This window comes from Dipodomys merriami, unplaced genomic scaffold (assembly GCF_024711535.1).
Source record: "Dipodomys merriami isolate MVZ:Mamm:240054 unplaced genomic scaffold, mDipMer1.0.p SCAF_5, whole genome shotgun sequence".
Lineage (NCBI taxonomy): Eukaryota > Metazoa > Chordata > Mammalia > Rodentia > Heteromyidae > Dipodomys > Dipodomys merriami.
The window spans coordinates 60,767,167-60,910,783 of record NW_027206068.1 but is presented as its reverse complement, the minus strand read 5'-3'; the positions used below and the strand labels follow the sequence as shown (position 1 = coordinate 60,910,783).

Genomic DNA, 143,617 nt, shown 5'->3' with positions numbered 1-143,617 from the left:
GCTGGGAAGGTGGCTCAGTGGTAGAGCACTTGCCTTGCATGCATGAGGCCCTGGGTTCGATTCCTCAGCACCACATAAGCGGGGAAAAAAAGGTCGGAAGTGGCGCTGTGGCTCAAGTGGTAGAGCGCTAGCCTTGAGCTGAAGAGTTCAGGCCTCAGGACTGGACCCCCCCCCCCCAAAAAAAAAAAAAACAAGACTCTGATCTCCAATAAACCACTAGAAAACCGGAAGTGGTGCTGTAGCTCAAGCGGTAGAGTGCTCACCTTGAGCTGAATAGTGCAGGGAAAGCACCCAGGCCCAGAGTTCAAGCCCCACGACCGAAAAAAAAAAAAAAAAAAAAAAAGACAAGAGGAGTCTTCAGATTGCTCTGCTTGGCAGACAGCAGGGTGGGGGTGAGAGGGTGGGCCACAGAGGACCCTCTATTTTAAGTACTTACTTGTTTCTGTTGAGACTGTTCTCTCAGGATTTAAAATAGAGACTTCCTGGTGGCCAGAGCAAGCTAGCAAAGCTGACAGCAAAGCTGATAGAGGCCCAGCTAACACAGTACAACACAGTGCTGAATCTGGCAGCCTGCCTACTTGAGTGGCTTGTTTTGGGGTCAATTGGGAACTGCTTACATGTAGGAACTACTAGGGAAGTAGAGCTGAAGACAGAGGCACCTCAGAATCCTTGCCATTGCTGAGGAGCCTTGGGAACTCTATAATCAGCTAGCTTCTCCCTGGCTTGGTTCTATTTTTAGGCCCTGCGGTAGGTTGGATTATCTCTAATTCTGAACACACTTCAAAGTCACCAACAGAACTTTCAGCAACTTGAGTTATGTGTGTCTCCTCAGAACTGACTGAAAAACAGAAAACATAAAGGATAAGTAAAGGATAAGAGGGGGATGGGAAGGTGGCTCAGTGGTAGAGTGCTTGCCTTGCATGTATGAGGCCCTTGGTTCGATTCCTCAGCACCACATAAGCAGAAAAAGCCGGAAGTGGGGCTGAGGCTCAAGTGGTAGAGCGCTAGTCTACAGCTGAAGAGCTGAGGGACAGCGCCCAGGTCCAGAGTTCAGGCCCCATGACCGACAAACAAACAAACAAACAAAAAGGATAAGAGGGAGTCAGTTGGTCCTGCCTATAATCCTATGTACTCAGGAGGCTGAGAGCTAAGATCTGAAGTTCTCAGTTCTTTTTTTTTTTTTTTTTGGGTCCGGTCATGGGGCCTGAACTCTGGGCCTGGGCGCTGTCCCTCAGCTCTTCAGCTCAAGGCTAGCGCTCTACCACTTGAGCCACAGCGCCACTTCCGGCTTTTTTCTTTTTGCTTATGTGGTGCTGAGGAATCGAACCCAGGGCCTCAGGCATGCAAGGCAAGCGCTTTAACCACTGAGCCACCTTCTCAGCCCATGAAGTTCTCAGTTCTAAGCCAACCTGTGTAGGAAAATCTGTGAGAAGCTTCTTTCCAGTGAACCACCAAAAAGCCAGAAGTGAAGCTATGGCTCAAGTGGTAGAATACCAGCCTTGAACAAAAAAGCTAAGGGACAGTACCCAGGGCTTGCGTTCAAGCCCCACATACACACACACACACAATGGCAGGAGCCAACATCCAGGCCTGAGCCTGTGGTGGGTGCTGGCTCTTCATGCACGATCTGGCTCTACCACTGAGCCTGCACACAAAATTGCTAATCTTCCCAAGCTTCTGACCCTCCAGGGCAGGTTAAAGGCCTCCTCATAGCCCCAGGACTGATAATGCCTGCAAATTTCCCTTCCCCAGGTCAGACTCCTTTTCCAGCAGGCCCTAGTCCTGGGCTTAAGAAGCAAATGATTGTCGAAAATCAACTAGAGAGCTCATTAAAAACACAGGTGCCTGGGCCGCATTTTAAACCCATTAAATCAGAGACTCTAGGGTGGGGCCCAGCAACTGAGTTGTTTTTTTATTTAAACAAGATTCCAGGTGATTCTGATTCACAGCAAGCTCTGCGTTGTATCTTAGTCAGTCACAAGCTCTTGGATCCTTGTTTCCTGGTTTGATTGAAATGAAACTGCAAACCGAGGAGGATCAGATGGAAGCCAGTGTCGTTTGTGCCTCTCTATAAAACAAAGGTGCTGTCAAAACTATGCAGACACTAGTTTTCCAAAAGGATCTACTTATTTGCCTAGGGACTGGCTCTCTGGCTACTGAAGTCTGGTTTTATATTTTTATTTTATTTTTTGTTGGTCATGGGGCTTGAACTTGGGGCCTGGGTGTTGTCCCTGAGCAATTTTTGCTCAAGGTTAACTCTCTTATCAGTTTGAGCTACAGTGCCACGTCCAGTTTTCTAGTGGTTAACTGGAGATAAGTCTTATAGACTTACCTGCTTGAACGGTCTTTGAACTGTGGTCCTCAGATCGCAGCCTCCAGAGTAGCTGGGAATACAGGTATGAGCCACCAGCTGTTTGTTTGTTGTTGTTTCCACCAGCTGGTTTTAAATACAAAACATAGCAGGTTTAGCAAGAGTAACAGAGTCAGAAGTGGTGACTAGACATTGTTTATTTACCTAATGAGCATCTATTCTTAGACTCGGGCTAGAAGAGACCGAGCAAGGTACAAGCCAGTCCAGGTCCTTACCCTCGTGGACAGTCTGACAATCTGGTGATACAATCAGTAAATGAATCAGTAAGTAAATATTAAGATCACTTCAGAAAGTAATTGAGCCAGGATATTCTAATCACAAGTAACAAAAAAATCCCAATTTGGGGGCATGATGGTACATACCAGTAATTCTAGCATTTGGGAGACTTGAAGTAGGTGGATTACAAGTTTGAGGCCAGAATGGGTTATATAGCAAAAAGAAAGAAAAGAAAAGAAAAAAGGAAGGAAGCAAGGAAGGAAGCAAGGAAGGAAGGAAGGAAAACCAGTCGGACAGGGGTTGGTAGCTATTCAGGAGGCTGAGATCTGAGGATCACAGTGTAAAGCCAGCAAGGTCAGATGAATCCATGAAACTTACCTTTGATTAAACACTACAAAGCTGGAAATGGAGCTATGACTCAAATGGTAGAGCCCTAGACTTGAGCAAAAAAGCTCAGGAACAGTGCTCAGGGCTCTGAGTTCAAATCATAGGACTGGCACACACAAAAAAGAAAGGTTGGAGGTGTGGCTCTGGTCATAGAGCAGTAGCCAATAGGTGAAAGCAAGTGTCAAATATTGAGTTTGAGTCCCAGTCTCAGACAAACAAAGAAAAAAAAGAAATTCTAATTGAACTTGCTTAAGTTACAATTGTGTGTGTGTGTGTGTTCCAGTACTGTACTCTACCACTCGAGCAACATCTCTACTTTAGGCTTTTTGATGGTTTATTATATATGAGTCCTGATTTGTTTTTCTGAGCTGGCTTCGAACCTTGATCCTTAGAGCTCAGCCTCACCAGTAGCTAAGACTATATATACGCATGTGCCACTGGCATGATTTTGACCCACTGTTACAGACCAAATTGTATTCCCTCAATATTAGATATTTAAGTCTTAGCTGCTGCAACATAGCATGTGATTATACTTGAAGACAGACCCTATAAAGAAGGGAAAATGAGGTCTTAAGGGTAGGCCTAGTACAATACGACTGGTTTCCCTTTATTTATTTATTTTAATTTTAATTTTTTTTTTTTGTCGGTGGTGCGGCTTGAACTCTGGGCCTGAGCACTGTCCCTCAGCTCTTCAGCTCAAGGCGAGCGCTCTACCACTTGAGCTACAGTGCCACTTCCGGTATTCTAGTGGTTTATTGGAGATAAGAGTTTCACAGACTTTCCTGCCCGAAATGGCTTTGAACCATGATCCTCAGATTTCAGCCTCTTGAGTAGCTAGGATTACAGGCGTGAGCCACTAGCACTCGGCTTGGTTTCTTTTTAAAACAGATTAGGCAGGTGCAGTGCCTCACTCCTGTAATCCCAACTACTCAGGAGTTAGAAGGACCAGCACAAGATCCCATCTAAAAAATAAAGTGGCACTGTTGCTCAAGTGGTAAAACACTAGCCTTGTCAGGGACAGTGCCTTGAGTTCAAGCCCTGCCAACAACAACAACAACAACAAAAAACAGAAAGAAAAAAAACGCATGGTAGCATACACTCTCTCTCTCTCTCTCTCTCTCTCTCTCTCCCCCCCCAGCATTTGAGAGGCTGAGGCTGGAGGATCCCCAAGGATAAGGAAGTAAGGAAGCTTGGGCTATGTAACGACCCTGTTTCTTAAAGGTGTGTGTGTGTGTGTGTGTGTGTGTGTGTGTGTGTACATATGCATGTGCATCCACATGTATGAATGCATCCTGTAGGATTCATTCTGCAGAGTGGCAGTACTGTAAACATTAACCTAGGAGCTTGTGTATGTTGGCCAACTGTTATATTACTGAGCTACTCCAGACAGAGATAAAGTTTAATTTAATTTATAAATTAGGCACTCCAGGCACCTGTGGCTCACGCCCATAACCTAGTTACTCGAGAGGACAAAAGCTGTAATATTGAGGTTCGAAGCCAGCCCACGCATAAAAGTCTGTGAGACTCCATCTCTAATTAACCAACAAAATGCTCTACTGGTAGCCAGCCAGCCATGAGGTAGCAAGCCAAGCGAGAATAGAGGCCCTGAATTCCAGCTCCAATACTGGCATACAAAAAGAAAATAGACCCAGTGAGAGATTAATAACTAATAATAAAATAGACCATTATAGCAATATACCTCATAAAAAATATGTGCCTGGGGGCTGGGAAGGTGGCTCAGTGGTAGAGTGCTTGCCTTGCATGCCTGAGGCCCTGGGTTCGATTCCTCAGCACCACATAAGCAAAAAGAAAAAAGCCGGAAGTGGTGCTGTAACTCAAGTGGTAGAGCGCTAGTCCTGAGCTGAAGAGCTGAGGGACAGCGCCCAGACCCAGAGTTCAGGCCCCACGACCGGACCCAAAAAAAAAAAAAAAAAAAATGTGCCTGTAATCTCTCAGGGTACTGTTACCTTCTCTTTTTTTTAATTTTATTTTTGTTGGTCATGGGGCTTGAACTCAGGGTCTGGGCACTGTCCTTCAGCTCTTCAGCTCAAGGCTAGCGCTCCACCACTTGAGCCACAGCACCATTCCCAATTATTCTGGTGGTTTACTGGAGATAAGAGTCTCATGGCCTTTGAACCACAATCCTCAGCTCTCAGCCTCTTGAGTAATTAGAATCAGGTGTGAGCCACTGGCATCTGACTCTGTTCCCTTCTTTTTTTTTTTTTTTTTTTTGTCGGTCGTGGGGCTTGAACTCTGGGCCTGGGCGCTGTCCCTCAGCTCTTCAGCTCAAGGCGAGCGCTCTACCACTTGAGCTACAGCGCCACTTCCGGTTTTCTGGTGGTTTTTTATTGGAGATAGGAGTCTCATGGTCTCTCCTGCCCGGGCTGGCTTTGAACCGCGATCCTCAGATCTCAGCCTCCTGAGTAGCTAGGATTACCGGCGTGAGCCACCAGCGCCCGGCTAAAATTTTCCATTTTTGTCTTTGATTTTTTTTTTCTTCATACGGTTTGTTTTTTGGGTTGGTCTTGAGGCTTGAACTCTGGGTCCTGAGCACTGTCCCTGAGCTCTTCAGCACAGTACCACTTCTTGTTCCCTTCTTTTTTAAAGGAGTCTTTTTTCTTGCTTGTCCTGGGGCTTGAACTCTGGGCTTGGAAAGTATCCCTAAACTTCTTTTGCTCAAGGTTAGTCCTCCCTCTATCACTTGATAGTATCACTTGAGCCACAGCACAACTTCCAGCTTTTTCTTATCTCCAATGAGATAAAATCTCATGGACTTTCCTGCCTGTGGAACCGTGATCCTCAGATCTCAGTCTCCTGAGTAGCTAGAATTATTTATTTATCTATTTTTGGGTCTGGTCGTGGGGCCTGAACTCTGGGCCTGGGTGCTGTCCCTCAGCTCTTCAGCTCAAGGCTAGCGCTCTATCACTTGAGCCACTTCCAGCTTTTTTTTCTGCTTATGTGGTGCTGAGGAATCGAACCCAGGGCCTCAAGCATGCAAGGTGAGCGTTCTACTACTAAGCCACCTTCCCAGCCCCGAGTAGCTAGAAGTATAAGTGTGAGCACACAGCTATATCTTCTTTTTGGAATATCCAAATTGGCAGGATCACTATTCTTGTGCTTCAGAAAAATTATGAGGTAAAATAAGGAGAGGTAAAATGAGGAGATCTGATAGCTAGATGCCTGCTAAATGACCAGCAGTCAGGTAACATATACAGCATGGATACCCCAGGCAAAGGGAAGGTCCTCACCCTGGGCTGCGGGAAGCAGGATGGGGCAAGATTCCATCATTGAACTTGAATGGTACACAATTTAAAACGTGTTTGGAGATTTTCTGTTGAATTTTGTGCACGTATGCACCAGTCCTGGGGCTTGTCAGGACCAAGATGCTGTCCCTGAGCTTCTTTTGCTTAAAGCTAGTGCTCTACCACTTGAACAGCACCACTTCTAGCTTGTTGTGAGTAGTTCATTGGAGGTCAGAGTCTCATAGACTTTTATGCCCAGGCTGGCTTTGAACTATGATCTTCAGGTCTCAGCCTCCTGAGTAGCTAGGATTCCAGGTGTGAGCCAATCTGTTGAATATTTTTAGACCACAGTTGACCATAGGTAGGTAACTAAGACTGGCAAAAACAAATCGTGGAAGATGAATTTAGTCAAGCTGAACACATGTATATTTTGTAGCTCAACAATTCTAGTTCTACGTATGTATCAGTCATGGTGGTGTTGCTGTCAGGAACACAAAACTGGCAATGAATCAAATTCTATAAAAAACAATACCAATCAGGCACTGGTGTCTCATGCCTGTAATCCTAGTTTCTTAGGAGGCTGAGATCTGAGGATTGACATTCAATGCTGGCCCAGGCAGAAAAGTCTTCGTGAGACTTTTTTTTTTTTTTTTTGCTTATGTGGTGCTGAGGAATCGAACCCAGGGCCTCATGCATGCAAGGCAAGTACTCTACCACTGAGCCACCTTCCCAGCCCCTTGTCTCCAATTAACCACTGAAAAACTAGAAGTGATGCTGTGGCTCAATTGGTAGAATGCTAGTCTTGAGCACAAAGAGGCTCAGGGATGGCACCCAGGCCCTGAGTTTAAGCCCCACAACCAACAACAACAACAAAAAATAAACAGGCGCCGGGCGCTGGTGGCTCACGCCTGTAATCCTAGTTACTCAGGAGGCTGAGATCTGAGGATCGTGGTTCAAAGCCAGCCCGGGCAGGAGAGACCGTGAGACTCCTATCTCCAATAAACCACCAGAAAACCGGAAGTGGCGCTGTAGCTCAAATGGTAGAGCGCTCCCCTTGAGCTGAAGAGCTGAGGGACAGCGCTCAGGCCCAGAGTTCAAGCCCCACGACCGACAAAATAAATAAATAAATAAATAAATAAATAAATAAATAAATAAATAAATAAATAAATAAATAAACAGGGTGCCAGTGGCTCATGCCTGTAATCCTAGCTACTCAGGAGGCTGAGATCTGAAGATGGAGGTTCAAAGCCAACATGGGCAGGAAAGTCTGTGAGACTCTTTTTTTTTTTTTTTTCTGTCGGTCATGGGGCCTGAACTCTGGGCCTGAGCACTGTCCCTCAGCTCTTCAGCTCAAGGCTAGCGCCCTACCACTTGAGCCAAAGCCCACTTCTAGCTTTTTCTGCTTATGTGGTGCTGAGGAATTGAATCCAGGGCCTCATGCATGCAAGGCAAGCGCTCTACCACTGAGCCACCTTCCCAGCCCCATGTGAAACTCTTATCTCCAATAAACCACTAGAAAACTGGAAGTGGTACTGTGGCTCACGTGGTAGAGTGCTAGCCTTGAGCTGAAGAACTGAGGGACACAGCGCCCAGGCCCAGAGTTCAAGCCCATGACAATAACAATAATAAAAACCCAATAGACTATCTATATAACTTGTGCTATATTTATACAATGGGGTTACTCTGTATAAGTGAAACAGACAACTAATAGTTGTAGTTACCAGTATATTGTTGTCATTTTCATATAAAACTGGGGATTAAACTCTGAGCCCTATGCTTGCTAGACAAACACTCTTTCATTGAGCCTACTGTCTGGGTTGGTCGCCAACTCATCCACCTCCTGTTTCTATCTCCCAACTAGTTTGGATTACAGTTGTTCACCTCCACACTCTGCTCCCATCAGCATGATTGAACATTGAAAGATAATATTGAATAATTAAAAACTAGCCAGTCCCAGGAGCTGGTGGTCCATGCCTATAATCCTAGCTACTCAGGAGGCTGAGATCTGAAGATCACAATTCAAAGCCAGCTCAAGCAGAAGCCGGTGAGACACCCCCCGCCCCAACCTCTTTTTGCCAGTCTGGGGCTTGAATGCTTGAACTCAGGGCCTGGGCACTGTCCCTGAGCTTCTTTTGCTCAAGGCTAGCACCCTACTTGAGCCACAGTGCCACTCCCAGGCTTTTCTTTTTTTTTTTTTTTTGGGTCCGGTCATGGGGCCTGAACTCTGGGCCTGGGTGCTGTCCCTCAGCTCTTCAGCCAAGGCTAGCACTCTACCACTTGAGCCACAGCGCCACCTCCGGCTTTTTTCTTTTTTGCTTATGTGGTGCTGAGGAATCGAACCCAGGGCCTCATGCATGCAAGGCAAGCGCTCTACCACTGAGCCACCTTCCCAGCCCTCCCAGGCTTTTCTGTTTATGTGGTACTTGAGGAATTGAACCCAGGGCTTCGTGAATGCTAGGCAAGCACTCTACCACTAAGCCATGTTTTCTTTTTCTTTTTTTAAGTTTAAACTATTTAAGCCATCTCCTGCTATAAGCAAAGGGATGGAAAAGTTGTTTAGTTGTGATTTGACACAAGTAGGAAGGTGAGCTTAAAGTCCCATGTACTTTTCTGGTCCACGTGCAGAGGAATGGGCCAAACCAAAGCTGTGGTCCCGGGTGCCTGGGCGATGGTCCAGGTTCTCTTCACTCATCTTCGTAGCCAGTGGGAAGAGGATTTGTATGAGGGTTGCCATCTCCCCAGGGAAAGGGCTTGGTCCTGATGCGGAGATGGGGGTAGGCGATGAACTCCTGCCTGTCGTGCTCTTCGTGGCGAGATCTCAGGAAGACATTGAGCATGCTCACTCCCACCCGGGGCAGCGTGACGAAGTAGGTGAGGGCCTTCCACAGGCGAGCTGAGCCCTCCTTGCTGTGCGCGCCGCTCGACGTGGGCTGCCCAATCTGGGACGGGCCAAGCAGCCGAGAAGCTCGGGACACCAGCACCGCAGCCGACACCATGTTGGTTTTCCACCCACTTTTTCTTTCTTTCTTTCTTTCTTTCTTTCTTTCTTTCTTTCTTTCTTTCTTTCTTTCTTTCTTTCTTTCTTTCTTTCTTTCTTTCTTTCCTTTCTTTCTTTCCTTTTTTCTTTCTTTCTTTCCTTCTTTCTTTCCTTTCTCTTTCTTTCTTTCTTTCTTTCTTTCTTTCTTTCTTTCTTTCTTTCTTTCCTTTCTTTCTTTCTTTCCTTTCTTTCTTTCTTTCCTTTCTTTCTTTCTTTCTTTCTTTCTTTCTTTCTTTCTTTCTTTCTTTCTTTCTTTCTTTCCTTCTTTCTTTCTTTCTTTCCTTTCTTTCTTTCTTTCTTTTTTTTTTTTTTTTTTGCCTTGGCTTGAACTCAGGGCTTGGCTGTCCCTGAGCTCTTTTGTTAAAGGCTTACACTCTACTACTTCTACTTCGAGCCACAGCCCCACTTTTGGTTTTCTGGAGGTTAACTAGAGATGAGTCTCAAGGACTTTTCTGTCCAAACTGGCTTTGAACTGCAATCCTCAGATCTCAGCCTCCTGAGTAGCTAGGGTTACAGGTGTGAACCAACAGTGCTCAGCCTTCCTGGCTAGTTTTTGTTGTTGTTGTTGTTTTGGGGTTTTTTTTTTTTTTGGTCAGTCGTGGGGCCTGAACTCTGGGCCTGGACGCTGTCCCTCAGCTCTTCAGCTCAAGGCTAGAGCTCTACCACTTGAGCCACAGTGCCACTTCCAGCTTTTTCTGCTTATGTGGTGCTGAGGAATTGAACCCAGGGCCTCATGCATGGGAGGCAAGCACTTACCACTGAGCCACCTTCCCAGCCCCTCTGGCTAGTTTTTGTTTGTTTGTTTGCCAGTCCTGAGGCTTGAACTCAGGACCTGGGTGCTATCCTTGAGCTTCTTTCACTCAAGGCTAGGGCTCTACCACTTGAGACACAATGCCACTTCTGCCTTTTCTGTTGATGTGGTACTGAGGGATTAAACCCAGGGCATCAAACATGCTAGGCAAGCACTCTACCACTAAACCACATTCCCTGCCTTATATCACTTTTAAAATAAAAATTTTAAAGGTATTCTTAAAAAAAAAAAAACTAGCCAGGGGCTGGCTGGGAAGGTGGCTCAGTGGTAGAGCGCATGTCTTGCATGCCTGAGGCCCTGGGTTCGATTCCTCAGCACCACGTGAGCAAAAAGAAAAAAGCCGGAAGTGGCGCTGTGGCTCAAGTGGTAGAGCACTAGCCTTGAGCTGAAGAGCTGAGGGACAGCACCCAGGCCCAGAGTTCAGGCTCCATGACCGCACCCCCCCCTCCCCCCAAAAAAAACAACTAGCCAGAAAAATACAATATGTCTTCACTAAAGTTAAAAAAAGCAATCAAATGTTATTTAGAGAGACATGCATACGTAGGAAACTATAAAGTGGGGAATAGACATTCCCATGGAAGGGGATGGAAGAAGAAAAGGATGTACATAGCTGGGGATACCAGGGCTATCAAAGACCTCAGAATTGCGCCTCTCCAGCTGGGTAGAAGACGTATTGATGGTTGTCTTAGTTTGTTTTCTGCTGCTATAAGAAAATACCACAGGCTACCACACTCTGAGTAATTTCTAAGGAACAGACTTTATTTCCTACTGTTCTTAGAGGTCAGGGCTGGGGATGTAGCTCAAGTGACAGAGTGCTTGCTTAGCATCCGTGAGGTCCTAACTTCTGACATGAATAACCTGTTCTAGATAAAGTCAAATAACTTCCTACTCCTGGCCAGAAAGTCAGATGAAGATATATCTGGTGTCTGCTGAAAGCCTTGCTGCTGTATCATCACATGGTAGAAGGCAGAAGAGCAAAAGAGAGCTGACCTTCTTCCACAAGCCCTCTCCTTGCATCATGAATCCATTTATGAGTGTGGAGCCCTTGTGACCTTAATGCCCCTCAGCAAGCCCTCTATCTAATATATGTCCCTTGAAGATGAAGTTTCAACATGAATTTTGGAGGGAAGGGAAGCAGTCAAACCATAAAATTTATTCTTTAAAGAAATGCTTCTAAGGGGCTGGGAAGGTGGCTTAGTGGTAGAGCGCTTGCCTTGCATGCTCAAGGCCCTGGGTTCGATTCCTCAGCACCACATAAGCAAAAAAAAAAAAAAAAAGCCGGAAGTGGCGCTGTGGCTCAAGTGGTAGAGCGCTAGCCTTGAGCTGAAGACCTGAGGGACAGCGCCCAGGCCCAGACTTCAGGCCCCACGACCGGACCCAAAAAAAAAAAAAAAAAAAAGAAATGCTTCTAAGTCCAGCCTCCACTGGGAGAATGTTTTACCACATCTCCCTGGAGCACGAGATCCTGCTGCATCCGTGGTACTTCGGCCCTAACTTGCTCAACATGGTGAAGCAAAAGCTATTCACCGAGGTGGAGGGGATGTGCACCGAGAAATACGGCTTTGTAATTGCTGTCACCACCATCCACAATATGGGTGCAGGTGTGATCCAACCTGGGCGAGGCTTTGTCCTTTATCCAGTTAAATACAAAGCCATTGTTTTCCGGCCCTTTAAAGGTGAAGTTGTGGATGCCGTGGTCACTCAGGTGAACAAGGTTGGACTTTTCACTGAAATTGGGCCCATGTCTTCCTTTATCTCCCGTCATTCCATCCCATCAGAGATGGAGTTTGATCCGAACTCCACCCCACCTTGTTACAAGACAACGGATGAGGACATTGTGATTCAGCAGGATGATGAGATTCGCTTGAAAATTGTAGGGATCCATGTGGACAAGAATGACATTTTTGCTATTGGCTCCCTGATGGATGATTATTTGGGGCTTGTGAGCTGAGCATGGACTGCTATGACTTTTTTGGTCCTGACTGGGGAAGTGTGACCTTCATACTTGCTCCTTGGTCCAGAGGATGATTCTGGCTGTTTGCAGGAAAACAAAGAAAGTTCCTTGACTCCAGGAGACATCTGGCACTTGCCGCTCACTATGTGTTCTAATTATTAAAGGTCCTTGTTTCTGAAAAAAAAAGAAAGAAAGAAAGAAATGCTTCTAGCCAGGCACAGGTGGCTTATACCTAGCTACTCAGGAGGCTGAGATCTGAAGATTGTGGCTGGAAGCCAGCCCCTGTGAGACTCTTAGCTCCAATTAACCACTCCAAACCTGGAAGTGGTGCTGTTGTTCAAATGGTAGAGTGTTAGCCTTGAGCTCAAAGAGCCTCAGGGACAGCCCCCAGGGTCTGAGTTCAAGCCCCACAACTGATTTTTAAAAAATTAAGAAAATGCTTCTGGGGCTGGGAAGGTGGCTCAGTGGTAGAGTGCTTGCCTTGCATGCATGAGGCCCTGGCTTCAATTCCTCAGCACCACATAAGCAAAAAGAAAAAAGCCAGAAGTGGTGCTGTGGCTCAAGAGGTAGAGCGCTAGCCTTGAGCTGAAGAGCTGAGGGACAGCGCCCAGGCCCAGAGTTCAGGCTCCACGACTGGACCCCCCCTCCCCAAAAGAAAAAGAAAAAGAAAAAGAAAATGCTTCTGGCCAGGCACTAGCGGCTCATGCCTATAATCCTAGCTACTTAAGAGGCTGAGATCTTATGGTCATGGTTCAAAGCCAGATTAGGGAAGGAAAGTCTGTGAGACTCTTATCTCTGATTAACCACCAGAAAAACCCAAAAGTGGAGCTATAGCTCAAAGTGGTCTTGAGCAAAAATATGCCTAGGGACAGCACCCAGTCCCTGAGTTTAAGCCCTAAGACTGACAGAAAAAAATTTTAAAAAGCTGCTTTTAGCTCTGTGTAGTTGTTCTTGCCTATAATCCCAGCACTTGGGAATTAGAGGCTGGAGGATTAAGAGTTTGGGGTCAGCCCAGGCTACGTGGCAAGATCTTGAGTTAATAAACTTAATAAACCAAGCCAAACAAAACAAAACCCACTTCTGGGAAAATGCAGTAGACTTACTTTTCCCTATTCCCTGTTAATATAAATTAAAGCCTTGGGCATTTATATATGACAAAAATAAAATAAGAAGCTGGGTGCTAGTGGCTCACACCTGTAATCCTAGCTACTCTGGAGTCTGAGATCTGAGGATCATGGTTCAAAGACAGGCCAGGCAGGAAAGTCCATGAGACTAACTACTAAACTACTCAGGAAAAGCTCTGAGTACAAAGAGGCTCACAGATAGCAACCAGGCCCTGAGTGCAAGCTCCAGGACTGGCAAAAAAATTAAATAAAATAAGACGACTCTGAACCATGGAGAGAAGATGAGCCAGGTCAGGGCCCCAGTGTTGAGATCCCTGGATTTCCCTTTTCCTCTTTAATCCCAGAGCTAGAACTGAAGAAGCCAGCAACCAAAAACTAGACACAGGCCAAAAGATTCCTGGAAGCAGGAAAGCAATGGCCTTGCAAGACAAAATTTTTACATAATTGCTTTACTCTAGCAAAACACAGCCAAAGAAATTAAACTGCTTATAGTGAAGCAGGGAACCTGGCAAATATTCTTAGGCTCTATAGTTACAAGGGAGAGATCCCTTCAAGAGAAACAAAGAGGAAAAATGTTGCTAAAAGAGGAACCCAGGAGAGGCCAACAGGGCCTCAGGAAGACCAGAAGCTGAGCAAACCCTCTTCTTTCTCCCCTCAAATCTCCTGGTATTATATGACCTTGGAGTCAAGAAAATCCATAGAGGCACAGGCAAAGGTGACAAGGAGTTTTATTTGGCTGGCAGCAACTGCCTCGTCCAGGGAGGACCAAGAACAGCCCCAGCCTACAGTGGGACAGAGTTTATATCAGTCAGTCAGAACTACCTGCAGGTGGCCGTTTACAGATGCTCAAAGATCATAGAGGTGGGGATACTTTTCAGCTGTGGCCAGGACCAGGCGTACAGCATTCTTTCTGGAGGCCAGAGATTCAGGATTAGAAGTGAGGGTTATCAAGGAATAAAAAAAGCTGGTTACTACAATATCTCTGTCTCTTACAATCTATGCTTTCATCTTTAACCCTGGCCTAGTGCCTGTAGGTATTTTTTTGTTCCTCTGTCTAGAGCTTTTTCCACTGTCAGACTGGACCACTATCTTCCTATCTATGGCCTCCTGAATAGTTGAGATGACCAAGATGATCCACTATGCCCAGCAGGTTAGTTGAAATGGTGTCTCACTAAATTTTTTTGCCCTGACTGACTTCAAATCATCCTGATCTCTGTCTCATAAGTAATTGAGATGGCAGATGTAGGCAGATGACATTTTTTTTTGAGGTAGTAAGGAGAGTGGTTATTTTTTAAATGGAGTCTTGGACTTTTCTGTCCAAGCTGGCTTCCAACCATGATCCTCTGGATCTCAGCCTCCAAGTAGCTAGGATTATAGGTGTGAGTCACTGGTACCCAGTTTATGATGGTAATTCTTGAGGCATGAAAAAAAAAAATGAATGAGCAGACAATGGTACTACTAAGTCATCCTAGCCTAGGCCGGGGCCCACATTCTGCCCCTAGCTGTCCATTAACAGTTAGTTTCTGGTTTGGCCCTCAGACATTGTGTAGCAGAAACAAACCATTCCCACTAGGATCTGTCTGAACTCTTGACCCACGGAATCTATTGATATACACAATGTGGGAAGGAAGGAAATTAGTTCAATACGTGAGTCTGAAAGTCCAGGAAGAGGCTGAGTTAAAGATGTAAACTAGGAAGTTGAATAAGCTGGCCTGTACAGGGAGATAGCGCCATAGTAAGGCCCTTGGGAAGGAGGGAGGGATAACTTTTTGCCCAGGGTGACCTCAAAGCTCCCAATCTCCAATTCCCAAGTAACTGGGATTACAGGTGCCAGGCACCACAGCTATACTCACATTTCCCTTCTTTTTTGGTATTGAGTATTAAATTTAGTGCCACACACATACTAGGAAGGCACTCTACCACTTGAGCCATGCCTCAGCCATTGGTTGAGATGGTCTCTTGAACTTTTAGGCCCAGATGGCCTCATTTGTGATCCTCCAAGCTCCCTCCCAAGTAAACAGGGTTGAGCCAGTGATCAGTCTTATATTTCCCTCCTTTAAAACGAATGGGTTTTGGGTTCTTCTGGGTATTAACTCAGTACTTCTCACTTACTAGACAAATGCTGTACTGCTGAGCCAAACTTCTAGCCACATCCCTCCGTGTGTGTGTGTGTGTGTGTGTGTGTGTGTGTGTGTGTGTGTGTGTGTGTGTGTGTGTGTGTGTGTGTGTGTGTGTGTGTGTGTGTGTGTGTGTGTGTGTGTGTGTGTGTGTGGTGTGGTGCTGGTACTGGGGATTGAACTCAAGGCCTAGCTAGCACTGTCTCTTAGCATTTTTTCCTTTTCTCTTTTCTCCTTTCTTTCTTCCTTTCTTCCTTTCTTTCTTTCTTCCTTTCTTTCTTCCTTTCTTTCTTTCTTTCTTCCTTCCTTTCTTTCTTTCTTTCTTTCTTGCCAGTTCTGGGGCTTGAACTCAGGGCCTGGGCACTGTCCCTGAGCTTTTTTTGTCAAGGCTACCACTCTACCACTTGAGCCACAGTGCCACTTCCACCTTTTTCTGTTTATGTGGTACTGAAGAATGGAACCCGGGTCCTCATACATGCTAGGCAAGTACTCTACCACTAAACCACATTCCCAGCCCCTCCCCTTAGCTTTTTTACCCAAGGCTGGTGCTCTATCACTTGAGACACAACTCTATTTCTGGCCTTTTGGTGTTTAATTGGAGTTAAGAATTTCTGTATTTGTCTGCTCTGACTGAATTTGAGCCACAATCTTCAGATCTCTGCCTTCTGAATAGTTAGGATTATAGGCATAAGCCACAGTGATAGGCTACATTTCCCTTTTTATTTTTTTTTTCCAGTTCTGGGGCTTGAACTCAGAGCCTGGGCACTGTCCCTGAGCTTCTTTTGCTCAAGGCTAGCACTGTACCACTTGTGCCACAGTGCCACTTTTGGCTTTTTTCTGTGTATGTGGTAAGAGGAATTGAACCCAGGCCTTCATGCATGCTAGGCAAGTACTCTACCACTAAGCCACGTTCCCAGCCACATTTCCCCTTTTAGGGGAAAAAGATGACAGTGACTGATCACATCCAGTATGCTGTGCTCTCTCTAAGCACACTCAGGTCTCCACCCCATCCTCTGTGTGTGTGTGTGTGTATGTGTGTGTGTGTGTGTGTGCGTGCGCGTGTGTGCAGGGACTAGAACTCAGGGCTTGGCACTGTCCCCTTAGCTTTTTATCCAAGGCTGGTGCTCTTCCACTTGAGCCACAACTCTTTCCAGCTTTTTAGTGGTTAACTGGAGATAAGAGTCTCATAGACGTTCCCTGCGCTGGCTGGTTTCAAACTACAATCCTAGGATCTCAGCCTCCTGAGAAGCTAAGCTTACAGATGTGAGCCACTGGCACCCAGCTGTCCCTGTCCTTTAATTGTGCTGCTACTGCTTCCTCCTGAAATCATCTGTCCCTCTTCCCAACCAGCCTGGCTAACTTCTCTGTTTTCAGGTCTCAACCAAAAGTTTTCCAACTCTAGGAGATACCCCAAATTGCTCACACAGGAGTAGGTGTCTAATGTGAACAGCCCACACATACAGGAGATATGGAGGGTTCTTCAACAACAATGAGAGTTCAAATTGTTAACTGTTAAAACAATGACCTCAGTGTCATGAGAGCTGCCTCAAGCTCACTCACCGGAACTGCAGAGCAGTGCAGTCCTATGCTAATTAGTCCAGGGATGATTTCTATTCCCATGGATCATCATTCAAGCCCAGGCAACTAGTATTCCTCCATATTCCTAGTCCTCCAAGAGGAAAAGCCCCTGACCTTACCATCTCTTGAGCCATTGCTATACTCAGAGATCCTGCAGCCTCCTGATCTAGCTCCCTGCTCAGAGATTGAAGACTTCCTCCCCAGGAGGAAATCCACCCCATCCTCACATTACACACTCATACACTCACAGTGTGGACCCCAAGGCCTCCTCCAATCTAGTGTCCCACTTCTGGATCCTCCCCTGGAGTCAGGCTGCAATCTCCTTGCCAGTTGCCTGAGCACCTACCCACTGCTTTCGTAGATAATAAAATCCTGTCTCTCAGATAGATTATGCAAAAGACCCTAATCTCTTCTCTCACCATTATCACCTCCAAGAGGTGCAGACTTTCTAACAAGCAGAATAGAAGCCTGCTTACCATACTGGAAGGGAAGATGCCTTTCATTCCTCCTAAGGCGTCCACTGCAGCCAAAATAAGCACAAGTTGATTACTACAATACCTTGTACTCACACCTCATTTCAGCCAAAGCAGAAAGAGGACAGCTTACAGCTATGTTATAATTATGTCTCCCTGGTAGCCTTAGAAATAATTTAAGGACAGACACACCCAGCAGTGGCTCATTGTAATCCTAGATACTCTGGAGGAGATCAAAAGGAATGTGGTTCAAGGCCAGCCAGGGCAAAAAGTTCAGGAGACTCCATCTCAAGGAAAAACGTGGGTGTGGTGGCATGCAACTGTCATCCTAGTTGCATGGGGTATGTAAAGGAGGAGGAGGGCAGTCTAACCCAGCCCAGCCCCCCCCCAAAAAAAAGGGAGACTCTAATTGAAAAATAGCTAAAAGCAAAAAGGGTTAAGTGGCATGGTTCAAGTGGTAGAATATTTGCCTAGTAAATGTGAGATGCCCTGAGAGTTCAAACTCAGACTGCCCCCAAAATACACACACTCTCTCTCTCTCCCTCTCTCTCTCTCTCTCTCTCTCTCTCTTTTCCCAGGAGAGATCCTGATCTTCAGAACACAATAGTGGTTCCTTCTCCTAGATGTTTTTCTTTATTAGGATGGGCTCTCACTCTGTAGTCCAGGCTGGCCTTAGACACTCCCCCCAGCCCCCACCCTCTGCTCTCGGCTGGCGCTGTACCTCCTGAGCAACACTACCCCTAGCCTGGATTTTTGGTAGCTATTTTGGAATCTCAAGGACTTTTCATTCCAGACTGGCTTCCAACTGCAATACTCCATCTCTCAGCCTCCCCAGTAGCTAAGATTACAGGTGTGAACCACATTAGCATGAATTTGTAAAATTTGGGGAGGTGCTTCTATTGCAGTTTTCTATGGTTTGTGACCAAATCGTTGTCACTTGTGAAGATCAGTTTCATAATTAGTCGATAGACTTGACATTCCTAGTTCTAGGCAGTTAGTAGTTGAAGTTTTAATAATTTCGCAAATACAAATACAATGCTTGCCCAAGGAAAACAGAAGACTATTTGCATGATTAGGTAGGTATTTCATTTGATGGTTTGTTTGGGTTGGGGGTTTGCTTTATTTCATGTTTCCTTCATCATAACCTACACTTGACTAGACCTAAAAGACATACATATTAATGGACACATAAGCACACAGATATGTGAGCATGTATGTGTATATCCACGTACATAATTATTTATATGGCTAAATGTAGAACATGAATCAAACAGAGAATATTTGGGAGAAAGGAAAGGGGAAAGGAAAAAGGTAGAGGGTAAATAATTTTGTAATACATTTCAAATATATATGAAAACAGGGTAAAGAACCTGGCTGAAAGCTGCTGGTAATAGGGGAATGGAGTGAGGAAAGAAAAACAGACTCCCTCGGGAGTAGCCAATTGGCAGGAGAGGGTTGGGTTAAGAAGGAAGATGCAAGAGGTTGAATATGATCAAGAGATCATTTGCAACTATGAATATAGAACAATATTACCTATTGACATTGTTTGGGGAAGGGAGGGAAGAAGCAGCCAGGGAGAGTGATAGAGAGGGTGAGTTTGATTGGAATGTGTGGATTGATTATAAATGTGTGGAGATGAGCACCAGTGGCTCAAGTTAGTAATCCTAGCTATCAGGAAGCTGAGATCTGAGGATACACCTTCCCATGAGGCTTCAAGATGTTAATAAAATTGACCAAATTACAAGGCCCCTGTGGCTCATGCTTGTCATCCTAGCTACTCAGAAAGCTGAGATCTGAGTATCATGATTCAAAGCCAGCCCAGGCAGGCAAGTCCTTGAGATTCTTATCCCCAATAAACTACCAGAAAACCAGAAATGGCACCGAGGCTCAAGTGGTAGAGCACTAGCCTTGAGCTGAAGAGCTCAGGGACAGGGCCCAGGCCCAGAGTTCAAGTCCCACCACTGACAAAACAACAACAACAAAAAACCTGACCAAATAATAAACAACTGACTCAGCAATGTTTGTATTAAAAATGAGAATAGCACAGCTGACCACAGAATTAAAGATCACTCCATCCCTTAAGGGTACGTGCCCAAAGCAGGGCTCAAACCTGCACTCAAGACCCTCCTTCCGGACCTGGAAAGGTGGCTCAGTGGTACAGAGCTTGCCTTGCATGCATGAGGCCCTGGGTTCGATTCCTCAGCACCACATAAGCAGAAAAAAAAAAGCCGGAAGTGGCGCTGTGGCTCAAGTGGTAGAGCGCTAGCCTTGAGCTGAAGAGCTGAGGGACAGCGCCCAGGCCTGGAGTTCAGGCCCCACGACCAGAACCCCTCCCCCCAAAAGAAAAGAAAAGACCCTCCTTCCCTCCCCCAGAAACAGAGGAGTTCCTGGAAAGGCGCTCAGTTCTCTCAGTGATTGCAGTGATCCCTGGGCACCAGACACTTAATTCCAGTGATCTGTGTATGAGAGCTCAAGGGACACCAATCAAAACCCAGCAGGGTTTGAGAGAAAATATCTCATAACCAACACACATTCATTTCTACAAAACAAGTCAAACCAAACAAATTGATGGATTTTTTTTTCTCTCTCTCCTTGACTTAATTACTAAGTTGGTATGTAGCTGGAATGCAGTGGGAAGCAAACCCTTGGCCTGTATTCAGAAAATCTTCCCCTTTTCTTGCTAGACCAGCCACACAAAGACACAGCCACATGCAGGTTAGACTTAGGGTTGTCCCTCCTGGGTGAGTTGAGCGGGGATCAGCACCTAGCCAGAGGATTCCTCATCACAGATGGCTCCATGGAAAGGAAATCCATTCATCTGTCACAGAAGGAAAATCTAACAGAGAGAGCAGATGAGGGGGAATTTATATTCATGGATCGAATGCTTCAGCAGTGCAGGAATCCTCCAGGCTGCTTACAGGATGAGGAAGGCTAGAGAAAAATTCTCTACATAAAACAGACAGCAGTCACCTGAGCTAGAATTCTGAAAAGAGTGATTTCAGTAAAATAAGAAAGAAAGGAGGGACTCCATCTGAGCATTTATCAACAAATCATCATCGACTACTTTCTTTTTTTATATCTACCAGTAACCCTGCCTGGCTCTAAGAATAGATTATAGGAGATGCTGGTTTTTATCCATGGGGCTTCTGGCATTGTGAGAAAGGCAGACACTCATCAATTACAAGAGGAAAATGTGAACCTCAGCATCCACACATATCCATCTCTTCATTCTGGCCAGGGCTTTGGGTTACTCATTTTTCTGACTATGGTAAAAGATGCATTCAGCCCATAAAAGATATTCTAGAGGTCTCAGAGGATGTCCCCTTTCCTTCTTTAACTACCTACAGAGCAAAATCTGTTGTTAATGAGTAAAATTCGGTTACAAGTTAAGCCTATAGCTCAATAATAGAGCACTTGCTTAATAGGTAGGAGGCCCTTAGGTTCAATGTCAGCACTACCAAAAACAAGCTAACTCTCTTGGGAACATCTAGCTACTTTGGGGGCTTTCCTTGGACTTTCAAGTAAAGTTACTCTCTTTACCAAAAGAAGAATTAATTTGAGGTGGAATTCAATGATTTCTTTAAAAATATACTAGCCAGGCGCTGGTGGCTCACACCTGTAATCCCAGCTATTCAGGAGGCTGAGATCTGAGGATTGTGGTTCAAAGCCAGCCTGAGCAGAAAAGTCCATGAGACTCTGACCTCCAATTAACCACCAGAAAATCAGAAGTGGTACTGTGATTCAAGTGGTAGAGTGCTTGCCTTGAGCTATAGAGCTCAGGGACCACGCTCAGGCCAGAGTTCAAGTCCACGACCACCACCAACAAATATATATATATATATATATATATATATATATATATATATACAAATATATATGTATATATACATACATACATGCATGCATACATATATACACACATGCATACATATATACATACATACATACAAAAAACATATAATGGATGGTAACCCCTTAATAGTATATCACTATAAAAGTAATACTTTTTTAAAACCTTCAAAAAAATCTTCAGACAGCAGGCAGGGACACAAAAAGAAAAATAATGAGAAAAAAATAATTTCAGGGCTGAAATCAGATGTAGTTGGTGGGTATTTTGTTTTATAGTACTTGGGATTGGATATGGTAGACAACCACTCTACCACTTGAGCCATACCTCCAGTCCTTCTATTTGTATTTGTGAGCGTGTGTTCATGGAAGTGTGCAGCTACTGGGACTTGACTTAGGACCTGGGTGTTGTCCCTTAGCTCTTTTGTTCAAGGCTGGTACTCTACCACGTAAGCCACACCTCTATTTTTGGCTATTTTTTTGCCAGCCCTGGGTCTTGAACTCAGGGCCTGGGCTCCATCCTTGAACTTCTCTGTGCTCAAGGCTAGCCCTTGAGCCACAGTGCTACTTCTGGCTTTTTCTGCCTATGTTTTACTGAAGACTGGAACCCAAGGTTTCATGCATGCTAAGAAAGTATTCTACCATTAAGGTACATTCCCACCTGTAATCATAGCTACTCAGGAAGCTGAGATCTGAGGATCATGGTTCAAAGCCATCCCGGGCAGGAAAGTCCAGGAGACTCTTATCTACAATAAACCACTAGAAAACTGGACGTAGAGCTATGGCTCAAGCGGTAGAGTGCTTGAATAGCTGAGGGACAGCGCCCAGGCCCAGAGTTCAAGCCCCACTACCAATAAAAAAATAAAGAAAGAAAGAAAGAAAAAAAAAAAAAAGCTACATTCCCAGCTCCCTCCCCCACCTTTTCTTTGTAGTTAATTGGAAGCAAGAGTCTCACAGACTTTTCTTGCCCAGGGTGGTTTCCAATCACAATCTTCATATCTCAGCCTCAGAAGTAGCTAGCATCACAGGTGTGAGCCACTGGGTTTTGTTTTGTTTTATTTATTTATTTATTTATTTTTTGGTCTGGACCTGGGCCCTGTCCCTGAGCTCTTCAGCTCAAGACTAACACTCTACCATTTGAGCCACAAAGCCACTTCCAGTTTTTGAGTGGTTTATTGCAGCTAAGAGTCTCACAGGGACTTTCCCGCCCTGGCTGGCTTTGAACTGCGATCCTCAGCTATCAGCCTCCTGACTAGCTAAGATTACAGGAGTGAGCCACCAGCTCCGGCTACTGGTTTTTGTGTGTGTGTGTGTGTGTGTGTGTGTGTGTGTGTGTGTGTGTGTGTGTGTGTGTGTGTGTGTGTGTGTGTGTGTGTGTGTGTGTGTGTGTGTGTGTGTGTGTGTGTGTTTGTGTGTGTGTGTTTTGTCAGTCATGGGGCTTGAACTCTGGGCCTGGGCATTGTCCCTCAGCTCTTCAGCTCAAGGAGAGCGCTCTACACTTGAGCCACAGCGCCACTTCTGGTTTTCTAGTGGTTTATTGGAGATAAAAGTTTAACGGACTTTTCCTGCCCGGGCTGGCTTTGACCGTGATCCTCAGATCTCAGCCTCCTGAATAGCTAGGATTACAGGCGTGAGCCACCGGTGCCCGGCTTGGTTTTGTTTTTGAGACTAGGTCTCCCTAACTTTGTTAAGCATGCCTCAAACTTTCAATCCTCCTGCCCTCAGTGTAGCTGAGATTAGAGGCTTGTGCTCTGAATAGTGAGTTTTTCCTGGAAGTCCTCTTCCTGTCTTTGTTTCCAGTGAAGGAATAAAGAGCCTGTGCAGTAGGGATGTAAACTTGGAGGAGCATCCTGGCACTCTCTGAAAATAGTTTCTGCCCAAACCAAGCCACCTCCCTTTCCTTGGCCACCGTCCGAGGGCATGGCAGGCACACAGGTAACTGCACTTGCAACCCAGCCCCATCTGCAGAGGCCTGGCAGGAGGCATGCTTTTCCTGGGCCTCCAGAGGAAGCCTGAACTCTGGGACTAGTGAGGGACGCTAAGGCTGGAGAACTGACTGGCCCTGGGGATTCACCCTTGCTTTCCTGCCCTAAAGATGGGCATCCCCATGGGGATCAGAAGGAAAAACTAGTAGAGGGCATCCCCAACAGCTGCTGTGGAGAAGACATAGGAGAAATCAAAGTAACCTAGAAGTCAGGAGTTTGACAAGGGAACTATTAAGATGATAAACCCTGGCTGGGTCCTGGGTAAACAGGAGTATTGGGCCCCACTGGCAATCCTGGGGAACTCTACCAAGCTTAGGACTTAGGAGGAAGAAGCAGGGACCCTCAGTGTGTTTCCAAAGCTCCTTAGAGCCGCACACTAGTGGCTCACACCTGTAATCCTAGCAACTCAGGAGTCAGAGATCAGGAAATCTCAGTTTGAAGAAATCTATGAGACTCTTCCAGTTGATTAGCAAAAAAGCTGGATGGAGAGCTAGGATCAAGTGGCAGAGTGCCAGCCTTGAGTGAAAAAGCTAAATAATGGGCTGGGAATGTGGAATAGTGCTTGCCTAGCATGCATGAAACCCTGGGTTTGATTCCTCAGTAACACATAAACAGAAAAAAGCTGGAAGTGGCACTGTAGTCCAAGTGGTAGAGTGCTAGCCTTGAGTAAAAGAAGCTCAGGGACAGTGCCCAAAGCCCTGAGTTCAAGCCCCAGGACTGGCAAGAAAAAAAAAAAAAAGAAAGAAAAGAAAAGAAAGGAAGAACAAAAGAAGCTAAGTGAGCCAGGAGCCAGTGGCTCATGCCTGTAATCCTAGCAGTTCAAAGCCAACCCAATCAGGAAAGTCCACGAGCCTCTTATCTCTAATTAACCACCAGAAAATCAGAAGTGCTGCTGTGGCTCAAATGGTAGAGTGCTAACCTTGAACTGAAGGGCTTGGGGGCAGTACCCAGGCCTAGAGTTCAAGCTCTACGGACAAAAAAAGAAAAAGAAAAAAAGAAAAAGCTAAGTGAGAGTACAAAGCATGAGCTCAAGGCGCAGTACTGGCATAGGCAAAACAAAACAAAATAAAACAATAACCCCTGATGAAGATTAGAGGTGTATCTCTTTCTGGTACAAGGATCCAAAGGCCTGGGCTTCAATCAATAGTATTAGAAATTTTCTGTGCAGCTAGACTGTTTCCTTCAGAAATTCCAGAAAGTTTCCTTTCCAGGAGGTCAAAACTCCAGACTCAAAGAGGTGAAGAGATCAACAGACAAAGGCACCTACACCGGTGTGTGAATCAGACAGTGTCCAAGGGAGGAGGAGGTAAGTAAGGCCTGGGTGGGACCTCTGGCAGGAAAACCAGCTCTGTGTAGTTAAGGGTGGGAAGGAGAAGGGAAACAGCTGGAAAGGACCAGAAAGTCACCTACTAACTCCAGGAAGGACCACATCAACCTTCAGGTTACTTCTGAAGCAAATAAAACATAATATACAGTACAAATAAATACAAAATAAAATACAAATAATAAAGGGAAAAAGACAAATAATAAAGGAAAAGAGGGAAGGAAGCTTTAAATTTTATTTTTATTTCTTATTTAAAAAAATTTTTTTTTAAATTTATTTATTTATTTTCAGTTCTGGGTCTTGAACCCAGGGCTTCATGAATGTTAGGCAAGCACTCTTCCATTAAGGCACATTCCCAACCCTATTTTTTTTTTTTTTTTGGTCAGTCATGGGGTTGAACTTTTGGCCTAGGTGCTGTCTCTGAGCTCTTCAGCTCAAGGCTAGTGCTCTACCACTTGAACAACAGTGCCACTTCTGTTTTTCTGGTGGTTAATTGGAGATAAGAGTCTCACGGACTTTCCTGCTTGGGCTGGCTTTGAACCAGGATCCTCAGAGCTCAGCCTCCTAAGTAGCTAGGATTACAGGCATGAACCACTGGCACCAGGCTTAAATTTATTTATTTTTTATTTTTTTTATTTTTGGTCGTGGGGCTTGAACTCTGGGCTTGGGCGCTATCCCTCAGCTCTTCAGATCAAGGTGAGCACTCTACCGCTTGAGCCACAGCACCACTTCCAGTTTTCTAGTGGTTTATTGGAGATAAGAGTCTGGCTTTGAACCGTTATCCTCAGATCTCAGTCTCCTGAGTAGCTAGGATTACAAGCGTGAACCACCGATGCCCAGATTAAATTTATTTTTAATTGACACCTATGTGCCCACATTTATGGAGCATGGTATAGTAATTCTATACATGCCTACAAAGTCTAATGACCGAATTAGGGTAATTAGCATTTTGTATCCTCAAACACTGATCAGTTCTCCAGTTCTCTCTCTGTCTCTCTCTCTCTCTCTTCTTACTCCCCCTCCCCTTGCTCAGAACCTGGGTGCTATCCCTGAACTTTTGTGCTCAAGGCTAGCACTCTACCACTTGAACCACAGCTCCACTTCTAGCTTTTTGGTAGTTAATTGAAGATAAGAATCTTTTTCCTGTCCTGGCAGGCTTTGAACCACAATCCTCAGATCTCAGTCTCTAGAGTAAGCTAGGATTACAGGTGTGAGCCACCAGCACCTAGCCTGTTTTGGGCACTTTGCAAACCCCTTAAAGACATAAAGTCTGCACTTGGTTTTCTAGAAAACAGAGCTTGAGGCAAAAGTCTCAGCGTTAATACTTCCCTGGGGCAGCTGCAAGCCAAGGGCTGCAAGGGTGAGTAAAGAAGATAGAAGAGGAGGAAGGAGAGGGAGGGGAGGAGAGGGAGGGGCAGGAATGTGATACCGAGGTAGGCAGCCAGTGCCTGCTGGCTTACTCATTGGGACTTCTCTAAATGTGGAAGCAACTCCAACTCCAAATATTGGTCCATGTTTTGACTTGAAGAGTGTTAGCTATGCCCGCCCCCATGTCTGGGTTCTATTTCTAGGCCCATCTGAGCAGCTGCTAGGAAGCCAAAAGATCTCAAGTCCAGTTTGGGTTGCTCTTCCACCCTGAGGCTGCTGCCTTTGGCCCTCAACCCTGGAAGAAGTTGAGGGGTTAGCGTTGTGAGGCGGTGACAGCCAGGGCTGTCACAGAAGACTCTAAGCCGGGAGTGTGTCCTCTGGAAGCAAGACAAGACTGAGGCCTAGGAAGGAGTGGGGCTTAGCAAAAGTGAGAAGGTGAAAAGCTGGGTCTAGAGACTGACTTGGAAAAACACTGTCTTCATTCTGAATTTTCTTGGGCTCCTGATGCTCTGAATGATGGTCAGCTATATTGAGATTGCAGTTTTCACAAGCTCCATTAGGAAAAGAAAAAAAAAAAAAGACTAGGTGGCTCATGCCTGCAATATAGCTACTCAAGAAGCTGATCTCTGAAATTTGCAGTTCAAAGCCAGCTTGGGCAAGAAAGTCTGTGGGACTCTTACCTCTAGTTAACCACCACCACCAAAAATAAAAACAGACATGGAGCTAAGGTTCAAGTGGTAGAGTACCAGTTTGGAGTGAAAAATTTTGAGGAGTGTGCCTAGCCCCTGAGTTCAAGCCCCAGGACCAGCACACACAGAAAGAACCCACCCTGAGTTCACCCCACTACTGCCACACACACACACACACAAATTAAAAATAAAGTAAAATTTTAATAAAAGGATATGAATTGAGAGTTCTTGCACTCCTTTCTCATGATATGACACAACTGTCTGCAAGCACCTAGAAGGCTGATAAGCCTGAGCTGGGTCTATAACTATGTACACGTCACTAGCCAACAATACTAGATTGGCAACATTTTCTTTTTTGGTGCATAGGGCCTCTCACTTGATTGACTCACAGTTGGTGGTCTACTACTTGAACCATACTTCCAGTTCTGGCTTTTTGCTGGCTTATTGGAGATGAGTCCTGTAGGGCTGGGAATGTGGCTTAGTGGCAGAGTGCTTGCCTAGCATGTCTGAGGTCCTGAGTTCAATTCCTCAGTACCAAAAAGAAAAAAGAAATTTAAAGAAGAAAACCCATTAAAAAAAAGAGTCCTGTAGACTTTTCTGCCCTAAGTAGCTTCAAACCATGACTGGACTCTCAGATCTCAGTCTCCTGAATAGCTAGGTAGGATTACAGGCATGAGCCACCAGCACCAGCAACATTTTTAAACATGCAGAATGCAATAGGAATTCATCCAGCCATCATTCAGCTTGCAATAATCACAGCCCTTCTTGTTCCCCACTTCATCATGGACTGTCATCTAGAAACAGGTTTGGATCCTTTTCTCTGTCTCCACAGGAATGAGGCCAAAGGTTTCATAGACCAAGGCTGCCAGAGCACACTGAGGAATCCTGGTGGGCTGTGGAGATTGGGAGAAAGTCAGGCTTCAACATTCTTGTTCAACTAAGCAGATTTATACATCTTATTTTCCCTAAATAGAATCTAATTTCTCCCCCACCACAATATTGCCAGTTCTGGCTGGCTGAGATTTAACATGCACACACACACACACACACACACACACACACACGTAAATTATAATGTTTGTGTTAACATGTTAAGATATAATATATATTTTTAATAAAGTTAGGATTAATTGTGGACTATCATATGTGTAACCTTTCTGGTATTTACCTGATTGTCCCCGTTCCCCCCCCCCCCCCTCCCCTGTGTATGTAGGAAGTACTGGGATAGAGTTGGGTTGGAATTTGGAATTTTCACCTCTTGAGGCCTAGTCTTTCATGGCCTCATTCAAAGAGCCAGGGCCAGACTGGATAGCTAGATGTGATAGCCCTGACTATACCTATTCTACCTTTTAGGAGATAATTGTTTTAGACACAGAAAAGAAGCCACTCTGAGGACAAGACCCTGTAAACTAGAAGTACTACATACACATGGAAATCCAGCAAGGTGCCCTTGACCTTGGAGGAAGGTCTAGGTTTGTACCCTTAGGGGACCTTGACCTGCAACAGTCTCATAGACTGAGAGAAGAGCTAGCTGCACATTTAGAGGGACAAAACAGGATACCCCAGAGAGGGCAAATAGTACGCTCATCTAAAAGAAAAGCTAGAGACTGGGTGTTGGTAGCTCATACCTGTAATTCTAGGTACTCATGAAGTTGAGATCTAAAGATCATAGGTCAAAGTCATCCTGAGAGAAAAATCTCTGGCCTCTTATCTCCAATTAGTCAGTAAAAGGCTGGTCTGGAGGCTTGGCTCACTGGTAGAGTAAAGGGCTGTGAGCAACCAAGCCAAGAGAGAGCCTGAGACCCTAAATTCAAGTCCCTTTACTGACCATAAGGAAAAAAAAAAAAGACCAGCCCTTCACAAAAACAGGCCCTCTGAAAAGCCTCCTCCCACAGGTGTGTGTAGCTAAAAGGAGGGGAGGAGGGTTGAAGAGAGAATATTTTGTCAATATTTTGTCAATATTCTGTTGAAGAGAAAGAATATTCTGTTAGCATTTAGCACTTTTTCCTGTTGAAACTTGGAGCAACAAGGAGAAGGAAGGAAAGTAAGTATGTGTGTGTCGGGGCAGGGGAGGGGGGGCCACAGGGTATGTGTGATACATGCTAGGCAAATAGTTTACCATTGAGCTCAAGTCAAGTATGGTGGTATGTCCCTGCATTGCCAACTGTTCGGGATGCTGAAGCAACATGATCGCTTGAGCCCAGGGAATCTGAGACCAACCTGGGCAACATAATGGGGGCTAGGAATGTGGCCTAGTGGTAGAGTGCTTGCCTAGCACACATGAAGCTGTGGGTTCAATTCCTCAGTACCACATAACCAGAAAAAGCCAGAAGAGGCATTATAGCTCAAGTGATAGAGTGCTAGCCTTGAGCGAAAAAAGCTCAGGGACAGTGCTCAGGCCGAGTTCAAGTCCCAGGACTGGCACAAAATAAAAATAAAACCAAGCAAAGAAAAATGAAACCAATACCTGTACTGTTCAGCCATGACCTTCAGCACTAGGCAACTACCAGTCTGCTTCATGTCTCTAGATTGGGCACTATTGTGGACATTTCATGGAAATGGAATCATACAATATGTAGGTCAGTTATGAATGATTGGTTTCTTTCATGCGGCACACTGTTTCCAATGATTAGCCATGTTGCAGCACATTTTTCTTTTCTTTTCTTTTCTTTTCTTTTTTTTTTTTTTTTTTTGGTCAGTCATGGGGCTTGAACTCTGGGCTTAGGCCCTGTCCCTGTGCTCTTCAGCTTAAGGGGAGTGCTCTACTGCTTGAGCCACAGGGCCACTTCCAGTTTTCTAGTGGTTTATTGGAGATAAGAGTCTCACAGACTTTCCTGCCTGTGCTGGCTTTGAACCACAGTCCTCAGATCTCAGCCTCCTGAGTAGCTAGAATTACAGGCATGAACCACTGGCACCCTGCTGTAGCACACTTTTCTTATTGAATAATATTCCATGTGTGGACATACCACATTTTATTTCCTACTCATCAATCATGAACATTTGGGTTATTTCCATTTCTTGGCTATTGCCCACCTGCTGCTTTATAAACGTGTATGCAAGTTTGTGCTTGGAAGAGTAGAACTTTTCAGTTAATCATTAATAAGCGTTTATGAACTGTCTACTGTGCAACACCCAGGGGTAGAAAGGGATAAAGGAGGAGATAAAGGAAAAGAAAGACCCAAAAGAACTATAAACATATGCCAGGTACTGGTGACTCACACCTGTAATCCTAGGATCACAATTCAAAACCAGCCAGGGCAGAAAAGTCCATGATTCTCTTATCTCCAATTAACTACCAAAAAGCCAGAAGTGGAACTGTGGCTCAACTGGTAGAGCACTAGTCTTGAGCAGAAAAAGCACCCAAGATCTGAATTCAAGAACCAGGACACATACTCACATACATACACACATTTAAATAAGTAGGGATTTAGACCAGTGATAGAGTGCTTGCCTAGTATATATTATACCCTCCATTTAATTCTCAGCATCAATGAATAAATAAACCTCTAACTAATAATCACTTACATTTGGATGCTTACTAATCCCTTTTTTCCTCCCTGTCCATTGTGAGTATTGAGTTCAGGGCGTGGGCACTGATCCTTAGCTCTTTTTGCTTCAAGGTTGCACTTTTTTTTCTTTTTCTTTTTTTTATATTTTTTATTGTAAAAACACTGTACAGAGGGGTTACAGTTATATGAGTAAAGTAATGAGTACATTTCCTATCAAGCATTGTTACCTCCTCCTTTGTTTTTCCCCTACCAGGGTAACACTTCTTTGAGACACAGCTCCACTTCTGGTTTTTGAGTGGTTAATTAGAGATAAGAGACTCATGGGGACTTTTCTAAAGCCCAGGGTGGCTTTGAACCACCTTCCTCAGATACTTAGCTTCCTGAGTAGCTAGGATTACAGATGTGAGCCACTAGCGCCCTGCTTGAGTGCTTACTAATTCTGAACAGGCCACAGTAGGTCAGAAAAGTGAGAGGGATTGAACAGCTAGTTAGGAGCTAAAGCAGGATTCAAACTAACATTATCTGTTCCAGAGCCTGATTCTTGTAATTTTTTTTTTTTTTTTTTTTTTGTCAGTCATGGGGCTTGAACTCTGGGCCTGGGCACTGTCCCTGAGCTTTTCAGCTCAAGGCTAGAGCTCTACTACTTTGAGCCCCAGTGTTACTTCTGGTTCTCAGGTGTTTACTTGGAGATAGGAGTCTCATAGACTTTCCTGCCCAGGCTGGCTTTGAACCACGATCCTCAGATAGATCTCAGCTTCCTGAGTAGCTAAGATTACAGGTGTGAGCCAATGATGCCCTGCTCTTTGTTTTGAACAGGATCTTCATAAGTAATTCATGTTGGCTTGGAATTTACTATGTAACTCAAGTTGTCTTGAACTTGCTATTTTCCTGCCTTAGCTTATAGAATGCTAAGATTAGGCATGTGCCACCTGTCCAGCTTGTATCTCATTTTTTGTTGTTGTTTTTGTTTATGGGACTTGAACTCTGGGCCTGAGTGCTGTCCCTCAGCTCTTCAGCTCAAGGCAAGCGCTCTACCACTTGAGCCACAGCGTCACTTCCGGTTTTCTGGTGGTTTATTGGAGATGAGAGTTGCAGGGACGTTCTTGTCCCAGCTGGCTTTGAACCGTGATCCTCAGATCTCAGCCTCCTGAGTAGCTAGGATTACAAGTATGAGCTACCAGTGCCCGGCATTCTTTTCTTTTTTAATGTAATGGTCCCAGTCATGGTGGAGCATGTCTGTAATCCCAGAATTACAGAAGCTTAATCAGTAGTTCAAGGCCAGACTGGGCTATGTAATAAGATGCTGTTTCAAAATTTAAAAAAATTAAACATACACAAAATTAACTCTGTATACGTCCTGCAGCTTCAATAATTATTACCAAATGACCAATGAGAAGCTATCAAAACCATAATTCAGAATTGCCCTCTGTAAATAACCAAATGCCAAAATGATGATATCAGATAAAGTTCTGATTGGTTAGGAACCAACTCTCTACAAGGCACACTCTTCTAAGTACTGTGAATTCAGCAGTACAGTAAAAGAAGCAAATCTGGGCTGGGAATGTGGTTCAGTGGTAGATTGCTTGCCTAGCATGCGTGAAGCCTTGGGTTCAATTTCTCATACCACATAAACAGAAAAAGCAGGAAGTGGCACTGTGGCTCAAGTGGAGAGTGCTAGCCTTGAGCAAAAGAAGCTCAGGGACAGTGTCCAGGCCCTAAGTTGAAGCCCCAGGACTGGCAAAAATGAATTAAATAAATAAATAAATGAAGCACATCTCAACCTCTGTATATGTGTGTTAGACATACACACACATATGTATATGTGCTAAGACAAGAACTAAATTCAGCTGAACACTTGTGGCACATATTGTAATCCTAGCTACTCAGGAGGCTATCTGAGGATTGAGGTTAGAAACTATCCCAGGCAGACAAATCTAAGATCCTCCAAATAATCAACAAAATACTGGACTAGAGGTGTCTCAACTGAAAGAGCTAAAAGGTGAAGTGAGAGTTTTGTTTCATTTTGTTTTTAAAGGAAAAAACCTCACTGGGCACTAGTGGCTCATACCAGTAATCCTAGCTACTTAAGAGGCTTAGATCTAAGGATCACAGTTCAAAGCCATCCTGGGCAGGAAAGTCCAGGAGACTAACCTCCAATAAACCACCAGAAAACCGAAAGTGGCTCTGTGGCTCAAGTGCCAGAGCACTAGCCTTGAGCTGAAGAACTGAGGGATAGCACCCAGGCCCAGAGTTCAAGCCCCATGACCAACAACAAAAACAGAAAAAAGGAAAAAACCTCTTGCTGGGTGCTGGTGGCTCATGCCTGTAATCCTAGCTGTTCAGGAGGCTGAGATCTGAAGATCATGGTTCAAAGACAGCCTGAGCAAGGAAGTCTGTGAGTCTCTTATCTCCAATTAACCACCTAAAAACCAGAAGTGGTGTTGTGGCTCCAAGAGGTAGAGAGTGCTAGCCTCCTGAGTTCGAGTCTCATGACCAAGAAAATAAAACAAAACAAAAAAACTCTTGTTTCCATTTCCTGGAGCTCGTTTCAATAAATATTACTTTATATGATCAGAGGCACATGATATTGTGACTTTCTGTTCCTCCCCTAAGAGTATGGAATGATAGTTTAAGGTCCTAAATTCATTCCTCTCCTGTACCAGTACACATACACATACCTAAATGCAAAAGGGGAAGAGATACTTTGCATTGCTACAGAGGTCTAACAAGTTGGTCACCACTATAACCAGGAGACTGACATTAAGCATCACTTCTAGAAGAACAACCTGACATTATTTGTCTCCCTGTGGTAAAATACCACCAGTTTTTTGTTTGTTTGTTTTGTTTTTTGTTTTTGTACTATTACTAGGGCTTAAATTCAGGAACTTGTGTTTTTGCTTCTTTTTTTTTCCCTCAAGGCTGGCACTCTACCACTTGAACCAAATTTATACCACCAGCAAAATTCTGGTTAACTAGTGGTAAAAGATTCTCACATTTGTCTACTTGAGCTGGCTTGAACCAAGACCCTCAGAACTCAGCCTCCTGAGCAGTTAAGATGATAGGCCTGAGCCGCTAGCACCTAACTATGTTTTTTGTCTTGTTTTTGGTTTTCTGATGCTGGGGATGGAACTGAGGGACTTGTGCATATTAGGCAAGTACTCTAACATGGAGCTGTCCCTTAGCTTTTAGGCTCACAGATGGTACTCTACTACTTGAGCCATACCTCTACTTCCAGCTTTTTGCTGGTTAATTGGACATAAGAGTCTCATGGATTTTTCTGCCTGAGTTGGCTTTGAACAATGATCTTCAGATCTCAGCTTCCTGAATAGCAAAGATTATGGGTATGAGCCACTTTTTTTCATTTGCATTAACCAAATGGCAGAGCAGATTGCCAGTGGTGTAGGCTTGGAAGTTGGGGACCTGGAATTCCAAATCTTCCTTTGGCCATCTGTGACCTTGAACAAGTTATCTGACTTGCTTGAACCTAAGGTTCTTCATATGTCCTGCAGGCTATTAGGTTGTAAACAAAGCATACGGGCATGGTGCCTGCACTGAGCAGGTGCTCAATGTATAAAGCTTCCCACCACTCTGCAGGGAGCCTTGGGAAGGACTGTGGGAGCTCCAAATGACTCCTGAGACTATTATCTCCAATTAACTACCAGCCCCTGGAATTGGGACACAAGTAGTAGAGTGCCAGACTTCACCAAAAAAGCAGAGTATGAAACCCTGAGTTCAAGCCCCAATATAGGCAAAAAAAAAACATGGAATGTAACAATAATCATTAGCTTTCAGTCTAAGCACATCAGGAAGCATAAGCTCCTCCAGAGCTTCAGAAACTTATTTCCATATTCTCAGCAAACTACAATGTGGTCAAAGAGGCTCAAATTGAGATACTGAGATGGGACATAACTTTGTTGTTGTTGTTGTTATTGGTTGTGGGGCTTGAACTCTGGGCCTGGGCCCTGTCCCTGAGCTCTTCCAGCTCAAGGAGAGCGCTCTACCACTTGAGCCACAGTGCCATTCCAGTTTTCAGGTGGTTAATTAGAGATAAGAGTCTCATGGACTTTTCTGCCAGGGCTGGCTTTGAACTGTGATCCTCAGATCCCAATCTCCTGAGTAGCTAGGATTACAGGTGTGAGCCACTGGTGCCCAGCTGGGACATATCTTTAATCCTATACTCAGGAGGTGGAGGTAGGAACAGTAGGTAGACCAGTCTGGGCTATAGAACAAGACCTTGTCTCAAGAATTCAAAAAGAACATTAAAGACTGTAAAAGAAAAAGAAAGAGGAAAAAAAGAAACAAGATTGAACATCTCAGTTCAAGTTCCCAGGGTCGAGGTCTCATGCATAGATGACAGGCCTGCTAGCTATTCCCACACATATAACTCTGAATAAACTAGGATTTAAAAAAATCTTTAAGTAGTTGTACAAAGGGGATTCATCTCAACATGTCAATTTATGCGTACAATACATCTTGATCACTGTCACCTCCTCTGAAGCCTGAGATTTTGACTGAAGTTTACGCCTGAATATTCTAGGTTGCTGACTTCTCCCTTTATTTATTGGCAATTTTAGAAGCTGGAATAATGTTTGTAAATCCATAAAATAAGATATACAATTACAAAGGAAAAAAATGACTCCTGAAAGCCCTTCAGTTGCCTTTTTAGCCAGTCTTCCCTTCTTACTTTTTTTTTTTTTTTGGGTCCGGTTGGTGGGGCCTGAACTCTGGGCCTGGGCGCTGTCCCTCAACTCTTCAGCTCAAGGCTAGTGCTCTACCACTTGAGCCACAGCGCCACTTCCGGCTTTTTTCTTATGTGGTGCTGAGGAATCGAACCCAGGGCCTCAAGTATGCAAGGCAAGTGCTCTACCACTGAGCCACCTTCCCAGCCCTTCCCTTCTTACTTTTATTCATCCGTTTTATTATTTTTTGCACCAGCACCAGGGCTTGAACTCTGGACCTCGAGCTCTTATCTTTCACTCACAACTGCTACTGTTTCACTTGAGCCACACCTCTACTTCTGGCTTTTATTTTGCTGGTTAATTGTGGATATGTCTACCCAGGCTGGCTTTGAACCTTGATTCTCAGATCTCAGCCTCCTGAGTAGCTAGGATTATAAGAGTAAGCCACTGGTGCTTAGCTATTCATTCAACTTTTCAGTGCACTATGTGCCCCATGTTGATCTAGGCACTGGATGTCTAGCAGCAAGTGCAACATAATCTGTCTTTGTGGTGTTTGTGTTCTGCTGCAGGAAGAAGACAGTCAAGAAAAGTATAGTAAGCCAGGTGCCAGTGGCTCGCACCTGTAATCCTAGCTACTCAGGAGGCTGAGATCTGAAGATAGTTGGTCAAGGCCAGCCCAGGCAAGGAAAGTCCACGAGACTCTCATCTCCAATTAACCACCAGAAAACTGGAAGTGATGCTGTGGCTCAAATGGTAGAGCACTCACCTTGAGCTGAAGTGTTCAGGGACAGTGCCCAAGCCTAGAGTTCAAGCCCCATGGCTGACAAAAAAGACAAAAGAAAAACATAGTAGATGGTGGTAAGTCCTAGGGAGGAAAGAAAGAAAGAAAGAAGGAAAGAAAAAAGAGAAAGAAAGAAGGAAAGAAAAAGAGAAAGAAAGAAGGAGAGAAAGATAGAAAGAAGGAGAGAAAGAAAGAAGGAAGGAGAGAAAGAAAGAAAGAAAAAAAGAAAGAGAAAGCAAGCAAGCAAGCAAGGAAGGGAGGAAGGAAGAAAGAGAGGGAGGGAGGGAGGGAGGGAGGTACTGAATGCTGCAATATAAAATAAAGTGCCCAGAAAAGGCTCTACTATCAGCAAAGCCTTAAAAGAGACTAGAGAGTTAGACATGTGTTTATTATCCTGAGGAAGAGTATTTCAAGCTGAGAGAGTTGCAAGTGCAAAGGCCCTGGGGACAGGAACATGCTTAGCAGAACAGCAAGTAGCTAGAAAGGACTAAATGAGGGGAAAGGGTAGGGTGATTTTTATCAAGTTGTCCTACTCTCACAAGAAGCTTGTGATAGCTTTGGCTGAATGTAGGGTTTATTTTATTTTATTTTATTTTGGGGGGTCCGGTCGTGGGGCCTGAACTCTGGGCCTGGGCGCTGTCCCTCAGCTCTTCAGCTCAAGGCTAGCTCTCTACCACTTGAGCCACAGCGCCACTTCCGGCTTTTTTCTTTTTGCTTATGTGGTGCTGAGGAATCGAACCCAGGGCCTCAGGCATGCAAGGCAAGTGCTCTACCACTGAGCCACCTTCCCAGCCCTGAATGTAAGGTTTATTGAGCAGTGGAAAGAGGTATTAGAACCAAATAAAATTGCCAATCGGTGACTGTTCTTAACCTTAAGCAGCAATTTCATGTATTTCTATTTACTACTTGCCATTGTAAGGGATACTCTGGATGTGTTTTGGGGGCCCCAAATAGATGGTATTCTCTACAGAGGTATTGGAGGTATTTGGAATGAGAGCTCAGATCAAAGATATCCACTAGGAAGACAACAGTGATGGCAGTTAAAACACTGAGTCTGGAAGAATTCATCTAGGGTTAAGCAGAGATAAGTGCAGAGGCCTGAGGTGGCCAGCATCTCATGTCAGGGAGGTGAGAGCGGCAAAGAGAGGCAGGAAGCCTCACCTCTCAAGAAGGGTTTCAACTAGGGCAACTGGCCTAGGTGTGAGATCCCTAGAGGTGGCAGTGGGTCATTGCCAAGCTTCCTTGCATGCGTGCATGATGAGATTTCATACATGAGGTTGCAGCATTTCCTATTGAACAAAGGAAGGAAGAAAGCAATCCTCCTGTTTACAAGTGAGGAAAGTAAGCATAAAAGGCTCAGCCATGTGGCCTAAGGTTCTATCAGTAATAGGTAGGCCTGAGGCTGAAAGGAGTCTTTGTCTCCAAGCTTTCCCTGAATCATGCTGCACATCAATCAGTTTTTACTCCTTCTCTGAGAACATACAGTGGCAAGATGGAAATAACTTTTTTTCATTTTCTTTTTCTTTTTTAGTGCTGGTACTGGTACTTGAACTCAGGGCCTGGGTACTAGGTTTGTTCTAGAAAGAAAGACAGAAAGGAAGAAAGACAGAAAGAAAGACAGAAAGACAGATAAGACAGGAAGGAAGGAAGGAAGGAAGGAAGGAAGGAAGGAAGAAAGAAAGAAAGAAAGAAAGAAAGAAAGAAAGAAAGAAAGAAAGAAAGAAAGAAAGAAAAAAAGAAAGAAAGAAAGAAAGAAAAGAGGGCTAGGAATGTGGCTTAGTAGTAGAGTGCTTGCCTAGCATATAAGAAGCTCTGGGTTCAATTCCTCAGTACCATATAAACAAGAAAACCCAGAAGTACCACTGTGGCTCAAGTGGTCAAGTGCTAGCCTTAAACAAAAGAAGCTCAGAGACAGTGCCTAGGCCTGAGTTCAAGCCCCAGGACTGGCAAAACAAAAACAAAAACAAAAAAAAGAAGGAAGGAAGGGAGGGAAGGAGGGAGGGGAAAGAGAGAGGGAAAAAGAAGAAAAGAAAGAAAGAAAGAAAGAAAGAAAGAAAGAAGGAGAAAGAAAGAGGGAGAGAAAGAGAGAGGGAGGGAAGGAGGGAGGGAGGAAGAAAGGAAGGAAGGAAAGAAGGAAGGAAGAATACTGGCTCTCGACAACTTCAACTACAGATCTATTTTGAGCTTTTTGGTGGTTAATTGGAAATAAAGAGCCTTATGGACTTTCCTGCCCAGGCTGGCTTTGAACCCAGATAATCAGATCTCAGGCTCCTGGAGTAGCTAGGATTATACGTTTGAGCTGCCAATGTTCAGCTACATGGAAATAGGTTGAAATGAGTTTAAGCTTTTACTTCCACAGCAGCGAAAACATTGCTGATATGATTACAAATTTCTTGAGGCATCTGAACCTGTGATCCCTGATTGCATATATTGGCTCCAAATGAACTGCTTTCTCTATGGGAAGTCATCAAATGGATTTGGGAGGGATTTTCCCTCTGGGTAGGGAGAGAGATCAATTCACTTTGGTTCTTGAGCCACAGGGGTTAACAGGTAACTTCAGAGACTGAGCAGTTTCTAGGCTTTTTTTTTTTTTTTGCCTTGGAGAAGCTGCTTTGGAGACCAGAGGCTTGACCGTCAAGCTTGGCCCTGCCCTGGGCGGAGATAAACAGGCCCGGAATCCATTTCCCAGATTGCAACACTCATGAGTCAGGCTGGGTCGGACAGCTGCACCCTCACAGGCGCCCCTTGGCTGCACCTGATAAGGAGGAACACCAACTCATTCCAGACCACTGTCTTGTGAGCACACACGTAAACAGACACTCCCAGGCCCCATACTGTATTAGAGTAAATTATTGACATTCTGGTTGTCTGAAACACAGAGAAAAGAAACAAGAGCAAACCTATATTTACTCAAGAGGAACTCGTTTTCTGGCCAAACCGTGGAAAATTAGGGAAGTTCTTTGATTCTCCACTGGGGCCACCTTTTAAATTTATTTGATTGAGTCAGGATCAGTTTTCTGTAGCTGTGGAAAGAGGAAAGGATCGAAGTGAGGGAAAGAAGAGGTCAAACTAGGGGTCTTGGATTTGTGAGAGAAAAATGGCAAAATGCCCAGAGAGAAAAGATGTAGCTTAAAAATGTGAATGTACATTTACTACATCTCCATTACTTTCTTTGTCAAACAATACAATAGGGCACACATCTCACAAAGTGACACTTTTCTTTTCTTTTTTTGTCAGTCGTGGGGCTTGAACTCTGGCTTGGGCGCTGTCCCTCAGCTCTTCAGCTCAAGGCGAGCGCTCTACCGCTTGAGCCACAGCGCTACTTCCGGCTTTTTTTCTTTTTGCTTTTGTAGTGCTGAGGAATCGAACCCAGGGCCTCATGCATGCAAGGCAAGCACTCTACTACTGAGCCACCTTCCCTCTTTTTTTTTTTCTTGGTCGTGGGGCTTGAACTCTGGGCTTGGGCACTATCCTACTTTTCTTTTCTTCTTCCTCCTCCTCTTCCTCCTCCTCTTCTTCTTCTTCCTCCTCCTCCTTCTCCTTCTTCTTTTTTTTTTTTTTTTGTGAGTCCTGTATGTGGTACTGAAGAATCAAACCCAGGGCTTCATGTAAGCACTTGGCAAGCACTCCACCACTTCCCAGTCCCCTTCTGCTTCTTCTGCTTGTGTTTTTTCTTCTGGTTCTTCCTCTTCCTTTTCCTCTTTGTCTTCCTCTTTTTTTTTTTTTTTTTTTTTTTTCAGTACTGGGGCTTGAACTAAGTACCAGGGCACTGTCCCTTAGCTTTTTCACTAAAGGTGGCACTTGACCACTTGAGCCACAACTCCACTTCTGGCTTTTTGGTGGTTAATTGTAGATAAGAGAATCATAGACTTTCCTGCCCAGGCTGGCTCAGATCCTAGCCTCTTGAGTAACTAGGATTCCAGGCATGAGCCACAGGAGTCCAGCTTCAAAGTGATGACCTTCTAAACAATACGTACTGTATTTACAAGCAGTGGGGCAAATTAGATGTTGGTACTATAGTAATAGTTACACAATAATACCAGAACCAATACACCTTATAATCAACACTACAAACTGCCTTTATGAAAGCAGTTTATAGTTTACAAGGGGCTTTTCCCATTGACTCCCTCAACCCACTCGAGTGGGTAGGGCATTGGAGGCACATTTTATAGAGAAGAAGACTGAGGCTCAAGGAGGATATATGCAATTAATTGAGACATAATTAGGAGAAGGGAGGGGCCTGTTGGTCCTAAGGAACCCAAAGCTAAAAATACTTCCTAAAGACATAGGATGATTCCTTGGCCCTGACTGCTTAGTAGGCTCCTCCCTCATTGCACTTCTAGGCAGAGCAGCCCTACCTTCTCATAGAGTTCCTGCTTTCGAGCATAAATCCTTTGCTTAGACCTTGGATCACAGCAGATCTAGAGGAAGGTATCAGCGGAAAATTCCTATGTCCCTACTCCAGGCACTTCCTTTACCTCTTCTATCTGTCTGTTCTAGACACTACACTGTGGTTCTAGAGACAATAACTATAGGTCCTCAGGCCCTCAACTTTATTAGTTTATGATGGTTATGGGTGTACTCAACCAACTGGCTTGGTTAGACAGGTGTTCTGAGAGATGCCCATTGGAATCTTGAAGGTAATGGTTCTCAAACCCTGGCCTGCATCTCCCAGCATGGGGTGGGAGAAACTTTCTAAAGAGGAGGATGTCCAGGGCCTTACCCAGAACTTCTGAATCAGAACCACTAGGAGAGTTACCTAAACATTCTGTGAGTCTGTGCCAGGTGCCAGTGGATCATATCTGTAACCTTAGCTATTTAGTTGGCTGAGATCTGAGGATCGTGGTTAAATGCCAATCTGAGCAGGAAAGTCTGTGAGACTCTTATCTCCAATAAACTACTCAGAAAAAGCTGGAAATTTCAGGGCGCCAGTGGCTTACGTCTGTAATCCTAGCTACTCAGGAGGCTTAGATTTGAGGATCGTGGTTCAAAGCCAGCCCAGGCAGAAAAGTCTGTGAGACTCTTATCTCCAATTAACCACCATAAAACCAGAAAGTGGTGTTCTGGCTGAAGTGGTAGAGTGCTAGCCTTAAGCTGAAAAGCTAGGGACAGTGCCCAGGCCCAAAGTTCAAGCCCCATGACCAACAACAAAAAAAAAAGAAAAGCTGGAAGTGGTGCAGCTGTGGCCAGGCCCAGAGTTCAAGCCCCAGGACTGGAAAAATAAATAAATAAATAAATTTGTAAGTTTAACAAGCTGCCCAGGAGATTTAAGTACTACATCAAATTGGAGAACCACTGGGTTTTGTTGTTGTTTGTTTGTTTGTTTGTCATTCATGAGGCTTGAACTCTGGGCTAGTGCTCTACCACTTGAGCCACAGCACCACTTCCAATTTTCTGGTGGGTAATTGGAGCTAAGAGTCTCATGGACTTTCTTGCCCAGGCTGGCTTTGAACAATGATCCTCAGATCTCAGCCTCCTGAGTAGCTAGGATTACAGGTGTGAGCCACTGGCGCCTGCTAGAACCACTGTTTTAAGCAGGAAGGAAAAAGTTAATCAGACCAAGGAGAGTGGGAATCAGCAAGAAAGATAAATCTGATTTCCATCTTTCCCTTTAACAAAGTGGTCAGGGCTGGTAATGTGGCTTAGTGATAGAATTCTTGCCTAGCATTCATGAAGCCCTGGATTCAATCCCCTAGTACCACATAAACAGAGAAAGCTGGAAGTGGAGCTGTGGCTCAAGTGATAGAGTGCTAGCCTCGAGCAAAAGAAGCTCAGGGACAGTGCCTAGGCCCTGAGTTCAAAATTCAGGATTGCCACCCCCCCAAAAAAAAAATATAAATCGTCAAAGAGGGTTAGAAGTCTCTTCATTAGGACATTTCTTACTTTTGACAGATTTGCTATATACAATAAGAAAGAACAATAAACTTCTTTTAGACACAGTTAAAACAACTCATCTTTTTCAGAACATGGGAAGCAGGTTACCAAGAACTGGGGAACACGGGAATTACTGTTTAGTGGGTAGAGATCTTACTTGGATTAATGAAAATGTTCTAGAAATGCATAGTGATGATGGCTGCACGATATTGAATGTATTTAATGCTGTTGCATACTACTTCTTTTTTTTGGGTCCGGTCATGGGGCCTGAACTCTGGGCCTGGGCGCTGTCCCTCAGCTCTTCAGCTCAAGGCTAGCGCTCTACCACTTGAGCCACAGTGCCACTTCCAGCTTTTTTCTTTTTGCTTATGTGGTGCTGAGGAATCGAACCCAGGGCCTCAGGCATGCAAGGCAAGCGCTCTACCACTGAGCCACCTTCCCAGCCCTGCATACTACATTTAAATATAGTCAAAATGGTAAGTTTCATGTTATACTTATGTTACAATACCTGGTCTGTATTAGGGATGGAAGGATAGGAGCAAACTTCTCAAACTTTACTGGGGCATAGGAACCACATGGGGAACTTGTTCAGTAACTCATATGCTAATTGATTAGGACTGAGGCAAGCTCTAGTCTTCATTTCTGACAAGTTTCCAGGTGATATTGACAATGTAGATTCATTTTGAAAGGGCTGTGTAAATTACATCTTCATTTATAATATGTCCTCATTACCCACAAAAGTGTGAGCACACAGGAAGTACTTCACAAATATTTACTGAAGGAATGAATGAATGAAGAGGAATGAAGGAATGAAGCAAGGAAGAGGTTGGAGTTTGGAGGGCAGTTTTTGTCCAGAACGATAACATATGGCGGGGGGGGATGTTTCTAACAATCACTCACGTTGTGAGTTTCAAATTCCTTTGAACTCTGTAGAATGGGGAAGTTAGTACTAAACTATTTCAGTCCTTGCCATCTGGCTGCCTGAATCCAGTCCTCTAGTCTAGCTTTTTATGTGTGTGGAGGGTAATGAACCCTAGTTTGCAAGCTCTGAGTAAGCCTTGCAATTCCTGCAAACAAATTCTTTCCATCCAAGGAGGTTAACAGAGCCCGGGAACCTGTTGATGCGGGAATTTCCAGATTTTGATTCCTGTCAAAATTGTTATTGCCACTTTGGCCTCCTCTAAATCTCCAACAGCTTTTCTTAAAAGTGTGCGGGAAGGAGGTACCTAAAACGCACAAACGTAATAGCACTGCCATTATTTACTACCATCGTTTATGGTGATAGTAACGACATTGGCAGTTGGGCGATAAAGTGTGAGGAGGAGGTTGGGGGAGGGGGCGGAGGGCCGTGACAGGGCTGGAGAAAGAGGAACTACATCTCCCAGAACCCCCCGGGGGAAAAAAGCCCAGGCCGCGGCGGCGCTCCACCTCTTTCGCCGGCGATCCCGCCTCTCCGATGACGTCACAGAGGTGACGTCACGGCGCCTAGAGCGAGGCTAGGGTAGAGAGGCCGACCGTAGCAGGAGTCGTCCGCTTGTCGTGGAGGCTGCTCGGAGCCGGTGAGAGAGGGTGAGCGGGCGAGCAGACGAGCGAGCGAGAGTCAGGCAAGGAGGGGCGTCGCGCGGCGCATAGGAGCGCCGGGCCCCGGCCGCGGCGGAAGCACAGCCGGAGCTGGGCGCCGCGGATCCCCACCCCCACTCAGCCGGACGGTGCCCGGTGTTCCCCCGTGCGGGGGGCGGCGGCGGCTGACCAGACCGGACAGGACTTCGGAGGTGTTGCCACCTCCGCCGAGGAGCCGGCGCGGCCGCGGGCCCCTTAGAGCCGGGCCCGGGGCCCGTGACAGACGGGTCCAGGAAGGAAGAGAGGCGGCGGCGGCGGCGGCGGCGCAGGCGACGGGGCGGCAGCGGCGACACCATGTCATCCCCCAGTCCGGGCAAGAGGCGGATGGACACGGACGTGGTCAAGCTGTATCCTTCGCGGAGGGGGAGTTGGGGACGCGCGTAGGGGTGGGGTTGCACTGAAAAGCCCCCGAAATCAGGCGAGGGCCCTGGGGCGCTCCAGGCCACTGGCCGACCGACGCTCCCGTCAGTGCCAACGGAGGCTCCTTGGCACCTCCCAGGAGCCAGGGGCCTTTCTCGGCTCCCCTTTATCTGAAGCACCCCAAAATATGCGTGGCTTTGCTCCTCCTGTGCCCCCAGAGCCCGTGACTTTCTGCACGACGTTTGGACTCCCAAGACGGCCTATTTATGTATTTATTCATTTTTTGGTCAGGACGAGTCGGCTCTCGGTGCCCTCACCGAGCCTATCTTCAGAGGCTCCGTTTCCTGTTTGCTAGCTCTGGATTTAGGGGCGCAAGGTGGAAATTTCCGAGAGGGAAGCCTTTCTCCCCTTCCGGAGACCGTCCCCATTGGCTCCACTCGCAGTGCTGCTTGAACTGGGGTAACTCAAGCGACCTCCTTTATCCCTAATTCCTTTCTATATTAGGAAGAGAGTCCTCTGCTCAGGGCCCCTCTTCTAATAAAGAGCTCTGTGTGCTTTAACGCGGAGACTCTTGCTCAGCGTTCTGGTTCCTCCGAGAGCCTTCTTCTTTTCCTTTGCACTGACAAAGCGTAGCCCACCCGTAGTTGTAAGCAGTGAGGACCCCAGGCCCCTCCAGCCAGCCCACCCTCCATATTGTGGATCTGACAGCTGGGAGGAAGGAGAGAAAGACGAGCACCCGGACAAAATAGCCCTTGTGCGAGCCAGTTAAGCAAAACTCCCTCTGTGAGGGTAAGGTTCTTGGGGATTGTTTGCTCAGATCTTGCCAAGTGACACCCTTTATTTTCTACCCTCCTTTCTCCCCAACTTAGATACCGAGGTTGCAGTGGAAAAGCTATTACTGATAAGAGTCGTTTCAAGGCAGTGGTTTTGGTTGCAGTCCAGACTGATTATTTCATGACTAGCTAGAGAAATTCGCGAAGGTTCCTGAGACAAATCGAGGATTTTTTTTTTTGAGGGCTAATTTAGAGGGGGGTGGGAGGATCTCGGTATTCTGAATAGCTAATCCCTGGAGAGTCGGGGTAGTGGGGGTAAGAGGGGTGAAGTGTGTGAAAGGCTGTTTAAAAAAAGTCCTGTCTCCTGTTTCTTTTTCTGCTTCACCCCCATCCCCCAACCATTTCCCCCTGTTGCAGGGTTTTGTTTATATAACTCAAGTTGTTTGGCTAGATTCTTCAGGTGAATTCCTTCTTTCTTTTATTTGTTACCTACCGGTTTTGATTGACTGTTGTAGCTTTTTGTAGAGATCAAAGATGATTGTCAGATATTCCGAATTTACTGAAGTTTTTAAAAAGTAGTTTTTGCATACAGTTTGAAAAATGGGGGATGGGAGGGAAGTTGCCTGGGCAAGAGATTTTTTTTTCCCATAATCTTTTCAGGAATAATAAAGTGTTTTCCTACTCAGGGAAAACTTGGCTAGAAATTAAGAATAGTAGAAAAGCTTGTAAGTTTAGGATTGTGTGTGTGTGTGAGGGGGAGTGGGGGGGAATAGGAATCAGTGAGAAGCAAGTTACTTATCTAGGCACAAGTGAAATCAAGTCTTATGAGCTGTTTGTGGCTGTGATTGTTTTATAAATGGGTGAATGATGCCAGTAATGTGGGCTTTTCATGAGGTTGCAGGAAAACTTGTAACTGTACATTTTAGACAAAGCAGTTTGGGGATTTATTTTTGTTTAGAAACTAGTAAATGACATGGTGGCAGACTTGTGAGTTATTTTTACCTTGAATTGAGAGTTACTTCACACCTAATGCAAATTTCTACTTAATGTATAATTGGGATGGAGGGAGGGGAGAGAATTCCAGCTGTTTTTGATTGATGTCAGATCTTCAAATTACATACATACATAAATTTCTAAGCGATCGAGGATAAAGAGTGAGGCCTAACTTGACCTGATGCCTTTTCCATACAGTGCCTTTTGTTCATTTAGTAGTTGTGGCATCTAGAATGATTACTGCTTTAGGACTCAGGGTGTGGGGTGTGTGTGTGTGGAGAAGGAGAGGAAAACAGACAAAGAACAGCAGGATGTCTTTTTTTCCCTCCCCCTGAGTGGCTTATTTCATAGCTTATTTTTAGTAGAAGATGAAGAAAGGCAAAGATGCATTGGCCTTCTGTTCTTTCCCCACCTTCCTTCGTGCTGACAAAAGAAAGCAGAGGCGCTTTAAAAATTGGAGATCTCTGAGACAGGAGAATAACAGTCGGGTTTTGAAAGCAAGAGGTTATCTTTTTGTTTAGTGTTTGTTATTTTCTGGTCTAGGGTAGTTTAGAAGTTAAAAATTTCAGATTCCCTTTTGTGTGTGTGTATCTATTGTGAGACAGATTTTGTGGCCTCATTTCTCAGTTGAATTCACATCAGCACGCCCAAATGGAGCTCACAGTTTTTGAGTAAGGTATACTTAATTAAAAATTTAAGGGAAAATCCCCCAACCTACTACTGAAATGAGTACAATTGTATGACAGGGCTGAGGGTTAAGAATGAAATATGGTGGAGAAAAAGTGGGAAGGAAAGGTCTGAAGGAATGTACTGTACTTCTTGCCCCTCATTGCCCCTTGATGATTTCCTTGGTGTGGAGGCTGATAGCTGCCTTCATTGCAATCTCCTGTTTCAGCCCATTTTTGCCTGTCTCCTGGGCGTAATTATACCACCACGATTTACAGCCTTGGCAGGGAATCTGTATAGTAGGAAAGTAGCGGTATGGGGGTAGGGAGAGAAGAGGATGTGTAACTAATTGGCTGCTGCCTTACACCACCTTGCTAGGTTCTTTCCAGACACTGGTTGTTGTCTGTGATAGTTCTTTTGTGATGGGTTGGTAGGAAGAGAGCTGACTCCCAAGTTAGGCAGGGAGTGAGTGTTTTGCACTGATGCACTTAATAATCTGCTGGGCGATTATGCTCTGAAACTCTGACTCATTCATTGTTTCTCTTCTGTTCCTTAGCTAAGGGTTGTGCAAACCTCACCAGAAGCCTAGAAACTGATTTACATGACTTTTGGACACTGAAGGAATGTGTCCCAATCAGAAATCTGAACTGGTAGCCCAAATCCTGTGGCAGATAGTGCAGCCATTTGTTTTGCAAAGTCAGATAGATTGCTAGTCTGCAATAACAGGATAACCAACCTCTGAGGCTTCCATCTCCTACCCCCTGATTATTTAGATTGTCTGAGAATTGGGACTCTGGTGACCTTAAAGCGTGATTTGCCCTAAAGGAATATCAGTTTAAGTTCTCCCTAGTGGAGGAACAAACAGCTCAGATTACACAGGCTTCCTTGTTGGTGGGGGTTACTCGTCTCACCCTGTTGCACAGTTCTGGTGATCCTTTTATCTGAGAACCAGTGGCCTCAGCTGAAGGCTAGAGCTGCTTGTTTTGGAAAAGCGTATGCAGGCAAAAGGCCGCAGGCACAGCTCCTCGCAGTTCATTGGCCGCTCTGTTACTACCCGGAAAAGGAGGAGGGGTGGAGCTACCAAACAGCTGATGGAGTGTGTGTGTGACTAGAGTGTGTTTACATACAAAAGAGGTGGGGGTTGGGGAGGCCTTCTGAGAAGCTCTACTGACCAAGTGTATTTTCAAAGTGTAAAAAAGAAAACCCCGATCTGTTAGACTCAAGAACTGTTCAGAAAAACCAGAGAAGTGGGTCTGATCATAATGGAGATTTGGCATATATCATATTTGTTTTTGGTGGAGATTTGAAACAACCTATCCCAAATATGTTCCAAGATTGTCTTTCATGGGGAGTCCAGTAACAAAGCAAGACCTACCTCTTTAAATGTATTTCAGCTGAGTTCAAAGGTATAGAAATATAAGCTCTCAGAGAAGATTCAACTGTGGTGGAAAGGGAGGGGCATTTACAGTCTACTCATTAACAGCAGGAGTGAATTTTACAGAAATGCTGGTAGCTGCTTTAGGGTTGGAGAGGTTTATGTAAAATGTTCAAATGCTTCAATTTTTGTGCACCTGCTTGGTATTGTGGTTTAGTAGTAAAAAAAAAACAGTGTGGGTGGTCATGGTGGTTATGAAATTGATTTTTTTTTTCTTTTTAATCAGAAAGGACAATCTTTATGGGTCAGCACTGTATGGATCACCTGGCCTTTTTTTTGTTGTTGTTGGTCATGGGGCTTGAACTCTGGGCCTGGGCGTTGTCCCTGAGCTCTTCAGCTCAAGGCTAGCTCTCTACCACTTGAGCCCCAGAGCCACTTCTGGTTTTCTGGTGGTTAATTGGAGATAAGAGTCTCTCCGCCTTTCCTGCCCATGCTGGCTTTGAACCGAGATCCTTAGATCTCAGCCTCCTGAGTAGTTAGGATTACAGGCCTGAACCACCGGCGCCCAGCTCACCTTGCTTTTTGAATAACTAGTGTTTACTTTCAGAATTAAATTTACGAAATAGAAGCCGGGCGCCAGTGGCTCAGCGGCTCAGCCCTGTAATCCTAACTACTCTGGAGGCTGAGATCTAAGGATCTCGGTTCAAAGCCAGCACGGGCAGGACAGGAGGAGAGACTCTTATCTCCAATTAACCACCAGAAAACCAGAAGTGGCTCTGTGGCTCAAGTGGTAGAGAGCTAGCCTTGAGCTGAAGAGCTCAGGGACAATGCCCAGGCCCAGAGTTCAAGCCCCATGAGCAAAAAAGGAAAAAAAAAAGAGAGAGAAAGAGAGAAGTTTAATAGTAAATTTATGTGGGGGATACATATAGTGAATCTGAACTTCCTTAAAAAATTAAAAACAACAAAAAATGAAATGTGTAGCCATTTGTCTTTGATTTCAACTTTAGCATGTTGCAGTTAATCAGTAGTTATTATATCCCCAAGTTAGTCTTTGTTACTCTTTAATTTGTGCTGAAAATGTAGGCAATCTCTTTTTTTAACTGGCTCCAATGTAGATTGGAAACCTGTGGTTTGCTTTTTATTTCCTGTGGCTTCTCTTAGTGAGTTGGTGAGATGAAAGTTGGAACAGTTTTTATGGTCTTTAAGCAAAAGCTAAAGATTTTCAGAATACCCAGTATTCTGTTAATTTTTTTTGGGGGGGGGGTCCGGTCATGGGGCCTGAACTCTGGGCCTGGGCGCTGTCCCTCAGCTCTTCAGCTCATGGCTAGCGCTCTACCACTTGAGCCACAGTGCCACTTCCGGCTTTTTTCTTTTTGCGTATGTGGTGCTGAGGAATCGAACCCAGGGCCTCAGGCATGCAAGGCAAGCGATCTACCACTGAGCCACCTTCCCAGCCCCAGAATACCCAGTATTCTGAATTTGTCTTCTTCCCTGCCTAGATTTTGGTGACAGATACAACAAACTGGTACTTACTTTTGGTTAAGCAGGAACTTACATGGGTAAGCATTCACAGCTTTAGAACATCCGAATCCTGTAATGCAGTTCTAGTAAATTACATAACAGTCTAAAGATTCAGCTTTTAAGGGAAACAAATCTTTAACAGTTGTGACCCATAAAGGTCCCTTTTCCTATTTGAGTATATGTGTTAAACCAACCTATGTTTGTTGGTTTTGCTAATGTTGCAGTTTGCCCTAGCACCTTGATTGGTGTTTTATACATACATACAATACAAACATGTATTTAAATTTGGTATCATGGTAAGTGTTAACAAATTTAATAGTTTCACAGACCATTAATTTTTTTAAATTATGAATTAAAAATTTTAAAAATTATTATGAAGGTGATGTACAAAGGGGTTTACAGTTACATAAGTCAGGTAAAGAGTACATTTTTTATAAGTACCGTGCGCTAACCGATTGTGCAATTGGAGCTCCTAAAGAGTACATTTCATTGTGAACTTTCCCTCAGTCTCCCAGTGTTTCCGTCCCATCTTTCCTGGGCCATTGAATTTTTTAGATGTACAATCAGACTTCACATTACAGTGCTTGTTTACAGTGTAACAGCTTTTTACCTGTACATCTACAGTTTGTCCTTATAAACTATTTAATGAAAAGAGTTCGATTATGAAAGTAATAAGATAATTAAGGAAAATATAGGTTGCAAAAATGGGGGGAGTCACTCATAACCCTGTCTTTTAAATAATAGCTAGGAATGTGGCTTAGTGGTAGAGTGCTTGCCTAGCATGCATGAAGCCCTGGGTTCCACTCCTCAGTACCACATAAACAGAAAAAACAGCAAGTGGCACTGTGGCTCAGGGACCGTGCCTAGGCCATGAGTTCAAGCCTCAAGACTGCCAAAAACAAAACAAACCCCTCAAATTTTAGTATGATCTTAATCCCCTGGATGTACTGTCTTCCACCCCTGGAGTTTTCTTTCCTTCCTTTTCTTTCCCTCTCTCTCTCACCTTCCTTACTTTTTTTTTTTTTTTTTGATGGTTTTGGGATTTTTTGTTTGTTTGTTTTGTTTTTTTTGTTGGTCGTGGGGCTTGAACTCTGGGCTTGGGCCCTGTCCCTGTGCTCTTCAGCTCAAGGCAAGCGCTCTATCGCTTGAGCCACAGCACCACTTCCAGTTTTCTGAGTGGTTTATTGGAGATAAGAGTCTCACAGACTTTCCTTCTCGGGCTGCCTTTGAACCATGATCCTCATATCTCAGCCTCCTGAGTAGCTAGGATTACAGGCATGAGCCACCGGCGCCACTGGCACCGCGCCCGGCTTGTGGTTCTGGGATTTGAACTCAGGGTCTCAAGCTTGCTAGGCAGATGCAGTGCCTTTTGATCCACACCCACAATTCTCTAATATATTAGGTCTAGAGTGGGATCTGAAGAGGGCATTTCTAAGAAATTTTAAGGTGATACTAATGCTCCTGATTCAGGGACCACAGTTAAAAATTTTTTGTTCTGGTCCTGTGGCATCCAACAATAATCATTAGTCTTAATTAAGTTCTGTCATATCAGTGTGTTTCCTGTTAGTCTATTAGTCTTTTCTCCCCAGAATACATTGTTTTCATAATGTTGGCCATTCTATATGTGCCTGCACTATTTTTGCTTAATTACATTTTTTTTTGGGGGGGTCTGGTTGTGGGGCTTGAACTCTGGGCCTGGGCGCTGTCCCTCAGCTCTTCAGATCAAGGCTAACGCTCTACCACTTGAGCCACAGTGCCACTTCTGGCTTTTTTCTTTTTGTTTATGTAGTGCTGAGGAATCGAACCCAGGGCCTCATGCATGCAAGGCAAGCACTCTACCACTGAGCCACCTTCCCAGCCCCTAATTACATTTTTATTGTTACTATAAAAGTGATGTACAGAGGGGTTACAGTTACATAAGTCAGGTATGGATTTTTTTTTCCGGTCAGTTGTGGGACTTGAACTTGGGCCAAGATTTTCTGTTCAAAGTCTCTACCACTCAAGGAGTCTACCACTTTGAGCCACAGCACCACTTCTGGTTTTCTGGAAGTTAATTGGAGATAAGATTCTCATGGACTTAGCTGCCCAGCTTGGCTTTGAACTGTGATCCTTAGATCTCAGCCTCCTGAGTAGCTAGGATATAGGCATGAGCCACCAGCACCTGGTTAAGAGTACATTTCTTTTTAGACAATGATACCCCTTCCCTCACTTTATCCCAGTTTTTCCCTCCTGTCCCTACCCACAAGTTAATTTTCAGCATAATGTCTAGTGAGTCTCACTGTTGAATTTTTCACTCTTCATCCCTCCATATCTGTCCCCCTTATCCTCCCAAAGACAGATATACAAGGCAAAACAACAACAACAAAAAACCCCCAAAAAACCAGCAACAAAGAAAAAAACCTCTTGTTTTCATTTCCTGAAGTTCATTTCAATAAGTATTGTTTTATATGATCAGATGCATATAGGCATTGTACCTTTGTGTTCTTCTCCTGAGAATATCCTTTGGGGCTGGGAATGTGGCTTAGTGGTATAGGGCTTGTCCAGCATGCATGAAGCCCTGGGTTCAGTTCCTCAGTACCACATAAACAGAGGCTCAAGGACAGCCCAGGCCCTGAGTTCAAGCCCCAGGACTGGCCCCCCCCCCCAAAAAAAAAAAGTCCTCTTTTGGTCTCACTGTGTGTGAATGTCTAGAGTGCTTTATTTATTTATTTATTATTTGTTTATTTTTGTCGGTCATGGGGCTTGAACTCTGGGCTTGGGCGCTGTCCTTGCGCTCTTCAGCTCAAGGCGACTGCTCTATTGCTTGGGCCACAGCACCACTTCCGGTTTTCTAGTGGTTTATTAGAGATAAGAGTTTTATGGGCTTTCCTGTCCAGGCTGGCTTTGAACCGTGATTCTCAGGTGTCAGCCTCCCGAGTAGCTAGGATTATAGACGTGAACTACCAGTGCCCAGCATAGAGTGTTTAATATTTTGCAACTGTTTTTCCTAGTTAAAAAGTTCCAACAATGCTAGATACTGTTGGCTCTGTAATCCTAGCTACTCAGGAGGCTGAGATCTGAGGATTGCAGTTCTAAGGCAGGCAAGCAAGAAAGTCTATGAGATTTATCTCTAACCACCAAAAACCTAGAAGTGGAGCTCAAGTGTTACAGCACTAGCCTTGAGCAAAAAGCTTGGGGACAGTGCCTAGACCCTGACTTTAAGCCCCAGGTCTGGAACACACATATACACACAAAAACTCAAGACGAAATTGGTTGTGGTGCTTCACACCTACAATTTCAGCACTTGAGAGGTAGAGACAGAATGATCACACAAGTTTGAGGCCAGTCTGTGCTATATTAAGAGGTATATCAAAAAACTAATGTCTCAGAGTCAGGTGTGCATGCCTGTGATCCTAACTACCTAGGCTGAGATGGGAAGGATTGCAGTTTGAGACCAGTCAGGGTAAAACGATCGTGGAATCTCACCTCACTCACTCAATGAAAAGCTGGGTATTGTTGCATGCACTATCATCCCAGCTAAGTAGGAAGTGTAAGTAGGGTTGTGGTCCAGACTTTGAAAGTAAAAAAATCAAATAGGCTAGAATGCCTACTTAGCAAGCATAAGACCCTGAGTTTACCTCTTTTTCCTCCCAAAAATTCAATAAACAAGAAAACAACAAAAACCTCAAAATAAAAATCACTGACTGGGCTGGGAATAAAGCTTAGTAGTAAAATGCTTACCTAGCAAGCATGAAGCCTGGGTTCCATTCCTTAGTACCACATAAACAGAAAAGGCCAGAAGTGGTACTGTGGCTCAAGTGGTAGAGTGCTAGCCTTCTAGCAAGAGAAGCTCAGGGACAGTGCCCAGGTCCTGAGTTTAAGACCCCACTGGCTGCAGCTCAGTGGTAGAGTGCTTTGTCTAGTATGCACAATGCCATAGCTCCTATAATATGCCATCCTACATTGTTTTTTTTTTTTTTTTTTACCATTTTTCTCTAATGAATAAAATTGAAATTAAAATCTTCTACAGAGCTGAGCACCGGTGGCTCATGCCTGTAATCCTAAATCTGGAGGCAAGGTCTGAGGATTGCAGTTTGGAGCCAGCCTGAGCAGGAAAGTCCGTGAGACTCTTTTTTTTTTTTGTTTGGTTGTGGGGCCTGAACTCTGGGCCTGGGCGCTGTCCCTCAGCTCTTTAGCTCAAGGATAGCACTCTACCACTTGAGCCACAGCGCCACTTCCAGATTTTTTTCTGCTTATGTGGTGCTGAGGAATTGAACCCAGGGCCTCATGCATGCAAGCCAAGCACTCTACCACTGAGCTACCTTCCCAGCCCCTCCGTGAGACTCTTATCTCCAATTAACTACCAGAAAACTGGAAGTGGCGCTGTGGCTCAAGTGGTAGAGAACTAGCCTTGAGCTGAAGAGCTGAGGAACAGTACCCAGGCTGAGTTCAAGCCCAGGACTGACACACAGAAAAACTTGTCCTGGGACCAGTACAAAAAAAAAATTTAATAAAAAAATACATATATGGGGTATGTGCAGATTACAAGGACTAGTCATTGAATGAATCCTTACAGCATGTTCCAAAACTCTGTGTTAGATCCCTAGCACTGGAAAAAAAGATGTTATGGTATACTTAACTGTCATTTTGTATTGTTGTGCTGTCATTGTGTTAGGCTGTATTGTGTTTTAGTATCATTTTGACCCTGAAACAGTCTGGCGTAGTGGTTAAAAAATGCTCTCGAGGGGCTGGGAAAGTGGCTCAGTGGTAGAGCACTTGCCTTGCATGCATGAGGCCCTGGGTTCGATTCCTCAGCACCATATAAGCAAAAAGAAAAAAGCCAGAAGTGGTGCTGTGGGTCAAGTGGTAGAGTGCTAGCCTTGAGCTGAAGAGCTGAGGGTCAGCATTCAGGCCCAAAGTTCAGGCCCCACGACTGGACCCAAAAAAAAAAAAAAATTTAAAAAATGCTCTCGGGTTGGGAAGGTGGCTCAGTGGTAGAGTGCTTGCCTTGCATGCCTGAGGCCCTGGGTTCGATTCCTCAGCACCAAGTAAGCAAAAAGAAAAAAGCTGGAAGTGGTTCTGTGGCTCAAGTGGTAAAGAGCTAGACTTGAGCTGAAGAGCTGAGGGACAGCGCCCAGGCCCAGAGTTCAGTCCCCACGACTGGACCCCCCCCCCAAAAAAATGAGCTCTGATTTTTAAAAAAATATTCATGCATTTTTGTTTGATAATGGTGGGCCTCAAATTAGGCATACTTTTGTACTTGTCAGAGAGCCCACTATTAGTTGGTAGGTGAAATATGTCACATTTGTAAGTCCGTAGATGTGACTGACTGCAAAATACCATAGAATTAGTATTTTGAATCCTTCCCTCACTCCTGCCCTTGTCTTCCCTCCCCTCCCCTTCCCTTCCCTCCCCTCCCTCTTCTTCTTTTGCTCAAGGCAAGCACTCTACTACTTGAGTAACAGTGCCATTTCTGGCTTTTTCTGTTTATGTGGTACTGAGGAATGGAACCCAGGGCTTCATGCATGCTAGGCAAGCACTCTACCACTAAGCCACCTTCCCAGCCCTACATTTGTAAGTTCTAATGTTACTGCACAATCATGCATGAAGTCTGCCACCATTATCAAGATACAGAACACATTCATATTCCCCAAAAGCTGGTTTTATGTGTGTATGCGCGTGTGTCTGTGTGTATGTGTATTAGTACTGGGATACTGGGGCTTGAACGCAGGGTTGGGGCACTGACCCTTAAATTTTTTTGCTCTACCACTTGAGCCTCAACCCTACTTACAGCTTTTTCTGCTTATGGTATTTATGTGGTACTGAGGTATAGAACCTAGGGCCTCATGCATGCAAGGCAAGCACTCTACCCCTGAGCCACCTTCCCAGCCCCATAAAGAAGAGGAAATATTATTATTATTATTATTATTATTTTGTTGGTCATGGGGCTTGAACTCTGGGCCTGGGCACTGTCTCTGCACTCTTCAGCTCAAGGCGAGCACTCTTCAGCTCAAGGCAAGCGCTCCACCTCTTGAACCACAATACCACTTCGGCTTATTTTTTGAAATAGTATCTTGTAAACTTTTTGCTCAGGTTGGCCTTAAACTTCAATTGTCTGGATCTCTCCCAAGTGGCAGAAAGTATAAGTGTGAATCACTGTACCCAGTTATGAATTAGTCTCTAGATATTGATGATGTTTGAGTTAAGCTGAAATAACTGGGTAAAGAGAAATAATTGGATCATATGTTAAATATATGTTTATTTTTTTGTTTTGAGACAGGCCTTGAAATCTTGCCTATCTCAGCTTCCCAAGTGTTGGTTTTACAGATGTAGGCTACCATCCCCAGTCTTAAGTTTAATATATAGCTTGAATGTAACTTATTGATGATAGTCTTATTTGATACCCAAGTACAACTAACATTAAGCTGTTATTGCAGTTTTAAAGAAATCCCATTGAAAATATGCTCCTAAAGCCCTGATTCCTAGTTTAACTTTGTTAAAGCTGGTTTTATATTCTCTCTTTCCCTTTTGAAATTTGCAAAATAAAATTTTACTTTATAATACTTTGACGTGGCCTTTTAGGAATTCATAAATAACTTATCTTCTAATTTGCCAATAAGACTTTTTGTGTGTGTGCCAGTCTTTTTTTTTTGGGTCGGTCGTGGGATTTGAACTCTGGGCCTGGGCGCTGTCCCTCAGCTCTTCAGCTCAAGGCGAGCGCTCTACCACTTGAGCTACAGTGCCACTTCCGGTTTTCTGGTGGTTTATTGGAGATAGGAGTCTCACGGTCTCTCCTGCCCGGGCTGGCTTTGAACCGTGATCCTCAGATCTCAGCCTCCTGAGTAGCTAGGATTACAGGCATGAGCCACCAGCGCCCGGCATGTGTGTGCCAGTCTTAGAGCTTGAACTCAGGTCTTGGACGCAGTCCCTGAGTTTTGTTGTTGTTGTTGTTTTTTTTTTTCCCTCAGGGCTAGTGCTCTACTACTTGAGCAACAGCTTCACTTCTGGCTTTTTGTGATTAATTGGAGGTAATAGTCTCATGGAGTTACTGGTCTGGGTTAGCTTCAAACTGAGACTGTGAGATCAGATCTCAACCTCCTGAGTAGGATTACCTGTGGGAGCCACTGTTGCCCAGCTAAGACTTTTCTTTAAAGGTTTTTTGTTAAAAAATTGATATTTTTCTTTTAGCGTGTTTTTTTTTAGTACTTCTTTTTGTTTTTCTTTTCTTTTTTTGGTGCTGTTCCTGTGGTTTGAACTCTGGGTTGGGGTGCTGTCCTTGAGCTTCTTTTGCTCAAGGCTAGTGCTCTGTCATTTTGTTATTTTTTTTTTTTTTGTCAGTTGTGGATTCTGGATTCTGAGTATGGATTATAGGTGTAAGTCATTGGCTCCTGGCTCTCTAATACTTCTAGTGAGGTTTTATTACACTTTGCAAGTATTTGCACAGGACTTCGCTTTTCACAGAAATTTAAGTCAGGTAAAAGAAATCAACAGCAGGGAAAAAACGAAGGAGTAACAGTGTTCCACAAGAAATGTATTCATGCCGGGCGCTGGTGGCTCACGCCTGTAATCCTAGCTACTCAGGAGGCTGAGATCTGAGGATCTCGGTTCAAAGCCAGCCCGGGCAGGAGAGACCGTGAGACTCCTATCTCCAATAAACCACCAGAAAACCGGAAGTGGCACTGTATCTCAAGTGGTAGAGTGCTCGCCTTGAGCTGAAGAGCTGAGGGACAGCGCCCAGGCCCAGAGTTCAAGCCCCACGACCGACAAAAAAAAAAATGTACTCATTACCTTACTCATGTAACTGTAACCCCTCTGTATAGCATCTTTACAATAAAATAAAATTAAAAAATAAAGAAACCAAAAATTTTATTTTTCAAAAATAAAAAATAAACCAAAAGTTTTATTTTTTTTTTGGGTCCGGTCATGGGGCCTGAACTCTGGGCCTGGGCGCTGTCCCTCAACTCTTCAGCTCAAGGCTAGCACTCTACCACTTGAGCCACAGTGCCACTTCCAGCTTTTTTCTTTTTGCTTATGTGGTGCTGAGGAATGGAACCCAGGGCCTCATGCATGCAAGGCAAGCGCTCTACCACTGAGCCACCTTTCCAGCCCCCCAAAAGTTTTATTAAAAAAAAAAGAGGGGCTGGGAAGGTAGCTCAGCGGTAGAGTGCATGACTTGTAAGCATGAGGCCCTGGGTTCGATTCCTCAGCACCACATAAACAGAAAAAGCCGGAAGTGGTGCTGTGGCTCCAGTGGTAGAGCGCTAGCCTTGAGCTGAAGAGCTGAGGGACAGCGCCCAGGCCCAGAGTTCAGGCCCCATGACTGGCAAAAAAAAAAAAAAAAAACAACTTGGCAGAAGTATTAGAGTGCTAGCCTTGAGCAAAAGCTCAGAGACATTGTCTAGGCCCTGAGATCAAGCCCTAGGACTGGCAACAAAAACCAACAGTAGCTCAGCAGAACTGGATTTTAAAAATTAAGCTATCCTTTTCTGAAGCTGAAAAAAGTTTTTGGTAATAAGTATTTGAATATTTGTTTCTCTAGATGTGGTAGCACATACTTGTAATCCCAGAACTCAGGAGGTAAAGGCACAGTTCTAAGCCAATCTCAACTATATAGTAAGAACTTCTCTCTCTCTGTTTCTATGTATGTCTCTCTGTCTCTGTTTCTCTCTCTCTGTCTCTCTCTGTCTCTGTCTCTCTGTCTCTGTCTCTCTCTCTCTCACACATACACACAAATAGGAAGCTGTGGCTGGGAATGTGGCTTAGTGGTAGAGTGTTTGCCTAGCATGCATGAGGCCCCAATTTCGATTCCTTAGTATACTGCATAAACAGAAAAGACTGTAAGTTGCGCTGTGGCTCAAGTGGTAGAGCACTGGCCTTGAGCAAAAGAAGTTCAGAGACAGTGCCTAGTCTCTGAGTTCAAGCCCCAGGCTGTTAAAAAAAAAATCTGGCTTTTTGTTTTTCCTGGTCCTGGGGCTTGAACTTGGGGTCTGGGTACTGTCCCAGTTCAAGGCTAGTGCTCTCCCACTTGAGTCAGCTCTAATTCTCCCTCTTTTTATCTCCCTCTTTTTAGTAGTTCATTAGAGATAAGAGTCAAGGACTTTCCTGCCCAGACTGGCTACAAACTATGATCCTCAGGTATCAGTCTCTTGAGTATAGGTGTAAGCCACTGGCACCTGGCTTTTTTTTTTTTTTTTTGGGTCCAGTAGTGGGGCCTGAACTCTGGGCCTGGGCACTGTCCCTCAGCTCTTCAGCTCAAGGCTAACACTCTAGCTCATGAGCCACAGCGCCACTTCCAGCTTTTTTCTTTTTGCTTATGTGGTGCTGAGGAATCGAACCCAGGGCCTCATGCTTGCAAGGCAAGCACTCTACCACTGAGCCACCTTCCCAGCCCTGGCTTTTTTTTTTAAGTGTGTATTTGTAGTATGTGTAGTCTAAGCCGACCTTAAACTCATAACCCACCTGCTCCTCAGCTACTTGGGTGTAATCATATCTTTCTCTCTCTGAGTAATTAATGTGATTTTTCTCCTATTTGAGATTTACTTACATTTGTACCTATCATGCTGTATTAGGAGTACTGTACTGGTAGTTCATACATACTGATTTCATTTCCTTCCTTTCCTTGCTTTTTCCTCGCTTCTTTCCTCACTCGATTTCTTTCTTTTCTTTTTTCGTTTCTTTTCTTTCTAATGGGGCTTGAACTCAGAGCCTGGGCACTGTCCCTAAATTCTTTTGTTCAAGGCTAGTGCTCTACCACTTTGAGCCACAGCTCTACTTCTGATTTTCTGGTTTGAAGATAAGAGTCTCAGGGACTTCCCTGCCTGGGCTGACCTTGAACATCAATCCCTAGATCTCAGCCTTCTAAGTAGCTAGGATTAAAGGTGTAAGCTACCAGTACCCTGTCTAATTTCATTTTCATACATGTAAGTCTGTATACTTGAAAACATATATGGGTTCTAACCCAGAGCCTTGAATATACCAAGCCTTTGCTCTACTACTGAACTATACCCTCAGCACCTTTATCTGCCACTTTGATTCCTAGGAGTTAAGCAAGACAGTCAAATTCACTGACAGACAAGTACTTCTAATCATACATACAAATAAATCTTTGGAGAGAAGTTATTTCCATATACTTTATATTATCTTATATTCAAGTTTAATTAAAAGTAATCACAAAGCCAAATCTTTTTCTCTAAGAGTTTGAAAAATATACTTGGTCCATTTTACTTTGTGCTGTTTAGCTGTTACATATAAAACTTGAACTTACGCTGAAAATATATAGCAGCTTACAACTTTGATATGTATACTCTGAATGGAAAAACAGCAAGCATGACCTAACTTTACCATAACTGTGTCAATGAATCAGACACAGTAGAACTTGGCACATAGTTTAGTTTTGTACATTCACTGTTTTTTGTTTTGAAAGTGTAGACTAAAATTTTATATTCTCAAGAGAACTCAGGGAAGAAACTCTAGGACTCTCCATCATCCAGTATCCCACAGTGTTCCCTTCAATAAGGTAAAAGGGAGTGCCCCTATCTAGGAGAGCTTACTCCTTTTGCTCCTTTTGCACCTTGTAACTGAAAGAATGACTAATGATGAAATGCCATGTCTAAGCTGGGGATGCAGCTCAGTGGTAGAGTGTTTGTGAGATTCCTAGCGCCTAAACAAAAACTGTGTGTGTGTGTGTGTGTGTGTGTGTGTGTGTGTGTGTGTGTGTGTGTGTGTGTGTGTGTGTGTGTGTGTGTGTGTGTGTGTGTGTGTGTGTGTGTGTGTGTGTGTGTGTGTGTGTGTGTGTGTGTGTGTGTGTGTGTGTGTGTGTGTGTGTGTGTGTGTGTGTGTGTGTGTGTGTGTGTGTCTTGTGACCTTAGTGGTGCTTAAACACAGGGCCTTAAGCTCTTGGTCAGCTTTCTTTGCTCAGAGCTGCATACATTCCAGTCTCCCCCCACCCCCTTTTTTTTTTTGTCAGTTGTGGGGCCTGAACTCTGGGCTTGGGCGCTGTCCCTCAGCTCTTCAGCTCAAGGCTAGCACTCTATCACTTGAGCCACAGCACCACTTCCAGCTCTTTCTTCTTATGTGGTGCTGAGGAATCGAACCCAGGCCTCATGCGTACAAGGCAAGCACTCTACCACTAAGCCACATTCCCAGCCCTTACAGTAAGTCTTTTTGTTTGTTTGTTTGTTTTTGGGTCCGGTCGTGGGGCCTGAACTCTGGGCCTGGGCGCTGTCCCTCAGCTCTTCAGCTTAAGGCTAGCACTCTACCACTTGAGCCACAGCGCCACTTCCGGCTTTTTTCTTTTTGCTTATGTGGTGCTGAGGAATCGAACCCAGGGCCTCAGGCATGCAAGGCAAGCGCTCCACCACTGTGCCATCTTCCCAGCCCCTTACAGTAAGTCTTAATCGACAGAAATATATGATATTCTGTTTGCTTAATTGAATTTAGAATTTGGAATTGTCTTTTAAATAGAACTAGAAAATATATATGATTTGTATGCTTTTTTTGCAGTGGGGCGGGGTGGAGCCTGTGGGGAGGTCATTTGTGGGGCTTGAACTGAGCTCTTTGCTCAAGGCTAGCACTCTATCACTTAGAGCCATAGTGCCTCTTCTGGTTTTCTGATGATTAATTGGTGATTAATTAGATTTTCCTTCTGCATGGGGGGGGGTTGGTTTTGAATGGTGATCCTCAGATCTCAGCCTCCTAAGTAGCTAGGATTGTAGGCTTGAGTCACCAGCACCCGCTGGAAACTTTATTTATATTATTATTAGAAAGAACAAGAAACCACGGCTAAAATAAGGAAACCGTTTTTCATCTGTTACTTATAAAATCAGTTTTAGTATTAGTAGTCAGTTTGTTGTTTGAGAACTAGACTTAAAACATAGCCTAATGTCTCAGTTAATTTAGGTATTTTTATGACTAGAAGCGTTACAGTAAGCAGGGAACTGGAAGCTCATGCCTGTAATCCTAGCTACTCAGGAGGCTGAGGTCTGAGGATCATGGGTCCAAGCCAGCCTGGACAGGAAAGTCTGTGAGACTTTTTTTTACTTTTTTTTTTTGCTTATGTGGTGCTGAGGAACCGAACCCAGGGCCTCATGCATACAAGGCAAGCTACTCTTCCACTTAGCCACCTTCCCAGCCCTGAGACTTTTTTTTTTTTTTAAGTTTATTGTAAAGATGCTGTACAGAGGGGTTACAGTTACATGAGTAAGGGAATGAGGACATATCTTGTCGGGCATTGTTACCCCTTCCCTTGTTGTTCTCCCACTATCCCTTCCCTCCCCCACCTCCCTTACTCTCCCCTCATCCCCACAAAGTTGTAAAGTTGAATTCTAGTATACTGTCTTGTGGGTATCATTGTTGCAATGGGTCATCCTGTGTCCTTATTTCAGAGTTTTGTTATTCCCCTTACCCTCCACAAATAGACAAATATATACAAGATGCAGGGTACCAAAATCAAGTACAGTGACAGCAGGAGATATACCATAGGGGGAAGAACATAGAAAGGAAACAAAAAAAAGTCACATAGTACATTTAAAACAACAACAACAAGGAAAGGCCTCTTATGTTCATATCTTGGGGTTCTTTCACTTAGCATCTTCTTTTTTTTTTTTTGTCGGTCATGGGGCTTGAACTCTGGGCGTGGGCGCTGTCCCTCAGCTCTTCAGCTCAAGGCGAGCGCTCTACCACTTGAGCTACAGCGCCACTTCCGGTTTTCTAGTGGTTTATTGGAGATAGGAGTCTCACGGTCTTTCCTGCCCTGGCTGGCTTTGAACCACGATTCTCAGATCTCAGCCTCCTGAGTAGCTAGGATTACAGGCGTGAGCCACTGGCGCCCGGCTCACTTAGCATCTTCTTATATGGTCATATGTACATAGCTTTTGAGCTTTTTCTGCTCATCTGATAAAATTATCCTGGATGTATACATACTAGTTATTGCAAATGAGGGAAACCATGGGTCTTTGGGTCTGGCTTACTTCACTTAATATGATTTTTTTCTTTTTTTGCCGGTCATGGGGCCTGAACTCTGGGTCTGGGCACTGTCCCTCAGCTCTTCAGCTCAAGGTTAGTGCTTACCACTTGAGCCACAGCGCCACTTCCAGCTTTTTCTGCTTATGTGGTGCTGAGGAATCAAACCCAGGGCCTCATGCATGCAAGGCAAGCACTCTACTACTGAGCTACCTTCCTAGCCCATGATTTCAGTTTGAAACATCAGAATAAGCCATACATCAATGGCTCATATCAGTAATACTAGCTACTCAAGAAGAGCTAGAGGATCGAGGTTGGACGTCAACCTGGGCAGAAAAGTCTTACCTCCAATTAGCCAGGCATAATGCCTCCGATCATTTAAAATACAAATTTCAGGATATAGAAACATGGGTTTTTGTTGTTGATGTTTGTGGTGGTGGTGGTAGTTGTGTTTTTTTTTTTTTTTTTTTGCCGGTTCTGGGGCTTGAACTTAGGGCCTGGGCACTGTCCCTGAGCTACTTTTTGCTCAAGGCTAGCACTCTACCATTTAACCCACAGCACTACTTCCAGCTTTGTGCCATTTGAGCCACATCTCCATTTCCAGCTTTTTAGTAGAGATATAAGTCTCACAGACTTTCTGCCTAGGCTGGCTTCTAACCACTATTCTTAGATCTCAGCCTTTTGAGTAGCTTGGATTATAGTTTGAACCATTAGTGCTTGTCATACTTAGTAGTTTTTTGTTTTTTTTATTTTTTATTTTTTATTGTGAAAATACTGTACAGAGGGGTTACAATTACATGGGCAAGATAATGAGTACTTTTTTTTTTTTTTTTTTTTTTTTTTGGGTCCGGTCGTGGGGCCTGAACTCCGGGCCTGGGCGCTGTCCCTCAGCTCTTCAGCTCAAGCTAGCGCTCTACCACTGGAGCCACAGGGCCACTTCCGGCTTTTTTCTTTTTGCTTATGTGGTGCTGAGGAATCGAACCCAGGGCCTCCTCATGCATACAAGGCAAGCGCTCTACCACTGGGCCACCTTCCCAGCCCCAATGAGTACATTTCTTATCAAGCATTGTAGCCTCCTCCTTTGTTTCCCCTTCCCATCCCTTCCCAGCCTCCCCCTACCCCCCGTACTTAGTAGTTTGATATTAGTTTGTTATCTCTTTACAATGTATTTTTGATAATGTGTTGCATCTCATATTCTTGAGGTGTTTGAATTGTATGAGCCCTGTCATTTTTTTTCAGTTCCTGTCAATAATTTTTAAAATGAAATAAGCCCTGTATATTTGTGAGAACTTTTGTCAAGGTAGAATGGCAACATGCTATTCCTTACAGAATTTTATGTATTTGATAACTGAAATTTGTATTTTGCTTTTCAGAAGGTAAACTAAGGTATTCCCAAAATAGCAGGATAGTATCTTTTTGTTGTTGTTGGTCACGGGGCTTGAACTCTGGGCTTGGGCGCTGTCCCTGCGCTCTTCAGCTTAAGGTGAGCGCTCTACTACTTGAGTCACAGTGCCACTTCCGGTTTTCTAGTCATTTATTGGAGCTAAGAGTCTCATGGACTTTCCTGCCGGGCGGGCTAGCTTTGAGCCGTGATCCTCAGATCTCAGCCTCTAGCTAGGATTACGGCATGAGCTACCAGTGCCCAGCATGGATAGTATCTTGTTAAACATTTAAAACAGTTTAATATTTGAGCATTTAAATATTTTACCCTGTATCTTTGAGTCCTCTCCTGACTTTTTTTGGGGAGCGGGCTACTGGTTCTGGGGCTTGTGCTCAGTCAGGGCCAGTCATTCTTCCTACTGGCTTTTTTGGGGGGTAGCTAAATGGAGATAAGAGTATCATGGACTTTCTTGTTTTAAATGTCTCTGAACTTAGTCCTTTAGGCTCAGCTTCCTAAGTAGCTAAGATCACTGGCATGAGCCACTGATGCCCTACTCTCCAGAGATATATAATTTTATTAAGTAGTTGTACAAAGAGGTTACAATTTCATAAGTCAGATTATAAATACAGTACATTTTGATCACTGTCATCCCTTCCATTGTTCTCCTCATTCCCTCTCCTAGCCCTACCCTTAAGTTATGTAGTTCATTTTTTACAGAATGTACGTTGAATACAATGACTGCATTTTACTCACTCTTCCTCCATTCATGTGCCCATTGTCCCTCCACCCGCGCGTGCGTGTGTGCATGTGCACACATACTGGTTCTGGGGCTTGAATTTAAGACCTTGGTCACTGGGCTTAAGGATAGCACTCTACCACTTGGCCACAGCTACGCTTTAAGCTCTTGGGTAGTTAATTGGAGATAGTCTCACCGACTTTCCTGCCCAAGCTGACTTCAGATCTGAATAGCTAGGATTACAGGTGTGAGCCATCAGTGCCCAGCTCCTGGTATTCATTTTGATGAACAGTTCATTATATAGTTCAGAGGAAGTATATACACTTTTGGATTCCTCTTCTAAGAATATGATCCTCAGCAGTGTGTGTGTATATGCATAAAGCCCACTATTATAATGTATGTTTGTATTTTAGATCTAGCTTCCACATGAGAAAACACACGAACCATTTGTCTTTAGGAGCCTGACTTCAGTTAACATTTTCTTCTATGTTCATTCCCCTGCACATGACATAGTTTTCTTCCAATAGATGAGTAAAATTCCATGTCTGATTATAACAGAGCTTTAATCTTATCAGAGGGTTTATTTTTAAGACACTGGCCTTGAACTCATGATCCTCCTCCTGCCTTAGCCTGTCAGGTGCTGGGATTATAGGTATGAACTACCATGCCCAATCCTATTTGTGACTTTTGTGTGAAACCTATGTTTGATTGTGACTAAAGAGCACATTGTTTCTGCTTTTTTAGAAACAAGATGGGGTATAAGGCCTCTTGATGTTTACCATAGGCTGTTTTCTTACACTGATTGTATAGAAAGGCAGAGTATACCTACCATGTACACTTCATCCCAGGCTGTGTGCATTGTCTGTATTGTGAATGGGAAGACATGAGAGGAAAAAGTGTATAAATAAGGTGTCAGCTAGGAGCACAAATTTTGGGGATTAATTTAGCTATTTTCTTGACAGATTTACTTTTCACATTTGGCTGATTTTTTTTTATATATAGTAATAGTTTAAAGATGATATGTGGAATGAATTGCAAAAGTAGGCGTTAAGAACCTCATAACAGAGCTGTAATCCTAACTACGCAGAAGGCTGAGCTCTGAGGATCATGGTTCAAAGCCAGTCCAGGCAGAAAAGTCTGGGAGACTCTTTTTTTTTTTGGGTCCGGTCGTGGGGCCTGAACTCTGGGCCTGGGCGCTGTCCCTCAGCTCTTCAGCTCAAGGCTAGCGTTCTACCACTTGAGCCATAGCGCCACTTCCGGCTTTTTTCATTTTGCTTATGTGGTGCTGAGGAATCGAACCCAGGGCCTCAGGCATGCAAGGCAAGCTCTCTACCACTGAGCCACCTTCCCAGCCCTCTGGGAGACTCTTTATCTCCAATAAACAACTAGAAAACTGGAAGTGGCTCAGTGGCTCAAGTCGTAGAGCGCTTGCTTTGATCTGAAGAGCTCAGGGACAGAGCCCAGGCCCAGAGTTAAAGTCCCACAACTGACCAAAAAAAAAAAGTTGGAAGAAAAAAAAAAGCTAAAGTTAAACTACCTTTTCAGGGTTGTTAAAAAAGGGTAGAAATTGGTAATGCAAATACTTGACTAGTTATGGATATAATAGCAATAAGCTCTCTTAAGACTTTAGAGGACAATTCTGAATTCCTGGGATTTTGTGCAGTTTATAAGTCAAAAATATGTGTAATGACGCTTATAATCCTAGCTACCCAGGAGGCTGAAATCTGAGGATCATGGTTCAAAGCCACCAAGGGCAAGAAAGTCCATGAGACTCATCAGAAAACCGGAAGTGGCACTGTGGCTCAAGTGGTGGAGCACTAGCCTTGAGCTGAAGAGCTTAGGGACAGCGCCCAGGTCTAGAGTTCAAGCCCCACGACCAACAACAACAACAACAAAAGTATGTGTAACAAGCTATTTATTGACTTTGTAATCTTAGTGGTGAATTTTTAGATCTTTGACTTTTAAAATGCCAGCATGTTTGTTACTTAGATGCTAACTCTCAGGCTTATGGCATTTAAGGCCATCATATTGGCCTAAGGAATCTTGTCAAAAATTCAGCTAGTTCTGGTTCTTTTGTACCTTTGCTTCCTTTGTTCACCTTACATTTGAGTGCCACTTTCAGTGAACAATACTCCTAAAAAAAAAAAAAAAAATCACGCAAGTGACTCATACCTGTAACTCTTAACTGTTTGGGAGCTTAAGATCCAGATGATGGTGGTTTGCGGCCAGGCAGAAAGGCCCATAAGACTCTACTTCCAAAATAACCTGCAAAAAGCCAGATTGGAGGCATGGCTGAAATGGTAACAACTGTAGTGCAATAAGCAAAGCTGAGCAAGCATAAGGCTCAATTTAAATCCTAGTACCCAAAAAAGGTACTAAAAATATATATATATGATATATATATAAAATATATATACTAATATATATATATATATATACATAAAAAATATATATATATATATATTTTTTTTTTTTTGCCAGTCATGGGGCTTGAACTCTGGTCCTGGGCACTCTTCAGCTCAAGGATAGCACGTTACCACTTGAACCACAGTGCCACTTCTGGCCTTTTCTGTTTATGTGGTGCTGAGGAATCGAACCAAGGGCCTCCTGCATGTGGGGCAAGCACTCTACCACTGACCTACCTTCCCAGCCCTAAAAAAAAAATTTTTTTTTTTTTTGGTCCGGTCGTGGGGCCTGAACTCTGGGCCTGGGCGCTGTCCCTCAGCTCTTCAGCTCAAGGCTAGTGCTCTACCATTTGAGCCACAGTACCACTTCCCGCTTTTTTCTTTTTGCTTATGTGGTGCTGTGGAATGGAACCCAGGACCTCAGGCATGCAAGGCAAGCGCTCTACCACTGAGCCACCTTCCCAGCCCCACCTAAAAATATTTTTATATATTAAACATTTTTTTTGGCTAGGAATGTAGCTCAGCAGTAGAGTGGTTACCTAATAAAACCCAGGTTTCATTGTTTTGTTTTCAAACATACAATTAAATTACTTCTCCATTGCCCCTCTACTCCTGTTCTATTTTCTACCCAACACAACATGTTTTATTTTCATGTCATGCTTTTTTTTTTTTTTTTTCTTTTTTTGTCAGTCATGGGGCTTGAATTCTGGGCTTGGACGCTGACCCTCAGCTCTTCAGCTTAAGGCAAGCACTCTACCACTTGAACCACAAGGTCACTTCTTTTTTTTTTTCTGGTGGTTAATTGGAGATAAGAGTCTCATGGGCTTTCCTGCTCTGGCTGGCTTTGGCTACTCAGCCTCCTGAGTAGCTAGGATTACAGGCATGAGTCACCAGCACCTGGCCATCTTTTTTTTTTTTTTTTTTTTGGTCTATCATGGGGCTTGAACTCAGGGCTTGGGCACTGTCCCTAAGCTTTTCACTGAAGGCTAGCACTCTGCCACTTTGAGCCACGACTTCACATTTGGTTTTCTTAGAGATAAGAATCTTCCTGCCAGGGCTAGATTTGACCTGTGATCCTCAGATCACAGCCTTAAATGCCATTTTCCAGTGGCTTGTTTTTTTTTTTTTTTTTTTTTTTTTTTGTCAGTCATGCTTGAACTCTGGGCTTGGGTGCTGTCCCTCAGCTCTTCAGCTCAAGGCGAGCGCTCTACCCACTTGAGCCACAGCCCCACTTCCGGTATTCTTGTGGGTTTTTTTTGGAGATAAGAGTCTCATGGACTTTCATGCCCGGGCTGGTTTTGAACCGAGATCCTCAGATCTCAGCCTCCTCAGTAGCTAGGATTTTAGGCATGAGCCACTGGCGCCGGCTTAGTGACTTCTGTTTTAAGATTGATTACTAGATTTTTTGTTTGATTTGGTTTTAGTGCTAGGAACTAAAGGTCTGTGCATGTGAACTAAGTATTTGCTTTACTATTGAGGTACATCTTCAGTCTGTCAGTATAGCTATTCTTGTTCGTGTGTGTGGTGTACATATATGCACTCATATGATTAAGGAGAATAATCAATTGAATCTTCTGACACAGGTTCTACCATAGGTGTTGTCTTCAGTCCTTTGAGGATACAGAATACATTTTCAGAACTTTTTTTTTTTGCTGTTGTGCATCTGGGCCTGCGCACTGTCCCTCAGCTCTTCAGCTCAAGGCTAGCGCTCTACCACTTGAACCACAGCGCCGCTTCCAGCTTTTTCTGCTTATGTGATGCTGAGGAATGGAACCCAGGGTCTCAGGCATGCATGAGCCACCTTCCCAGCCCGAGAACTTGTTTTATAGAAATATTAATTCCTGGGCTGGGAAGGTGGCTCAGTGGTAGAGTGCTTGCCTAGCATGCACTTCAATTCCTCAGCACCACATAAGCAGAAAAAGCTGGAAGTGGTGCTGTGGCTCAAGTGGTAGAGCGCTAGCCTTGAGCTGAAGAGCTGAGGGACAGTTCCCAGGCTCAGAGTTCAGGCCCCATGACCGACAAGGACAAAAAAATAAATAAAAAAAAAGAAATATTCCTTATTTGCCTTTTTTTTTTTTTTTTTTTGGCCATCTGTGGTAGCTAAATTCTTAGCACACCAGAACCAGTTAATAGTCACTTGGCTTTCTACCACCACATGCTGTCAGTTTACAAAATGTGATTGTCATCAGGAAGGTAGTGGCAGGAGTATCTTGAGGTTGAAGCTAGCCCCTGGTTGTGACATAACTCAAGTAATAGAGTACTTACTAGGCATAAGGCTGTGGATTTAATCTTTAGTATGGGGTTGCATTGTAGAGCAGGAACTCCACTGAAGCATGTCTTGGATAAAGGAGCAATGACAATGACTCTTGGGATTTTTTTTTTTTATTCTGTATGATGAAATGGGAAACACTTTGCTGTACATTGAAAGTATGGTGATGGTTTTTTAAAAAAGCTTTGTGGGAGATAGCCGGGCGCTGGTGGCTCACGCCTGTAATCCTAGCTACTCAGGAGGCTGAGATCTGAGGATCGCGGTTCAAAGCCAGCCCAGGCAGGAGAGACCGTGAGACTCCTATCTCCAATAAACCACCAGAAAACCGGAAGTGGCGCTGTAGCTCAAGTGGTAGAGCGCTCGCCTTGAGCTGAAGAGCTGAGGGACAGCGCCCAGGCCCATAGTTCAAGCCCCACGACCGACAAAAAAAAAAAAAAAAAAAAAAGCTTTGTGGGATTTTGAGTTGCCATCTAAACTGTCTGGTTTGTTTTAACTAATTGTATTTGAAAGTATGACTGAAAGATTGGTTATTCAGACGTGTATTTGTCAATATTTTTTCAAAATTGAATTAACTGAGCTTGTCACTTCTAGGAAAACTAGTAGTTGATATTGCCAGTGAAGAACTAGAGCTTTTAAGCAAAAATTAGACTTCTAGAAAATTGTATCTGCCATCATGTGCTTGACATTTCCTAATTCTTATTGACATTTCTGGCATGATTTTTTGATGTTGTGTGATGAAATGTGTCAACATTGGGAAGATCTGTGTGAGCTAGTGAAATAGTATTTTCCAAATGATCTCTGCATTATAGCAAGTCATGCTTGGGAAAAAGACCACTCAAAGTGCAAAGTGGACTAGTGGATTTTAGTGTATAATCATGAAAAACTCATTTTAGATTCTATATTGAATTTCGGTATAATATCAGTGAAGAATATACAGAATTATCTGCATATTATTGATTTTGTTTTCTGACTATATTCAAAACATTTTGTCTGATCAATTGCAGATGCACATATGAGAATCCAGTTTTCTTCTGTAAGTCATACATTAAAGAAGTTTTCAAAAGTCATTTTTTAATGTTAGTCTTACTAAATAGTTTTTGTTTTGGATATTATAGTATTTTCTCATTTTTCTTTTTTTGGCAGCTTGATCTCAAAATGGTTTTACATTTACTGGATAAAGTGATCTGATTGAGCCTTTTTTGTTCTTTTGTTGTGGTTGTTGTTCTTTTTGTTTTTAAGACAGGGTTTTTTTGCCCTGGAGAGTCTGTAATATGATCTTCCTATTTTAGACTTCTCACCATGTCTATATCTAGGATGACACACATGTGACACCACACTCAGCTTTTCTATTAAGATGAAGCTGGGGAAGGTGGCTCAGTGGTAGAGCGCTCGCCTTGAGCTGAAGAGCTGAGGGACAGCGCCCAGGCCCAGAGTTCAAGCCCCACAACCGACAAAAAAAAGAAAAAGAAAAAAAAAAACCCAAATGGTAAATATATATATATATATATATATATATATATATATATATATATATATATATATATATATTTTTTTTTTTTTTTTTTTTGGCGGTTGTGGGGCTTGAACTCTGGGCCTGGGCGCTGTCCCTCAGCTCTTCAGCTCAAGGCGAGCGCTCTACCACTTGAGCAACAGCGCCACTTCTGGTTTTCTAATGGTTTATTGGAGATAGGAGTCTCACGGTCTCTCCTGCCTGGGCTGGCTTTGAACCGAGATCCTCAGATCTCAGCCTCCTGAGTAGCTAGGATTACAGGGGTGAGCCACTGGCGCCTGGCTTCCAAATGGTAAATATTGATAATAACCCACACAGTAAAAAGATTCTTTGAAGTCCTTTTTTTTTTTTTTTGTCTTTTCTTTTTTGGTACTGGGGATTGAACTCAGGACGTTGCACTTGCTAGGCAAGCGCTTTGCCACTGAGCTACATCCCAGCCCTGAAGTCCTTACTTTTAAAGCATATAAAGAATGCTGAAACTAATTATTTTCATTATTTTTGCTTTTTTGCTTGCCAGTCCTGGGGCTTGAACTCAGGGCCTGAGCATTGTTCTTGAGCTTCTTTTGTTCATTTCTGGCCTTTTCTGTTTATGTGGTACTGAGGAGTCAAACCCAGGGCTTCATGCATGCTAGGCAAGCACTTTACCACTAACACATATACATTGAAAGAAAACTATTAGGTGCTGGTGGCTCATACCTGTCTAGTTACTCATAATGCTGAGACCTGAGGATTGCAGTACGAAGCCAACTCAGGCAGGAAAGTCCATGAGATTCTTATCTCCAATTAGCCACCAGAACACTGGAAGTAGAGCTTTGGCTCAAATTAGTAGAGCACTAGCCTCAGCAAAGAGTCCAGGGACTGTGTCCAGGCCCTGAGTTCAAGCCCTACAACCAACAGAAAAAAGAAAAGGAAAATTGTCACATTCTGATAAAAGTCTAGGATATGCTTTAATTGTTCCCAGCACAGTGTCTGGCAGATTAGTAAGTTCTTTAATAAAGTATATGAATCACATTGAATCTAATTATATAATAGGTTATGAAAATATACATTGAGCCTAGAAGAAAAATTGGTGTGAAGATGGCAAGCATATTTATGTTAGTAAACAATGCCAGGTTTACATCCTATTTTCTAAATTCTAAGACAAGGCTTTTCCATGTTTTAACATCTTTGAACTGGAGATGTCTTAAAATTGGTGGTGAGTCACTTTAATGTGACTTTTTTCTTCCTTGGTGTGTCATAAAATAATGATGTGTTGTACACATCATATAAAATAGGGTAGTGTCACTTTTTGTGTGGAGAGAAACATTGGATTCCAGTTTGGTCCCTTAGCTACAGGGGATGCTGCATTAACTGTTTTGCTTACCAGGCACAAAAGACCTTGGGCAGTTTACAATGAGCCTATTCTTTGACTGTTCCATTTATTCCAAGCTAGGATATTAGACTTAAATACTAGAATATAGGTTTTTAAAATAAAACATAGGAACCTGGTATGGTGAGGCAGGAAGATCAAGAGTTTGAGACCAGCATGGGGATTAATCCGTCTCAAAAACAAAAGTAAATAGATTCAACCAATACTGTATAAATAAATAGCTTTGTGTGTGTGTGTGCATATACTTTGGGCTTTTGGGGTGCTTAATTGGAGATGAGAGTTCTTGGTTTTTCCTGCTGGCCAGACTTCAAACCATGATTCTCAGATCTTATTCTCCTGAGAAGCTAGGACTACAGGCATGAGTCTGGCAGCATATTCTTTAATCATAGATTTAAAACAGAAATCAGGCATTGGAAAAATAGGGAAGTGTGTGTGTGCTTGGGTGCTGGGGTTTGAACTCAGGGTCTTGTGCTATCTTTTTTGCTTTTTTGCTCAAGGCTAACACTGCAACTTTGCTGGTTAGTTGGATAGAAGATCTTTCATCTTTGTCAGAGCTGGCTTCAAACTTCAGTTCCCAGATCTCAACCTCCTGAGTAGTTAGGATTATAGGCATGAGCCACCAGCATCCAGCAGATTAAATCTTTTTTGAAGTACTAGGATTAAACTCAAGGCTGTAAGCTTGCTAGGCAGAAGCTCTACCACATGAGCCACAAATGCTGAAGTTGACTGTCTTTCAAGGGAAGGCTTCCTGGAAGAAACTGTCATAAAAACAGGAGGTAAATAAGCAAGAGTGGGAGGTAGTAGGTGACTTTGCTTGACTAAAGTAGTCAAGTAAATGAGTCACTGCAAGTAGATTGCAATATGTGACCAAGATTGTGTGAGGTGCTGTTAAAGTTATTAAGCAGATGGGCTGGGAAGATGGCTCAGTGGTAGAGCGCTTGCCTTGCATGCCTGAGGCCCTGGGTTCGATTCCTCAGCACCACAAAAGAAAAAAGCCGGAAGTGGCGCTGTGGCTCAAGTGGTAGAGTGCTAGCCTTGAGCTGAAGAGCTGAGGGACAGCACCCAGGCCCAGAGTTCAGGCCCCATGACCGGACCCAAAAAAAAAAAAAAAAAAAGTTATTAAGCAGAGCTTCCTCACCCCCCTCCCCCTGCCCCATTTGGAGATATTTGGGACCTGAAAGGCCACATTCAACAGAGGAGGACTCTTGGAGAATGTACCCACAAAACTTGATTATGGGTTGGCAGGGTTTTGGTGGGTAGAAGAGAATAAATGGATTATGGTCTCTTTCTCAGGTGATGACAATGATTAGGCTAATATTTTGAAATGAGTACTCTTTTTCGAATAGTGCTCCTTTTGAGGGTGTGGGGCGTGTGCCCATCATGGGGCTTGAATCCAGGGCCTGGGCATGGTTCCTGAGCTTTTGTACTCAAGGCTAGAGTTCTACTACTTGAGCCACAGTACCACTTGAGCCACAGTTCTACTCTGGATTTTGGTGATTAAGAGTCTAATGGACTTTACTGTCCTAGCTGGCTTTAAACCTCTATCCTCAGTCAGCTTCCTGAATAGTTAGGATTACAGGTGTGAGCAGCACCCAGCAGATAGTGCTGCATTTGAAGAAGTACAATATAGTAGAATGACCATAGGTTTTAGTCATAAGTTTGTATCTGTTCTTCTTTGGTTTCCTCATCAAAAGCACCTAAAAAATAGCAAACACACACAGACACAGACACACACACACACACAGAAAATAACCTACAATTTGCTTTGATGTTTGTGTGGGATAATATGTATGAATGCATTTAGCATGCAAGTATTCAGTGAACAGCTCAGTTAGTGCTGCTAATAGTTCAGAAATAAGGTTTATCCTTATGGACCAGATTCCTTCTGTCTAATTAGTTAGATATTGTATATACATTAAAGGGTTTCTGTCCTGCCATCACATTAGTATTAAGCAAGCCAAAGAGATAAAATCATTAGTTGGGGCTGGGAAGGTGGCTCAGTGGTAGAGTGTTTGCCTTGCATGCATGAGGCCCTGGGTTCTACTCCTCGGCACCACATAAGCAGAAAAAACTGGAAATGGCTCTGTGGCTCAAGTGATAGATTGCTAGCCTTGAGCTGAAGAGCTGAGGGACAGCGCCCAGGCCCAGAGTTCAGGCCCCACGACCGGATCAAAAAGAAAAGAAATGTTGCAACAGAGGCTTAATCTCCTTTGCCGTGTGTGTGTGTGTGTGTGTGTGTGTGTGTGTGTGTGTGTGTGTGTGTGTGTGTGTGTGTGTGTGTGTGTGTGTGTGTGTGTGTGTGTGTGTGTGTGTGTGTGTGTGTGTGTGTGTGTGTGTGTGTGTGTGTGTGTGTGTTGAGCATTCTACTACTTGAGCCACAAGCACCACTTCAGGTGGTTAATTGAAGATAAGAGTCTCACAGAGTTTCCTGCCCAGGCTGGCTTTGAACCAAGATCCTCAGATCTCAGTCTACTGAATAGCTAGGATTAATAGATATGAGCTACCGGTGCTGGGCACCTTTGAACTTTATTCGTAAAATGTACATGTTACCTTTATTCCAGACATACTAGGTTCTGCTGTGCTGAGGGACTGAAACTTTTTTTCATTTCCATAAATGTTGTTTTATATGATTAGATGTACATAGGTGTGATGCCTTTTGTGTTCCTCTCCTCTAATTTTTTTTTTTTGATGGTTCTGAGGTTTGAATTCAGGGCCTCATGCTTGCTCAGCTGTTGCCCTACTATTTCAGCCATGACTCTAGTTCTCCTAATTATTTTGTTAGTCATGGGGCTTGAACTCTGGGCCTGGGCACTGTCCCTCAGCTCTTCTGCTCCAGGCAAGTACTCTACCAGCCCCGCCACTTCCAGTTTTTTCTGGTGGTTAATTGGAGATAAGAGTCTCACAGGCTTTCCTGCTGGGCCTGGTTTTGAACCTCAATCCTCAGATCTCAGCCTGCTGAATAGCTAGTATTACAGGTGTAAGCCACCAGCACCCAGTCCTCCTAATTTTTAAAAAAATAAAATTATGTACTCTCAAAGCCAGGTACTAGTGGCTCATGCCTGTAATTCTACCTACTGAGATCCGGAGATCTGAGGATTGTGGTTTGAAGCCAGCCTATGCAGGAAAACTGTAAGACTGACCTCTAATTAAAAAACACAGGGAGGGCTTGGAAAGTAGCTCAGTGGTAGAGTGCTTGCCTGGCATGAATGAGGCCCTGGGTTCCATTCCTCAGCACTACATAAGCAGAAAAAGCCAGAAGTGGAGCTGTGGCTCAAGTGGTAGAGTGCTAGCCTTGAGCTGAAGAGCTGAGGGACAGTGCCCAGGCCCAAAGTTCAAGCCCCACTAATGACAAAAACAAACAAAAACACAGGGAGAGCACCCATGCCTGAATTCATGGATCCACCCAAAAAATTAAATACTTTTTTTTTTGGGGGGGGGTCATAAAGCTTGAACTCAGAGCCTGGCAGCTGTGTCTGAGCTTTTATACTCAATGGTTATACTCTACCACTTTGGGCCAGAGGGTCACTTGTGGTCTTCTTTTTTTTTTTTTTTTTTTGGTAGGTCGTGGGACTTGAACTCTGGGCCTGGGCGCTGTCCCTCAGCTCTTCAGCTCAAGGCAAGCGCTCTGCCACTTGAGCTACAGCGCCACTTCCGGTTTTCTGGTGGTTTATTGGAGATAGGAGTCTCACGGTCTCTCCTGCCCGGGCTGGCTTTGAACCGCGATCCTCAGATCTCAGCCTCCTGAGTAGCTAGGATTACAGGCGTGAGCCACCTGCGCCCGGCTTACTTGTGGTCTTCTGATGGTAACTGGAGTCTCATGGATTTTCCTGCCCCAGTTTGCTTTGAACTGTGATTCTCATATCTCAGCCTCCTGAGTAGCGCTAGGATTATAGGCTTCAGCCACAAGCACCTGGTTGAAATACATAATGTTGAGCATTAAAGAAGAGGAGGCTAATACGCTTTTTCATTTTTAGTTTGTTTTAATTTGTATCTTTACACATGGATTCAGAGCATCTAATTTGAGAGTTTGGTTGTGGTTGGAGGTAGATAGAGGAGAGGCTCAGTGGTGCCTAGGAAGATGGCCTGCCTGGGAGACTAGCATGCTCTCTGCTCAAGGACCTGGAGACCTGGGCTTTTCTTCCTTCTTGGGTGTCAGTCCTTACCTGTCAGATAAGATAAGATTGTAAGATTTGCGGGGCACCGGTGGCTCATGCTTGTAATCCTAGCTACTCAGGAGGCTGAGATCTGAAGATCACGGTTCAAAGCCAGCCCAGGCAGGAAAGTCCATGAAGACTCTTATCTCCAATAAACCACTAGAAAACTGGAAATAGTGCCGTGGCTCAAGTGGTAGAGCACTAGCCTTGAGCTGAAGAGTGCACAGACAGTGCTCAACCCCAGAGTTCAAGCCCCATGACTGACAAAAAAAAAAAAAAGATTTTAAGATTTTTCCAACCTGAATATTTTTACCTGCAGACATTTTTCATAAAACTTTTACTTTATGTATGTATAAAGTAAAAGATTGTGATAGCCATGTGGGTATCTAGTATTACCTTTTAGGGAATAGAGAACTGGAAATTTTATCCTCACAGGTAAATATTGTCAGTAAAAATAAATTCTACAGTGTATTACTTTCTTGGTGTGAATTTTTACCAGGACTTTAGAAATCCAAAGTATAAAACTCTTGATTGTCTTCATTTCTGATTTTAAACCATGGCAATAAAATGTTGCTACATATGTACAAACTTGTGTTAATGTTATGTTTGAATAGTTAAAACCTCTTTCGCCAGCAATAAAGAGATGCTAGAAATAGATTCCTGGAAATAAGATGAAGTATTGAGTCAGTATATTAGGAGATGCCAGCAATGTTGACTGATCACTTGCTTAAGAATTTAAATGTACCTGTAATCCTCAGGAGGCTGAGATTTGAGGATCGCAGTTCAAATCCAGCCTGGGCAAGCAAGTCTGTGAGACTCTTATCTCCAGTTAACCACCAAAGAACCAGAAGTGGTACTGGGGCTCAAGTGGTAGAGTTCTAACCTTGAGCTGAAGAGCTGAGGGACAGCACCCAGGCCCAGAGTTCAAACCCCATGACCTAACAAAAAAAAAAAGAAGAAGAATTTAAATGCTAGTTGTATGCTGGTGGCTCACACCTGTAATTCCAGCTACTCAGGAGGCTGAGATCTGAGGCTCATGGTTTAAAGCCAGCCCAGGCAGTAAAGTTTGTGAGACTCTTATCTCAGAAAAAGCTGAAAGTGGCGCTGTGGCTTAATTAGGTAGAGTGCTAGCCTTGAGCGCAGAGAGACTCAGGAATAGAACCCAGGCTCTGAATTCAAGCCCCGAAACTTGGGGCTGTTGGGAGAGGGGAGAGAGAAGGGAAGAATTTAAATGCTTCAATTTTTTAAAAAATAACTTTGGCCTAACCTGAATAAAGAAGTTGCCAACGCTTGGAATGTGGCTTAGTGCTTAGCATGCATGAAGCCCTGGGTCCAATTCCTCAGTACCACATAAACACAAAAGGCCAGAAGTGATGCTGTGGTTCAAGTGGTAGAGGCCCTGGACTGGCAGGAAAAAAAAAAAAGTTGCCAGTAGTATATGGGTTGGAACTGAGGGAAAATACTTGTGATCCTCACTTCATGGGGACTAGCCTGGTGAAAAATGACTTCTGATTCTATTCTGTGCCATGAGCAAGTCTATGTCCCAGGTGAAGGAGATTGGTGGGCTCTTCACGTATTCAGTTTTGATTTTCACATAGAATACATCTAAAAAGCAGTGTGGTTTGTAGATGGGATGTAGCCCTTGTTAGAATTCTTTGAAATAGTTGTATAACTTTTTCTTTCTCATTTTGGTTCTGTGATCTCTTAGCATTATATGAACAATAGATTTTAGAATGCTTCTGTGTTTGAGAATCAACAGGGTTACAGGTGTAAGTGAGCCACCAGTGCCCTGCTCTATTACACTCTTACCTCCAATTTACTAGGAAAAAGCTGGAAATGGAGGTGTGGCTCATGTGGTAGAGCACCAGCCATGAGTGAGAAAGCCTGCAGCATCAACTTCTTCCAGCCTGCCTGTGTCTGGAAGCTATCCTTTGTGTTTATACCTTTACACTGTCTCATGCTACTTCTTAGATTTAGTTGTGCAGCTGATGGTCTTCATAGGAATACCTGTGTATAGGGGTGGTAATTTTAAATTTTTATGAGTTTTAAGATTGTTTTCCATGAGACTAGAATGGATAGTTGGCCAGCTGTGTGTGTGGCAGGGGTGGGGTGGGGTAATGTTTGTAGATCATAATATGAGAGAATTCTTTGGGCTCCTTTCCATTACTAGCATTCTTGAGCTGCTAGTCCTTTTTAATAGCATTTGTCTTGCTTGAAGGCATGAACATTAAGACCTGCCAGCTCCTGATTTACTAGAAGCAGTTTTAGGAGACAAAGTTGGAAAGAGTTGTTTTGAATTCTAGTGTTTTAAAACAATAAATGTTAATCATACAGTACAGAATGGTAAACACTTGGTGTGAGTGTGTGTTTGACATCAGCCATTGGTAAGAAGTGTCAAATTTGTGTTGGTTTTAAGGAGTATATTCAGGGGCTCGGAAGGTGGCTCAGTGGTAGAGCACTTGCCTTGCATGCCTGAGGCCCTGGGTTCGATTCCTTAGCACCACATAAGCAAAAAGAAAAAAGCCGGAAGTGGCGCTGTGGCTCAAGTGGTAGAGTGCTAGCCTTGAGTTGAAGAGCTGAGGGACAGCGCCCAGGCCCAGAGTTCAGGCCCCACGACCGGACCCCAAAAAAAAAAAAAAGTATACTCAAAGGTTCATTTGACATACTATCCAAAGGTACATTGGTTTGTTTAATAAGTTATTGTGGCTAGAATTGAATCCAGGGTCTCACTTTAAGCAAGTGCGGTACCACCAAGCTATATCTGGGAGCTATGCTTTTTCTTTTTTCTTTTTGGCCTAATATTGGTTCATGGACAGCTTAGTTTAGAAATTTAAATTGTACCTGGATAACCGTATCTCTTTTTTTGTTGGCTCTACTGGCTTTGAGCTGTTTCTCTCATATCTTAACTTCCCAAATAGCTAGGATTATAAACTTAAATAGCCAGTGCCGAGCCTGGGCACCCCCGCCCCTTTTTTAAAATTTGTGCCAGTACTGGTGTTTGAACTCAGAGCTTGGGCACTATCCCTAAGCTTTTTCTGCTCAAAGGCAGCACTCTTTACCATTTGAGAAACAGTTTCACTTGCTTGCTGGTGCCTACTTGCTACTCGCTACTTAAAAATGCATAGCTGATAGCCAGGCACCTGTGGCTCAAGTGGTAGAGCTCTAGCCTTGAGCAGAAAAGCTCAGGGACAGTGCCTAGGACCTGAGTTTAAGACCCAGGACTGGTACATATGTGTGTATTCCCACGTGCATGCATGTGCATGCACGCACGCACGCACCCACACACCCCCCCACACACAACATATGCATAGTTCCAGAAGTGTGTGTTACACAGTGTCTTTGCCAGGGTCCTTTCTTAGAAACTCCCTGGGGTTGTAGATTCTCAGCCTTATCCTTCTGTCATCTACCTCAGCTCCATCATTTAGCTCTAGCTTGCACACACTGGTGCACAAATATACACACAGCTTTCATAGGACTAGAGATGTGAGGGTATGTCCTTACATTAAAAAAAAAAAAGGACTCTCTTATTATTCCCTGTCTTTAGCAAATACAGTGCATGTTAACATCTTGGCAGCAAAGTGGGATTGGATCAATTGGATACCAGGTGACTGTTATGAAATAAAGTGAAGTTGCATGAACTTGAAGGCATGTTATAAGACTGGGCAAATGGAGCTTTGCAGGTGGTTTGGCCATTAGCTATGAGCATGCTCAGTGTATTTAGGCAAGTGGACAGGATGTTCTCTGTGTGTACTGTGTAATCTTGAAGCCTTGTTTTTACTTCCATTTGCAGAATTGAAATCTGAAGTAGAAAAGCTACTTTCCTTCCTCTTAGCTTTACAAAATAGGATTTATAAATCTGAAGTAGACATTGCAAAATGCTGGAGAGAATGGCCCTGGTCCTGGATCTGTTTTTTGTTTTGTTTTTTATGGGGATATATGAAATTCAGTTATAACTTGAAAATAGATCATTTTTTAAGTGGGAAGTAAATACAAGAACATCAAGCACTTATACATGTTTTATTTAAATAGCTAAGAAATGTAAATCAGATTTATTAAGGTCTATAGAACCTGAATATGTTATTTTCAGTAGTGGATAAAAGCTGATGCTCAGTCTGGACATTTGTTTTCCTGTTTTTTTTTTTCCTAGATTTTTTTTTGGGGGGGGGGGTGTCTGGTTGTGGGGCCTGAACTCTGGGCCTGGCCGCTGTCCCTCAGCTCTTTAGCTCAAGGCTAGTGCTCTACCACTTGAGCTACAGTGCCACTTCTGGCTTTTTTTCTTTTCTGCTTATGTGGTGGTGAGGAATAGAATCCAGGGCTTCATGCATGCAAGGCAAGGGCTCTACCACTGAGCCACGTTCCCAGCCCCCTCCTAGATATTTTTTAAATCTTTGATGGCAAAGGACTTCTGTGTTAAACCAATTGTATTGCTGAAATATTGTTTTTAAGATATTAAGAGTCGGGCTGGGAAGGTGGCTCAGTGGTAGAGCACTTGCCTTGCATGCATGAGGCCCTGGGTTCTATTCCTCAGCACCACATAAGCAGAAAAGGCCAGAAGTGGTGCTGTGGTTCAAGTGGTAGAGTGCTAGCCTTGAGCTGAAGAGCCGAGGGACAGTGCCCAGGCCTAGAGTTCAGGTCCCACCACCGATCAAAAAAAAAGTCACCTGGCACTGGTGGCTCATGCCTGTAATCCTAGCTACTCAGGAGGCTGAGATCTGAGCATCGCGGATCAAAGCCAACCCAGGCAGGAAAGACCATGAGACTCATTTCCAATAAACCAACAGAAAATCAGAAGTGGCGCTGTGGCTCAAGTGGTGGAGCACTAGCCTTGAGCTGAAGAGCTGATGGACAGTGCCCAGGCCCAGAGTCCTAGAATAGGTGTAATTACTTGTCGGTGAGAGAACTGGTCATTAGCTGGGCACTGGTGGCTCATGCCTATAATCCTAGCCCTGAAAGCCCTACAACCAACAAAAAGTAAAGTTGTGTGTGACGAATAGTTTGAATATTAAGTCCCTTATATAAACTTTTCTTTTTTTGAGGGGGGATGTCAGTCCTGGGGCTTGAACTCAGGGCCTGGTAGCTGTCTCTGAGCTTTTTTGCTCAAGGGTGGTACTCTAATTCCCGTTTTCTGGTGGTTTAATTGGAGATATGAGCCTGTGCTGACTTTGAACCATGATCCTCAGATCTCAGCCTGCTGAGTAACTAGGATTACAGTTGTGAGCTGTTGGCACCCGGTCCCTTTAAGTTCTTGTTGAACTGAATACTTTTTGTTTCTTAGGGAAATTGAGATGGAATATAAAGATAGGCTTTCCCTATAGACTGTTGACTAACATAGGACAGGTGAATTTTTTTGTAAAGGACCAAATAGCAAATGTTCAACTCTGCTATTGCAGCACAGAAACATGCCTTGACAGTTTAATCATGTTTAGACATGACATGTTTCAATAAAACATTTGTTTACAAAAACAAAGTGAGCAATAGTTTGTGGACCCCCTTACTGGAGGGATATTCTCAATTATACCTCATCATGAAGTCCTACTTTAGTCCTGCATCTAGACACATTTATTTATGGTTAATTACTTTCATATAACTTACCCTTTTCTAGAAAGCAGTTCATGTGTATGTATGTGTATGTGTGTATATATGTGTATGCACACATATACATGCATATATATATATATACATACATACACATCTCCATTTGAGTTGTTTGTCAAATTAGTATAGCTTCCTATTTCCCAAACATGTCCAAGCACACCTGAACAGATCCCTAAAACTTTTTACATATATAATGATTTCAGTTCTATATCCTGCAAACTCAAGGTTTTTTGTTTTTTGAGACAAGATCTCACTTGGCTCTGGCCTCAAATGCTTCATGTGGTACACAGGCTGGGCCTTAACCCTTAATCCTCATCCTCTCAGCTGCTGGAATATAGACATACACCATTAGGCGCTGATTGCCTGCTTTGTTTTTTCTTTTCTCTTTCCCTTTCCTTTATCTTTTCACTTTTTCTTTCCTTTCCCTCTACTTACATACTTATGTATTTTCCTTTTACTTTTAAATATTTATTCCATTAGAGGCAGATCTCATTATTACATTGCCACGTTTATAGTCTCACCTCTCATTACTTTTTTTTATTTTTTCGATTAAACCCAGTATCTCACACATACTAGGTTCTGTGTGTGTGTGTGTGTGTGTGTACACGTGTATGTATATGTGAGGAAGCCTATGTGCCCTAACTTTTCCCTCATCCTGTTTATTCTTCCCTTGTATTCCTTCTCTCCTCTCTCAATCTTCAGTGCCATTGTTTGGCACATTAATGCCCATGAAAGCCTAACTTTGGTATAAAAGTCAGTTTGATGAAAGTCAGTTTGATGAAGAGGCTGATGAAGCGATAAACCTTGGTATAAAAATCAGTTCCAGCTGGGTGTAATGGTGCATGCCTGTAATACCAGCACTTTAAAAGCTGAAGTAGGAGAATTTCAAGTTCAAAGTCAGCCTCAGCTACATAGCTAGGTCAGTCACCAAAGAAATACAAATATCCTTTTATAGAGATGTATTGTCTCTTAGCTATAGGTCCAAGATACAGTACTGCTAAGCTGTTTAGACAAAAGTACACTGATGGCTCAGGGTACAGTTTAATCCCCTTTCACTTCTTCAAAGTCTTCCTTAATACACTCCATATCTGGCCTACTTTTCTTGTCTTCTGTAAGCTTTAGTAGTGCAGTGGTGTTTTCCCTATAGAAAAGCAATTACCCCTTTATGTAATCAAATGTTTGTGTAGCTGCAACTCCAACCTTTTTCAGTCTGCTCTTCAGAGGATTGGTTCTGTATCTTACTCTACAACTGAACATAATACATCTAAGCTTGGCCATTTTGAAGAATGGGTTCAGGAAGGAAAAAATAATAAATGTGCATTGTTTTTTACTTATTGAAAGTTCTCTTCAAAGGAATTTAGAAGCCTAAGGAAAAGAGCAAAAGGAAAATATTCTGAGACCAAGATCTATGGTACAAAAAGAATATTTGGTAGGCAGGCCAAGGCTCAGAATGTTTCCTCGTATACGTTTATTTCTGTATGTATGTCAGTCCTGGGGCTTGAACTCTGGACCTGGGTACTACCTCTGTGCTTTTGTGCTCATCGCTAGCACTCTAACACCTAAACTTTGAGCCACAGCAACATTTTGGCTTTTTGGTGGTAAATTGGAGATAAGAGTCTCATAGACTTTCCTTCTGGGTTGGCTTCAAACCAGGAATCCTTAGTAGTTAGGATTGCAGGCATGAGCCCTCAACACATGGCCCCTTCTATACTCTTCCTGGCCTGGCAGCAGTCCCTAGAGCCAGTAGCTATTTGGGCATGTAAATCAGAAACTCACAGAGTACTCCATCCAAGTATACCTATCTGGTAAGTACCTTCTTCCCTCCCCACTGCCTCCTGTCAGTGGGAAAGGAATATCATTACTCTGGTGAAAGTTGTATGTACATACGGTCTTCTTATTTCCAATCATTTTTGCCCACCTGGCATTTTCTCCCTGCTCCTTGTATTACAAAATTCTTCAAGTTCTTCCTTTGTCATCCTTTTTTTCTGAGAAAGAAGACTCAGTCACAATGAAGTTCAAATGACAATTTAATTTTCTTTTTTTTTTTTTTTTGGTCCAGTCGTGGGGCCTGAACTCTGGGCCTGGGCGCTGTCCCTCAGCTCTTCAGCTCAAGACTAGCACTCTACCACTTGAGCCACAGCGCCATTTCCGGCTTTTTCTTTTTGCTTATGTAGTGCTGAGGAATCGAACCCTGGGCCTCATGCATGCAAGGCAAGCACTCTACCACTGAGCCACCTTCCCAGCCACAATTTAATTTTCTTTAGATGTTTAGGCTGGGAATGTGGTTTAGGGGTAGAGTGCTTGCCTAGCATGCATGAAGCCCTGGGTTTGATTCCTCAGTACCATATAAACAGAAAAGGCCAGAAGTGAGTTGTGGCTCAAGTCTTAGAGTGCTAGCCTCAGGGACAGTGCTTAAGGCCCTGAATTCAAGCCTCAGGACTGGTTTTTTTTTTTTTTTTTAAGTTAGTAATAGCAAATCAAGTTATCTAATTATGAGATGAATATTCCATACATATATTTATTCACTTGTAGTGTGTTTTACTTGTTCCCAATATTGATTGAAGGCAGGTAATGTGTATATAAAAACATATGTAGGACTGGGAATGTGGCTTAGAGGTAGAGTGCTTGCCTAGCCTGCATGAAGCCCTGGGTTCAACTCCTCAGTACCACATAAACAGAAAAAGCCAGAAATGGCGCTGTGGCTCAAGTGGTAGAGTGCTAGCCTTGAACAAAAAGAAGTTCAGGGACAGAAAAAAGAAAACAAAAGTGTGTCTGTGTCTGTCTGTCTGTCTGTCTATATCTGTCTATCTCCATATCCGAATAACTAATTATGTAAGTAATGTTACTTCCTATGGAGAAAGAGCTTTTTGGAAATGTGACTTGAGAGACAGATTAAAGACAGATTATCCTGGATTACTGGAAGTGGATGCTCAGTACAATTGTATGTTTATTAGATAAAAGAGACACAGGAAGAATGGTGCACTGACCTAGGACCTCGAAGGGGTGTTGACTAATCAGACTGGCCTAGGACCTCGAAGGGGTGTTGACTAATCAGAGATGCTTTGGGTTTTGTGGACAGTTTTAATTTTATATGCTAAAGTGCATTTACATTTTTTTTTAGCAGAAGCATTGGTATAAATACAGGTTAATGTTCTAAAATTGTACTCTGAATATAGATGTTAAATTCACTCCTATTCCTAAGAAACTACATTCTTAGTGTTCATGGAAAGCCTACCTGCTGCAGGCTTTCATTCTGCATATCTTGCCATACTCCTTTCCCTTACCCTACATTTTCCCTCATAGCTAGAATCTCAGGAGCTCTTTAAAGACAGCTTTTCTTAGGAGGCACCCTAGATTGGCCCCTGAAAGTGGGTTGCAAAGTGGGAAGGAGGTGCCCATTTGTTCTGTGCAGCTGAATCACAAGCATTGGAAATAATCCTTTGCTGTCATATCTGGGAATACTTGCTGATTTGAGCTTGAGCCTATGCATATAGTTAGCTAAACTTCTAAAGAAGAAACCTCTTTATTCTTAAGTGACTAGTTAGTAATCTACATAACAAATGAACCATTTTGGTTCAGAGATGTGAAATAGGCATCTACAAATGAGTAGGTTCTGAAACTGAAGTTGTTAAGACAGAGTTCATCTTTTCACAGTAGGGTTTCTCTAGAAAACTTTTTTTTTTACTCTATTGAAATGCATCTAGTTTGAACTAGGAAAGCAAATTCCAATAATAGACCCATGCAATTAGCCTTTACTATAATGGAATGAATGCTGAAATTTTGTACATTATCATCATCAATTGGTGTTAGTTCCAGGCAAACCACATAATAGCTAGAAATCTTGATTGAGAGACACAAAGGTTTCTGTCTTATTCATAGACATGCTTTAGTTCTTGAAACTAATAAAACATCAGGCTCTTACATTGTCTGCTTTTTTGATAACCATCTGCTGATGATAAGATTAAGAAATGGTGCTTCAGAACTGTGTCATTATTTTGAGTAGAAGAAAATGTCAAGGGACACTTCATTTAGTGCCATATGCAGGCTAGACCTTGTATAGAAATAATGCTGGGTGTGCTGGTGAATAATGAACAACCACTCTTAAGGAAATAAAGCCCTGATTTGTACTGTTTGCTGATTTCTGAGGTATAAGTACTCCACCCTGGCTGCTTATCTACTCATATGATGTCATCGAGTTTGAAGTTAGGAAGAGATAAGTATATTCAGCTGAATTAGTTGAATTAGCCTCAGCTGTCAAATAATCAAGATTTTTTTACAGCTTATTTTTAAGCCTTTCTTTCTTTTTATTTCTTTGTTGTTTTGTTTTGAGATTTGGTCTTGTGATATTGCCCAGGATGACCTCAAAGTATGATCCTTCTGATTCAGTCAACTAAGTGGCTAGGATAATAGGGTATATCACTGTGCCCCAGAATAAAGCTTTTATTATTTTTTGGGGGTAGGGGAGAGTATTAGAATTGAATTCAGGACCTTGTGCATGCTAATATTCTTTCTTCCTTTTTTTTTTCTGGTCCTGGGGCTTGAACTCTGGGCCTGGGCGCTGGCCCTCAGTTCTTCAGCTCAAGGCTAGTGCTCTACCACTTGAGCCACAGTGCCACTTCTGGCTTTTTTCTTTTTACTTATGTGGTGCTGGGGAATCGAACCCTGGGCCTCAGGCATGCAAGGCAAGTGCTCTACCACTGAGCCACCTTCCCAGCCCCCCCCCTTTTCTTTTTAAATACACTCTGGGCCTGTGCACAGTCCCTGAGCTCCTTTTTGCTCAAGGGTAGCACTCTATCACTTGAATCACAGCACCACTTATGCTTTTTTCTGGTGGTTAATTGGAGATAAGCAGCTCAAGACCTTCCTGCCCAGGCTGGCTTGGAACCCTGATCCTCATATCTCAGCCTCCTGAGTAGTTAGGATTATAGGAGTTAACCACCCGGCACCAGCTTAAAGCAAGGTATTTAATAGAGAAAAATATTTACTGCTTGCCATTCAGGAAATGGGAGTTAAAGACTCAAAACATTTTTCTTAAATCCTTTTCCCTGTCTGAGTTCATACTAATCTTATCATTTAATGCCCTTATTGCTTGCCTTCCCAAGTGTTTATTTATTTATTTATTTTGGTCGGTTGTGGGGCTTGAACTCTGGACCTGGGCACTGTACCTGAGTTCTTCAGTTCAAGGCTAGTGCTCTTACCACTTGAGCCACAGTACCACTTATGGTTTTCAGGTGGATAATTAGAAGAGTCTCATATTCCTGCCCTGGCTGGCCTTGAACCACAATCCTCAGATCTCAGCCTCCTAAGTAGCTAGGATACAGGCATGAGCCACCATCCATCCCAAGTGTTTACTTTATAAACAAAGAGCATGTACATTTCTCTTCAGAGAATTCAGAGTACATTTGGCTTCCGATTAACCAAGTTATAAATCTGAAAGGGAAAACTGGAGAAAGCCAGCGTATAATTGTCAGTGTGAACTGTTGTTTCCCTATCATTGGATATTTCTAGGATCATAATTCGAAGGATATTTGAGAAAGAATCAGAGCAGATGCAGCAAGATGAATCAAATGTATAATGACCTCACATAATTTGATGGATGATGGCACAGTTGCATGGTGGAGAGATGTACTGTGACTAGCACTCATGTTTATGAGAAAAGAAAGGTTCCTTTTTCTCCCCTGCACTTGCCAGCATGTCTCTTTTTATTTTTTTCTTCAGTGCTTACAGAGTCATTCTGTCAAGCACTGTGTGTGTATACATGCAGGCATGTGTACACAAGTGTGTGCATGCCAATCCTGGGTCTTAAACTCAGTGCTGTCTCTGAGGCTAGCACTCTAAGTGTCGCCAGCCTCAATGAAAGGAGGGCCACATGCCTGCTTTCAGCTTTTTGATGGTTAACTGGAGAGTGTTTCATGGACTTTCCTCCCAAGGCTGGCTTTGAATCTTTATATTCATGTCTCAGCCTCCTGAATAGACAGGATTATAGGCATGAGCCACCAGTACCTTCAACTACATTGTTGTTTACATGTTTAGATTCACTCAGTCTCTCATACTTGTATCTTGCCATGGGAGAAACCATATTTTCTCTTTCAGATAGCTTACACCCCTTTCTTCCCAATCCTTATGAAATGATCTCGTGTAAGAAAAAAAATGTCACTTTCCCCTTGGATTACCTGGGATCATCACCTCTTTTTTTTTTTTTTTAAATGGGTTGTGGGGCTTGAACTCTGGGCCTGGGCACTGTCCCTCAGCTTTTTAGATCAAGGCTAGCGCTCTACCACTTGAGCCACAGCGCCACTTCCAGCCTTTTCTGTTTATGTGGTGCTGAGGAATCTAACCCAGGGCCTCAAGCATGTAAGGCAAGCACTCTACCACTGAGCCACCTTCCTAGCCCAGATCATCACCTTTTTCGCTTCTGGACTAAGAAACACTTCCTCCAGAATTCTTCCCTGTCATGTTCCTCTTATTTTCCTGCCTAGTAATTGATGGCATATCTGTTCCCCACTGAACTTTGAGCTGTCCGAAGACAAGCACTCTTGTTTCTAGATCCTGCTGTCTAACAGAGTGCCCAGTACTTAATGTCATTCACTCAACCAGTTTTCATTGGGTACCCCACTGTGAGGTAGGCACTTGGTTAGGAATAAAAGAATCAGATACAGGGTTGGGAAGGTGGCTCAGTGGTAGAGTGCTTGCCTTGCATGCCTGAGTGCCTAGGTTCTATTCCTCAGCACCACATACACAGAAAAAGCTAGAAGTAGCACTGTAGCTGAGGGACAGTGGGCCCAGCCCAGAGTTTAGGCCCCACGACCGACCAAAAAAAAAAAAAAAATCAGATACAGTTTTTTTGCCCTTTGAAACTTGAATTTTATGTAAACAGACAAGGAGTATTCATGGAAAGAATTACTGAGCTGAGAATGTGGCTTAGTGGTAGAGTGCTTGCCTTGCATGTATAATGCCCTGGGTTCAATTCATTAGTACCACATAAACAGAAAAGGCTGGAAGTGGTGCTGTGGTTCAAGTGGTGGAGTGTTAGCCCTGAGCAAAATGGGCTCAGGGACAGCGCCCAGGCCCAGAGTTCAAGCCCCAGGCCCCAGAGCTACAGCATCACTACTTATGTGGTGCTAAGGAATTGAACCAGGGCCTCATGCATGCAAGGTAAGCACTCTACCACTGAACCACCTTCCCAGCCCTAGTTCCCCTCCTTTTTAAAGATGATTTTCTGTGCTGGGTATTGGATCAATGGCTTTGTTGCATGCTAGGTTGAGGAATGGAATCTAGGGCCTCAAGCATGGGAGGAAGCACTCTCTCAATGAGCCACCTTCCCAGCCCCAAGACAATTTCTTACAACTATTTGAGCAAGTTATCACATAGGATATTTGCCTAGTAACTACCCTTTTGAATAGTTATCAAGCAGACTTTCAGCAAAGTAGAAGACGCTAATTTTCATTTTACTTTACTTTTTTAGTTTTTAAACACTGTCAAGGCTTTTGTTAAACATTCAGCAGATTGGGCTGGGAAGGTAGCTCAGTGGTAGAGTGCTTGCCTTGCATGCATGAGGCCCTGGGTTCGATTCCTCAGCACCACATAAGCAGAAAAAGCCAGAAGTGGCGCTGTGGCTCAAGTGGTAGAGCGCTAGCCTTGAGCTGAAGAGCTGAGGGACAGTGCCCAGGCCCAGAGTTCAGGCCCCATGACTGGACTCAAAAAAAAAAAAAAAAAAAAAAGAAACATTCAGCAGATAATCATGTGTCTCTCATAACTCATCCAAATGGTCATTTGAAAGTAGGCCCAGTTACATAAGGACACATTCATTTGTTTTTGTTTTGTTTTTGTTGGTTGTGGGGCTTGTACTCTGGGCCTGGGCACTATCCCTCAGCTCTTCAGCTCAAGGGGAGCACTCTACCGCTTGAGCCACAGAGCCACTTCTGGTTTTCTAGTGGTTTATTGGAGATAAGAGTCTCATGGACTTTTCTGCCCAGGCTGGCTTTGAACTGTGATTCTCAGATCTCAGCCTCCTGAGTAGCTAGGATTACAAGTGTGAGCCACTGGTACCCGGCTGATGTTCATTTGTTTTTGAAATAGGGAGTAGTTCTCTACTTGTTAGATCACATATAGATCACATTTAGCATTCTATCTAGTGTATTCATCCTTTTTGCTTTTTCAGTATAAACTCTTGGCAGGGATCTTAAACCTGTTACATCTGTGTGTATATTACTTTTAAAAAGCCCTAAGTCTGTTGTGTTGTTTTCTGGCCTTTTAGTTTTTGTGAAACCAAAGTGGAATTGTTATCAATGCCACTTAATATTTGATACCTGCTATGCCTAATGATTATGGAGTAGTAAACAGTAGGTGTCAGCCATTCATGTTCTGGAAAAAGAAGTAGGAAGTAAGAAGGTCTTGTGATCAGAGCTTTTAGAGCAGTGGTTTCTACATGATTATAAGGACAAATGTGTGTGTGTGTGTGTGTGTGTGTGTGTATTTTCTTTGGATTTAATAGGTATATTTTAAAGAGCTTGCTTTTAAACTTTTTCATTTAGATTATTAAAATTAAAAAAAAAAAATTAACCTTGTGTTCCAAGTAGTTAGGGTTACAGGCCTGAGCCATTGTACTTCTTTTATATACCTTTTTCTTGTGTACCTCTTGGCTCTAAGAAAATTCTAGATTTCATATATTTAAAAAAATTAAATTTGGGGAAGTGAAGGGTAAACAAAGGAGGAGGCTGCAATGCTTGGTAAGAAATGTATCCATTATCCTGCCCATGTAATTGTAGCCCCTTTGTACAGTATGTTCTCAAATAAAATAAAATACAATTTAAAAAAAAAAAATTAAATTTGTTTCTCAGAGAATTTTTATAAACAGCCTTCTAAGGTATTATTTTTGTGTATTAATGATCAACAGACATTACCTTTTACCAAGAAAACTAGGTCGTGAAAGTTGCTTAATTTCTTTGGTCTTCTTTTTTTGTTGTGCTCTACCACTAAGCTACACCCACCAGCTTCTTCTTTTTTTTTTTTTTTTTTTGGTCAGTCATGGGGCTTGAACTCTGGGCCTGGGCGCTGTCCCTCAGCTCCCCACTAGCTTCATATAGTTTTTCTTTAGGTTCAGTGCAATGTGAAATGTTAAATGGATAAAAACTAGTATTTTGTGAATACTTTAGAAGAGAGGAAAATAGGATTTGTGGGCTTATTTATAATTTTCTTTTTACCAGAACAGTATGTTTTTCTGTGTTCAAGTGTCAAAACTGTGGAAATGCCCAGCGCTGGTGGCTCATACCTATAACTAGCTACTCAGAAGGCTGAGATCTGAAAATCACATTTCGAAGCCAGCCCAGTCAAGTCCAGTTAACACCAGAAAACCAGAAGTGGTGCTGTGGCTCAAAAGTGGTAAAGCATTAGCCTTGAGCAAAAGAGCTCAGGGACAGACAGTGCCTAGGCCCTGTTACAACCATAACCAATGATCCCACCCCTCCCCACCCAATTTTTTTTTAATTGATGAAAATACTACTGCTGTAGATATGTATATGGTAAAACTTTGTTAAATTTTTTTTTATTTTTTATTTCTTTTTTTTTTTTAATTGTGAAAATACCATACAGAGGGGTTACAGTTACATGGGCAAGGTAATGAGTACATTTCTTATCAAGCATTGTTGCCTCCTCCTTTGTTTCCCCTTCCCATCCCTTTCCATCCCCCCCCCCCCCCCCCGCCAAAGTTGTAAAGTTCGTTTTCTACATAACGTCTTGTACATCTTATTGTTGCAATGAGTCCACCTGTATCCCTATTTAAGCAGTTTGTTTTTTCCCTTACCCTCCACAAATTATACCAACATCAATTACAGTGAAAACAGGTTAAACTTGGTGGTACTAGATATGCATGCTAAGCACTTGCTCAACTCTGCCACCACCAAATGCACATTTATCATATACTATATATATTTTTTTTCTCCCTAATTTTAAATATGTTGTAGGCTTTTTTTTTTTTTTTTTTCCTGTCAGTTGTGTGGCTTGAATCTGGGCCTAGGTGCTGTCCCTCAGCTCTTCAGCTCAAGGCAAGTGTTGCCACAGCGCAACTTCTGGTTTTCTGGTGGTTTATTGGCAAGAGATTCACGGAGTTTCCTGCCCAGGCTGGCTTTAAACCTCGATCCTCAGATCTTAGCCTCCTGAGTAGCTAGGAATACAGGCATGAGCCACCAGGGCATGGCTTCTTTTTATATACACTAATCATTTCCTCTGTGTTTCTGGATGTAGTCTCATTCTCAGAAAGGCCTTTCACGATGGGAAAGTACTTTCTTTGAGGGCTCTGTTCCTTATACTTAATTACATCTGGATTTGACTTCCCCGACTCCCAGTGAAAGTGATGCTTTTTTTCCCCTACATTTTAAAACATTTTATTTATTTATTTATTTTTGTTGGTTGTGGGGCCTGAACTCTAGGCCTGGGCGTTGTCCCTCAGCTCTTCAGCTCAAGGCTAGCGCTCTACCACTTGAGCCACAGCGCCACTTCTGGCTTTTTCTGCTTAATGTAGTGCTGAGGAATGGAATCCAGGGCCTCATGCATGCAAGGCAAGCGCTCTACCACTGAGCCACCTTCCCATCTCCTACATTTTAAAACATTTTAAACATGCACTTTAAGAAAATTCTTACATGCCTCTGACGTCTTGAGTATTTCATTTTAATTTAGTCCCCCCCCACACCCCACCTTTAAAGCTAGAGCTAGCATTTATAACTAATGTTAAATTATAAATCTTAATTAACTTACTAAGATTTTGGAATAAAACGTGTAGCTAATTTTATTGAAGATTAAATTAATCAGTTGTTAGACTCTAAAAAAAAAAAAAAAAAGAAGGGGCTGGGAAGGTGGCTCAGTGGTAGAGTGCTTGCCTTGCATGCCTGAGGCCCTGGGTTCGATTCCTCAGCACCACATAAGCAAAAAGAAAAAAGCCGGGAGAGGCACTGTGGCTCAAGTGGTAGAGCACTAGCCTTGAGCTGAAGAGCTGAGGCCCAGAGTTCAGGCCCCACAACCGGACCCCAAAAAAAAAAAGAAAAAAAATTCTTATAGTAGCATCAACTTGGGAATATTTTGCAAGTGTCAGGAAGATCAGGAAGAATTTAGTACACCAGAGATATCAATTTTTCTATTTAGATTCTATTTTAATCCTTTTAGTGTGTTTATTGAAATAAGTTTTATTTAGAAAAGAATTAGATCAAATTGGCCTACTCTGAATTAACTTACTTAAATATCTATTGTAGATATACTATCCAAGACTTGAGCAAAGAATTTATGGAAAATACATCTGAACTCAGCTTGACTCTGGTGACTCACACCTGTAATCCTAGCCACTCAGGAGGCTTAAGATTTGAGGATCACAGTTTGAAGCTCACACAGGCAGAAAAGGCCATGAAACTCTTATCTCCAATAAAATTACTCAGAAAAGCTAGAAGTAGAGCTGTGGTTCAAGTGGTAGTGCTAACCTTAAGCAAAAGAAGCTCAGGGACAGTGTGCAGGCCCTCAGTTCAAGTGCCAGGACCAGCAAAAAAAAACAAAACAATTATATACACACACATACACATATATACACACACTCATATACACATAAATACATACCTGGACTCATGCAATCTGTACTGTAACCTGTTGGGCACAGGCTTAGGAAACCAAAAAACTTAATTTCAAACCTGTAAAAGTAATCACTTTTTTTTGCCAGGCCTGGTTGTACACATTGATGATCTCAATACTTGAGAGATAGAGGCTGAAGGATTGTGAGTTGGAGGACTGCCTGGACTACGTAACAAGACCCTCTCTCAAAACATAACCCCGACCATTTTTTCCTCTCCTTAAGAAATCATTAAAATTTTCTCTTTGATTTCATTTTCTTTTGATAGTACATGTAATTAAAACATAAATTACCATGCTGGTTGAGAAATATGTTTCCAATCTGTTGTGTCTGGCTTCCTTTTATATTTTTCCTTTTTCTTTTCTTTCTTTTTTTTTTTTCTTGATGTTACAGTGTGATTTGAAAGTTTCCCAAAGCCTAAAATTGTATCGAGTTTACTGGGTTATATACCACAAAGGAGAGACATTGGTTAGATTTAGACCAGTCACCCTCTCTCCTACTGGTACAGATTTAACTTGATTTTGGTAATTGAATCTTAGTACTTTAAAGAAGTCAGAGTCTCAGGGCTAGGTAGCTTTTAGAGGAAGAGAATTAAAAGTGATTAGACTAGGCTTAGAACTGAAAGGCAAATCTAGAGGAAGGGAATTTGAGGAGGAAGAGAAGGAAGGAAAGAGTAGGTGAAAATAAATGGCACAAGTAAGATGTTTTATTTTTTATTTATTTATTATTTTGCCAGTCCTTGGGCTTGAACTTAGGGCCTGGGCTCTGTCCCTGAGCCTCTCTGTACTTGAGGCCAGTGCTCTACCACTTGAGCCACAGCATCACTTCGAGCCTTTTCTGTGTATGTGGTACTGAGGAATCCAACCCAAGGCTTCATGTATGCTAGGCAAGCACTCTACCACTAAACCACATTCCCAGCATCCTAAGTAAGATGTTAATTTTTTTTTTTGGCCCTTGTAATAAGTTGTATTACCTATTTTGATAGTTCCATGAGCCAAAGAGAAAACTGTGGAGCTGTCCTCAGTAATTCGGTTATTGTAGGAACATAGCTCTTCTAGTTTTGGAATTGGTGTTTTGTTAAACATTTGAATTTGACTGGATTTAAGTTAAGGGCCCATTGGTTAGAAAGGAAAAGATATAGAGGGGAGAAAAAACTTAAAAGTGCTATTTTTCATTTACATATTATTCATTTTCCCTTCAAGAAGTCCTATGAAGTGGTATTTTCTGTGTTGAGAAAGAACAAAGGGTTGGGTAGTCAGTTGCTTTATTTGTCTAGGCTAAAAAACACAGTAAATGGCAGTCAGGAGATATGAACATAAGTCTCTCTGAATCCGGTGATTATGCATATCCTTCTCATAAGCATATAGATGACCTAAATCTCTAGAGATATTATATATATTTTACATTTTACTATTTCCTGTCAAGTTTTGGTAACACTTTTTAACTGGCCTGTTTTGAGGATGTCATCAAAAGTTCTTCTCTATAATACATAGTCTGTGTGATTTCCTTTACCTTCTACCTTAGCATTGAGAGTAAACATGAGGTTACAATCCTGGGAGGACTCAATGAATTTGTAGTGAAGTTTTATGGACCACAAGGAAGTAAGTACATGTGTTACTATGTGTTTTTCTGTTGCAGTGGTTTTTTACTCTCTTCCTTAATAGAATATCTGAGAGAGGTGATGGCATGCATAGCTTTTCAAAAGTAGGTTCAATTGAACTCCAGAAACAGCAAGTGAGAACTTTGTACCAGTGGCTCACACCTGTAATCCTAGCTACTCAGGAGGCTGAGATCATGGTTCAAAACTAGTTGGGGAAGCCGGGCGCCGGTGGCTAATCCTAGCTACTCAGGAGGCTGAGATCTGAGGATCATGGTTCAAAGCCAGTACGGGCAGGAAAGTCCGTGAAACTCTTATCTCCAATAAACCACCAGAAAACTGGAAGTGGCATTAGCTCAAGTGGTAGAGTGTTCACCTAGAGCTGAAGAGCGCAGGGACAGTGCTCAGGCCCAGAGTTCAAGCCCCATGACCGACCCCCCCCCCAAAAAAAAAAAAAAACTAGCTGGGGCAGGAAAGCCTGTGAGACTCTTAACTCCAATAAACTACTCTGAAAATGCTGGAAGTGGTGCTGCGGCATACGTGGTAGTACATTAGCATTGAGCACAAAGAGGCTCGGACAGTGCTCAGCCCCTGAGTTCAGTCCCCAGGACCAGAAAGAGAAAAAAAAGAGAAAGCATCGAGGAAATTTTTGTCTCATTATAATTATTTTATATACTTATTTTATGAGTTATGAATTTTGGGTTTTGTTATAGATGGCCACATGAGTGGTTTCTGGGAAGTGCATTTTCTTGTTTGCTTTTGAGTGCAGAACAATTGGTTGAGATAGGAAAAAAGGGAATACAGCTATTAATTACCGAATAATTGAATAGTGTTTAATAGAACTAAGTAAAATTGAATAATAAGGGCTGGGAAGGTGACTCAGTGGTAGAATGCTTGCCTTGCATGCATGAGGCCCTGGGTTCAATTCCTCAGCACCACATAAGTAGAAAAAGCCAGAAGTGGTGCTATGGCTCAAGTGGTAGAGCTCTAGCCTTGAGCTTAAGCACTGAGGGACAGTGCCTAGACCCTGAATTCAAGCCCCACAACTGACAAAAAAATAAAAAATAAACTGAGTAATAAGAATATTTTCTAGGGCTGGGAAGGTGGTTCAGTGGTAGAGCGCTTGCCTTGCATGCCAGAGACCCTGGGTTCGATTCCTCAGCACCACATAAGGAAAAAAAAACGAAAAAAGCCGGAAGTGGCGCTGTGGCTCCAGTGGTAGAGTGCTAGCCTTGAGCTGAAGAGCTGAGGGACAACACCCAGGCCCAGAGTTCAGGCCCCACGACCGGACTCAAAAAAAAAAAAAAAAGAATACTTTCTAACTCTGGATCCTCTAAAGTATATTAGTCTGAACATGGAGGTTGTAGTAGTTCCCTGAGTCTTAAAGAAATTTAAAGGTTTTCAGCAAAACTGCTTAACGTTTAATTATATTCAGATTTATTTTTAATTTGGAGACACAGTTTTGGTTTTGGTTTTGGTTTTTTTTTAAATATTATGGCTGGGTGCCAGTGGCTCATGCCTGTAATCCTAGCTACTCAGGAAGCTGAGCTCTGAGGATCATGGTTCAAAGCCAGCCCAGGCAGGAAAATCTGGGGCTTGCACTCTGGGCCTGGGTGCTTTCCTGACTTCAGCTCTTTAACTCAAGCCAAGCATTCTAACCCTTGAGCCATAGGACCACTTCCAGTTTTCTGATGGTTAATTGGAGATAAGAGTCTCATGGACTTTCTTTGCCTGGGCGGGCTTTGTTTTTTTGTGTTTGTTTGTTTTGTCCTGGGGCCTGAACTCTTGCGCCTGGGTGCTGTCCCTCAGCTTTTCAGCTGAAGGCTAGTAGTGCTCTACTACTTGAGTCATAGTGCCACTTCCAGCTTTTTCTGCTTATGTGGTGCTGAGGAATTGAACCCAGGGCCTCATGCATACAAGGCAAGCACTCTACCACTGAGCTACCTTGCCAGCTCCTGGGTTTCTTTTTTTGTTTTTGTTTTTTGCCTGTCATGGAACCTGAACTCTGGGCCTGGGCGCTGTCCCTCAGCTCTTCAGCTCAAGGCTAGCTCTACCACTTGAGCTATAGCACCACTTCTGGCCTTCTCTGCATATGTGGTGCTGAGGAATGGAACCCAGGGCCTCTTGCATGCAAGGCAAGTACTCTACCACTGAGCCACCTTCCCAGCCCTCTGGGCTGGATTTGATATGCAATCCTCAGATTGATCTCAGCCTCCTGAGTAGCTAGGATTATAGGCGTGAGCCACCACTGCTGTCTTGTGGGACTTTTATGTCCAGTAAACCACCAGAAAACCAGAAGTGGTGCTGTGTCTTAAGTGGTAAAGTGCTCACCTTGAGCTAAAGAGCTCAGGGACAGTACCCAGGCCCAGAGTTCAAGCCCCATGACCACCCCCCCCCAAAAAATTGATTTTTAAGTGTTGTACAAAATGATTCCAATTCCAGAAGTCAAGTTATGAATACAAATGCATCTTGTCCAATGTTGCCCTTTCCATCATTCTCCCCCTACTTTTTCCCTATCTCATCCCTATCCTCAAGTTACACAGTTCAATTTTTATATAATGTATATTTAATATAATGACTGCATTTGCTCACTCTTCTTCCCTCCATTCCTCTACCCTCCCCTCTCATGGCCCTCCACTCCAACATGTTTCAGCTTCCTAATAGTCACTTAGTTGAATGTTCATTAGTTGTTCAAAGGAATTACACCATTGGACTCCTCCTCTAAGTATACCTCCTTAAGTCAGTTTGCTTGTGGAGACATAGTTTTAATGTATGACATTTGTTACTTTTATTTCAGCACCATATGAAGGTGGAGTATGGAAAGTTAGAGTGGATCTTCCTGACAAATACCCTTTCAAATCACCATCTATAGGTACGTGACTACTTGGTTTCTCTGCTTCAATAATTTGAGTGGGGAAAAAAGAACTGTGTTTTATGGAAGATAATTGATTCCAGAAATTATTACTTAATTGAGTTTTTCCAGTTTTAGCTTGGATTATTTAGTGGCTTTGGGGGAGATTTCATAGTGTAATAGAAAGCATAACATATTCTTACCTGATCATAATGACTTCTAGATTTTTATTTCAGTGTCCAGCAACTTTAAGATACATTGTCCATTCAGACTGCTAACAATAAAAAACAAGCATGCCTTCAGTCTCATTCTGTTGTTAGAGTGAATATTATATAATATTCTATCATTTAAAAATCCATCCTAGATCTTACTTAGCTCTAATTAGATCTAGCTCTGAATACTGGATAGTGAAATGACCCTTTTATACTCTATACATCCTCAATTTTTTAGCCTTTCAAACAGCATCCAAAAGAATAGCAGCCTCAGTGGGTTATATAAGATGTGCTTTTTCTTGCCTCCTTCCTCCCAGCTTAATTGGTGATGTTATTATTCCTTCATCCCCACTAAGGCAATCACTGATAATTTTTAGCATTTTAATGTCAGACTATAAAGGTACATCTGTTTGGAAGTAAACAACTTAACAAACTGTGAGATGGGTTGGTTCATGCCTGTATTCCTAGCTACTCAGGAGACTGAGATCTGAGGATCATAGTTTACTTTGTATTTGTTTGCTTTGTATTTACAACATTAAGTTAATTTTAACTAATTTTCTGAAAATTTCCTTACTGCAGACCTTGGGAAGTCATTTGCATTTCTTTTATCTAGCATTTCCTAAAAGTTCTGAAAATACAGATGAACTGTCAGCCTCTTCACAGAAAACTTTCATAAAAATACTAGCTTAGGGACTGGGAAGGTAGCTCAGTGGTAGAGTGCTTGCTTTACATGCATGAGGCTCTGGGTTCGATTCCTCAGCACCACACAAGCAGAAAAAGTTAGAAGTGGTGTTGTGGCTCAAGTGGTAGAGCACTAGCCTTGAGCTAAAGAGCTGAGGGACAGCACCCAGACCCAGAGTTCAGGCCCTACAACCGACCAAAAAAAAAAAAAAATTACTAGCTTATAAAGTACAAGTTCTGGGCTGGGAAGGTGGCTCAGTGGTAGAGCACTTGCCTTACATGCATGAGGCCCTGGGTTCGATTCCTCAGCACCACATAAGCAGAAAAGGCCAGAAGTGGCACTGTGGCTCAAGTGGTAGAGTGCTAGCCTTGAGCTGAAGAGCTCAGGGACAGTGCCCAGGCCCAGAGTTCTGACCCCATGACTGGCAAAAAAAAAAATAAAGTACAAGTTCTGAGTAATCATAGCTTCTTTTTTGTTCTTATGCTTTGTTTTATCTCCTTTGTGAGGATCCTAGTTCGAAGTTAGCCCAGGCAAGAAAGTCCTGTCCAATTAACCATCAGAAAATGGGAAGTGGCACTGAGGCTCAAAGCTAGCTTTAAGTAGAAGAGCTTAGGGACAGCGCCCAGGCCCTGAGTTCGAGACCCACACTTGACCACACACAAAAAAATTATAGAATTATAGAATAGTAGTAATTTAAAAGTTAATTGTTTTGCTTCAGTCTAAATATGATTTTTTTTCTTGGTCAGTTGTAGGGCTTGAACTTGGGGCCTGGGCCATAGTGTCACTTCTGGTTTTCTAGTAGTTAATTGGAAATAAGAATCTTATGGACTTTTCCTCTCTGGGCTGGCTTTAAAGGGTGAGCCTCAAATCTGAGCCTTCTGAGTAGCTAGGATTATAGACATAAGCCACCAGCACCTATTATAGATGATTTTTAAATATTGTAAAATAGTGATCAATTTTAAATAAAACCAATAAAATTGAAATATATTAAGCAGGCTTTGTTGTTCATTCCACACCTCATGGTAAGAATTACCAGCATTGTAGGACTCATCTAAAAATGGATTTGGGGATTGGGGAAACATGCACAAATCTTTTCATAATTAAAAAGAGCCTTACTTTCTTTACATAAAAAAAAAAAAGAATTACCAGCATTCACATATCTTGATGTTGCTGTAGACTGTCTTCAAAACTAATGCTAGGCCGGGCGCTGGTGGCTCACGCCTGTAATCCTAGCTACTCAGGAGGCTGAGATCTGAGGATCTCGGTTCAAAGCCAGCCCTGGCAGGAGAGACCGTGAGACTCCTATCTCGAATAAACAACCAGAAAACCGGAAGTGGCGCTGTAGAGTGGTAGAGTACTCACCTTGAGCTGAAGAGCTGAAGGACAGTGCCCAGGCCCAGAGTTCAAGCCCCACGACCAACCAAAAAAAAAACAAAAAACTAATGCTAGATCTCCTGGAGTTTAGATCAACACTCCCAACTATAAAAATATATGAAGCAAGCCAGGCGGGGGTGGTTCACGCCTGTAATCTTAGCTACCCAGGAGCTGAGATCTGAGGATCGTGGTTCAAAGCCAGCCCAGGTAGGAAAGTCGGTGAAACTCTTATCTCCAATAAACACTAAGAAAACTGGAAGTGGCGCTGTAGCTCAAGTGGTAGAGTGCTTGCCTTGAGCTGAAGAGCTGAGGGACAGCGCTTAGGCCCAGGGTTCAAACCCCATAACCGACCAAAAAAAAAAAAAAAAAAAAAAATATATATATATATATATATATATATGAAGCAAAATATCCTGAATTTTTGTTTTGATTTCAGGTTCCTGCATTTTTGTGTAGGGCAAATAGAAGAGTTAGGTGGTCACAGAAGTAAAAACCACCAAAAGGAGCAACCTCTCTCCCAGTATCTAGCTGCTTTCTGTGCTCTAAAAATACTACAGAGCTTCTCATTCCTTTTTAGGCTAGGGAACTCTTACTGTACATTTGAGCAACAGCTGGTCATTTATATCAGGTTCTTAGGTGCTTTTTCTAAGCCTAGCAATCAAGAAGATTCTTTATGGATAAATAAGTCAGAAATGTTTTTATCGCTGCAAGGACTTTCAAAGTTGTAGAGTTAAGAATGGTAAAGTGGATGGGAGCTGTGAAGTATTGTCTGAGACAGCTCCTGAGTACAGCTGAGAAGCCCGTGCAGCTTTCTGGGCTCCATTCCATAGTGACAGAATGTGGGTATCCCACATTTTCTGGCTTCTAAAAAAGACTCCCAGTTTATTCATCTCAACTTTAGGGTGCTTTTTATTCTTTCCACTTTAACTCTGCGCCTGGGTGCTATCCCTCAGCTCTTTAGCTCAAGGCTGGCGCTCTACCACTTGAGTCAGAGTTCCACTTCTGGTTTTCTGTTGGTTTATTGGAGATGAGAGTCTCACGGACTTTCCTGCCTGGGCTGCCGTTGAACCATAATCCTCAGATCTCAGCCGCCTGAGTAGGATTACAGGTATGAGCCACCAGTGCCCGGCTCTAAAAATTCTTTTAAAAACAGTAAGAGTAATGTCTTAGTTCCCTTTGAAAAACATATTTGCACAGTTTAAGATGTGTTTATATTCCTAGTGTTGCTTAAAAAAAAATCTGTATTGTTAAAATGAACTTTAGGGGGATCTATTTTAAAGATGGAAAAGTGAGACTCAAATGAATCACTACTGAGCTAATTGAAGTCTGCAGAATCTGGCTTCCTTGGGTTTTCTGTTTTGTTCTTTTTGTAGGTTTTGGGGGTAGAGGTTTGCCATACCAGATGAATTCAGAATGGCACTTAACTGCTAGAGTAACTATATGTTACATGTCCAGTGTGTTGAGGTCATAGCAAATGTAATCTCTCTAAATCAAAATGTCCACTGATTTTGTTGACGGTTCCTAAAGGATTCAGTAGAGGATTTGTAGGACAGGTATTTTCAGTGATGAGGAAAGAAAAAAAATGAAGCCACTTGGCTGAGCATTATGATAATAGCTCATGTCTATAATCCTAGCATTTGAGAGGCTAAGGCAGGATTGTGAGTTCAAGGCTAATTGAGATCCTATCTGATTTCACTTAAAATTACTTGCTTAAGGGGGCTGGGAAGGTGGCTCAGTGGTAGAGTGCTTAACTCGCATACATGAGGTCCTGGGTTCAATTCCTCAGCACCACATAAATAGAAAAGGCTGGAAGTGGAGCTGTGGCTCAAATGGTAGAGAACTAGCCTTGAGCTGAAGAGCTGAGGGACAGTGTCCAGGCCCAGAGTTCAAGCCCCATGACTGACCAAAAAAAATTACTTAAGTTCATCAAACTAAAACTAACATTAAAAATAAATTTTTTAAACATATTTTTTTATTTTTTGGGTGCTGGTAGCTCATGCCTATATTCCTAGCTACTCAGGAGATTGAGATCCTAGGATCATGGTTCAAAGCCAGCCCAGGCAGGAAAGTCAATGAGACTGTTATTTCCAGTTAACCACCAAAAGGCCAAAGTGGCACTGTGGCTCAAGTCGAAGAGTACTAACTAGCCTTAAACAAAAAGCTTAAAGACAATGAGTAGGCCCTGAGTTCATGCCTCAGAACTAGTACCTAACTCAATTAATCAAACAGTACTAAGGATTGAATCCAAGGTCTTCCAAATCAGCAAACATTCTACCATTGAACTACATCCTTTGTCCTCGTTTTTTTTTTTTTTGGTCTGGTCATGGGGCCTGAACTCTGGGCCTGGGCGCTGTCCCTCAGCTCTTCAGCTCAAGGCTAGCACTCTACCACTTGAGCCACAGTGCCACTTCCAGCTTTTTTTTTTCTGCTTATGTGGTGCTGAAGAATTGAACCCAGGGCCTCATGCTTGCAAGGCAAGCGCTCTACCACTGAGCCAACTTCCCAGCCCCTTTGTCCTCATTTTTTTACACAAGTTCCCATTATTGTAGCCCAGGCTGAGCTCTGTCTTCCAAGCACTAGGATTATATATGTGTACCACTACCCCCAGCACCAAAAAAGCTACTATTAAGTGCTTACTCAATGCCAGTTACTCTTCAAATGTTTCACTTACATTAACTCATTTAATCTTTATTGCAGCCAATCTACTATTCAATCTAGTTTTAGGAGGGCAGAGATAAACTTGACAGAAAACACACATAGTGGGACTTAAAAGTCCGACTAGAGTCTGAACTCTTAACCATGACTTTATTTAGTTAGAGACTTGCAAGTGAATCTTTGACTTCAGGTTCTGTATGTTCTATACTGCCCTGCCCCTAACCATTGAAATATGCATCACCAACAGTGTGGTTATATAAATGAGCAGAACACTGAAACATAGAACTATAGGCTGGGAAGGTGGCTCAGTGATAGAGTGCTTGCCTCGCATGCATGAGGCCCTGGGTTCGATTCCTCATCACCACATAAGCAGAAAAAGCTGGAAGTGACACTGTGGCTCAAGTGGTAGAGTGCTAGCCTTGAGTTGAAGAACTGAGGGACAGCACCCAGGCCCAGAGTTTTGGCCCCATGATCAGCAAAAATAAATAAATAAATAAACTATAGGCAAGTCAAGTAGTCTGATAATCTACTAGGTTGGTAGAAGAATTAGCACTTCACTTTTTCTTAGTTCCAAATGAACATTTTCTTTTTTTCTTTCTTTTTTTTGGTCGGTTGTGGGGCATGAACTCTTGGCCTGGGTGCTGTCCCTCAGCTCTTCAGCTCAAGGCTAATGCTCTACCACTTGAGCCACAGCACCACTTCCAGCCTTTTCTGCTTATGTGGTGCTGAGGAATCGAACCCATGGCCTCATGCATGCAAGGCAAGCACTCTACCACTGAGCCACCTTCCCAGCCCCTAAATGAACTTTTCTTATTTATCTAGCCAATTCCTCAGGCTCCATATTATCAAAGAGAAAAGAAGAAACAGAAAAAAAAGACCCCTTTTTGAGTTTAGATGTCCTGAACACACACAGGATAAGTTCAGAAGTTCCCATGACACAGGGCATTGAGAGTGAGCTCCTTGCTTGGTTCCTCAAGAAGAGACAAGTCCAGGTCCATCTCTTCTGTATAGGAAAGGCCCAGCTTTCTGAAGAGTCCTCCACTTGGGTGCAGGCTTCCCCAGACTAGCTGTCTGAGGTAAGGTGAGAATCCGTCATTGTGTGCTAAAGTACAGATGGCATATGGCTTTCACTAGTAAAGTCAGTAATTCCACCCCTTTGTCAGGTGGAATACTCCAACTCTGGTCATCTGCTGTGGGCTAGGAGCTAAAATTAAAGTTATTACTCTTTGAAAAATTAGTCTGAGACAAGAATAGGAAAGATGATACTCAGTTTTTAGTGTGTACATATATTTGTTTCACTTTGGATGCTGGGAATTCAACCCAAGGCCTTGTATTTACTAGGCACACATTCTACCACTAAATAACACGACAAAGCCCCTAATTGTGTATGTGTGTGTTGCATATATGTTGTGTGTGTGTGTGTGCATGTGTGTGTTTTCTGTGCCGGTACTGTGGCTTGAACTCTGGGCCTTACACTCTTGGCTTTTTCCACTCACAGCTGATACTACTCTTGAGTCATGCCTCCATTCCACTTCTTGCTGGCTAATTGTAGATAGGAGTCTCAAAGTTATATCTGTTCAAGCTCACTTTTTAGCCATAATCCTCTAAGTAGCTAGGATAATATGCATGAGCCATTCGCACCCAGCCATATATATTTTTTTAATTTTTATTTATTTATTTTTTTGTTGTTGGTAGTGGGGCTTGAACTCTGGGCTTGGGTGCTGTCCCTCAGCTCTTCAGCTCAAGGTGAGTGCTCTACCTCTTGAGCCACAGAACCACTTCCAGTTTTCTAGTGGTTAATTTGAGATGAGAGTCTCACAGACTTTCCTGCCCTAGCTGCCTTTGAACCATGATCCTCAGATCTCAGCCTCCTGAGTAGCTAGGATTACAGGCATGAGCCACCAGCGCCTGGCCTAAATATATTTTAAATATTTGTACCTACTTAGAAAAATAATCACTTTGGCTTTGAATACTCTACTTTGTTCTGAAAATAGAATCTCAGGATGACTTAATGTTTTCATTCACTGTTTTCTCACAGGAATTCATGTCTAGTTTATGACTAAATTGCATCAGCCACAGCTGCCTTCAACCATTTCTGTCCAGACTCATTTTATCTCTGGATAAAGCTATCATATTTACCTTTAGTTCTCTTCTCTACTTTTCTTAGGGTAGATTTTAGTTATTTGTCTAGTCTCTTATTTTGAAAAGATAATTCTGCATGAAATTTCTGAATAGGTGATTGGCCTACAATATTTAATTACCCACAAGTTTGATCACTGTATTCTCTCAAAAGAACTAAAAGTTGAAAATAAGATGAATTTTGTTTTTTATTAACCCCAGTCTGCACCACTTTTAGGTTTAGGCTTGAGTGTACAACTTTTTTTTTTTTTTTTTTTTTTTTTTTGGTCCAGTAGTGGGGCCTGAACTCTGGGCCTAGGTGCTGTCCCTCAGCTCTTCAACTCAAGGCTAGCGCTCTACCACTTGAGCCACAGCACCACTTCCGGCTTTTTTCTTTTTGCTTATGTGGTGCTGAGGAATCGAACCCAGGGCCTCAGGCATGCAAGGCAAGCACTCTACCACTGAGCCACCTTCCCAGCGAGTGTACAACTTTTAGTTATTTGGGAAGCTGAGATTGGAAAGATTGCCAGCCCAGGCAGAAAAGTTCACAAGACTCTCCATCAAGAGCTGGGTGCACTGAGATGTACCTCTTAGAAGTACCTCCTAGCCATGTTGTAGCAGGCATGTGCTTAGGCTGGAAATAACCAGCAAAAAAAGGGGATGTGACTCAGTGGTAAGAGCAACTGCCTAACAAGCATTAGGCCTTGAGTTCAAGACTTAGTACCACCAAAAGAAGGTGTCGGGAGCACAATTTTATGCAGACTTGTTTCTATGACTTGAACAGAAATAAGCTGAAATAAAAACCAGTTTTTAGTCAGGAACTGGTAGCTACTCAGGAGGCTGAGATCTGAGGTTCACAGTTTGAAGCTAGTCCTGACAGGAAAGTCCGTGAGCCTTTTACATCCAATTAACTACCAAAAAAGCTGCAAGTGGAGCTGTGGTTCAAGTGATAGAGTACCAGTCTTAAGCAAAAAAGCTAAAGGACCAGCATTCAGGCCCTGAGTTCACAGGACTGGCACAACAGCTACAACAACAAAAAGTTGTTAGCGTGACTGGCACAATATTTACCTTCTTTGCCCATGTGGTTAAGTGATGTACTCCAGAGCAGCTGAGTATAGAAATGGAACAAGCAAAATAATAATCAGTACTTTTTACTTTCCCCTCCCTTCTCTCTCTCTCTCTCTCTCCACACACACACACACACACACACACACACACACACACACACACACACACACACACACACACACACACACACACACACACACACACACACACACACACACACACACACACACACACACACACACACACACACACACACACACACACACACACACTTACACACTCTCTCTCTCTCTCTCTCCTGAGAAGGGCCCACGATTACCAGAAAAATCAGTGTACATTTTACCGTTTTTAATTTGTGGTGTTGAGGCTGCAAAAAACAAGCTAAAACTAATATTAGATTCCTTTTCAATAACCAACATTTATAGGAATACTATAGAAACAGCAGCTTTTTACATTTTAGAGTTTTTCATGAACTGTATATGAATTAGAATTCCTCTCCCAGAGTTAATAAATCACTTGATTCCCTTCCACTGAAAGGTATAGGACAGGGTCTGGCAGCATGACAGCTCTCCATCAAGTGATGGAAAGCCTGCCTGACAAGTACAGAGCCCTAAGTTCAAGCTCCACACCAAAAGAGAAGATTTGGACAGAGGGCAAGATTGGTTTGGTTTAATTTTTTTGCAGGGGAGGGGAGTGCCTAGATGACAGTTCTGGGGCTTGAACTCAGAGCCTGGGCATTATCCTTAGCTTTTTGGCTCACACTCTGTCATTTGAGCCACACCTTCATTTTCAGCTTTTTTGGTGGTTAGTTGGACATAGTCTTACAAACTTTCCTGCCAGGGCTTTGAACTGAAATCCTCAGATCTCAGCGCCCTGAGTAACTAGGATTACAGGCACGAGCCACTGGTGCCTAGCAGAGGGCAAGGTTTTGGCTCAACATTTATTCCTGTTCTCTTTTGCCTTTTTTTTTTAAGTTGTTCAAACAATGCCAGAAAATAATTGTCCAGAAAAGATTAAAGAAATTAAGTTTCATCTGGTCAGATCATTGAAATAAACTCTTAGATGTCTAGTAGTGAATAAAATCTTAATTCACATAGATTAAAAATAACTTGCTATACTGGAGATGTGGTACATGAAAGAAGACTTGCTTTGTCTGCATGAAGCCCTGGATTTAATTTCCAAGCACTGCACTGCAAAACAAGAAAAAAATTTAATCTTCCACTTATCGTGTTTCCATAAAAGCTATTTTCAAAATATGTTCTCTTAAAATATCTTCTAAATAGTTCCTGCTAAATAGTTCCTGGTCGAATGGAAACAAGTGTTGGGAAAATTCTCCTGTTGCAGACATATTCATTAGTATGGTGATAGCATTGCCAAAAGGAAGGAGAACGTGCCAGGGCAAACATGCTCAGTCCTGAGAATGTTCCTTCTCTGAATTCCTAGTCTGTCCTTTCCCAGTCTCCTCCCCTCCTCATCCACAAGTTCCATTGTTGGCATTATTGTCCAGAATGTAAATGACTGCCAAAAACACTGCCTACAGCTTGTCCAAAAACAACTGTAAAAAAAAAAAAAAAAGATCCTTTCTGCTGATTTGCTTTGGATATTTTTTAACTATTAATTTGAAAGGCCTGATAATCCAGGCACCAGTGGCTCACACCTGTAATCCTAGCTACTCAGAAGTCTGAGATCTAAGGATCATGGTTCAAAGCTAGTCTAGGCAGGAAGTCCATTAGTCTTTTATCTCCAATTAACTACTAAAAAGTTGAAAAGGGTGCTGTGGCTTAAAGTAGTAGAGCTCTAACCTTGAGCATAAAAACTCAGGGACAGTGTCCAGGCCTTGAGTTCAAGTACCAGGACCAACACTAAAAACAAAAACAAAAAACAACAACAACAAAAAACAGACCTGATAGAGGAAGAGATCACTGTAGTCTAGAAAGGTTTTTTGGTAGTGTTGATCTGACAAAGCCTATTTCTCAAGCCAAGATTGTGTACTCTGATTCTACCTACTTTGGTAGTTACTGGGTTTTGTGGTTCTTCCTGGTATTGTAGCATGTTTGTAGTTTTATATTGTAGTCTCTAGAGTACTCTGTACCTAAGAATGCTGCCTTAGAAGCAGAAGAGAGCAACTTCACCATTGATCATTTCCCCTATGTCCTCTGTTCCCAGAGCTTTGGTCATTTTAAATCATAGATAAGGATCTCTAGAGAGTATCTGGAGATCATACAGTCCAAATATTTCTCTTGGTAAAGAAACAGACCCGGCCAGGCTCTGGTGGCTCATGCCTATAATCCTAGCTACTCAGGAGGCTGGGATCTAAGGATCACAGTTTGAAGCCACCTGGACAGAAAAGTCCCTTTGAGACTTGTGGTGGTGGTGGTTGTGGTGGCTGTGGGGCTGGAACTCTGGGCCTGGGCGCTGTCCCTCAGCTTTTCAGCTCAAGGTAAGCACTCTACCACTTCCAGTTTTCTGGTGGTTTATTGGAGATGAGTATCGAGGCCTTTCCTGCCCTGGCTGGCCTTGAACTTCGATCCTCAGATCTCAGCCTCCAGAGTAGCTAGGATTATAGGCGTGAACCACCAGTGCCTGGCTCTTTGAGACTCTTATCTCCAATTAATCACCAGAACACCAGAAGTGGTGCTGTGGCTTAAAGTAGTAGAGTGCTAGCCTTGAGCAAAAGAACTCTGGGATGAGGCTCTGGCTCTGATTTCAAGCTCCACAACTGACAAAAATAAGTAAATAAATAAATACAGACCCATAGAAGAAAATTGGTTGTCTTAGAACTTGTGTTTGAAATGAGTTGGTGGATAGAATCTTTGCCTTACAGTTCTGCTTCTGCCCTTTGGTCCCAGGGTTTGGATGGTTATTCTTAGCAAGCCTGAGGTCTGGGAACCAACTCTTTTCTTACTAAAGTATATATTTTACTGAAGTATACGTTTTACTAAGTCCTTTGGGCCCCCCTATTCTTCTGGACTCAACCGTGCCAAAATTAAGATTTAATTGAAAACAGTGTAGAAATTATATCGATTCCAAGTACTCAACCAGGCCATGGTAGGGGGAGGATGCAGTTTAACCTTTAAGAGTTTTGATAAATAAAATTCTTAATCATTGCTTGTTTTTGTTTTTTTTGGGGGGGTGGGGGTCCGGTTATGGGGCCTGAACTCTGGGCCTGGGTGCTGTCCCTCAGCTCTTCAGCTCAAGGCTAGCACTCTACAACTTGAGCCATGCCGTGGCGCCACTTCCAGCTTTTTTTCCCCCTGCTTATGTGGTGCTGAGGAATTGAACCCAGGGCCTCAAGCATGCAAGGCAAGTACTCTACCACTGAGCTACCTTCCCAGCCCTTGCTTGTTTTTTTGATTTATACCTTTATGGTGCCCTGTGTCATCCAATTGTTGAAGCTTATTTCCCCAATTCCCATTCGGTCTTACTTAAAATCTGCTATTCCTGTCTTTCCAACACTAAGATGCTGGGAGCTGATTGAGCTCTCTTCCCAGTAGACTTTTTTGTTGCTGTTGTTACTTTATTGTGCCAGTCCGAGGGCTTGAACTCTGAACCTGGGTGCTGTCCCTGCTCTTTTTCACTCAAGGCAAGTGCTATGCCACTTGAGCCAAACCTCTGCATCTGGCTTTTTTGGTGTTTAATAAGTCTCATGGGCTTTCTGGCTCAGGTTGGCTTTGAACTATAGGCCTCAGATCTCAGCCTCCTGAGTTGCTGGATTACAGGTGTGAGCCACCAGTACCCAGCTAGACTTTTGTTACCTTTTTTTTTAAAGGACAGCCATTTGTTAAAAACAAACTTTCAGAATTTAACCCTATATGAGTGTTCAAATGCTGGTCTCGGTAGCTTCCTATCTCCCTCAGAATGAAATGAAAGCCAGTTGTTATCCTTTAAAAAGATTCCTAATGCTGACTCTCTAACCCCACATCTTGGTCTTCTGCCCCTCACTTCCCTTCAGTTTTTTGCCATTCTTGAAATGCATGAAGCAAACCTCCTCTTCCTCTTTTTTTTTTTTTTTTTGGTAAGTTGTGGGGCTTGAACTCTTGGCCTGGGTGCTGTCCCTCAGCCCTTTCAGCTTAAGGCTAGCGTCTACCACTTGAGCCACAGTGCCACTTCTGGCTTTTTCTGTTTATATGGTGCTGAGGAATCAAACCCAGGGCCTCATGCATGCAAGGCAAGCACTCTACCACTGAGTTACCTTCCCAGGCCCTGAAGCAAATTTCTAATGTTCTTTGTACTTGGCTATTCAAGTGAATGGTCTTTCCATGGGTACCAAGGGCTTCTCCCTCAGCTTCTGAGTAAGGCACCTTTACAGGAAGGCCTCTCTGACCATTTATTGAAAACTCCAGCCTCCACCCCCGGCTTCCTGTTTTTTGTTCCATAATACTAGCCAAATTCTAACATAGCATGCATTTTGTTTTCTAAAGAGCTTTCCAGGTGGCTCTCATCTGTAGCAGCGTGCAGTAGACATTTTGCAGTAGACATTGAGACTTCTAGCAGAGGTGAGATTTTAAATACCAAGAACATATTTTGAATTCTTCATAGTAACTAAATGCAAAATACTTCTCACATAGTAGAACCATTCTCTTGAGTTAAACTATATAGTGGTTCAACCTAATTTCTCACTAATCAGGTTTCCTGGAGAGAAGGGGTATAGCTCAGTGGTAGAGTATTTGCCTTGCATGTGTGAGACCTTGCCTTCAATCCTCTGAAGTCATTGAAGGAGGAGGGATCCAAAGCTGGACATGGTGACCCATACTTATAATCTCAGCCCCTAGAAGGCTTGGACAGGAGAATTATGAATTCAAAAACCAGCCTGGGCCATATGATGAGACCTTGACATGCAGCAAAATTTCATTGTGGTTAGATAGCTGTATATTCCTATTAGACCACATGCTTTATAAACTGAGGGTCTCCTTTTTTGAATGTATTTATTTATATTAAGCAAGGAATAAAGATGTGAGATCTCAGATAAACGTTGGTTTTTAGCCAGGTACCAGTGGCTCACATCTATAATCCTAGCTACTCAAGGAGGTTGAGGTCTGAGGATCAGGGCTCAAAGCCAGCCTGGGCAGGAAAGTCTATGAGACTCTTAGCTCCAGTTAACCACCAGAAAACCAGAAGTAGAGCTGTGGTTCAAATGGTAGAGCACTAGCCTTGAGTTGAAAGAACTCAGGGACAGCACTCAGGCCCTGAGTTAAAGCCCCAGGACCAGCAAAAATGGAAAAGTTGGTTTTACTGATATTTTTCCCTTAAAAAGATTCAAATTAGTTAACTCATATAGAATACTTAATAATTTTTATAATTTTCTATTGTAAAGAGTCTTTTAGTCTTAAAATTACATATGTAAATTTAGGAGAGTCAGAAGAGATACCAAAATATTGAGAAGTCTCTGAAAGATGGCACTTCTGCCTTTTCACAGTGCTGTACTCCCAGTTCTGTTTGCAGGGTTCGGAAAGTGTAATGGGGAAAATGTTCCCAGCATGAGGATTCAACATTGTTAACTTCTAGGCAAATTGCTTGCAGTTCGTACTTGATGTACATACTTGTAAAAAAGAGATTGTATCCTTATCTTGGGGTTCATTTCGCTTAGCATCATGTTATATAACGGTCGTGTGTACATAGCTTTGACCTCTTCTGCTTGTCCTGGACATATACTAGTTATTGCAGATAAGGGAAACCATGGGACCTATGTTTCTTTGAGTCTGGCTTACTTCACTTAATATATTTTTTCCCAAGTCTTTCCATTTCCTAACAATTGGGGCAGTGTCGTTCTTTCTGATGGAGGCATGGAATTCCACTGTGTGTGTGTGTGTGTGTGTGTGTATGTGTGTGCGCGTGTGTGTGTGTGTGTGTGCGTGCGTGTGTGTGTGTGTGTGTACATACTTATACATACATACATACATACCACATTTTCTTGATCCATTCATCTACTGAGGGGCATCTGGGTTGGTTCCATATCTTAGCTATGGTGAATAATGCTGTTATAAACATAGTTGTGGGCTGGGAAGGTGGCTCAGTGGTAGAGCGCTTGCCTTGCATGCATGAGGACCTGTGTTCGATTCCTCAGCACCACATATGCAAAAAGAAAAAAGCTGGAAGTGGCGCTGTAGCTCAAGTGGTAGAGCACTAGCCTTGAGCTGAAGGACAGCGCCCAGGCCCAGAGTTCAGGCCCCACGACTGGACCCAAAAAAAATAAAAAATAAAAAAATAAACATAGTTGTGCTGGTAGCTTTAGTATGGTCTTGTTTGTGATCGTTTGGATAAATGCCTAAAAGTGCGATTGCTGGGTCATAGGGGAGCTCTATGTGTAGTCTTTTGAGGAACTATCTTTGTTGCTATTCTTTTTTTTTTTTTTTTTTTTTTGGGTCCGGTCGTGGGGCCTGAACTCTGGGCCTGGGCACTGTCCCTCAGCTCTTCAGCTCAAGGCTAGTGCTCTACCACTTGAGCCACAGCGCCACTTCCGGCTTTTTTCTTTTTGCTTATGTGGTGCTGAGGAATCGAACCCAGGGCCTTGAGCATGCAAGGCAAGCGCTCTACCACTGAGCCACCTTCCCAGCCCTCTTTTGTTGTTGTTGTTGTTGTTGGATGTGGGGCTTGAACTCTGGGCTTGGGCATGTCCATGTGCTCTTTAGCTCAAGGCGAGCACTCTACTGCTTGAGTCACAGCACTACTTCTGGTTTTCTAACGGTTTATTGGAGATAAGAGTCACACAGACTTTCCTGCCCAGGCTGGCTTTGAGCCATGATCCTCAGATCTCAGCCTCCTGGGTAGCTAGGATTACAGACATGAACCACTGGTACCTTGCCTCTGGTTTTCTTTTGCTAAGCTCAGTTTTAGACCTGACCAAATTAATACATGTTGATCTAGTTCATTATGGATGGCTCTGTAAAATTACTATGTCTCTGTTATACAGTTTCTGTAGTTTCATTAACAAGGTTGAATTTCTTTCTTGGCTTTTTAAAAGTTCTAGGTACTTTTTTAAACAGTGCTGCTACCAGTGTCCTCATTTATCATATTGGATATGTACATTTTTCTAGGATCTTAAAGAAAATTTTCCCTGTTTTTTTCTTTACCAGCTTATTACAGTCTCTTCATGAGCCACACATGTCTCTTTTTAAAGGCTTTGAAATGCCTTTAAATCTCCTTATGAAAACTTAAATTTGGGGCTGGGAAGGTGGCTCAATGGTAGAGTGCTTGTCTTGCATGCATGAGGCCCTGGGTTCGATTCCTCAGCCCCACATAAGCAAAAAGAAAAAAACCAGAAGTGGCGTTGTGGCTCAAGTGGTAGAGTGCTAGCCTTGAGCTGAAGAGCTGAGGGACAGCGCCCAGGCCCAGAGTGCAGGCCCCACAACCGGACCAAAAAAAAAAACAACTTAAATTTTCCACAGGCTTTTTTTTGCAGCAAAATTGCAGCAGTAGTAGATAAAAATTTAAGCTACTTCAACATAAAGGATTTAAAAATCAAGCATTAACAAGTTAATACTTGGAATAGTGCAATCAAAGACTGAAATGCCACAGGCAGAGTTTTGTATTCTTATTTTCTAATTCAAGGAAAATTTTTGAGATTTTTAGGGACAATCTATAGCAACCCACTTTTAAGGTCTTGTGATACATTACCACCTTTTCTGTTTGCGGAATCTCTTTTTCTGTATGTGCTCCTTGGCTATGTGGAGACCCTACACACTGTATTTTCTTCTTGTCTCTTGTCCTACTATAGTGATTTTTTTCCTTCCTTCCTTCCTTCCTTCTTTCTTTTTTTTTGCACTGCTTGAACTCAAAGCCTAGGCACTGGCCCTGAGCTTTCTTTGTTCAAGGCTAGCACTCTACCACTTGCCACACTTCTACTTCCAGTTTTTTTGGTGGTTAACTGGAGATTGGAGTCCTATGGACTTCCCTGCCTGAACTGGCTTCAAACCAAGATCCTCAGATATCAGCCTCTTGAGTAGCTAACAGGCATGAGCCACTGATGCTCAGCTTGTGCCTACTGTATATTTTGAGTGAAAGAAGGAGAACCTGTGGGGATGGAGCAAGGGAAGATGGAGTTGGGACGCAGAGATGTGAGAATCACCTTAGTGAGTAACTTGAGAAATGTGGGACACAAGCAAGTCCTAAATAAGGAAACAAGTGATTGACAGTAGTCAATCTACTTCAGTCAGTTGTATATATGTGTGTATATATATGTATATATATATATATATATATGTATATGTATACACACACTGATTTTAAGCTAGAAAATACATTTCTCCTTGGATTTACATAGCAATATATTTTTTAAGTCTCTACTTGTTTATCTAAGAATATATCAAAAAACTTAAATCTTTGACAAATATAGCTATCATAGAGAATTTATTTTTAACTCCTTGTCTTAATTCTTGGTTGCCTCAATTTTAATCAAAACTTGGTTTCCTTGCATGAGTAAACTAAAATTAAAGGAAATACTTTGGCCACTGTTGTTATGAAATCCTTTGTGGTTTAGAAGTGTTCCTCTAGCATTTCAGCCATTCATGTTCCACACATCCTGTGGCCAAACAATACCAGTAAAGAGCTTCAGAAGGAGAAGTTCAAAGGCAGAACCTCACATTTTAGAGCTTGAACAATAAAACTATTGGAAGGGGAAGTTAAGAATGAAGTTACTTTTATCATAGCACTAGTTACAAATCAGTATTATAAATTCTCTTTTGGGGCTGGGAAGGTGGCTCAGTGGTAGAGCGCTTGCCTTGCATGCCTGAGGCATGCAAGTAGCGCTTGGAAGTAGCGCTGTGGCTCAAGTGGTAGAACGCTAGCCTTGAGCTGAAGAGCTGAGGGACAGCGCCCAGGCCCAGAGTTCAGGCCCCACGACCGGACCAAAAAAAAAAAAAAAAAAAAAATTCTCTTTTGACAGTTTCTTTCATAGCTCAAGAAACAATTGCTTTATAAGGAGTTGTATTGTTCCCAATGTTTGCTTGTTTATTAATACCCTTAAATATTTTAGTTAATTGGAACCACAAGGAGAATTTAACCTTTTTTGTTATTATAAGGGTTATGGACAGAGGTGTTATTGTTACATAAGTCAAATAAAAAGTACATTTATTTTTGGACAAGGTCACCCCTTCCCTCATGCTTTCCCAGTTTTTCCCTCCTATTCCCACTCACAATTTGGATAGTTCATTTTCAACATAGTGTCTAGTGAGTACCATTGTTTCATTTGTTCACCCTTTTTTTCCTCTATTTCTGTACCCTACCTACCCTCCCAGAGACAGATAAACTGAGCAAACTAGACAAAAAGAAACTATCAACAAAGAAAAAAAACCTCTTTATTCCATGAAAATACTGTCTTAATAATTTATTATCACCTTTTTCAAAACTGAACTATTTCCAGTCCTGACATGCTTGAAAACTCATTGTTCCTGGATACTTTTGGCTGCTAATTAACATCTCTTTTTACAGGATTCATGAATAAAATTTTCCATCCCAACATTGATGAAGCGTAAGTAACTATTTAAAAATTGAAGTTTTAGCAGCTGCTACACTTAGAATTCATCCCTGTTTCCCTCTCTTTCCCTTTCCCTCTACCTTCCCTTCCTCTCTCAATTTCTCTCCTTCCCTCCATTCTTTTTCCCCTTATCTCCCTCCCTCTCTGCCTCCTTCCTTCTTTCCTTTTTTTCTTCTCCCTTTCATACAAAACAGCCCTTTGTTGTCCTTTGAGGTTTTATGGAAAGGAACATAGGCCTGGATGAATGCTCTTGACACCATAAAATCTAAACTACTAAATTATACTTCAGGTATTACTCTGCATAAGTTTTTTTTTGGTTTTGGTTTGCTTGGTATTATTGTTGTTGTTATTACTTCTATTTTTGTGACCAGGTCATTCATTATCAGTGTCCACCTAACATTTATAATATTTATATCTCAGTTCTTATTGTTTAAAAAAACTCAGAGATCTGTTTTCAGGATTCAGATTTGTTCTTTTCAGCCCTTAAAGTATTTCTTAGTCCTTACAAGAAAGGCAAATATGAGTGATTAGCTTCACCAGCTTCATTTCAGTTAATGAATCTTATCCTTATATTGTATCTTATTTAGCAATATTTTTAAATGATTCCAGTGTTTAAAATACATGATTATTTTAAAATAAAATAAAATAAAATACATGATATTTGGACTGAGTTTTTACTTTTCATGGCATTCAATATTGCTATCCTTTACACAATTTGTGTGTGAGGTTTTTCTGAACTTTGTATCAATAGGTCGCACATATACGTAGTATCCCTTAATATTCCTTTGTTATCAGTCATTCTAACAGGTATATTCTTTGAGATAACCACAATGAAGTTGTTAGATCTGGGAATTTGACTGTAGTAATTTTTTATCTAATCTACCACTATATTTCAGCACTTCTTTTTTTCCTTTTAGGAAAGAATTCAATCCAGAATCACATGTTGCATTTAGTTGTCTGGTTTTTCTTAAACTACATTAATCTGGAACAATTCCTTATTCAACCTTTATCTTATAAAATTGACTTTTTTTTTTTTTTTTTTTTTTGGTGCTGGTCCTGGAGCTTAAAGCCCCAGGGCTTAGGTGCTTGTCCCTGAGCAAAGGTTAGCACTCTACCACTTGAGGCACAGGTCTATTTCCACCTTTTTTGATGGCTGATTGGAGATGAGTCCCACAGATTTTCCTGCTCAGATTGGCTTCAAACTAGGATCCTCAGATCTTTGCCTCCTTAGTAGTCAGTAGACATTGGTACCAAGCTAGGGTTGATATTTTTAAAGAATATAGTGTAACTATTTTTACATATTTTCCTTTGCTTTGGATTTATCTGTTTGTTAGATTTAAAATATGTTCACAAACACACAGTTTACTCTTGGTAGAATAGTATCTTTCTGCCCTTAATTCCAATGACCTGATTCAGATGTTTTCTGTTTTTGTTTTTGGGTTTTTTCATTGTATAGTTGCTATTTTTCCTTTTCTATCTGTAATTGAAACATTTATGAACCTGTAAATAATACTTCTCATCTTATTTTCCAACAAATTTTTAAGTATTGAAATTGTTTTTCTTTATGAATAAAACTAGTTGCCAGATACATGCAACTAACTTGCTAATTCTTTTTTAAAATGTCATTCTTTTCATCTGTTTCAGGTCAGGAACTGTGTGTCTAGATGTAATTAATCAAACTTGGACAGCTCTCTATGGTGAGTTTGGCCATGGAATTTTTTAGAGATGTTGAGACACTGTCTAAAAAAGGTTATTTGGCTATTTGGCTTTTCTTCTGTGGTTTAAGATGCTGTATTTGAATTTTATATTGGGAAGGGATTTTGAGGGACTGCACGGGAAAATTTGAGCAATGAAAAAATGTTTTCTCTAAAAAGTATAATCTTCAACTTGACAATACAAACTTAAAATATCTTGAACTTAATTGCGATATTATGGTGTATGTCAAAAGACAAACAGTTATTCAAAATGTCTCTGTGTATTCAGAAGCTCATTGTGTATATATATTTATGCATATATTCATTTAGTTTTAGAAAAACTCTTAGGAGTATCCCTCTGAAATTAGATAAATGATGGAGTAAAAGGTTCCAAAGGTCATTTTTTTCAAAGATTAAAAACTCCTTATAAACCAAAGAGTATTTTAACCTTCCTTCAGTGCTGTAATTTTTAATTCATTTCTTATTATAAATCAGCAAATGAATGACCCATCTCCGAAAAATACTTTGTGTGATGTTAATATTACAGAAGGGTATCGCCAATATCAAGTCTTCTCTTCTTGAACTTTTAATCTGGTTGTGGAGCTACAAATTTTTAAGTTAATTAGGGATGCAACAAATCTTTATTCTTACCCACATGTGCAAATCCTTAGGGTTCATAGATAATCCCTGCTCTGCTGCCTATACCTTGTGAAACTTCCTCTGTTGGTGGTGATCTCTGGATGCCCTTATATCTCATAGTTCTCGCTTATGGCCCACTTATTCTTTATAGCTTGTATTTGTTATTTATACTTGTATTTGTGCTGTCTGGCAAATGTCTGATTTGTCTTTAAATCCTGCGGTGGTTGTCCCCTTCCCCCTACTGGGGTTTGACCTCCAGGCTTTGTGTTTATGTACTCTACCTCAACCCAAGTTCTAGGACTTATAATGAAGTACCTTTCATTTGTCAGTTAGCTAAAATGGCACATGCAAAAAAAAAAAAAAAAAAAAAGATCACTTGGCCAGGTGCTGGTGGCTCACGCCTGTGATCCTAGCTACTAAGGAGGCTGAGATCTGACGATCACGGTTCAAAGCCAGCCTGGGCAGAAAAGTCCGTGAGACTCTTATCTCCAGTTAACCACTAGAAAACCGGAAGTGGTGCTGTGGCTCAAGCGAGCGCAGGGATAGCACCCAAGCCTAGAGTTCAAGCCCCACTACCAACAAAAAAAAAAACAACACTTAAAGCTGATCTTTCCCAGGAGTGACTTCCTCAGTTGAAGAATTAATGAAACCTTTTAACAGTCAGAGGTAGAGAAGACATCTTATTCCATTCAACATATGAAAGTCACCTTTGCCAGACATCTTTGTATTAGGTTGGTGAATGAGAATCAAAGGATGGTTGGTCACCGGCAGCACACAGTTTAGTCTTCCCTCTCTCTCTCCCTCCCCCTCCCCCTGCTTGATCCTCCCATTCAAAAAGTATTTCTTTTTCACCCACTTCTTCATAGAAGCCTCTTAGCCACCTCTTTCACCTTATTTTTTACTTTTCTATTTTAAACTTAGAAAATGTGTGGCTCAGGTGGTAGGGTACCTGCCAATGAAATGTAAAGTATCAAATACTGAGTCTGAGTCCCAGTCTCAGACAAAAACAAAAAACTCTTAAAAGCGGTTACATTTTTATTTGCTTATTACTTGTCTTTTTGGATTGTAAGCTCAATGACCTTCTTGGTCTTGTATACACACACACACACACACATTCATTCTATAGTGCTTGGTGTACAGTAATGAGTGATCTTGTACACACACACACACACACTCACTCACTCTATAGTGCTTGGTGTACAGTAATGAGTGAATTAAACATACCCAAAACCACAATACTGTTTTAGGAAGACAGTGGCATGTAAGGAGGTAAGGCAACAAGCGAAAACATACTCTTAACAATTGATTAAATGAGTAGTCCCTTTTTAAGATTGTTTTAAGTAAAGTGTGTTTCATGGCAGGCTGCCTGGAATATTTGATGTGATGATGTTTTCTTATACTGCATTCACATTTTTAAATGTACATATCAAAATACTGCAAGCTGGTTCCAATTACAGTGAAGTAAATTGGACTTTAGTTTCACTAAGTATTTTACCACTGACTAGAAAGCTTTTTAGAACAGGTTTGCTGATTGCCAAGTAACTCATGTCTCAGAACAAGATTTTTTGTGTGTGAAATAAAATTTAGAAACCTATAAATCACCCACTTAAGGTGTTTAATTTTTAGTATGTCATTATGTGATACTTTTATCACCTAAAAAAACACATGCCCAAAGCTGGGTGCTGGTGGCTCACGCTTGTAATCCTAGCTACTCAGGAGGCTGAGATCTGAGGATCCTGATTCAAAGCCAGCCCTGACAGGAAAGTCTGTGAAACTCTTGCCTCCAATAAGCCACCAGAAAACTGGAAGTGGTACTGTGGCTCAAGTGGTAGAGTGCTCGCCTTGAGCTGAAGAGCTGAAGGACAGTGCCCAGGCCCAGAGTTCAAGGCTCATGACCAACCAAAAAAAAAGCCTAATTCTGGTATCTCATGCCTATAATATTAGCTACTTAGGAGGCTGAGACCTAAGGATTGCAGTTTGAAGCCATCTCAGGCAGAAAAATCTGTAAGACTCCCAATTAGCAAAAAGCTGAAAATAGAGATGTGGCTCAAGTAGCTAGAGCTGAGGCACTTCACTGCCATATAGTCTTATTACATTCTTGACCCCTCAAATATGTTTCTCTAATCTTCATTGTATTGATGCTGAACTACTAACTGGTACATTATACACACTGTAAATTAACTAGTAGACAAGTGAAGTGGAAGATTTTTCATATACAATTGGGCAGTTTACAATTCTTAGGATTGGTAACCAGTGGATTAGCCAGACCTGTTACTTTATTAAGGAGAAAAATCAGCATTTGAGATAACACTTTTCCTGGAGTCAGCTGGGGCTTAAAAAAGCCAAATGACATTGAATCTGACAGAAGGAATGTGTTAAGAACTTGGAGATTCTGCAAGACAAAGCTAATTTTATCAGGCATTTAGAAAAAAATGTAAAACATAAATTTGTTTGCTATGCCCTTTTCAGCCAAGTAGCCTATGAATCTTTATAAATTGGTTTGAAGGTAATTGTATCTTAAATGATTTATGTTGCACTACTATGTGCTGTTTCCAGATGTTGTGGCTATACTGACAAGCATAAAGATTGGCCAACAACTATATTTGAACTGTCTCAACTGAATAGTGATCCATCTATATTAGAATCAAGGCATAACTCTACCTCTGGAGCACCTGGGTATAGTGAGGTTTATAGGTAGAAGTTAGAGCTAATGCATAGGAATAATGTCATCTGTCATGAATAAAAAAGAAATAAGACTATTTGAAGCCTGCCTGAGTGGTAGAATGCCAACTGTGAGCAAGCAAGCTGAGCCTGAGCATTAAGACCTTGAGTTCAAGCCTCAGTACCACATCACCACCACATACATACAAACTGATTTTGGATTTGCTAGCATTGATATTACTTAGCTTACTCCATAATGAACTTTTTTCATCTTGGGAATCTTCTGAAGTGGTATTATTATGTGGTTCCAAATTTTAAATGTTTATCACAGAAAATGGATTTTATTGGATTAGCAATTTAGAAAATTTCATTTTGAGTACCATCTTCACTGGCAATCAGCATTAGAACCATGGAATGGTCCACATTTTGTGAATTGAAGAACATCAGCCAGCCAGCCAAAGCAAGTTCTGTTATGGCTTGGGAACCAAGGTTTATTCTTGATTATGTGGACATGTAACCTTAATTTTTTTCTTGTGTGTGTATATGTTAGAGAGAGAGAGAGATTATGATGTACAGATAAATTCTGCCCCATGTGTAGAGACTTGGCTCATAATTGTGTGAAGTTATCTCTTATTAAATCTTTTCTGACATTAATGACAACTAAATTATTGCCTAGAAATTAAAAACCTTAAGAACAAGTTTTAGTATAATCTCAAGAATACATGACTAGCTAATTACATATTAACTGTCCTCATTTCAGGAAAGTTAATAACAAAACCTATTACCATGTTCTAGCTTTCAGTCTCTTCATGTAAGCAAGGTCTTGCAAAGTTTAAACTAGAATGACCTCTAAAACCACCTTGGTAAGGTGAGATGTATTTTGAGATTGACAAGGTAATGAACAATAGTTTTTATGAACAAGAACTGTTTCCTTCATTCTAACCTATATAGAAACTTGCACTTTCTTCTGCACATCTCTGCAGTTTAAATACATTGGGGGAGAGGGGCCACAATTAAGTAATAAATAGCAAATGTTTTTTGTAGCTAGAATGTTGTAGCTGTAGTTTGAAATGTTTTAAAACAAGTCTCTATTCTGTAATCACTCTAAGTTGGTAAGCTGATGATCATCACTTAGCAAAGCACATCTGCTGTTCTCTGGGTTTTAGAATTCTGCTTCTTTGACATTACCCTTTTACACAGACCACAGAATTCCAGTTTCAAAGCTTAGAACACATTAAAGCCAAACTGTTCTCACGAAGTAAGATGAGTTAAATGTCGTGTATATGACAAAAGTTCTTCTGGTGTTTGACTATTTAATTCCTGCCAGTAGTTCTACCTTCTTCCTTTTTGTTGTTGTTGTTATTGTTTTGTTTGGTTTGGATTGGTTTGGTTGGTCATGGGGCTTGAATTCTGGGCCTGGGCACTGTCCCTGAGCTTTTCAACTCAAGGCTAGTGCTCTACCACTTGAGCCACAGCGCCACTTAAGGTTTTCTGGTGATTTATTAGTGATCAGAGTCTTACAGACTTTCCTGCTCGGGCTGGCTTTTGAACCAAGATCCTCAGATCTCAGCCTCCTGATCTACGATTACAGGCGTGAGCCACCAGCGCCCAGATTTTTGTTGTTGTTGTTGTTACTTGTGGGGCTTGAACTTGGCCTGGGTGCTATCCCTTAGCTCTTCAGCTCAAGGCAAAGCTCTACCACCTGAGCCACAGTGCCACTTCCAGGTTTCTGAGTGGTTTATTGGAGATGAGAGTCTCATTCATGGCCTCTCCTGCTTGGGCTGGCTTTGAACTGCAATCCATGGATCTCATCTTCCTGAGTAGGTAGGATTACAGAAGTGAGCCACCAGCACCCAGCTTTTTTTTTTTAATTGAAAGGGAAATGTTTTGGTCTGTTCAGATTTGTCTATGTTAAGACATTTTATCTTAAAAGATTCTACAGACTGGGCTGGGAAGGGGCTCAGTGGTAGAGCGCTTGCCTTGCATACATGAGGCCCTGGGTTTGATTCTCAGCACCTCATAAGCAAAAAGAGAAAAACCGGAAAAAGATTCTACAGGCTAACATGAACATATATGAGTTATGACTTTGACATTTTATGTATTTTAACCGCATATCAGACCCTATCAGTGAAGTAATAATATATATTCTATTTTAAAGAGTAGTTTGAAGCCAGGCACCAGTGGCTCACACCTGTAATCCTAGCTACTCAGGAGGCTGAGATCTGAGGATCCCGGTTCAGAGTCAGCCTGGGCAGGAAAGTTCGTGAGACTCTTATCTCCAATAAACCACTAGAAAACTGGAAATGGTGCTGTGGCTCTAGCAGTAGAGCACTCGCCTTGAGCTGAAGAGCACAGGGACAGCGCCCAAGCCCAGAGTTCAAGCCCCACGACCAACCAAAAAAAAAAAAAAGTAGTTTGAATGAGTCTCAATTGAACATGTCAGAGTATGAATAATGTATCTAGAGCAATGTCACTCCTGCCATTGTCCTTCCCCATCTTTTCACAGTTCATACTCTTAAGTGCAGGCATTCTTGAGTTTTATCTTTACAGATTGGCAGTGGCATGTTAGCATTCACAGAGTTTGGGATGGCAAACCTATGGCCAGAGTAGCCTGTGCCACACAGGAAGCCTTTGTGGTGCACAGCTCTGCCACCTATATATGCCCTCATAACAGCAAGATAAGACCACTGTGTCACTGAGGGTAGTTCACATCAATTATTGTAGACAATGTTACTTTTAATCTTTAGAACATTTCTTTTTGTTTGTTTGTTTGTTTGTTTGTTTGTTTTTTTGGTCGGTCGTGGGGCTTGAACTCTGGGCCTGGGCGCTGTCCCTCAGCTCTTCAGCTCAAGGCGAGCGCTCTACCACTTGAGCTACAGCGCCACTTCCGGTTTTCTGGTGGTTTATTGGAGATAGGAGTCTCACGGTCTCTCCTGCCCGGGCTGGCTTTGAACCGCGATCCTCAGATCTCAGCCTCCTGAGTAGCTAGGATTACAGACGTGAGCCATCAGCGCCCGGCTAGAACATTTCTTTTTTGAAGTCTGCCTGTTTCATACTATCTTTTAGGGCCCTTTGTTACTAAGTTTTTTCAATTACAACTACTTAGTTATTTGTACTGCAGCATTCTTCGGTTGACAGAATAAGTTTTTGACCACTTTTCCTTTTTTGCTAGAATTTCATTGCTTTATAATACTCATACTTGTAACTAAGGCAAAAAGTCACAAACTCAAAAGCATTATTATTCTTGTTGGTTATGGGGCTTGAACTCTGGGCCTGAATGCTGTCCCTCAGCTCTTCAGTTCAAAGCGAGCACTCTACCACTTGAGCCACAGCACCACTTCTGGTTTCCTAGTGGTTTATTGGAGATAAGAGTCTCACGGACTTTCCTGCCCGGTCTGGCTTTGAACCTCGATCCTCAGATCTCAGCCTCCTGAGTAGCTAGGATTACAGGCATGAGCCACCAGCGCCCGACTTATTATTCCAATTTCTTAGGAGCTGTTAAATGATTTTTTTAATTATCCCAAAATTATCAAACCAAAATAGATATGGCAATCTTGTTCTTATTTCAACTTACCCCCCAAAATTTGATATTCACGCGCATACACAGCACACACATACAAATACAGTAGGTATTCCTCCCTCAAAATTGTCCAATTTTATAATTTGACAATAATTTAAGAAATTTTATAATTGGCTTTATTCTGAACATATATTGTAAATTCATGATGTGTTTAGCAGTTGATGATGAATTCAATAGTTTGTCATAAGATAGGCAAAAGTCAACCTATGAGATTTAGAAAGATCAGTGGCTGGTTTTCTCCTGGTCAAGGGCATGAAGTATACAGTTGAAATTCCTGGGTGATCCCAACTTACAACTACTTACAGTTTCAACTATTCTGACCAGAATTCGAAGGAAAAAATTTTCCTTTCACAGAAGGAATCACTAGTTCTAGACCACAAGAATTGATGTCCTAGATTTTTGTACAACTTTTTCCCCTCTAGTTGAGAATAGGGTTTCCTTTCTCCTCTTACAGCCCTACTTACTGAATTATAGACCAGAGAGTGTAATGGCTGTCTCTGTAGTTTTCATCTTGGGCAGCCAAGAGTCCCACAGAGCTCCCCTCTGTGAAATGAATTCAAGTTTGCTTAGTACCAAGAGTAGGACAATTTGAAGGAGAGCAAAAGAAGTCGCTCTTTATGAGAAATCACCTGAGTGATCATTTGTTTTAAGGAAGTTTTCTCTGGTTACAGAGGTGGAGTTTAGAGCCTTGGAGACCATCCAGGAAGTAGCTGTCCTGATCCAGAGCTAAAATGACATGTCCATCTTGACAGTCATGCCCGGGGAAGTAGAAGAGGAGCTAGAGACTTACTTTTTGTTTTTTGTTTTTGTTGTTTTTGCTTTTTGCCTGGTGCTGGTCTTAGACCCCAGCCTCCCGCCTCTCCCTTCCTCCCTCTTTCACAGGTGGGACCATAGATGTGCACCACCACACCCAGCTGTTAGTTGAAAGGGGTTCTGCTCACTTACTCCTGGTCTGGCCTCAAAAGTGCAATCCAGATTACAGTCAGGAGCTCCACCACACACAGCTGGAGGCAGTTAGAGTTTAAGAGCTGAGGACATGGAGTATGGAAAGGAAGCCCAACCAGATTCCTTCCAGAGGTTTGTAGACCAAGGGGCCAGAATGTTAAAGTCAGACTACCCTTTGTATTAGAAGAGAATGGATTTTCAGAAAAGTAATTTGAGGCACATTCAGTCTGATAAAATTAGAAACATAAAGAACCAATTGTAATGATTTGGTAGTTATCAGCATAGACTTATTCCTTTAAAATTACAAGATGATAGGCTTCTCAGAGTGAATGTGTATATAGCTAACTTACTGTAAGGGTGATATACAGAGGGGTTACAGTTACTTTATTCAGGTAGAGAACATTTCCTTTTGAACAGTGTCGGCCCTCCAATAGCTAATTTTGTGTGTGTGTGTGTGTGTGTGTGTGTGTGTGTGTGTGTGTGTGTGTGTGTGTGTGTGTGTGTGTGTGTGTGTGTGTGTGTGTGTGTGTGTGTGTGTGTGTGTGTGTCTCATGGGGCTTGAACTATGAACCTGGGAACTGTCCCTCAGCTCTCCAGCTCAAGGCTAGCGCTCTACCACTTGAGCCATAGCACCACTTCCAGTTTTTTTGAGTGGTTTATTGGAGATAAGAGTCTCAGAGACTTTCTTGCCTTGGCTGGCTTTGGACTGGGATCCTCAGATCTCAGCTTCCTGAGTAGCTAGGATTACAGGTGCCTGGCCCAACAGCTGACTTTTATTTTTTTTTTTTTTGGGGGGGGGTCCAGTTGTGGGCCTGAACTCTGGGCCTGGGCGCTATCCCTCAGCTCTTCAGCTCAAGGCTAGAGCTCTACCACTTGAACCACAGCGCCACTTCCGGCTTTTTTTTTTCCTGCTTATGTGGTGCTGAGGAATCGAACCCAGGGCCTCATGCATGCAAGGCAAGCACTGTACCACTGAGCCATCTTCCCAGCCCCCAACAGCTGACTTTTAAAATATAAGTACACTACTTATACTCTTATACTGCAAGAGGTTGGTGTTTCTTTTTTTTTTTTTTTTTTTTTGTCGGTCATGGGGCTTGAACTCTGGGCCTGGGCACTGTCCCTCAGCTCTTCAGCTCAAGGCAAGCGCTCTACCACTTGAGCCACAGCGCCACTTCTGGTTTTCTGGTGGTTTATTGGAGATAGGAGTCTCACGGTCTTTCCTGCCCGGACTGGCTTTGAACCTCGATCCTCAGATCTCAGCCTCCTGAGTAGCTAGGATTACAGGCACGAGCCACCACCACCCAGCAAGAGGTTGGTGTTTCTTGAAATAAATTTTTACTACCAATGTTAATTTGTTCTTAAAAAGGAGCTCAAGCTGGGTCCTGGTGGCTCATGTCTGTACTCCTAGCTACTCAGAGGGCTGAGATCTAAGGATGGTGTTTTGAAGCCAACCCAGGCAGAAAAATCCATGAAATTCTTGTTTTTGTTTGGTTTTTGTTTTTGTTTTTTTGGGGGTGGGTCCGGTCATGGGGCCTGAACTCTGGGCCTGGGTGCTGTCCCTCAGCTCTTCAGCTCAAGGCTAGCACTCTACCACTTAAGCCACAGCACCACTTCCGGCTTTTTTCTTTTTGCTTATGTGGTGCTGAGGAATCGAACCCGGGCCTCATGAATGCAAGGCAAGCGCTCTACCACTGAGCCACCTTCCCAGCCCAGTCCATGAAATTCTTATCTCCAATTAATTACCAAAAAAGCTGATCATGGAGCTGTGGCTCTAGTGGTAGAGAGCCTCCAGTGCAAAAGCTCAAGGATAGTGCTCTGGCCCTGAATTCAGGCCCCAAGACTGCCCCCATCCCCACCCCCAAAAAAAGGCCCAAGCCTTGTTGATTGTCAGGAACAAGTGTAGTGGAAAGCAATGGATTAGGTGGGGTGCCTGTAGTGGTTCTTGACACCTGCCCATGGCTATATTATATGATGAGGTATTTTTTTGTGGTATAGCATTTGTTTATTTTCAATGTGCAATCTGAAGAGCATGAAGACAGCGCAAGTAAAACTCCCTCAGATCCCCGCTTGCTAATTGTAGTTTCTGGTTAAGCATCTATAGAATTTGAACCTGGAGAAAACAGCATATTGTACAGAATTTTCCACTGTGACGTTCAAAGGAAATAGAGGAGAAAGAAATAACTTGTCATCATTGGTTTATGAAATAACCAAAAATAAAACATGAAATAATATGATCTCCTGCTGTGTTTTCTCCTTTAAACTATGGACCATCTTTTTTTTTTTTTTTTTTTCCTTCTAGTCCTGGGGCTTGAACTCAGAGTCTGGGCACTGTCCCAAGTGCTTTTTGCTTAAAGCCTAGTACTCTACTACTTGAGTGGCTAATTGGATAATTGGAGATAAGAGTCTCATGGACTTTCTTGCCCTGGGTTGGCTATGAACCATTATCCTTAGAGCTCAGCTTCCTGAATAGCTAGAATTACAGGCATGAGCCACTGGCACCTGGCTGAAGTTTTCTTTTATAATCATTTTTAGTGGTGTGTAATTCTTCCTGATAAGGAACAGCTGTGTTATACTTCTCTTTTTGCAGATGAAGAAATTGAAATGCAAAGAGGAAGATACCTGCCCTAGTTAAAGAGCAAGTCAGTAGAAAGCCTGAGATTAGGCTTGTGCTCTTTTAGGTTTTCATCTATTGTTCAACAATGAGGTGACAGTGCAGCCTAATGGAATTTGCTCTGCCAGCTATCCACAATGTTTTAGGTGATATCTGCCCCACCTATTCTCCTCTAAAACAGCCTTAAATGCCTCTAAACTGGATTCACCTCTCACTGCCTATGGTTTGGAATACTGCTTCTCCAGTAGAAGATGGTGGTGGTGGTGACCACAGAGTGCAGAAAAGAGAGGTGTATTGGTCAGGGAAAGCAACTCAAGTAGGTAGAGCCTCTGCAGTGTCAAGACTTCCCTTCCTTTTTTTCCTTCCTCCCTTTTTTCCTTCCTTCTTTCCTTTCTATCTTCATACCTTCTTTCTCCCCTCCCTTCCCCTTTCCTCCCTCCTCCTTCCCTTCCTTCTTTTCCCTTCCTTTTCCTTCCCTTCCTTTCCTTTCCCTATTCCTTCTTATCTTCCATCCTTCCCTTCCTCCCTCTTTCTTACTGTGGGGCTAGGGATTGAATACCTTAGGGTCATGTACATGCTCAGGGCTATATCCTTGCTATTTCTATAGCCTCACATCTTCACCTAGACAGAAGATTTTCTCGATGTACATGGGAGAGCAGCTCCTTTTGGTGGGACTCTCGCTTAGTCATGACTGTGCTGGTGATTTTGAGGAATGCCTCATTGCTCTAAAGGGCCAGAGCCAGAACTTCCTGGCCTGTAGCAGCTGTTCTCCACCCAAAACCACTCTGGACTTTTCCATTTTGTAGAGGTGACTCAGCACATCTGTAGAAATAGATCAAAGGTGTGTTAATGCAGCAAGACACAGAAACAGGAAGACCCAATAGTTCAGTGTTTTTGTTTAGAACAAGCATAAGGAAAGTGACTTATTAGTAGCTTGAGGAAACTTATTAGTAGGAAAAGATATAAGATCTTTCTGGAACACTGGACACTTCCATTATCTGTACTATTTCTCTAGCTTCGAAGCACCTCTGAACATTACTTAAAAAGAACAAAAACTATACTTCCATTTTTTAAGGTTCTTGTTGTTTGGTAGGAGCATTCAGTAACTAATCCTTTTGAGCAACACCTATAATAAAAACAGGAAACACCCTCACATCCTCTGTGAGCAAGCGTGTATGAACAGTAAGGACCTCTTCTAGTGTTGAGTCACTCAATTAACACACGGCCTCTGTAACGTGCCATAGAGGCCTAGACAGCCTCTCCTTAAAGCTCATCCTGCTGACCTTGAGCTTATGAGAAAGGGCAGCTTTAGGGAGGGGAAGGCTTACCCTAGATCATGCTTTAGCTTCCCTGACAATAGGGTATAAAATTGTGCTGCATGTATGGGGCACTTGCCCCATCATGAAAGTTAACAGCATAATGAAGAAGCCCAGGTTTGAAATCCAGCTTCGAAATCCAGCTTCTTGGGCAAATTACTTTAACCTCTGTATCTTAGTTTCTTTTTCTTTTTCTTTTTTTTTTTTTTTGGTCAGTCATGGGGCTTGAACTCTGGGCCTGGGCGCTGTCCCTCAGCTCTTCAGCTCAAGGCAAACGCTCTACCACTTGAGCTACAGTGCCACTTCAGGTTTTCTGGTGGTTTATTGGAGATAGGAGTCTCACGGTCTTGCCTGCCCAGGCTGGCTTTGAACCGAAAGCCTCAGATCTTAGCCTCCTGAGTAGCTAGGATTATAGGCGTTAGCCACCAGCGCCGGCTTGTACCTTAGTTTCTTTACATGTAAAATGAAGACTGAAAGCCAGGCACCAGTAGCCCATGGCTGTAATCCTAGCTAATTAGAAGGCTGAGATCTGAAGATCATGGTTTGAAGCCATCCCGGGCAAGAAAGTCCATGAGATTTATTTCCAATTAATCATCAGAAAGCTAAAAGTAAAGTAGTGGCTCCTGTGGTAGAGCACTAGCCTCAAGCACAAGAAAGCTCCAGGTACAGCTCCTAGGCCCTGAGTTCAAGCCCCAGGACCAGCACAAACAAAGATGGAGATAGTAATGGTTACCCATACCATATGTTACAGTAAATTTAAATGCATGAACTAAGTGCTTCAGAGTACCTGACCAGAGTGTCTGAAGTGGAATCTCAACGTTGTTTTGATTTGCATTTCTTTATGGCCAGAGAAGTTGAGTATTTCTTAATGTGTTTATTGGCCATTCTTATTTCCTATTCAGAGAAGTCTCTCTTTAGCCCACTTGTTAATGGGGCAGTTGTTTCTTTGAGGATCTGATTTTGGGGGATTTAATTTTTTGAGTTCCAAGTATATTTTAGATATGAGTCCCTTGTCTGTTACATGGCTATTGAAGATCTTCTCCCAATCCGTGGGCTTTCTATTGATCTTGCTATGTCCTTTGCCATGCAAAAGCTCTGTAGTTTAATGCAATCCCATTTGTTCAACCTTTCTTTGATTTGTTGTGTGTCTGGGTCTTTATTAAGAAAATTCAGCCTGTGCCAAGGAGCCCTAGACTTTCTCCCATTCCTCCTGTAATGGGAACGCTACTGCACTGTTGGTGGGAATGTAAACTTGTTCAACCATTCTGGAAAGCAGTATAGAGGTTCCTCAAAAGACTACCCCTAGAGCTCCCCTATGACCCAGCAATCCTACTTCTAGGCATTTACTCAGAAGATCACAAACAAGGCCATACTAAAGCTACCAGTATAACTAATTTTATCATAGCATTATTCACCATAGCTAAAATATGGAACCAACCCAGATGCCTCTCAGTAGATGAATGGATCAAGAAAGAATGATACCACCCCATTTGTAAGGAAATGAAAAGGTTTGGAAAAAATCATATTAAAGTAAGCAGACCCAAAGAAAATTAGGTCCCATGGTATGTCTAGGATAATCTTAGCAGATGAGCAAAATAGTTCAGTAGCTATGTACATATGATCATATAAGATGATGCTAAGTGAAATGAACTCCAAGACATGGACATGAGGTTTTTCTTCGTTGTTTTCTGCTTTTAATGTACTACATGATTTTTTTGTTTCTTTTGTATGTTCTTCCCCCTGTGGTATATCCCCTGTTGTCACTGTATTTGATTTTGGTATCCTAGTATTGTATATATGTTTATTTGAATTAGGGAAGGGAAGGGGAAAAACAGAATGGTGAGACAAAGGACAAGGTTTCAGGGAAGCCAATGTAACAGCGGTATACACAAGACAATATGTTGGAAATGGTCTGTACCACTTGGGCGGAGAATGGAGGAGAGGGAAAGTAGGAGAAAAATGAGGGGAGGGGGTAACAAGTTTGACAAGAGTGCCTGACCAAGTCAGGTGACAGTGGCTCATGCCTGTAATCCTAGCTACTCAAGAAGCTGAGATCTAAAGATTGCAGCTCAAAGCCAGCCCAGGCAGGGAAGTCTGTGAAACTTTTTTTTTTGTCCGTCATGGGGCCTTCACTGTCCCTCAGCTCTTCAGCTCAAGGCTAGCGCTCTACCACTTGAGCCACAGCGCCACTTCCTGCTTTTTTTTCCCCCCATTTATGTGGTGCTAGGGAATTGAACCTAAGACCTCATGCATTAGCTGGGCGCTGGTGGCTCACACCTGTAATCCTAGCTACTCAGGAGGCTTAGATCTGAAGATGGTGTTTCAAAGCCAACCCGGGCAGGAAAGTCTGTGAAACACTTATCTCCAATAAACGACCAGAAAACCGGAAATGGTGCTGTAGCTCAAGTGGTAGAGCTCTAGCCTTGAGCTGAAGAGCTGAGGGACAGTGCTCAGGCCCAGAGTTCAAGGCCCACGACCGACAAAATAATAATAATAATAAAAAAAAAGACCTCATGCATGCAAAGCAAGTACTCTACCACTGAGCCACCATCCCCGCCCAAGTCTGTGAAACTCTTATGTCTAATTAACACACACAGAAAAGTCAGTAGTGGAACTGTGTCTCAAGTGGTAAACACTAGCATTGAGAGAAGGGAGAGAAAAAAAAATACCTGACTAAACTGGCCATGGGGGCTGGGAAAGAGGTTCAGTGGTAGAGTGCTTGACTTGCATGCTTGAGGCCCTGGGTTCAATTCCTCAGCACCACATTAGCAGAAAAAGGCTGGAAGTGGTGCTGTGGCTCAAGTGCTAGGGCTCTAGCCTTGAGCTGAAGAGCTGAGGGACAGAGCCCAGGCCCAGAGTTCAGCCTCCACAACCTACAAAAAAAAAAACCTGGCCATGGTACACACACCTGTAATCTCAACACTAGAAAGGCCTGAGGCAAAGGATGAGAGTTCAAGGGCAGCTTGGCCTACATAACAAGACCTGTCTTGTTTTTATAAAAACCTGGCTTGTACTTTAATGCCACTAAAGTGATTATCTGTTGCCATTGTCATTACTAATATTGATATTAATACAGCTGTTATCCCTGTCTCCTCTGGGATAACACTGTTTCTGTCACTGCCTTAGTAATTCACTCACCCAAAATTAAAGGGGGAAAAACTTGAATTTTCAGTGTTTTTATTTTTTTAATTTTTGAGAAATTATTTCACTGTGTAACCTAGGTTGGCCTCTAGTTCCATCCTCCTGCCTCAGCCTCCAGAATGTTGGAATCACAAGTATATGTACCACCATACTCAGCCTCACTTTCCATGTTTTATGAGGTATTTCAAGTGTGTATAAATTGAGAAAAGACATATTTAGAGGAAGTAAGTTTTCTGGGGAGGGAGGAGGAAAGAAATTGTCAATGAAATTTCATGCCTACAACCCCAGCATTTAGGAAGGATTAAGAATTTGAGACTGGGTTGAGAAGGTGACTCAGTTGTGGAGTGCTGGCCTTGCATGCATGAGGCCCTGGGTTCGATTCCTCAACACCACATAAGCAGAAAAAGCCGGAAGTGGTGCTGTGGCTCAAGTGGTAGAGCTCTAGCTGTGAGCTGAAAAGCTGAGGGACAGCGCCCAGGCCCAGAATTCAGGCCCCACAACTGACAAAAAAAAAAAAAATTTGAAGCTGGCTGGTCACCAGTGGCTCCCGCCTGTAATCCTAGCTACTCAGGAGGCTGAGATCTGAGGATTGTGGTTCTCTAGTTAACAACCAGAAAACCAGAAATGGTGCTATGCTATAGCTCAAAATGGTAGAGCACTAGCCTTGAGCTGAAGAGCTCAGGAACAATGCTCTAGCCCAGAGTTCAAGCCCCACGACAGACAAAAGAGAGTTTGAGGCCAACCTGATCTACATAATGAGATTGTCTCTCAAAAGAAATGAAAACAAGTTGTGGAGGTGGGAGGGGAGTGATGCTGGGGGGGGGGATAAAAATTTTAAAAACGAAAACAAGGGCTGAGAATAAAACAAGGGCTGAGAATGTTGGCTTAGTGGTAGAGTGCTTAACTAGCATGCATGAACCCCTGTGTTCAATTCCTCAGCACCACATAAACAGAAAAAGCGGGAAGTGACGCTGTGGCTCAAGCGATAGAGTGCTAGCCTTGAGCACAAGCAGCTCAAGGACAGTGCCCATGCTCTGAGTTCAAGCTCCAGGACTGGCCAAAGGGAAAAAAAAATGGAATGAAAACAAAAGTTAAATGTTGAGTCCTATAAAAATTTATCCAATTATTTTAAGGTCTGGTGCCTGAATACTTTTTAGAGTGGAGGTTTTGAAAGTCATAGAAGATCACGAACTCATTTTCTAGGAATACAGGGGGCTGTAGAGTATTGGGGCATAAATTTTAATTAGTAGAATACATAGTATTTCCAAATTATCAGTTTGAAAAATGAGATGGTACACTGGTGGCTCACACCTGTAATCCTAGCTACTCAGGAAGCTGAGATTGGAGGATTTTGGTTCAAAGTCAGCCCTGTCAGGAAAGTCCAAGGAACTCTTATCTCCAGTTAAACTACCAAAAAGCTGAAAGTGGAGTGGCTAACTGATACAGCATTAGCCTTGAGCAAAACTGAGTTTTGCTCAGACCATGAGTTCAAGCCCCAACACACACACACACACACACACACACACACACACACACACACACACACACACACACACACACACACACACACACACACACACACACACACACACACACACACACACACACACACACACACACACACACACACGGAATGAATTCAAACGGGGGGAGAGGGGCGGGAGGAAATGGGGCTGGTATAGTTCAATAGTACAGAGCTTGCGTAGCATGCACAAGGCTCTGGATTTAGTTCCTAGCAATTCAACAAGAAAAGTAAGAGAAGTGGGGAAAATTGTCCTTCATAGAAAATATCAGGCATATCTTAATCTAATTCTTCAAATGAAATATACATTTTTAGAAATCTAGTTGTATTGAAGTGTGAATATGTAATGTAAGTCATGTGTAGTAAAGCATACTGTTATGGAAAATCATCCCTGTGTAGTCAAGTATCTAAGAAGTTAAGCAGAGTTGACTGCTGAATTCAAGTGAATTTATGTGAACTTGAATGTCTCCAGGCAGTAAGTGTTTCTGTTTGTTTTTCCAGATCTTACCAATATATTTGAGTCCTTCCTGCCCCAGTTGTTGGCCTATCCTAACCCCATAGATCCTCTCAATGGTGATGCTGCAGCCATGTACCTCCACCGACCAGAAGAATACAAGCAGAAAATTAAAGGTAACAAGGCACTTAGGAGGCACATAAAAGAGGGATCAGAAGAACTTAAATATCTCATTTAAAACCTTTCTCTTGGGCTGGGACTATGGCTTAGACCTAGAGTGCTTGCCTAGCATGCATGAAGCCCTGGGTTTGATTCCTCAGTACCACATAAATAGAAAAGGCCAGAAGAGGCACTGTGGCTCAAGTGGTAGAGTACTAGCTTTGAGCAAAAAAAAAAAAAAAAAAAGCAGCTCAGGGACAATGTTCTCTTTCCTTTTTTCTTTTTTTTTAGGGGGTGGGAATACTGGGATTTAAACTTGTCCTCATGTTTGCCAGGCAGATGCTCTACTGCTAAGCCACATCTCTAGCCCTTATTTTGCTTTAGGGACTTTTTTTTTTGCCCAAGCCAGCCTGAACCATGATCTTCTATTAATGATTCCTAAGTAGTGGGACACACCACCACACCCAGCTTTTTATTGGTTGGGAGAGTGGCTCAGTAAACCTTTGTTTGGACTAGCTTTGAAATACAGTCCTCCTGCTGGGCTCTGGTGGTTCACACCTGTAATCCTAGCTACTCAAAGGCTGAGATCTGAGGATTGCAGTTCAAATCAACAATCTATCACTAAAGCTACATCCCCCAGCCCTCTGTATATTTGAAACCCTTCATAGTGAACAAGTCTATATACATAAAACAATTCCACAAAAAAAAAGGGACTCAAAACAAGTGATTGAATATGTACGTAGTCTGCTTAGGTGTTCCGCACAGAATCCACAGCACCAGCTTCCTCAGAAGGTGTGGCCCCTTAAAAGTGTATTTGCAAGAAATGGCAAATAGAAGTATTTTATGAGCAGCACTTGAATGCCTTAGTCGTCACTCCTAACTGTACAAGAGATACAGGAGCATTGAGGGCTACTTATTGAATAATAATTTCCCTCTGTTTCTTTCCTTATTCTTCTCAGGCCTCTATAGGATATTGTCGGGTGTTTTTGTTTAGATATAGTAGAAATCTGAAATTAATTTACTTAAGTCTCAAATGCTTTGCAAATTAATATCTAATTTATGTTCTTTAATCTCATCCTAGACCAATATGTATTCTAAGAAAAAAGAAGCTAATTTCAGCTAGATAAAGTTGTTATGGAATTATGTTAAAATTTTGACATAGGAGCCGGGCGCTGGTGGCTCACGCCTGTAATCCTAGCTACTCAGGAGGCTGAGATCTGAGGATCATGGTTCAAAGACAGCCCGGGCAGGAGAGACCGTGAGACTCCTATCTCCAATAAACCACCAGAAAACCGGAAGTGGCGCTGTAGCTCAAGTGGTAGAGCGCTCGCCTTGAGCTGAAGAGCTGAGGGACAGCGCCCAGGCCCAGAGTTCAAGCCCCAAGACGGACAAAAAAAAAAAATTTTTTTTTGACATAGGAATTACTTAGCAGCATCTACAAGCACAGATATCTCAATAGAATGTGTTTCTGTAGTTTTTATGTTCAATATATATGCCCCAGCAGTTTATCATAAGCACTATTTTAATGCATATCTGCTCTAGTCCTGCTACAAAGAGCCCTACCTACATTTGGCTTAGAATGACTGGCTGTAATTGAGGGAGCTCTAGCTTTCTGAAATAATCATCTTGGTGGTCATTTTGTCTTCCTTAATAGTCTAAGAACTGTGGCCATCAAACCTGAGTTCAGCCCTGCTTCCTACTGTGCCTTTCTGTAACCTCCCATCTTTATCCCTACAGGAAACTAGAAGTGTCCCTCCTGATTATTTCTCAGACTTACTCCCCTCCTCAATCTGCACTCTTGAATCACCCCATTTCCAGAGTTTCATTTATCTGCTCCTGTTGGCTCTTAGTAGTTTCAAACCTACAGAAAACCCTAGAACAACTTAATTCCACGTATTTACCACTTACCTATATAAAACCTCTCTATTCTGCTTTAGGTATTTTTCAAGAAGACAAATATAGTCCTCTCTTAAGGTTGTTTTTGTGTCTCAGACATTGGATGAAGCTAAGCATTTCCACTGGAGTAGCCTGTCCCGCACTGCAGCTAGCAGGGTGGTTGCGCGGCCTCCTTGGGCCCTCTGCTGATTCCTTTCACATGTTTCCAGCCCTACTACTACTATCCACATTCTCTTTCTCTCTCCTTCCCTCCCTCTTCTCCCTCCCTCCTCCTCACCCTTCCTCCCTCTCTCCTTTTCCTTCTCCCACTCCCCTCCTCCCTCCCCATTTCCTGTTCCCTCACCACCTCCTCCTCCTCTCCCTTTCTCCCTCTCTCAGCTCTTACTGCCTTCTGTCTCTTTCTCCTCACTAGTGACCTTGCTGTTCTTTTCACAACTCCAGAAAAGCCTCTCCTGAGTAAGCACTTTGTAAATTTGTTTCCTTGCATATACTGAAGAAAGCTGGCAGTGTCATAGTGTCAAAAGCAATGTCAAAGCCGAGCACTGGTAGCTCACACCTATAAGCCTAGCTACTCAGGTGTAGATTTGAGGATCACTGTGCCAAGCCTGCCTGGGCAGGAAAGTCTATGAGACTCTAGCCACCAAAAAGCCAGAAGTGGAGCTCTGGCTCAAGTAGTACAGCACTGGCCTTGAGCAAAAAGCTCAGGGACAGCTCCTAGTCTCTCAGTTCAAGCCCCAAAACCAGTACCCCCCCTCCCAGGGCAAAAAGAAAAAATTGATATGCAGCAACTCCTATGCAAGAAGCAATTCCTAAGGCTTTAATCAACCCCAAAATAGAGGTTTTATTTCATGATCTCATCATAAATTTTTTAAATAAATTTATAATAAACTAATAGGGGCTATAATTCTCACATGTGCAAAGTTTGTAAAGAAATTGTGGGAAACGGAGCCGGGCGCCGGTAGCTCATGCCTGTAATCCTAGCTACTCAGGAGGCTGAGATCTGGGGATCACAGTTCAAAGCTAACCCGGGCCAGAAAGTCCATGAAACTCTTTTATCTCCAATAAATCACCAGAAAACTGGAAGTGGCACTGTAGCTCAAGTGGTAGAGCGCTAGCCTTGAGCTGAAGAGTACAGGGACAGCAGTCAGGCCCAGAGTTCAAGCCCCACGACTGACCAAAAAAAAAAAAAAAGAGAGAAACGTTTTTAGCTAGACCCCTGTGCTAGCTCCTCAGCTTTGGCAGCCTATGGTCATTTGCCAACCTCTAAATTATAGCCCTGCAACTCCATAGACACAGAGTACAGCTTGCATTCCTAATGGGATTGCCACCATCTATCTCATCATATCCTATTAGTGATAGAAACAGTGTGCGCTTTAGGAAACAAGTTTATTCAGCAGTTCTTAAATTCTTTTTCAACCTAGGCTACAGCAGCATAAATCTTAAGGTAAATAATACATGATAGAACCCATGTGCCTCCAGATAGCAGCTATTCTTGATGAGCAGACAGTGGCTTTCTCTGGTCCCTTTAAAACCCCACAAGCAGCATCCATGTCTTCCTACAATAATAGATCTAGGCTAGCCACCACTATACAACTACAAATCTGAGAAGCATAGGAGGTCCTGATAAATTACTGTGGAATCTTAACCAGTCCTCTTCTATCTGGGAAGCCCCCTAAGAAGCCCAGGCTGGTCTAAAGCTAACAGTCCTCCTGCCTCTTGAGTGCTGGCATCATAGATAAGTGCCATCATTTCTACTGTCTCTTTGGAACTTAACACAGAAAGTAAAAAGCGTAAGGTGTCGTCTCTCTTGCCCTTGCAGAGTTCCAGACTGGTGACACAGGTTACACTCAGCAAGTCGGGCTTTCTATGTTGCCCATCCTAGATGTCCTTCCCCGGTCTGTGTGGTTACCCTTAGCTTTGGTGGCATTCTTGTTACCTTTGCCTGGAGAGAGATTTTTAATCTGAAGCACATGTCTGTCTACTTACTCTCTGTGTTTTCTTCCTCCTACCCCTTGTACAGAGTACATCCAGAAATATGCAACGGAGGAGGCCCTGAAGGAACAGGAAGAGGGCACTGGCGACAGCTCGTCAGAGAGTTCTATGTCTGACTTTTCGGAAGATGAAGCCCAGGACATGGAGTTGTAGTAGAAAAAGCACCTGCTTTTCAGAAAGACTATTATTTCCTAACCATGAGAAGCAGACTATAATATTCATATTTAAACAAAGCAATTTTTTTTATTACTAAACAAGGTTTTTATGAATAATAGCATTGATATATATATATTATATATCACCCTTTAGATCTTGATTTCTTGGTCATTTCTCAACCTGAGGTGCATAGCATATTCCCACATTCCATTTTGGTAGCAATATGCGGTCCGAATGCATGCATTCATAAGTCCATTGGCCAAGTCAGTCTGTGTGCTGCTGAACTGTCAAAAGAAATAGCCACTCTGATACTTAGACATGAGTGAAACTTACACAAGTTGCTTCTTTATCGATGGTTCCAAAGAAACAAACCAAACCTACCAGCTCTTGGATGAAGATAGAATAGTGCTTTTTCAGAGTGGAAAGGAAAAAATTGGGGAGGAAGAGGCCTGCTTTGGGAGCATGTAGAGCCAGCCATGTGCAAATCAGCTGTTTCTCTGTGAGGCCTGGGGGCCGTTTCTGTGGAGCAGCAGTGCAAAACAGGGAGTTAATTGGAAAAATGAAACTTAAAAATATTTTTTGACTTGGGTTTTGAGTACATTTTTATGTGTAGATTCCTGCCCTTCATGCTACTAGACCTGCAGCCACAGTGTTTTTTGCTTTGGAGAACTTTTGGGAATTGTTCTCTGATCCTGATTCTTTTTCTGGGGGTGCAGCTTATCATCCAGACCATTTTTGAGAGGATAGGACAGGAGGAGAAAAGTGACGGGAAGAAGCGAAACTCATCCTGATCTGGTGTTGGGCCCATTGGAGACCACTACCCTGGATAAAAGCTTTAAACTGGAGGGGGTTTCTTGTTTGATTGGGTTGTTTTGTTTTGTTGTTTCTTTTTTAATTTGTGTGAATTGTGCTTAGGTTATGAATTTAATCTTGCCCTACCAAGAGACAGCCTCCGCTCTGGTCAAGCCTCTTAGTGGACCATTAGATGCCAGGAGACGACCTGACTGGTGAACATAAGGCCTGAGGCACTCTCCTTCATGTCTGGGGTTTGTTTTCCCTCCGGCTGCTACTCCTGGGTTAGCCTGGCCATCATCTGCTTGTAGAAGTGAAAACATGTATTTGTAATTTACACTGAGTAATAATTGAAACAAATAGACATCTTGTACTCAAAGTGGCTCGATTTGGGGAAAAACCAGCTTGCTTCTGAGTTTGACTAGAGAGAAGGGATTGGAGACAGGATACAGTGAGAGAGGGAGGGAGGGAAGGACACTTGTCTCGTGTGCCTACATAGAGCAAGTGAGACAGTTTTCATGCCTGCTGCTGGTCCAGGCTTTGCTCAGCTAACCTGCACCCAGGTCGTCTGAGTGTTGCCTGCAGAATCTGCAGGGAACTGGAGACATTTTTGGCAGAGCTCTATTCTTTTTGCCACAGCCAGTGGGACAATAGCAGAATTAGCCAATCCTAAAACCTTCTAAAGACAACTTCTGAACCGTCCCTCTGGGATAACTTTTCTTTTTGATGTGTGTTTTTAGTTTAGAAGTACTATATTCCACAAGGTTTAGGTCAATGAGGTTGGAAGATACCCTATCTTTTTTAATTCAAAAAGCACAATCAATCTTTTCTTTGAAAATCTATATAGAATACAACTTGCTTTTAGCATGATTATTTTCCTAAATAAAAAGATAAAGAATTTGCTTATTTGATGTTAATTACGGGCATGAAGCAAAAGGTTGTTGAAAACGTGAAGTTCTGTAGGGCTGTGGTTAGTAACTGTGCTGAGTTCTCTGGAGCATTGGTGGCTTGTTGAGAGGGTAATATTAACTATTTAACATGTAATGGTGTACTTTTACCTATGGCGCTGTCTTCTCATTGCTTTGGGGGCGGGAGGGTCTCTGGCAGCACTGTCACTTGCTTCCCTGCTGCTTTAGCAGTTTGCCTGTGCTGTAACCTTCACTGTAGGTGCTACTAGGTAGGCTTGAAGTGCTGGGTGGTGATTTGAATTCAAACAATAAAAAAATGTATTTTTTCAATATTGTATAAACAATAGTGTTCTAATTACCTTTCCAAAAAAAAAAAGTCCAGATAATTGCACTTGATCTTGTCCAAAAAAACCAAAACCTAGTTTAACCAAGTTCCCAGATCTGTGAGCAGTATTGCCACAGCTCTGTCCCTCATGAAATCCACTTTGCTCCCATAAAAACACATCAGCCTTCTCGCCTCCCAGAGCTCCAGCGGCAGTGGCTCTGAGTTCTGTAGAACTCCCACGTGAAGACGGAGGGAGGCCACTGCTCAGTGTGGCTGCAGCGTGCATATGCACATCCATCCAAGTGGGTGACAGAGGTGTGACCAGGCCTCTCAGCACTGGAAGCTCCTGTGACTCTCTACAAATCACACTGTACCTTCTCTTTTCTGGGCACTAATATGGTTCCATGCATGTTCTAGGCCTTTTCTTCACTAAGAAACTGACTGCTATACCTTTCTAACTCTTCCCTGTTCCTGGGCAAGGTGAGACTAGGAGATCAGACTACCATTAGAGCCTCTGGGAGGCAGCCTCCCGAGGGCTGTGGGCCCCGTCTTAGATACAGCCTTCCCTCGCAGCAGAGGCTTCTAGAGCCCCAGAAGACTGAGCCCTCTGGAGCCCTTCAGACCTGCTGCTGCCAGTTTGCCTCTCCTAGCACCCATTGTTTTTGAGGTCCCACCTTTGATTTACCAACATGAGCCATTCTTTTGCTCCAATTCAGATGACTGAGCTCATGCTGTTGACAAACAACACGCAAAGTAGAATAGCGAGCAGCACCGCATCTACTGCCCTAGCCTTCCAGAAGGCCAGCATAGGCCAGTGGGTGGTATCAAAGTGGTGCCCAACCTAGACCCTGACATTGTGGCTTTTTTTTTTTTTTGTCCAAAGTCTCATTACTGCCCTTGAGTTTACTTGTGGTTTCAACCAGCATCTTAATACTAGCAAGAAAGTGATTGGAAGTTTCCATATACTCTACAGTACTAATGATTTTCATCTGCTTCACAGGCTATTCTAAATTGCCGACTGGCTTGATACAAGTTCCTTCGAACTTTCAAACATAGTTTGCTCTCCAAAGGGCTCCAGTGAGCCTTGGTCTGATGCTTGCTTTTTTTTTTTTTTTTTTTTTTTTTTGAGATGGCTGAGAATCATGTCAGATCCTCTGCTAGCCTCCATGGGGTCAGGTTTGGGAACTGATGTTTTATTATCGATGGCATCTGGTCCTTCTAGATTGGAATGACTCAGAAGTGAAAGCCATTTACACAAGTTAGCAAAGAGATTTTTTTTTCCATTTCATCAAATTCCTAACTGGGCTCACAGCTTTGTGGAGAAATCAAATTGTTTCTGAGTGGGCATAAAAGCTGCATTTCTTTGGACTTCTGAATCCATGTTTATACTTTCTCTGGCCACTGAACACCTTGGCCATCCCCTTAGGGCTGAATAAAGACCCACTGGGGCCGAGTTAGCCTTGCTGTACAGATCTCCACTCCCCTGAGGAAGGGCCAGGGTTCTGGCTTTAGCAGATACTGGCCTTGGCTGAGAGTTTGGGAAGAAATGGCCACTATTTACTGATTGTATTTGGTACATATTGTGTGATACTTGAAAAGATAAAAGGGATCTACTAGCCCTTAATTGAGATCTAAGCTTTTTACTGCTTTTTTTTCCTTTGCCCTGTCTCTTCCCTTCCACCTTACTCCTTGCATTGTGGTGATCTAGTGGGCACGTCTGTCACCAGACAACTGCCTCCTCTGACTATAACCTCTTAATAGTTGTGTATAATGAAAACTGTAAACTTTTTTAAATAAAATGTGTATATACCTTAGCACATGGCTGGGTCTTGGTCAATAAGATGAGAGCCCCCCATTCTGACTCTTGAGCCCATTCTTTAAGTTCCATCTGTTCTCCTGACTCCTGAGCCCTTCTCAGGATGAGTTAAAAAAGCAAGTGTGTGTTACCCTCAGATAGTGGTAACCAAAGACCCGCTAACTAAATCAAGGGCTAGTGACTTTCGCATAGGAGTCTCGCAAAGCTGTCCTTTTCTGTGAAGTTGTGGGGTGGGGGAGTCATCCCTCCCCCTAAACCGACTGCATCCCATTGGCCACTTGGCCTGGAGTTCACAGGCGGTGAAGCCTCCTGTGGGGACTGCCCCACCAGCCAACAAGAACCTGTGTGCCAAGTGCCAAGCTCTGCTCTACCTTGGATGGAGAGGACACATCACTGCCCTGGACCAGCAACGGCGTTCCTTCCCAGAGCACATCCCCTAAGTGGCCACCAGATGGCGACAATGCCCAGTCTGCTGTGCTTTTGTTATGCCCCTGAGACAAAGGGAGTTGTCTGGTGGTTTCCACCACCTCACTGTTTCCTCTCTTCCATTGCTCCAGACATTGTTCCTCTCTCCAGTGCGATACAGTCGTCAGGACTGCAGCTTCTTATCTTGCTGTTGGGGGTTGAAGGGAAGGCCTCCTAAGGCTACTCTCATGCTACCCTTGGCTCCTCCAGTGCTCAGAAGCATTCACTTGTTTGTTGTAATTGGCCCTCACTACGCCCTCAGCCAGTGGGCTAGGTGCTGGAGCTGTGAGTTCTAGGTCTTTCCTCTGCCATCTTGAGCTCCTGCTTGGCATTCTGTGAGCCTTGGGCACTTGGCTCTGCAGTGAGTCCCTTAGACTAGTGGCTTGTGACACACTGTCTCAGAACTTCATACCCCAACAGCAGCACCAGAGACCATATCCAATTCTGCAGAGGATGCTGTAGAAACCCTGAGAGCAAGTTTTCAAGACAATCATTAGTTTACACACCCAAGGAGTTTTGGGAGTTCATTGAGAGAGTATCTGTTGTCGGCTTAGGAAGAGGAAGAGGTATGGGTCACCTGACTCATCATTCTGTTCATCCTACACAAGATAGTGCCTTTCCCCTCATTTTGCTAGCTAAGTGCACTACCATTACGATCAGGGCCATGCCTCCAGCTTTTTTTCTCTTTGTCTGTTATGGGGCTTGAACTCAGGGCCTGGGTGCTGTCCCCGAGCTCTTTTTATATAAGGCTAGAGTTCTACCACTTTGAGCCACAACTCCACTTTCAGTTTTTAAGTAATTAACTAGAGAGAAGGGTCTCGACCTAGGAGGGTGGCTCAGTGGTAGAGTGCTTGCCTTGAGGCCCTGGGTTCCATTCCTCAGCATCACATAAGCAGAAAAAGCCAGTAGTGGTACTGTGGCTCAAATGGTAGAGCGCTAGCCTTGAGCTGAAGAACTGAGGGACAGCGCCCAGGCCCAGAGTTCAGCCCCACGACTGACCAAAAAAAAAAAAAAGTCTCTTTGAACCATGATCCTCAGATCTCAGCCTCCTGAATAGCTCCGATTACAGCCATCAGCCACTGGCACCTGGCTCCTCCTCTCTCCCTCTTCCCTTTCCTCTCCCTCTCCCCCTCCCCCATCTCCCTCTCCCTCTCCCTCTCCCTCTCTCTCCTCATCCTGGGGCTTAAGCTTGGGGACTGGACACTGTCCCTGAGCTTTTTTGCTCAGCAGAGCTCCACTTCTTTTTTTTGATGGACTCACTAGGATCCTCCCACCTGGCAGGTGCGTGGGATTACAGCATCCGTCGTCTCGCTCTTCATCTGGTCATCTCCCTGCATCACTCTTGGCTGCCTTCTGGGTACAGGTAGCCTGCCACTGCCTGCCTGAGGCACCTCACTCCTGGAAATGGGAATCTGGGGTCCTTGAGACATGTGATCCTAGAAAAGGAAATTGGCCCCAAATTCTTGGGGGGCTGTATGTCTCCTAAATTGTCTCCAGTCCACTGTATCTGGAGGGTCTTGTTCCTCACCTAAGTGCAGAGCACAGAGGAATTTTTGGACTCCCATAATCTCTAGAGCCACCACACACACTGAGCACCCTTATTCCTTAAGAGCCTAGGACAGCCTGTCAGGCCAACGCCTGCTCTCCTGCACCCTGATCTCTTAGAAGAGAAACTACTGGGCACAAGGTGCCTCACACATGTAATCCTAGCTACTCCAAAGGCTGTGCGTGGAGGATCACAGTTCAAAGTCAGCCCCAGCAAAGGCCAGAAATGGAGGGGGGCTCAACTGGTGGAGTGCCAGCCTTGAATGAAAAAGCAGTGCTAGCCCTGAGTTCAAGCCCCAGCACTGGGGGAGGGGAGGGAGCTATTCTGCATT

At 43.0% G+C, this 143,617-nt stretch overlaps 1 protein-coding gene, 1 non-coding gene and 2 pseudogenes across 2 annotated transcripts; 3 read left to right on the top strand and 1 right to left on the bottom strand.

Annotated features, from left to right (window-relative positions):
• Positions 1 to 8,900: 8,900 nt before the first annotated feature.
• On the bottom strand, positions 8,901 to 9,212 carry LOC138810135 (cytochrome c oxidase subunit 6A1, mitochondrial pseudogene; annotated as a pseudogene).
• Positions 9,213 to 11,496: 2,284 nt separating this feature from the next.
• On the top strand, positions 11,497 to 12,223 carry LOC138810134 (DNA-directed RNA polymerase II subunit RPB7 pseudogene; annotated as a pseudogene).
• A 30,622-nt stretch (positions 12,224 to 42,845) lies between these two features.
• Positions 42,846 to 141,273, top strand: Ube2h (ubiquitin conjugating enzyme E2 H). Its single transcript, XM_069996757.1, has 7 exons — positions 42,846 to 43,332; positions 94,164 to 94,240; positions 97,034 to 97,108; positions 114,623 to 114,662; positions 116,313 to 116,365; positions 133,279 to 133,407; positions 137,307 to 141,273. Exons 1-7 carry the CDS (start codon positions 43,280 to 43,282, stop codon positions 137,429 to 137,431), a joined length of 552 nt encoding a protein of 183 aa, XP_069852858.1. The 5' UTR covers positions 42,846 to 43,279; the 3' UTR covers positions 137,432 to 141,273.
• LOC138810266 (small nucleolar RNA SNORA51) lies at positions 64,492 to 64,616 on the top strand. Its single transcript, XR_011367073.1, has one exon. It is a non-coding gene; the product is annotated as a small nucleolar RNA SNORA51 (small nucleolar RNA).
• Positions 141,274 to 143,617: the final 2,344 nt, after the last annotated feature.

Excerpts from the sequence above, each read along its gene's own strand:
- Ube2h (XM_069996757.1), top strand. The coding sequence starts at position 43,280 with ATGTCATCCCCCAGTCCGGGCAAGAGGCGGATGGACACGGACGTGGTC. Across the intron at positions 94,241-97,033 it reads GTTTTATGGACCACAAGGAA|CACCATATGAAGGTGGAGTA; the intron begins GTAAGTACATGT and ends CTTTTATTTCAG. Across the intron at positions 116,366-133,278 it reads AACTTGGACAGCTCTCTATG|ATCTTACCAATATATTTGAG; the intron begins GTGAGTTTGGCC and ends TTGTTTTTCCAG.